General features: G+C 39.3%; 10 protein-coding genes, 1 long non-coding RNA gene and 1 pseudogene across 14 annotated transcripts; 8 read left to right on the top strand and 4 right to left on the bottom strand.

Annotated features, from left to right (window-relative positions):
- Positions 1–1,820: 1,820 nt before the first annotated feature.
- LOC104441041 (dof zinc finger protein DOF3.6) lies at positions 1,821–3,624 on the bottom strand. The gene is made up of 2 exons (XM_010054045.3): positions 3,430–3,624; positions 1,821–2,997 (listed from the first exon to the last, which is right to left on the bottom strand). Exons 1-2 carry the CDS (start codon positions 3,607–3,609, stop codon positions 2,152–2,154), a joined length of 1,026 nt encoding a protein of 341 aa, XP_010052347.2. The 5' UTR covers positions 3,610–3,624; the 3' UTR covers positions 1,821–2,151.
- Positions 3,625–13,136: 9,512 nt separating this feature from the next.
- Positions 13,137–21,470, bottom strand: LOC104441040 (splicing factor 3B subunit 2). The gene is made up of 18 exons (XM_010054043.3): positions 21,130–21,470; positions 19,769–19,888; positions 19,557–19,682; positions 19,383–19,445; positions 18,445–18,552; positions 17,851–17,928; positions 16,724–16,816; positions 16,523–16,609; positions 15,935–16,036; positions 15,718–15,837; positions 15,574–15,636; positions 15,266–15,402; positions 15,031–15,112; positions 14,880–14,938; positions 14,749–14,797; positions 14,506–14,597; positions 14,361–14,430; positions 13,137–13,579 (listed from the first exon to the last, which is right to left on the bottom strand). Exons 1-18 carry the CDS (start codon positions 21,379–21,381, stop codon positions 13,508–13,510), a joined length of 1,773 nt encoding a protein of 590 aa, XP_010052345.2. The 5' UTR covers positions 21,382–21,470; the 3' UTR covers positions 13,137–13,507.
- A 13,192-nt stretch (positions 21,471–34,662) lies between these two features.
- On the top strand, positions 34,663–37,864 carry LOC104441039 (probable polyol transporter 4). Of its 3 annotated transcripts, XM_010054042.3 has the most exons (3): positions 34,663–35,222; positions 35,841–37,025; positions 37,136–37,864. In XM_010054042.3, exons 1-3 carry the CDS (start codon positions 35,006–35,008, stop codon positions 37,138–37,140), a joined length of 1,407 nt encoding a protein of 468 aa, XP_010052344.1. In that variant the 5' UTR covers positions 34,663–35,005; the 3' UTR covers positions 37,141–37,864. The 3 variants fall into 3 exon arrangements, with proteins under 3 accessions (XP_010052344.1, XP_010052343.1, XP_018727406.1); XM_010054041.3 differs by having other exon boundaries at positions 34,664–35,222; positions 35,841–37,864; XM_018871861.2 differs by having other exon boundaries at positions 35,036–35,170; positions 35,841–37,864.
- Positions 37,865–43,115: 5,251 nt separating this feature from the next.
- LOC104441038 (epoxide hydrolase A) lies at positions 43,116–46,063 on the top strand. Its single transcript, XM_010054040.3, has 5 exons — positions 43,116–43,400; positions 43,822–44,036; positions 44,315–44,485; positions 44,573–44,808; positions 45,302–46,063. The coding sequence occupies exons 1-5, from the start codon at positions 43,331–43,333 to the stop codon at positions 45,546–45,548; spliced, it is 939 nt and encodes a 312-aa protein (XP_010052342.2). The 5' UTR covers positions 43,116–43,330; the 3' UTR covers positions 45,549–46,063.
- Positions 46,064–51,060: 4,997 nt separating this feature from the next.
- On the top strand, positions 51,061–61,633 carry LOC104442656. Its single transcript, XM_039310699.1, has 4 exons — positions 51,061–51,130; positions 51,444–51,681; positions 54,060–54,302; positions 61,387–61,633. Exons 1-4 carry the CDS (start codon positions 51,061–51,063, stop codon positions 61,631–61,633), a joined length of 798 nt encoding a protein of 265 aa, XP_039166633.1.
- A 6,909-nt stretch (positions 61,634–68,542) lies between these two features.
- On the top strand, positions 68,543–71,368 carry LOC104441037 (epoxide hydrolase A). The gene is made up of 5 exons (XM_010054038.3): positions 68,543–68,671; positions 68,984–69,198; positions 69,909–70,079; positions 70,174–70,409; positions 70,974–71,368. The coding sequence occupies exons 1-5, from the start codon at positions 68,602–68,604 to the stop codon at positions 71,218–71,220; spliced, it is 939 nt and encodes a 312-aa protein (XP_010052340.2). The 5' UTR covers positions 68,543–68,601; the 3' UTR covers positions 71,221–71,368.
- A 5,170-nt stretch (positions 71,369–76,538) lies between these two features.
- LOC104441031 (AB hydrolase superfamily protein YfhM) lies at positions 76,539–89,371 on the top strand. Of its 2 annotated transcripts, none has more exons than XM_039311565.1 (5): positions 76,539–77,463; positions 77,776–77,990; positions 87,891–88,061; positions 88,153–88,388; positions 88,975–89,371. In XM_039311565.1, the coding sequence occupies exons 1-5, from the start codon at positions 77,394–77,396 to the stop codon at positions 89,219–89,221; spliced, it is 939 nt and encodes a 312-aa protein (XP_039167499.1). In that variant the 5' UTR covers positions 76,539–77,393; the 3' UTR covers positions 89,222–89,371. The 2 variants fall into 2 exon arrangements, with proteins under 2 accessions (XP_039167499.1, XP_010052334.1); XM_010054032.3 differs by lacking the exons at positions 76,539–77,463; positions 77,776–77,990 and adding exons at positions 86,555–86,652; positions 86,956–87,170.
- A 4,668-nt stretch (positions 89,372–94,039) lies between these two features.
- On the top strand, positions 94,040–96,940 carry LOC104441032 (epoxide hydrolase A). Its single transcript, XM_010054033.3, has 5 exons — positions 94,040–94,208; positions 94,533–94,747; positions 95,445–95,618; positions 95,716–95,951; positions 96,558–96,940. Exons 1-5 carry the CDS (start codon positions 94,139–94,141, stop codon positions 96,802–96,804), a joined length of 942 nt encoding a protein of 313 aa, XP_010052335.1. The 5' UTR covers positions 94,040–94,138; the 3' UTR covers positions 96,805–96,940.
- Positions 96,941–98,584: 1,644 nt separating this feature from the next.
- LOC108959191 lies at positions 98,585–102,135 on the bottom strand (annotated as a pseudogene).
- Positions 102,136–103,298: 1,163 nt separating this feature from the next.
- Positions 103,299–106,238, top strand: LOC104441033 (bifunctional epoxide hydrolase 2). The gene is made up of 5 exons (XM_010054034.3): positions 103,299–103,517; positions 103,833–104,047; positions 104,733–104,903; positions 104,998–105,233; positions 105,839–106,238. Exons 1-5 carry the CDS (start codon positions 103,448–103,450, stop codon positions 106,083–106,085), a joined length of 939 nt encoding a protein of 312 aa, XP_010052336.2. The 5' UTR covers positions 103,299–103,447; the 3' UTR covers positions 106,086–106,238.
- A 1,285-nt stretch (positions 106,239–107,523) lies between these two features.
- Positions 107,524–115,200, bottom strand: LOC104441034 (cold-responsive protein kinase 1). The gene is made up of 8 exons (XM_010054035.3): positions 114,793–115,200; positions 114,236–114,326; positions 113,968–114,144; positions 111,274–111,386; positions 110,329–110,539; positions 110,007–110,250; positions 108,733–108,883; positions 107,524–108,165 (listed from the first exon to the last, which is right to left on the bottom strand). The coding sequence occupies exons 3-8, from the start codon at positions 114,038–114,040 to the stop codon at positions 107,839–107,841; spliced, it is 1,119 nt and encodes a 372-aa protein (XP_010052337.1). The 5' UTR covers positions 114,041–114,144; positions 114,236–114,326; positions 114,793–115,200; the 3' UTR covers positions 107,524–107,838.
- A 7,203-nt stretch (positions 115,201–122,403) lies between these two features.
- On the top strand, positions 122,404–123,175 carry LOC120292741. Its single transcript, XR_005550337.1, has 3 exons — positions 122,404–122,472; positions 122,856–123,009; positions 123,086–123,175. It is a non-coding gene; the product is annotated as an uncharacterized LOC120292741 (long non-coding RNA).
- Positions 123,176–124,898: the final 1,723 nt, after the last annotated feature.

Below are 124,898 nucleotides of genomic sequence, written 5' to 3'. Positions count from 1 at the left end.
AAATCGCTTAGCTAACCAACTGGCTAAACTTGAAATCGATACGCACTTGAATACTAGTTTCTTTTCATTACCTCCTACAAGGTTACTTCTTTTTTATTAGGTGATCAAATAAGGATAATAGATTTACAATGTCAATTTTTTATTCTGCTTGAGCCCTTTTTCATATCCAAAAGAAAGAAATTTATATTAAAGTACTTAACGAGAATTTATCACTTCCACGAGGTAGATTAGTTTTCTTACTCCTAGCACGATAGTTGAAACGATTATTGCTACTTTGAGATGGCAACACTCTGATTTGAACACAGGATATGTTGTATTCAAATTAAACGCTTAATCATTCAATTAATATTGAAAATTCTGTGGACCTTAAAATTTTTATATCCAATTGGATGTCTCTAACGATGCGCATGATAATCATTTTATTTTCTATTTTTCAGATTTTAGGAATATGTTTGGAATAAAAATCCATTTAGTAACGCAATTCTATTTTTCTATTTTTGGAATAAATTTTTACTCTAAAAATAGGTTAGAAATAGACATGAGAAGTAAAAGTTTTATACTTTTCTATTTCTAGAACAAAAGTGAGAAATAAAAACTCTTTCATCACTTGCTTTCATTACTAACTAGTTGCACACCTATCACTACCTGCCACCACTTGCTCGCCGCTGATGGTTGCCCTTTGTAGGCCACCGGACGCTGGACTCTAGTCGCTTGACGTCAGTCACCCATAGTCCATCCACAACCACCTCCCACCACCAGTCACCGGACGATGATTGCCTGCCGTCGAACACTAGTTGCTAGACGTTGGTCCCTAGGCTTCAGTCACCCGCCAGTTGTCTGCAATCATCTCCCATTGCCGCTTGGGAAGGAGAAATTTTATGTGGTTTTCAAATGCCTATTTTTGCTCGGAAACTCATCCCGGGAATAGAAATAGAAAAATCTATTTCTTGTAAGAAATTAATTTTTGAAACATAGTGGTTATTGTTGTGCCCAAATTTTTCTTATACTTGATCTTATATCCACAAAAGCACTCTTCGTTCGTCATACATTAAGTTATACCCAAGGTCTATATGCAAGAAAGTGGCAATACCTCACAATTCACTAAAGAGCCAACAATAATACATGCAATCCCAACACAAAATAAAAACATTCTTTTGAAATAAATTCAGTAATAAGCAGGTTTAACTATAGTTATATCGGTGTTTAAAGTTTACACGAGTTGATATAATTCAATAAGAAATGTTTTACAAAAACAAATTGCTAGTAGTACCCTTTGACTAAGAAGAGTCATGTACATCTTTAACGACTCTTCTGCCGGGGAAATCAAATAAATGACAAGAAACTAGATAGAGAAAACAAGAATGGCACGAGATATCATTTGAGTTTCAACCTATTTCCTGAAAAATCTTACACGATAATTTTAATATATCCAACTCTGATTCGAAATCGAGAATAGACAACCAAGGGGACACATTTGAGTTCTTATATTTTTGCAGCACAATAAGAACAATATAACTATAGTTTTGCAGTTGCTAATTACTTTACAACCAGCTAGAGAGCTGTCTGGACAGTAGCAGAGAGAATGATTCTCTCTTCAAGTGGCTACATAGATTATGAGTAATCAAACAAAACCCTTCTCGCGAGGTTCAATTATTCAAGTATACATGGAATACACATAGCCACAAAGAATCTTCCTATCTCATTTTGTCAGTCCACTCCAGCTGGAGGAAGACCCTACTCATCTAAATCACCACCCTATCACAATTCAAAAAATCAGAACATTCCCCCTAAAGAAATTGTCAGAAAAACCAAACCCCATCTCAACTCAAATCACATATTATTATTTCTTGCGCAGCACATGCATGCACTCACGTGCATACACAGCTTTGCTTACATGAATGGAGAGAGAGAGAGAGAGAGAGAGAGAGAGAGAGAGAGAGAGAGAGACCTGGAGATGCAGGTACCAAAACAGACGGCTTCAAACAGTCTAGTCCATTTCTCTGCCTAAATTTGTTACAAGTTATAAGAATCATGTCACAGACACACACTTTAATTTTAGGGATTCAAAAACATCCATCATCAGAGTTACGTCCCGAAGAGAAACAAAAAGAGAAAAACCAGGGTTATGTATAGTAAAAAACTAAGCAGCCCTCATTGTGGTTTGGTCTCAACATTGTCCCAATCAGGCAAACTCAGATTGGTAGAGACCAACTTATCCATATCATCCCAAACCCAGTTATGACTGGTGTTGTTCATCACCTCCATGCCAATATTGCCGAAATTCCATGGCTGAGTAAATGTTGAGGTGGGCATGACACTGGTGGTGATGATTGTTGAGCTCTCCTCAAGAACTGGCTTGTATTCTCTTGTCTGACCATCCACAGTCGATGAGAAGCCAAAGGACGAGATTGGTGTCGAAGAGCAAGTGTTTCTCACCAAAGGGCTCGAGCTTTGAAGCAAAGGGAAGTGCAGATTTGCACTTTCAGGTGTAGAGAGTGATGAGCCCAAAAAGATGTTACTGTTGCTGCATAAGTTCTCGCGTGGAGGTGGTTGAAAAAGGAATGCCTGATAGAACATTTCATTCAAGTCCTTCTGATCACAAACTTCACTTTGAAGACCTCGAATTATTTTTTCACGAGCTTGAACTGGGGCATCAGAGGCGGTGGTGGTGTTGGCGGTCAAGATTCTGCGCGAGGCGGCAGAACTGGAATTCGCTGCTGCCGAGGAGGGGTGAGAGGGTTTCGGGCGCTTGTTCTTTCGACCGCCACCCACCGGGACGTTGCGGAGGGTCCCGCCTTTCGTCCAGTGCCTCTTGCAGGCCTTGCAGAAGTGCCTGGGCTGTGACTTGTTGTAGTTGTTGTAGTAACAGAACTTGGTGTTTGTGGAGTCACACCTGGGACACTTCAATGGTTCTGATGGCTGATTAAGCTGGTTCTGTTGCTGCAGAGGCCTCTTCATTGGAAGAGATTTGGGAATCTCTAGGGTTTGGTGATGATCCTGCAATAAAGACTGGTTCCAATCAAACCCATCATTGGAAACTTGTTTTGTACTCAGACCCATCTCTAGTTTCCCTTATCAAATTCACCCTCCAAAGCTAGCTGGGCTTCAAAACTAGCAGTTGATTGAATACCAAACACGAAAGGAGAAAGGGAAAGTGAGGAAAGAGAGTCGACGAAATTCGTTTCAAGCTAGCCTTTGGATCTTAGCACAAGCAGAGAGATCTCTGAAGAAGAGGAGGAAGATCAGACTGTATTTTATGAGCCAAGGGGTGCTTTGTGCAGAAGAACTGATGGATGATGATGAAGATTTTGGCGCGTGAGATGATGCCAAGAAATGCCCAGGAAGGTGGTGAGAAGTTCGCATATCTTGAGGTGTCTCTCTCTCTCTCTCTCTCTCTCTCTCTCTCTCTCTCTCTCTATCTATACGTACCTGTGTGTGGATGGATCTATCTGTAAAAGGAGCATGAGAAAGAAGATTTGAGGAGGGTTTTTCGTATGGTCCAAGAGAGTTTTGGTCGATGTGTGGGACTCGTGGGTTTGTGCGTGCCTGGGGGTGAAAGAGCACTATATAAGAACTATACAGAACCAAAGGCAAATTTTGCATAATCATTTTCTCTTCCCTCTCTGTACATCATCATATTAGAGAGAGAGAGAGAGAGAGAGAGAGATTTTACTTAAGCCCGAAGGTGAAGGTGGGCTTCTGACACGTGGACGAATGGATGCCGTCGATAGTGCTTTTCCTCCTCATGGATATCTGGGGGAAGAGAATATAATTCCCTTAATGCCACCTAGCCAATTGCCATTGCATGGTGCATCGCTTTTTCCTAGTAAACATTAAGCTTTGAGTGGAAGTTGCACGAACCATCTCCCGTATCATTCTGTGTATCCTTTCCCTTCCGACGAAAGCAATCCAAATTTACTCAAGAAAAAACATACCATACATGCTAGGCTATTGAATGAGGATTAGAAATCTTGAGAAGAAGGTCATCTGTTGTATATATTACATATTGACATTTAAATAAAGAGAAATGTTAAAATAAATTTCACCGAATCATAAGTACCGCACAACATGTATAGTTTCAGCTAGTGAGTCGAGCGAAACAAATGACATCAACCTCGTCTGGGATCTTGGGAAATTCATAGTAAAATGTCAGCAGTTGAAATGATATTTTTAAGTAAGTGAGTCATATTTAGATAGTCATTGTGAATGCAACAAGCCCCTCCTCGATATTTTAGGTATAATTAGTAGTTGTTTTGCCCTTTTTCAAGCAAGAAATCACGAGATGTCTCTCACTCCTTGGGGTCGTGCATGAATGTTCCTTTTGCAATTTTAAAAGGTTTTTATAATAACACTTGTCATACATTGACATTGCGAGAGACTAGATTTATACTTAGTTGATAAGGCGGCTAAGATTCTTTATACCTTCCAACAAGAGATCCCACATGCATTTTCCTACATGCATCAATCTTATCGATGTCGACCCGTGAAAGAGACAACTCATGAATTCCTTAGTCACGGCATGAATAACCTGCTTGCTTGGCTCTAAAAATGATTGATTTTGTGGAAAAATTGTGCAACCAATCCTAAAACTTATTACACAGATATCAATTAATTTTTTTAATTTTATCAATTTAGTCTTATACTTTTGCCCAATATTCCAATGTCCTTCTGATAAATTTCACTGAAATTATTATGTTGGAAATTCACGCAAAAGTTTATGACTGAATTGGTAAAATTTAAAAAATTAATACTCAATTGACATCCAGACTATAAGTTTATGATTGATTAGACAATTTCCTCATATTTGTTGCCATGTATTGAGCTTTATGTACTCGCATTTCCTTCATTGTATCTTCCTAATTAATCATAAAAAAGAAAACCCTATCAACTTGAAATGGTGCATTCGACTCACCAAATCACTTGTTAAACTATCTTATCATTTTGTTTACAGGTTCATGTACTCTTTATATACATATAATCTCCATTTATTTATTATTTAAATTTTTTAATCAGACTTTTTAACATGACATGGAAATCAAGTTCTATTCTACATCACTCTTTTATAAAGTTTATTTATTCATTTTTATAAAATTTATTTACTCGTTATAGACATCGCTTCATTTTCTCCCCCACCCAATTATCACAATCTGTGCAGAGACTAGAGACCAGAAACAGATAATTCGATGGATGCATGAGATCTTTAGTGACAATTCTATGGGCCTAAAGGCATGTGATTCCACGTTACCAAGCCGAAGTACATGTTCCATCATCTCATGCACGTGTTGGGCGGTCGCTTGTTTCCCTATATTATTGGTCGAAATTATTAATTTTATAGTTTTTCCAATTCCTTTTCTGTATACTTTCATCAGGAAAAGGACATTCATGTACTGCCTAGGGTTCAGCTAAGGAGCTAGGGATCGCAGCAGACAATGTGGTAAATTTCAAGTACGCATATTATTGTGAGCTTGGAAGACAACTTGTGTTGGTAATGCCGAATCTAGGGTCTTGTCAAATTAGTTGTCACCGGCCACACAAATATGTGTGTGTATATATATGTATATAAGAATTATATCAATCTACTGCATAAAATGACGCGTGCGTGCATGCAAAGATGCTGGTTATGTCAAGTGAAAGGTGACAACATCTGGGGCTGTACGGTTTGTTTTTCTCCCCATTTTTTCTTCCGGCTTTTTTCGTGTTGAGTTCAGAATTAAAAGAATGACCGCTGGCTCTTTTATTTTCAGAAAAAAAAAAGAGAGCATATTTCCACATTTTGTAGAGGCTAAATGATTTTTTTTTTTTTTAAACATTGCTTCCCTTTCATACAGAACAACGAAGCCAAATATGTTTTTGAAATTGTTATCCACGTTGAAATTTCCCAAATTTTCTTCATGTTCACAATTTTTTTTAATCTTTACTCGCTAAATCCAATTCGAAAAAACAATAAAAAATTGAGGAGAAGAAGACATTTCCAATTTAATGATTTTTTTTTTTGGTGGATCAAGTAGGCCTTGTAAATACTGTAAACTCTTGCTTAAGAATTTGGTGATTAGATTAAGTTTATCACAATTAGAATCAATTAGACAATATTTTAAATTAATAAAAAGGGCTAACGCTGCCAAAAGAATAATGGACATCTAATCCCGATAATTTAGTATTCCCGGCTAAAGATACACTCTCTGTAAACTCCTGCTTTGTCTCATAACAAACCAAGAGAGAGAGCACTCTGACGGTGGTTTACAGGAAAATCACTAATTCAATATCATCAAATTAATCAGAACGAACCAAATAAATATATTCTTCCAATTAAAAAATTTCATTCCTCGCTTTAGATTTCCTAATCAATCAAGAGTTCCACTTCCCTTTAAATAAATAAAGAAGATTCCTTCATCATTGTCGGTCTCAATAGTAAAAACTATAGTCGTCGTGTGGATTATTAAAAGTTGTCTTGGTCATTTTTTAACTAAAAAACACACTTTCAACATACAATGTTATATCATATAAAAAAAAAATACAATGTTATAGTGTGCTCGGGCTATTTAGCATCTGGTCACAACGAGTTTGTGGGGTACCTCGGTGAAATTGTACTCGATTTCGTCTGGGTATTCCAATCGGTTTCAATTTGGGCTAGTAAAACGTGAGTTCTCCACAGGCAAAATTGTCCCGGATCAAGTCGAGTCGGGTCCGAGCAAGTTCGATTTCTTTCCTGGAGAAATAGCTATCGACCCTCCTCCATATGGATCGGTGTTTTAGGCAGGTTCGGCGGTCCGGGTACATGAAAATGGTCATCTCCGGGAAAAAAAAAAAGTTATAAAATCGGCTGGACAATCAGGACCATAAGACCCACGTGCTAGTAATTAATTAAGGAATAAACGACTGGAGAGAATATTGGGATCGAAATTAAAAAATCGTAGCTTATTCTAAAAAAGATATTATTCTCAGACAATGCGAACACAAATCAAACATGGTCGGTCGGTTAGGTAAAAGCTTTGAGTCTGTGTTGAGGTGGTGTTTTCCACATTCTCACAGAGAGAGAGAGAGAGAGAGAGAGAGAGAGAGAGAGAGAGAGAGAAATAAACGTAGCAATCAAAGGGGAATGTCTGTCGGACGACTTTGGAAACGACTCGGGAATTTAAAAAATATTTAGGTCTCCCACGAGAAATTCGTACTTAGATTCCGATTTTGATTAAGGGGTCTAATTATTCGATCTGAGAAGCAAGGACCATCATTCCCTCCCCTCGTATTTTTTTGGGTCAGTCTGTTTTATTGTTCTTTAATCAGTGGAGATTGTTGTTTTATAAGTGATTAGGCCAGTAGGTACTGCGCATGCTGAATAATTAAGTATCGTTTTCATCGGATGATGAGATGGTCGCACGTGTTGGGCAATCGAGGAGTCCAGGTAGGAGGCTTAGATCTAATCCTGGGATTGGTGGAATTGATTGCTTCGATCTGCCGAATCAACTCAGTTCAGAAAGGAAGTCAAGTTAGGATTGTTCTACCCGAAAGTTTAAGCAATAAGGTGGAATTATATGAATAAACATATACAGCTGTAGATTAGACCCATCAAACGGTTAATGTCGGGCCGAGTTAAGTTAAAAAATAATTTGACCCAAATAAACCCATTTCAATACAATGTAAATCTAGCAGTCCGTACCTAATCCGATCCACATTATTAAAATACTTACATATTTAATTAAATTTAGGTAAACTTATACTCAAACTGAGGTGAGAGTGCGGAGTGAGTGAACACAAGATCGACTAAAAGCAAGAGAGAATGAAAAAAGAGTTATAGAAGTGAGTTGGTTCTAAATAAATTGTAAACCAATTTATGACCTATTTGCTAACTATAACTAACCCATAAAATAACTCAGTCCATCATATATGAGTCAAGAAATTGGCCTATGACTCATTTTTCACAGATCTACTACTGTAGACAAGCGACGAGGAAATAACAGAATTTGACATATTGGGCCCACATGCGCGGATTATATTGAGGCAAAATTTGGGATGGATACTTTATGAAATCCGTAGACAAGCGTTTGGAGTATTTTTAAGTGTAGGGGATGACTAAATTGTGGTGGTGATTCATATATCCACCGCTATTCAAGTTTTCTTCCCATCATCATTTCGAAGAATGAACTGAATCGGTCAATGGTCGCGAATGGAGGGAATTGCGTCTCCATATGTGATGGATTTTTGTCAAGATTGAACGGGAATTGCATGATTGCAATTCATGGATAGACAAGGTGGGACATCTAGGGATAACCATGGTCATCATCATGGCAAGCAAAGAAAATAATGCATGGTCGAATAGGGCTGGGCATCACTTCCGAAAGGGAAGTGAATTCTCTTTCTGTTCCCCGCCTTTTATTGTATTTTTCTTTTCAGGACACCGGCCTCAAGATGGTGTTATAATTCGATTCTTTTTTTCTCATTTTTTTTTTTTTTTTTGCACATTAGTGTAGCATACATGCTGAACTGAATATAGAAATCGCATGTCGTTGAAGGCGACGGGCCCTATGTGGGTCCCACCCGTTCTGACGGAACTTATTCGATTTATTACTAAGGCTATGTTTATTTAACTTTCCTAAGCTTCTAGGGCAATAATGAGCATGTTTTAGGTGAAGGCAAAACTAGGTTTATTCCATATACTTGCTCAAGATGATAGCGATGGTCAACTCGAGTCTCGTTTAGGTAGATAACGTTTAGCTGTCAGAGTGTACCTGCTTTCGAGACCCGTAAGTTGTGAGCAAAAAATTGGTGCATTCTTATAATTGAGGTACTAAGGTAATAATCTCAGCAATATTCACCATTCTTTAGTGAGATGTGATAAGTTATAGATTGTTATAAAAGGTTAGACGTGCGGAGAGCGGCTCTAATTTTGTAACAAAACCCTAGACTCAGTGGAGATTCTCATAGGCTTGGGCCAAGAAGTTATTTATTTATTTATTTATTTAATAGCATATACCTAACCGCTTTTTAATTAAAAAAATGAAGAGAAAAAAGAAAGTAAAATAAGCTTATTGTCAATTTGACTTGTTTAAATACGGAAAATTAGTCAACATTTGCGCATGCACGACGTTAAAGTTTAGGACAATTTTGGAAATTGTCCCCTCATTTCTCGGATGGATTAATTTCTAATCACGTCTTTTCTTGCGTGCTCGTAAACCTAACAAAACATTCGCTCATTTTGTGCGCATGTTAATGTTTGACCGCCCGGCACACTCCGTGCCACGCATAAAGCATCGCCAGTCTCACTACCTGTAGAGCTAACCCTCATTCGCAGAGGCATCATCGTGAACATGTAATCTAGTCCTAAAACTGAGTGACCAACACCGTAGTTACTTAAGGATGAATTTTCGGCATGTGCACATCAATGACAGAGATACAAGATCCAATGATCCATTATTTTTGTTGGACAAATCTATTAATGTGGAACAAGCATGTACTTAACTTTGATGGTGTTCCGTTGATCCTCTTTATTTTCTAGATTTGAATTTGTATTTCATTATTCTATGTCTTGCTCTGTTTCGATTCGTTTTGCCATGAAATCTATGTGCTTTTGATGTATAGTTTTGAGCAATGAACACAATTTTCTTTCAAAAAAAAATTAAAATTAAAATGAAATAGATGATGAGGAGTAAATTGTTCAAAAAGTCTTAAATCTATAGTACAATGGCCAATTCAATATCAAACTTTTAAAGTTAGCCAACTTAGTCCTAAACCTTTTTAAAATTTGCTAATCTAGTCATTCTAGTCAATTTTGATAATAATAAAAAAAATTGATGACATGGACATCGGCAATGACATGAATTTTTTTTTTCTTTTCTTTTGTTTTTACTTGTTCTTCTTTCCCAAAGGGGCGATGGGGGTCGCCTACCACAAGCGAGGGCAGCAACGCCTTTCATGGTCATGGGCAAGGGCCATGAAGCCCTCCTTGCGCACAGATCTAGCAAGATGGCCCTTGCCCGGAGTTGGTGAGGGCTTTGCAACCCTCGTCAAGGCCTTGATGACCCCCACCGGCCCTTGGGAAGAAGAACAAAAAAAAAAAAAAGGAAAAGAAAAGGAAGGAAAAGAGATTATAAACTCAGAATTAAAAAAAAAAAAATTACAAGATTGTCTTCATTAGCCAGTCATGCCTCATAGAACAGTTGATGTCCACATGATTGATTTTCAGTTAAAATTGGTCGAAACGACCAAATTCAAAAAATAAAAAAATTTGGGAATGAATTGACCACTAATGAAACATGTTCTTTTCTCGTATGCTTGTACGCAACACATGCCCCTCCTGTCTGAGAATCCTCCAAAATTTTTCTTCTTATCGTTTTGCCCAACCATATTTTTCTCCAAACAGACGAAGTGCCTATTCAAATTCTTTGTTGGTTCGACGACATTTGATAGGAAAGATCAAATTATAGAAAAACGAGGGCCACGAAAGGTATCTCAATCCTATTTGGAAAACGTCCAAAGTGTCCAATCGGGACAACTTCTTTTGACCTCTTTCTCTCGCTTGTTACTTCTAAATCTTAAAATAATATATGTTCTAACTTATTGATTTTTTTTTAAAAATAATGTATATCACATACATGATTCGAGCACGCCGATATTTTATGTATTTCAAATCATTGAATATACTTTACATCAAATGAAACCCGAATCACGAGGCGCACGAACTCGACAAATTTTTTAAATAAAAGTATGGTAATACATGTCTGCGCCGTGACGAGGAAGTAAAGAATGTGCCATAAAAGTGGTGATGTTGATGAGCCTAGTGGTGCATGCACGTCTTGCCCTTGTCCCTTTTCACTAGTGGCTTTGCTTTGCTTTCTTAGAGACCCCATTGTTGAAGCTTCTTTCATTGAATATACTAAAAATTTCTGTCGCATTAGGGTTTCTACCATCAAAAGGGGGTTTGATCAACGACACCATGTCGTGTTTTGACTGGTGCGTCTTTCTTAGTCAACTTAATCTCTTTTCTTAATCTCAAACGTCAATCTTCTCGCACGGAATTCGAATGTATTGTTGCGGAAAAGGGGGGAGAAAACACACAAGAAAAAGAAAAATCTCATGAAAAATTCCGAAATTTTTCTCTTACACCAATATCCCAGATTGATTTTCATTTAACTAATACCGCCATGACCCAAATTTACCTTCCGGGATAGTTCCGTCCATGGTAGCTGTTAAAAGATCCTATGTGAAAGCATGCATGGACAGCGCCGAGTTAGATTTTTAATGGTCCTAGTACTTGGAAATCTAACTGAATGTATTTTTGGGTTTATTAAAAAAAAGCTTGAAGGTTGGTGAGATGGCGTAAGTTTGGCGTTGATGTCCTACAGAAAAATTTGTGATTATCCCGAAACGAAAAAAACTTAAAGGGACAAGGGGAATTTGGCTAAAATCCCGAAACCGATCGATAAAACTGAGAAATGGAAAATTATTCCACAGTTAGCTTCTTCTTTTTTCATTTTCCTCATGTCTCTATTTTTATTATTTGCTATTGCTCTTTCGGGAATGAACAAATTAAGAAAAATGTGAATATATATATTTCATTCGCGAGAATGAGCTAACTAATGTGCTCACCCTGTATTTTGACGATGATGATGGTTTAGTTCAGCCAAACACTGTTTCGCGTCAAAACCATGACTAGGATTATATTTGAAAAAGAAGCATCGTGTACTCGTTGCGTAATATAATAATAAATAGGATAAAAACAAAGAAAACGTGGTATCCAGCTTTTGTTGACGTTCCTTAATAGCTAAGAAGCCGCCAGGGAATGACGCAGATATCGAATGGAAATGATCCTACGGTGTTGACTAAGTGGTCAAGCCTTTGGATCGGGTGCCATCTTATAGTACGACAATTTCACCTAACTTTACTTCTTCACATAGTTACGCTTGCCCACCAATCTAGAGATCCTTTTCCTCGACACGACGGAAATCCTTGATTATTAGCTTAAGGGCCACGCTAGGCTCGCGGTACCATCTTCACTGCTTATAATTAGTCAAGATTACAATAAAAAATATCATGCTGATTTATAAGGTGCAATGATAACTAACGGAGGGGATGTTTTAAATGATTTTTCAATAGAATAATACTTCTTTCTAGCATTTGAGATTTCCAAACTGGCGATCTCAATTATCTCCTCGTACATTACGACGTCTTTTTCATCCAAAAGTGTAACTCCACTTACGACCTCGGAGGGGACAAGCTCTGTTAATAATGGGCGCACGTACCATGTATCAACTCATCTAGAATTGACTTTAAATTAATTGCTTGGTGATTTGCACCTGTTGCTAGTAACTATTGCAGGTACGAATCAAAACATACGGTTCCTTAGCTAAAATCATAACGATGGTGATCTTGAATCAACCTTAATTCGAAGAAATTTCTAATGAGAGATTTCGTGTATCATATATCATAACTCTATATGACCAAAAGCCGAAGGGCTTCTAGCCAATTAAATTTATTCTTTCTTTTCAATTCTTCATTCAAGTGCTTTCACGGTAACTTCGGTTCTGGAATTTTTAATTCTTGGGAACTGATTTAGAATTCAACATTAACTTTGCGGATCACGTTTTTGTAATACGTTATTGTTATACTTAAAGAGTCAAGAAGACTTACAATATTCGAATTTGGCCAAAAAGGAAAAAATAAATCCTTTTTTTTGTTAATCTTATCACAGAGAGAGAGAGAGAGAGAGATGAAGCCTGTTGGTTGGACATAAATGGGCCACGCCTGTCGAGAGTAGTAGCAAAGCGATTACGAAATTACACTATCAACCGCCGGAAACGACGCAGAAATTAGCAGCACCCTTCACGCCTGGGCCGACAGCAGCATCTTTCTCGTTAGAGGTGTCGGAGGACACGAAAAACACGGGACACTTCCCCATCACGTGTTTTGGCAATGAACAAATCGAGGAAATTTTGTGGCAATACTAAGGATACAAAGCACTTCATATCTTTACTTCAACATGTAATCTACGGTCTACCAAGTACCAGCACCTCAATTTTTACCGGAACACCATTTCTAACCCGATTAGATGGACCAAAACGGATCCCAACAAAACACGAAGCCGAGCGGAAGCTCATTACATATGCCACACACATGCAACGGAAGAGCACATCCCTTCTTCGAACTTGCGGGAACGAAACTGGTAACATTTCATAAGCCTATCCACGGACAAAGAGGACAAAACACTGAGGAAGGTTCTGACCATATACAACATTAGCGACATAAATGAGGTACCATGTTTTCTCAAGTAATAAGCTCGGACAAGGTGCAACTAAAAATTGTTAATTCGGGCATTTGACATCGTACAACAGATTCCTGCAGCTAGCAGACTAAGCCCAACTGCATTTTAAGTTATTATGCATAGTCGGATCCTGTGCTACAAACTACAAAAATTACTAAGAGACATGCTAAACCGCCAAACCCAGTGCTTGAGGAGAAGGCCTTCCGAAGCTCCAGACATGAAATGCCTCTAGAGACAGGATCGAAACGAGAGAACCTAAAACTTGAAATCCTTTTTCTTCGACTTCCCATCTTTTTCCTGCATTTTCCGTTTCCTCTTTTTCTCGTTCTGCATCAATCCATCACATCGTTAGATCCTTGACAAAACTCAAAATACAAGGGGAAACAGGAACGATGGACACTAGATAAGAGGGAACTTGGTCAACAAAAACATTAGGTAGGAATGACACAATTGGCATGCGTGAAAAATACGGTAAAAGAGGACAATTGTTCTGAACTCTCGTTACATCTACATCAAAACACTCATCAAGGTATGTTCAGGGATGGAGTGTGTTCTACTGTCAAACGAAAAACAACTGGATAATTAGCAATTGGCCCAAAAGAGTGAAGAACTCTAATGATTTTCCACACAATTTGACCACTTTATCCATGAGCAAGCAAAATGTCCATAGGAACAAAAGCGGAATTAAGAAATACCAATGTGTATAAAGCTTTCATCTACTTGAATAAAACTAAACGGATCGTATTAGCTATCAGAAGAGAAAGCCCTGTCAAAAAAAAAAAAAAAAATCTAACTTGACGTCATAGAGGCAAAGATCAACATAGCCAAATGTAATGATAGAAGATGATAATCATGAAAGCACTATAGTCATCAGACTGCTTTTGCAAGTCTGTCTGAAGACCTTCCCAGAGGACACAGAAGAGTCAAAACTTAGCTCAAATAATCTGGCGCATGTCGCCACTAGAGCTATAAGTAGGACGGGCTTCAACTTTCCTAACCATGGACCAATTACTTGATAGCATGAGGTATGTAATTCACAGCCAAAAAACATCGGTTCAAGACAATCAGCCATGCTGAACAAACTCAAAAACCTGGAAACAAAACTAACCTCTGCAACCATGTCGCTGAAATCCTCTCGCTGGCTCCGCAGCTTCTCCTCCTCCCTTGCCTCTTCGTACCTGATGAATACACTTGGTTAAAGCCCTCTGCATGGAACTTCTAATTTGTGCCACTTAAAAATATTATATTCTTACTTTGCAGCCAAAACATTATCCATGACTTCCAATTCTTCCGGCTGAAGGGTGACATCGACTTTATCCGTTTTTTGTCCTCTGAGTAAATCAACCTATCAAAAGATCAAAATTTTAAAAGTCAGATTGCAGAGGCAATGGCAAAGGACAAAAGGAACATTATAAAGCAGGCATCACTCTGAACAAAAAAAATCATGTGTGCATAGTAAATTGAGCAAGAATGTTGATGCAAAGGAGTTGCCTTACCCTTTTAGCTCCTGCCTTGTCCTGAGTGCCACCTGTGTTCACCACATAACTGCATGCAGAAAGCAGGAATTACCACAATAATCACCATCATGGGATAATAAAACAGATGAGCGCATCTGAGAAATGCATACGTATGCGCTGTTCCAAGCAAGGTCCCTGGAGCTATCTTCTCTTCCTTCTGCTCAAGTACCTGCAGCCAAAGAACATGGATGAGGACAAACAGCATGCGTGCTACTTGAATTTTGCTGCAAGAAACTGATAAAACCAAAAATAAGAACTCACTGTGTAAAGAGGCCTATCAGCCTCCTTCCTCTGCTGCTTGCGAAGGTCGATTACATCAGGTGTCTCCACACCAGTAGGAGTGCTGATGAACAATCATATTAATCATGAGAAAAAAAAAAAAAAACTCGAACCTAAGAAATAGCAACATGTTTTTGAGCAACCACTTGGAATTTCTAGACGTAAAGAGTTCTTAGTTCTGCACAATTGCCCACATATAAAGAACAGATCAGTGTACCTTGAAAGACTATCTACAGACTCAATGCCTGCTTCCAACTCCTCTTCCTCAATCTCCTCCTCCACTTCCTCCTCCTCTTCCTCTTCCTCCTCTTCCTCCAAATCACCCCAATGCTTAGTCTTATCTAGGGGCTCCTCCTACAGTAATTAAGCATACCACAAAATGGTTAAAAAATATTCTAGTTACATGATGCATGATAAAATCAGTGAACACAAACTTTGAAAAACCAAATGATAGGGGGGGCCAACACAAATTCCATCAATTCAATCACCAGCTTCAGATAGGTGAAATAAGTTCAAGGGACATACCTCATAATTAGGTTGCTCTTGCTGTTGAACACCAAAGACATCACCATACAGAGGCCGGCCAAACTGAGTAAAGAAATAATAGTGTCAGAGACTAGTGACTTGGGTTCGAGTTACTAGATCACTCAAGGAAAGTAGTAGATTTACTTCATCAACAGGGGGCTTGCCCCAGCCACCAGGGTGGTAACCAAAGCTAGCTCCAGGTGGAATGGGAGCGTTGAGTCCAGGAATTTTCAACTGTGGATATGATGGTGGAGGGCCATATCTCTACAAGAAAAGGAGTCAGTTTTATAGGGGAAAGACTAAATACAACGAACAACACAGATTTAACACTATTAATCAATAAACTTATCTGCCACCCAACCTGCATGTTGATAAGCCAAGGAGGAGGAGCACCCTCAGGCATGCCAAGGGCCTCTTTCAACTCATGTGATAACATCCCAGGTTTCATTTCCCGCAGTTTCACCTGTCAAAAAATTAATAGGGAAAACCTTCAGTCCAGGAATATTGCAGAGTGATCCTATATATTAGGAATCAATGAGGATCCTACATGATAACTACAAGAAGAGCAATGGCAGTACTGATCAAACACAGAAAACAACCAATTCCAGTAACATAGGTATGTCCTTTTAAAAAACCAATTATGTTTATGGATGTAAAGGAGTATGCTGCACGGACATTTTCAAGAAAGACACTGGCACAAACTCAATAAGCAGAACCAAAAACAATCTACAATTGGAAATCCGAACTCACATCTCTCTAAAAGGATATGTTGCTCCTAACCCCATTCACCCATAAAAAAGGACTTCAGTACTGGTTACTGCATTAGCTTATCACTCATGTTTCTCCATCCAAAGCTAGTTCTACAAATTTCACTTTGATTTGCCACATGACATGTCACCACATACAACTAGTAAACAAAGATGGAGGCATTTTAGATAGCACATCACACCTCAAATTCTTTTCCTTCGAAATATAGGTCACCGAGGGTGGTCAGCTTTGGCTTCGTCTGGTACTTGAAGAATGCATCATGCAGAACCTACATAAGAGGAAAATCAGTCCCACAACAAAAGTTAAATGCACATACCAGCCATAAAACTCAGGCTGCCAAGCAACATAACTAGGGATATGAGACCAAAAAGAAAAGGCAAACCTGATAGTCAATATCCATTTTCCCCATCTTCGGCTGCATGCGCTCACGTTGCTTTTGCTTCAATTTCTTACTATCTTCTTTCTCAATGTAAGCCTGCACCATAGCCACAATTAAAGAAAGACTTAACATCTCCATCTCATGGTCATCAAAAGATTGGAACAAAACAGAGTCAAGCTTAAAATTAATCAGACGGTCAAATAAAGGCTTCCCCTTCCCACCATCCTCTCCCAAGTCAGACCCATTACTTTTTTCTTTTTTCTTTTTTTTGTTTGGGGGGGCAGAGAGAGAGAGAGAGAGAGAGAGAGAGAGATTCAGGTGTCCAGAGCACCATATTGAACTGAGTTCAAGCTTCAAAATATGGTATTCTAGCAGCTCACAAACCTAACTATGTAATCGCATTGTTACATATTTAACTTATCCATTTACAAATTTTAATCATCCATGTATCAATTTCTAAATACAAAACCTTAAGTACAACATCATTATACGATTTCATTGTACTTATAATACTCAAGCTGAAGCTTACACTGAGCTTAGGATATTTCTTAAACAATATGTAGTGAATTGAATCAAGCTCAAGCTTATGAAGCAATTTACCAAGTCATGACCAAGAGTTTGAGTATCTAGCATCCCATATTTGAGTACATTAGACTTGAGTTATAAGTAGTATGAATATATTTGGTTCAGTCATGCCTGAACCTAAGACCAAAGTGTACTGGCAAAAAAATAAAAATTATGACGGAATACAGCAAATAATTTTCCCACTTGCTCGTTATTTGTGAAATGACCTGTCTTAAAAAGACTCATATATCCTCGAAACATCCATGTGCAATATAAGTAAATTGGAAATGATGCAACAAAATTACATTCAAATCAGTTACAATATTCTAAAATATGGCAAGCTCAATGCTCAAACAAGTATGGAGTCAAACAAGGTAATTGACTCGGTACAAATATGGGGAAAAAAAACTGTATGAAGAGGTCACTATTGCAAATCAGTATACAAACAGGGAAACTATATCTCTCTTTAATTACACCGTCCACTACCTACTAAAAAGAAACAAAATTTCCCTAAAAGTCAGAATGCCTTGACCACGCCAAAAATTGGGAGAATTTACAAAGAATACCTGTCTTATTTTTTCGATTCCAGTTGCAGCAATAAAATCAGGAAGCTGAAAAGGCTGTTTCTCGATACCACGCTTTCCCTGTAAATTGAACATTTGATTTGATTAGATACAATGATAATAATCTGTATAAAAGTTCATCTTTTATGCTCACTTGTTAACGTATACATAAAAGAATCTCAACTCAAGCTTAAACCACAATGTGAAGGCATCTGAAATTCAGACCGAAAAATGAATTAGCAATTTTACAAACAACTCCATCATGTCCACTATGCAAAATGTTATTGGCAGACAGATGTCTCCACCACTATAGTCAATGCCACACAACTGCCTAAAACAACAGATCACACCACAGGTGTCTACATCCCCACTCAGACTAGCAGATATATTCAAAAAGGAACCAAATCTAAGGCCCCATGGCGACTACCCACCAGTTCAGGCTCCATGATGATCACAGCCAGTCCCCTGCAAGAACCAGATGTATACACATAAGAGAGACCTTATCGACTATATCTTCCCTCACCCTCTACCCTTCACCCCTCATCATATGTACACTAAGCATGCATTCACGCTTATCAAGTTTTCAAAAGAACTAACCTGCAGAAATTTTCTTTTCTGACACCAATGACGAGGCACTGGAACGGTATTACGGTATGATTTTAGAAAAACCAGTAACTTTGGATCTGCTGCTGTAGCATCCCATATCTGAGTGCAAATGAGGATTTAGCAAAACAATAGTTAGGCTATGGATGAATTACAACCGCCATAAGAAGGCAAATGGTGACATACTGAGCAAACCCATGGAAATTGTAACATCTAATGAGAGAACGCAATTTGTTAAAAGTAGTTAGGAGTATCATTAATAACTACTACGAGATTGGATGCAATACAGATTTCAAATAATAAGCTTACTGTAAACAGAAGAATGTGAGAGGTGGGCAACACTCAGGTAGAACTTCGATTTTTCGGAAGATTCTATGTTCAAAATGAGAACTACTAGATAAGGGAAAAAAGTAACTGTTTGGTACTTTGGTAGGAAACATCAAGATATGATAGTGTAAACTTTAATCCATCCCCAGCGTAATTCGATTTTTTTGAAGATCTTATGCTCGAAATGAGAACTACTAGATAAGGGAAAAAATTAACTGTTTGGTACTTTGGTAGGAAACATCAAAAGATGATGATGTAAACTTTAATCCATCCCCGGCATATCCTTACGTAAGGACTAGCATTTAGCAAGCAAAAATGTCCCCAAGTTCCAAGATTTTATAATACAAACCCCAAATTTTAAAAGATTTCATGATCCGATAGAAGGCTACTAGATGGGGCAAAAAAGCAGTTTCCTGTACTTTGGCAAGAAACAGCTACGAATGACACAATGAAAAGTTTGATCTGTAAACTGCATATCTGTACATATGGATTTGCATTTAGCATGCAAAGATGTCCTTGAGTTCAAAAATTACCATTTAACAACTAATCCAAACACTGGAGATTCCTTCAAAAGTAATCTATACACAGAGATTATCAATTCTTACCTCAACAACATCAGGTCTTGAGCAAATCTGTTTCAGTTCAGCAATCTTCATTCGCCTTTGAAGCTGGAATATGGCATCAATACATTTGTCAACAAATGAAATCATAAAAGCCACGATATCTAGGTTAAAGATCAGCTCATGGTGTCAATATAATGATATTGACCAGAGATGTACCTTTTTTTTCTTATTGGACGTGCCTTTCTCCTTCTGTTGGTTATCTTGCTCTTCCTCTTCAGAGTCCGAATCATCCTTCTTTTTTATGGTAGCATTTTGAGCATCCTCATCCTTGGTACCGTTGTCCTAGATTACAAACCAACTTACCAAGCCAGTTAATGGCACAGGTAAAAACAAAACACATCCAGTCAACCAACAAATTGAGCATTTACCTCGGATCCAACAGCTTCATGGAAACTAAATTTCTCAAAGACCTTTCTGAACTCATCGTCCAACCCATCATCCAACTCTGCCTTCTCAGGAACATACTCCACCTCAACTTTCTCCACGATCTATGTTATAAAAAGAAGAATTATCACCAAAAATACACAAACAAAAACATAAAGCATCTACTTAAGCTAAATTTCCTCTGAAGCTACGGTTATAGCTGGTCTTATATGCAATCGACCGTAAAAAGAAATTTCCCTTGAAGCATACAGTTGGAATAGACTTATCCATGACCATCATCAACTCTGGTCATTATTGCCATCCAATGTTGTGAAAAAATGAACATGAAAAATTACCATGAACAAATAGGATGTAGTATACATAACCTAAAGTAGGTTCCATTTGTTTCGCGGAAAATGAATGATTTCGAAAACATTTTTCTAAAAATGATTGCTGCCATCTCTTACAAAAATGACTGAATGAAAAATATTTTCATTACCCTGGCCTGGGGCTAAGATAACTCAAATGGGAGAGCTGCATTATGGATGACCTTATTGCACAGTTCAGAGAGCACTTGTGTATGCGATGCAAGTGAACTGAATAAAAAAGCTATCGTAAAGTTTCATTGTTCGTTCCATCATCGACCCTATGTTTCTACAATGGCCCAAGAACACGCTCATTCTTCAGCCATAGAGAAACTTTTGAATTGCATAGCGTAAATTTTTTTGCATTAGTCAATTATGTCCAGCGATATAAGTGATCATTTTAGAAAAATAGTTTTCAAATCATTCATTTCCTCCAAAACAAACAGAGCCTAGATGCCAATTTATTTTCCTCTTCTTAAAGTGTAAGAGGATAACGCAGATTCAGATTAAAAAACCCAAACCCAACCAGAAACCTGTTTGTCCTGTTAAACCAACCTGAACAACCGCCATAGCACTGTCCTCCCCTAATAGTTGATAAAAGAGAGAGGCAAAGGAAAAAAAGCATCTAGCGGTGCATTCTTCTGTGCAAGCTATTCACTCATGGGGAATGCAAAATAAGCTAGAGAGCCTATTCAATCACTTTAACTACAAAGCAAGAGCACTATGCACTTTCTAGTTTTCGTTCGGAAGTTTCTAATGTGCATCCACCACTAAATATCACTGCCAACGCCCGGAAAGCAAAACACTTCTTCTGTACTATCTTCACAAACGTAAGCCATCCTAGATTGGCGTAAATCATTACAAGCCACCAGCCTAAGACAGATTCCTCAAACTAAACAAACACACGGCTCCTGCAACCTAAAAGCATGCGAAGACAGCAGCAATCGACAATCCAAAACCCTAGGGAGCCGGAAAACGAGAGCGGAGAGCCGGGGGGCAACCTGCTGGGGATCGGCGTTCTCGTTGCCGCCCTCGTCCGCCGCGTCGTCGCTCTCCCCCCCGGTGTCGGCGGCGGCGTCGGCGGCCCGGGCGGCCTTGTTGCTCTTCTTCTGCTTCCGCCTCCGGCGGCGGCGCTCGCTCTCGCGGGACTTCCTCGCCGCGGCGCCGGCGGCGGGGCGGCCGGCGGCGGCGGGGCCGGCCGGATCCCCGTTGGCGGCGAGGCCGTTCTGGTAGGGAACCGTCTCGGCGGTCATCGGCGACGGGGATTGGGGGATCGTTCGTTCCTCTCTCTCTCTCTCTCGTTCTTGCAGAGCGAGATGGGAAGAAGGGAGAGGAGAGGAGAAGAGAATCGCGAGAACTGATGAGGAGGAGGGAGAGAAGCGGTGATGATTAATAGGCCTACTGGGCCAGGATGAGGTCATGGGCCGAGGGGCAAAGATGGCCCAAAAGTCTACTTCCTTTTTTGGACCCAAAAAAAAAATATATATAAATGGATGGCGCTATTTCCATCCCTTGTGTGACTAAATTCGTCCAATTAGCAAAATCGTCCTCTATTATTAAATTGCAACTTGAATTTATGGTCCCGGATTTATTTACTTTCCTTTTTTGTAGTATGTTGATATCTATGCAGGATTTAGTTATCGTGATTAAGAGTTTTATATGTTTAGCTTTTGTTTATTGCGGATTTTTCATGTTTATTAAAGGCGATATTTTTATGTTGTTGTTTGATATGGAAAGAGAAATCTTCAAGAAATTTATTTCTTTTCTAAAGTAGATGAAATTTAAATAATTCAAAACATTGCGTAAAGTTAAAAAGAAAGAAATCAATATTCAGTTAATATGATTATTTTGGATTGATGAAAGTTAATACCATCTATGAACTATTTACCAAAAAATATGATGATGCCTCATTGTTTACAATGTTTTTAGTGTATTCCTAGTTATTTCTTTAACATCTCACATGCTTTGTATGAAAAGGTATCTAACCAAACTAATAGAAAAAAGGATAAAGTCTTTGATATATTAAATAAAAAGACAATATGTATTTTAAGCTAATGAAATTAATAAAAATTTCTCCAAGAAACTAAGCTTCTGTGATAAGAGGAACAAAACAATACATAAGTTATTATAAGATCAATAAGGAAAAAAGAAACTTTTCAATCTTATACTATATCAAAAAAAAAAAAAAAAATCTAACCAACTCCGCGGTGAATGAGTTGGTTCACGCATTGCCCCCTCATCCAGGAGGGGAGAGGTTTGAAACTTCTCGCCCCCGTTGCGCGACTTAAGTGAGGGTGCTGTGGAGGTGGGTCCTTGCGCTAGTACTCCCGGGTTTACGTTACCCGTTGCCGGTTGTACGGCGGTTCCTGGGTCATTAAAAAAAAAAAACTTTTTTTCTTACTACTAGTGTGATAATTTTACATGGAGCGTGTTTTTATGAGAATACACTTATTTTTAATATGCTAAGAAACCAAACATATGAGATGGTTAATTGTATTAACCATCATGAATTAAAAAAAGGAATAATAGAACCAAAAAAAAAAAAAGGAGTGGGACCATCATTTTAAACTAAAATTGAAATACTGATGGCAAATTTGTCTTTTTATAGTGTAAACATTATGGATATAGTTACTTGGGAAGTAGAAATAGCACCTTTCAAAAAAAAAAATCATGTACTTTTGTGTTTTTTTTTTCTAATCTAGTCCTGTGTTTTTGATTTGCTTGATCAAATAGTTCTAGTTTCATAGATTCTTTTATCAAATTTCTCGAATGCCAGATCTGGCCAAATCTTATTAATGTGGTTGATATTAGAGTGTGGTGTAAATAAAATTCTTCCCAATGTGGATGCCCAATTGGGCATCTGTATTGGCTAAATTTGTCCCCATCATGCTTCGGCACCCTTAGTAGTCACTTAAGCTAAATATGGGTTGGAATTGGTGTTAGAGGGACTTGATTAGAAAATTTGTGAAAGTAGACAGATTCGGTTAGATAAATTGAAAGTGCATGAACTTGATTAGAAAAGGCACGAAAATACATTGATGAAAAGTAAAAACCTTCTTAGAAATTATGTTTCAACATTGTATGAAGATTTAATATGATTTGTGTTTAGTATTTGATTGATACTATAACATCCTTGATCGTGACCATTATTTTGGTCATGACTAATAGGCCAATGACTAGTATCTCAATAGCGAGAATAAGCCATGAGCCGAGCCAAGGGTCTGTCATGAGCCAACTGGCTTAATTAGGACTCGGCAACCAAGGGTTTGGATATAGAGTGTTTGACCATGGGATGGTAATTTAACCATAAGGATTAGCTATGGGACGATTACGTACAATCATGGATTGGCAGGTGATCATGGCTCAATTTCGTTCGATCATCACATCGGTTGCAAGTGATTCCACCTGATCATTATGGTGATCATGGATTGATCTAATGTGACTGTGAGTTGGGACGAATCGATTGATCCCACACGATTACCTGACAATCGATAATCGACCATGAAACAAATAAACTCAACGTGGTTTAATTTCAAACTAATCAGGACTTAATCACATGACTTGCTTCAGGACTGGTCAACTAGCCCAAGAATTGACCACAAACTAACCCACGAAACAGTAAGAGAACCAACCAACTGAGCCAAGACCTAGCCAGCAAACCTAGTCGTGGCCCCTTTTCTCGATAAAAAGAAGCTCAAGCTAGGTTTGGTTGATCAAGCTCGATTGCGTCCAGCCCCCTTTAGGCATGGCTTAGGCACGAACCTCAGGCCAAACAAGGTGGTCAATCGCGGTCGAACTCGATTATTCTCTACCCAATGACAAGGCATTCACAAATTTAGATATTTTTTCAAGTTGCATTTAAAACTTTCATCACTTAATAAATTAGGAAGCATGGACACTCGGCGCGTTGGGACTTTACCTTAAAGGATAAGATTAGATTTGGACTTAGAGCCATTAATGAAAGAGACACTTAAGTCTTAGTTAGTTAAAATTTCTTGGAAAAATCAACGTGAACAAGTGTGAATGAGTGTGAACATCTTAAAGGAAAGTGTGAAAAAAGAAGTCCTTAAAGCCTAGGCCTATTACTATCCTAAAACCTAAGTGTGAAATGCATAAATGAGAGCCCACAAGAAAGGGGCCACACGCCTAAATAAAAAGAGAAAGAGAAAAGCCAAGTCAAGTTCAACTTTGAATCTAAATGATAAATCTACATTTGTCTCTTTTGGACCTTAACCAGGTGTCCAGGCTAGCTTAAGGCCTAATTGAAATATTGGAAGATAAGGTTGTCCCACCATTGATGACTCTTGACTCAAGACTAAGTGGAGACGCCTCATTTTTTCAACTAAGATTGTAACCTTTGATTTTTGAAATGTCTGGACCTTCGTTGTTTACTAATTTTACACAACTTTTTATAGTTCGCATTTGAAGAAACTTCCTTCATGAAAATTGTTTAAAACATTTTGATCTATAACATACTTAAATTTTATATTTTTATGAGGTAAAATGGTAGGGACAAAAGCCCAATCATTCACTGTCTAGAACTTGCCTTGTATAGGAAAAACAGTAACCAGGTTGCTTTCTCGAATTTTTATAAATTTTTTACTTTCAAATTTGGACATTCTTACTTATGAAAGTTTTAAAGGATATCCAAATCTACAACATATAAAAATTTCAAAGAGTTTTGAAAAGAATTGGATTTCGAAATAAGTCATTCTTTGCAGTTAGTTTGCAATGTTGGATATGCTAAATAGGCATATTTTTGGGTTATGTTTGACGATTTGCTGCTCTTTTCACAGTAGGATTTGGACTAAGTTTCCTTCATGAAAAATGTTATCTATGGTCTTCTTTGCAACATATTTAAATTTCATAACTTTTCGAGCCCGTTTGATAGGATAATAATATTAATTTTAGAAATTGCTAAAAACTGTTTTTCTCACCCATGAGGCGTGAGTCACGCCCAAGCTTGGATCTAGTCGTTAATTACCATCTTGAGATGCCCCACTCTATCTATTTATAGCCATACCCTACCTTAAGGCTTGATAACCAAGTTAGATCTCTCATAAATACTTTTTGACCAGTTTGTTTGAGGCTAATTATGTAGGCCTATTAGAAGACCTATAGTACCTATTAATGGGAGAAAAGACAAGTATAACAGTTCATTAATTAAGTGATTAAGTGGACTAATTGGAAGTGGGCCACATTGACCTCGCACTTTCCACCTAAGCCACCATCATTAATGGTCGTTCGGACCATTCTTGGGGGAGAATTTCTATAAATAGGGGCAGAATCCATTTACAATGACACACCTCACCAAAGCCATCCTCATCTCTTTCTCTTCCACTACTGACCACCCTCCTCTTTCCCTCTCAAATTTTGGCCTTCTCTCCCTTAGGAAATCTTGCCACCACCCTTACCGTCATGATTGTCACCACCACTGTTTTGAGACCATTGGCTTAGAAAGTAATAAGTAGACTTATTAACGTTTGGACATGACATTAGCTTGTAATAAGTCTATGTTGATTGTTGTTTTTGATTGAGGTTTTGTTTATGCTTGCTTGAGTTGGTTTTGGATTGGTGTTGGGCTTGGCTTAACCTTTGGCTTTTGAATTTAAAGTGGCTTAGTCTATATGCTTGATTGTTGTGCCTTGGCTTGACTCATTGAAGTGGCCCAAATCTTGTGCTTATTTCACTATACTTTCGCTTTACTTTAATTTCAATAGTTTTGAAAAGTATTTCAAAGAAAGCTTGATATTGTTTTATAAATCTTTTTTAAACCATTTTTATAAATGTATGTCTACGATCTGAGTTTCGTTGGCCTTGGACGAATGTGAGATCACAACGGATTGGTCATTTCTTAGTTATAGGGCGATACTATGGTATATTGATTTCTCGAGCCAAGGTTGATACTGAATCAGTGTATCATACGGGTCAATCCAAGCCACGAACCTCCATTCGAGATTGGCATGTTCAACGACTTAGGAATCAATAAGGCTTTTCACACACTTATGCATGACATGTGTGACATCCCGATTTTCCAATTCTATTTTCAATAAATTGAGAAGGGCATTTCGTTGGCACGCATGTGAAAACTAGTTTATCAGGTGAAGTCGTTAAGAGATTCTAATGCATCAAATTCGAGAATTTGGCTAGGAAGCGACCTTTCGACCGAGCTAATCTGCAAGGGTTATTACGGTATAAATAAAAATTGATTAGAGACCGGAGATAGGTCGACTCGACAAAGACATGTGATTGAGTGTGGGTGATTCCACCAGATCGCACAATTATTGTCAACCGGCATTGGACCGACTTTCCTATCGATTTGATACCTTGTGTCCGTATTTGAAATTTTGAGATTACCCCAACAGCCGGAAGTCGCCAATGTGATAAAGGTGTACATTGTGGCTTGAATTGATCAACCACAAGTCAAATGCATAAAAATTTCTAAAAGCTGCCCGGTAGATCAAGACGCGCTAATATCGTGCCAAAGTGAAATTAACCATGGAATTGAGATCGAATTCAGAAATTGGAAGTCTGGGTGTGTCACAAATCATTTTAGGAATTTTGACTCATCTTTGGAAGATTTTTCATGCAATCAGAGTTTTTCAGCAATTAAATTAGAAAATGGCTAATTTGCTGCGAGAAATTAGTAAGCCTGCCCTTGGTTGTGCTTTTGAGACTTAAGTTGGTTCTACGGATAAGTGAATGTGTGAATTGAAGTGTGGTGACATTGGATAAATTTTATAAACTTTAATTGGACTTAATTGGAAGAGAATTGAAGGGAATGGAAGAAATTAATGTACAAAGTTTTATGCCCCGGCGGAAAATGGAATTGCAACCATTGGAATGAGGTTGTGAGAGATAGTGGAGTGTGATGTCATCCATGAGGTCATGGTGGACCATTTTTGTTGGATTAAAGAAAAAGAAAAAGAAAAAGAAAAGGGAATATGGTCCCATCTCTCTCTCCCCCCTCCCATCCTTCTCTCTCCTCTCTCCCTCTCTCCCATTGCCTCTCTCCTCCATCTTCATTGTGTGAAGACCAGAAAAATTTGTAGAGAAGAAGCTGTAGCAGCCCCTTCGCCGCTCACTCAGTCGCTCGTCGCCGGCCGTCCGCACCCACCCGTCGCCAAAGCTCGCTGCTGCCGCCGTTGTCCGCGCGAAGCCCACTCGTCCGCGTGCCGCTCCGCCTTGCTCGCCCGACCTCGAGCTCCATCCCCTATGTTCAGCCACCCGTTGCTGTCGCTAGGGTCGCCAGGAGTCCCGCCGGAGCCACCGCCCTCCTCCGGCCATTCCGACCCAAACCAGCCGCCGTTTGGCCCTCCTTCGGCCCCAAGACAACAGTTGGGAAATGGGTATTTCAGCTTGGTTTTGGCCCATTTTGGCTGGCTTCCCGACCTCGGATGCTTGGCCTGCCTTGAGGAAAGTCGATCCTTGCATCGTCCCCGTCGTTTTAGTCCACTCAGCTCACTAATCCGGTGAGTTTAGCTCACTAAACCTTGATTAGAGTGTTAATGATGCCCTAAGTGTGCTTAGTCTAAGTTAAGCAAGTTTAGGTGGATAGTTTATTTTATTTTATTGTGATTTGGATTAAGAAGTTTATTTAATTTAAAGTGTGTTTAATTAAGGCTAATAGAGTTATTTAATAATAAGCCTTGATGGGACATAATAGGATTTTATTTTTGAATTATTTAATTGTTTCGAAATTCTGAAATTTATAATATTATATTATATTCCGAAATTATTAAAATATTATTATTATTAAAAAAACGGAAAATTATTTTTGACCCTGGTTGCTCAAAATTTTGTGCCGATCGCTGCTGTGTATTTAGAATTTGAAATTGATGATTGGTTGTGGCAAATTGAGTGTGATTGAGATAAATATGGATTCTTTATAAAAATCCTAAATGTGGAAATTGATGGGAGATTGGTTGTAATTAACCACCTATTAGATGTCGTGCCCAATAAGGCCATGATTGACCACCTATTAAAGGTTGTGCCTAGTGGGGTCGTGATTGATCACCTATTAAAGGTTGTGCCTAGTGGGGCAGTGATTAACCACTTATTAAAGGTTGTGCCTAGTGGGACCGTAATTACCCATCTATTAGAGGTTGTGCCCATCGGGCCGAGATCTACCACATAATTAAAAGTCGTGTCGAGTGGGGTCGTGATTACCATTAAATGTTAGACTTACCTATAGGGTCGTGATTGGAGGCAGTGATTGATTTGCTAGAATGACATGTAATCGGCCGAGTCGATTGATCACTGAGACGATCCAAGTGGTTGAATTGTTCTGATGATGTGATTGTGCCGCAGTTGTTTGGTTATCATAATTGCACGTAGTTGAATTATATAAACTGTGCTAACCTGTAGATGAAGACTAATGCGAGGTAAGTCTTTATGTGATGTGGCTAGGCCACCCGGGATGTATTTTCTTTCTAATAGGGGTTAAGGGGGTTGAACTTGCTGAGACATTGTCTCATCTCGATTTGGGGATTACAATTTCAGATCCCTGGTGGACGGAGCGGCTAGATAGCTTTGGTTGGCCTTGAGGAGTTGCAGAGGCGAAGTCATAAGGATTGGAGAACGTGTCCTGCTAGTTGGTTTTAAGATAGTTCCCTTTTTGTCGAGCTAGTCTATTTTGTAGACAGTCAAGTGTTGTATTTAAACCTTTCGTGTTTGTAGATGAGTGTTTGGTATTGTGATTGATTGCCTGCTTTTCTATCCCAAGTTAAATGTTGTCAGGGGATTTGTTTCGCTTTCGCATGCGTAAATAAATGAATGGGTCGGTGACATATCCTGGGATGTCGCATATTTGATCGACCGCAGTGGGATGTGCGCGTATCTCAGGGTTCAGGGCGCACTAAATGTTAGACTTACCTGTAGGATCATGATTGGAGATAGTGATTGATTTGCTAGAATGACATGTAATGGGCCGAGTCGATTGATCGCTGAGACGATCCAAGTGACTGAATTGTTCTAATGATGTGATTGTGCCGTGGTTGTTTGGTTATCATAATTGCACGTAGTTAAATTATATAAACTGTGCTAACCTACAGATAAAGACTAATGCGATGTAAGTCTTTGTGTGATGTGGCTAGGCCACCCGGGACGTATTTTCTTTCTAATAGGGATTTAGGGGGTTGAACTTGCTGAGACATTGTCTCATCCCGGTTTGAGAATTACAATTTCAGGTCCCTGGTGGACGGAACGGCTAGATAGCTTTAGTTGGCCTTGAGGAGTTGTAGAGGCGAAGTCATAAGGATTGGAGAACGTGTCCTGCTAGTTGGTTTTAGGATAGTTCCCTTTTTGTTGAGTTGGTCTATTTTGTAGACAATCCAGTGTTGCATTTAAATCCTCCGTATTTATAAATGAGTGTTTGGTATTGTGATTGATTACCTGCTTTTCTATCCCAAGTTAAATGTTGTCGGGATTTGTTTCGCTTCCGCATGCGTAAATAAATGAATGGGTTGGCGACATATCCTGAGATATCGCATATTTGATCGACCGCAGTGGGATGTGCACGTATCTCAGGGTTCGAGGCGTGACAACATGCCTTCGGGCATTGAATTAAAAGTGAAGATAAGAACCGGCTTGTGATACTTGATACATGGACATACGATGAACTAAATTATGCCATCGATCGATGGATTTCAACGACGATGCCCAATGGATTTCGAATGTCTAGTGGACTCTAGAAGGGTTGATGGATTTTAATCATATATAAATGAACCCCGTGTACATAAGTTCCTCATATATGTAATGGATCCTAGGTGTATGCTTATATTTAATTATTCGAGAATCTCTCATGTTTTTACTAAAGGCATGATTCTCATCTTACTATTGATTTGCCATCGACAATTGCATAAGATAAGTTATTTTGTTGCTGAAGTGTGATGCATCATCTTGTTTGGATTTTAGTAGATTTACTTATTGAGTTATACTCAATCCTTATTTTTCTTCCAGACTTTTAGGATGGGTACACCTCTTGTAAGGTTCGGTATTCCCGTGGATATGACTATCATAAACTATGATCTAATTTGCAAGTATTAATAAGAATTATCAGATGGTCACTACAGCCATATGGATGAATGAAGGATTAGGCAAACTTGTCCCTCACAAATATCACGCATGGTATGAGTGGGTCAATGGTGGTTTTGCTAGTCCCCTTCGTGGCTTTGATGGTCCATCTAGGCCTAATGGCAACACTCCACCTAATGGTATTGTAGAAGACTAAGTTAGTAGTCAGTTTTTAGGGGTACCAATTTTGGTAGAATTTCATTAGAGGAGATCAGGATACCCCGAATTTAATATGTTATGTGGAACCATACGTGTGGAACTTGGCCCAAGTAGATGGGCTCATAAGATAAATAAGACATGTACGTAAAAATATAAGTAGTTGCCATGTATATGTAATATATGGTTGTATGAGTGTTTCCTACCGATTTGTTGCTGTTACAATGTTGTGATTGGGTAGTGATCGCTTTCGCATGCAAATAACTTGAAGATTAACCAAAAGAAAGAAGAATGGGTCATGTGCGGTGAGAGAAATTTTTTTGCGACATCCCAGGTCACCAACCCATTCTTCTTTCTTGTTTGTTAATCTTCAAGTTATTCGTATGCGGAGGTGATCACTACTCGATCACAACATCACAATAGCAACAAATTGGTAGGAAAACACATACAATCATATATTACATATACATGGAAACTACTTGTAATCTTACATACATGTCTTATTTATCTTACGAAAATATCTACTTGGGCCAAGTACCACACATAAGGTTCCATGTAACATACTAACTTTGATCCATGATCGATTATTGATTATCATGTAATCGTGTGGGATCGATCGATCCATCCCAACTCACAATTGCATTGGATCAATTTATGGTTTTCCATGACTGGCATAACGACTGGGCTGAATTCCCTGTGACCGATGCAATCATGAGGTAGGATCGAATCATGACCGTCCGCCAATCCATTATGATACGTGATTGTCCCACACCCCAATCCTTAGAGTCAAATAACCATCCCACGGTCGAACACTCCATATCAAGACCCTTGGTTGCTGAGTCCCGATCGGACTAATTGGCTTATGACAGACCCTTAGGCCCGGCTCATGGCCTATTCTCGCCATTGGCCTACTAGTCAGGTCCAAAATAAGAGTCGAAATCAAGAATGTTATAGAAACAATAAGGGATAGTTACACAAATGGCCCCTGAACCTTAGTCTAATATATAATGCCATACCTAAAATTTTAATTTATTTAATGTGGTCTTTGAACGTTTTAGCAAATGTTCAATCTAGTCTTTAGATTATATGAAAATATCCAATGTTATTACTCCATTAATTCAAGTTTATGGAATAACATTTTCATGTAATCAAGGATTATATTGGAAATTTACTAAAAATTTGGGGATCATGTTGAATAAATTAAAAACTTAGAGATGATATTGCACATTGAGTTAAAGTTAATAAATTATATTGAATAAATTTAAAATCATATATTAGATTAAGGTTCATGATCATTTATGTCATTTTCTCAAATGGTAATGGAAATCATTTGAATCGGACCAATTTGGGTCATGGGGAAAACAACAAATGGAGCCATATGTATCGAACTTTGGTACTTCGTTCCAAATAAAGTTGTAATTTCCGATAAAAGTTAGTAGCCACAATAATGTATATTAGTAATATATCTAATTAGTTGGTAAACTTGGAAATAAAAGAAAGGTTAGTACTTTACTAAACTGGCTAAGATAAAAAAAAAAAGTTGGTAAATAGTGCAAATCATTTGAAATTCTAATGTGACTATGTTGCTATGTTAGTCAAATCACAGAGGGTAAATTCGACAATAAGTTAGAAACTTCAAAGGAATTGATAAGCTAGAAGAATAACTGTCATTAGATCATTCAAACAATTAGTAAATTTTAAAAAATGTTAGTAATTATCAAAACCCAACCAAGATAAAAAGTTGGTAGCTTAATTTGAAAAATGTGGTGCTTCATGAAATTAAGGTTAATAATTTCCATTAAAAGTTGGTAACATCTAAGGAATTATGATTCCACGCATCTACTCTAAAAAAGTCTGCTTTATTGTTAATGTTGGAAAAATTCATTACGATATTTTGAAGATGACAAAATAATCAAAAGCTACTAATATGTTTAATATTTGAGTAAATTAGGCGAAAGGCGCACAAACTATTATGTAAATGATATCTTTACAATACATCTAAAGGTTATAAGTATAAGGCATTCGGTGTAGCGGAATAGAAGCCTACAACGAGAGTTTGGTAAAGCTTGAAGAATCATCGATAGATTAATATTTCGGTAGACCCATGATGACCAATATGCTCGGTAATTTTGCATAAAATTAACAGTTACAAATCAGAAGCCGATTATTTAAGTTAATGAGCCCATTTAAACACCAGACAGAAATCCGTTGCATTATTTAGTACATTCGTTTGGTGCTTTTGAGTATTACTATTTCTAACGTTATTCTTTGGCGTCCGTTCTCACCGACACACTTTGAACGGAAGGGACGCTAGCGGGTCCACACATTGCGGAGCCGTCAACATTTATGATTGTTTCGCATTTGGACAGCTACGAGGTCAGGTCACGACAACGGTGACATTATTCTCCCTGGCAGCCGCGGTAGAGCAGTCCCCACCAACTCAGACTTTACAAGCACGTTTTGAATTCAAGTTAACGCCTTTTGCAATCAAGCCCTTGCGATCAAGTCTTCATCCTCCAATAAGGGTAATATTGAAAAAAGTATAAAACAAAGAGTCTTAAATCCATTATTCTGATACAAATTTAGTTCTAAATTTTTTAATTGGGTCAGTTTAATCTTAAACAATTTTATATTGAAATCAATTCAGCCTATTCGATCAATTTAGACAAAAATTACGACGTGGACCGGGATGTCTTTGACGCAACCTGCTAATGTTGATATTTTTAATAATATTTCAATAATTTTGTTGAGTTTATTAATTTTTAAGTAATTTTTTGAATTTTTATTCTTTTCTTTTTCTTTTTCCGGTGGCCATTGTTGGCCATCGACCATAGCCATGGTCGGTGAGGATTGGCCTCGCCTGGACAACTAGCGCTCACTTTCAACCCAACGAGGCCGACCCTCCCATGTGGCTAGTGTCCTCACCAGGCATCGGCAAAAGGAAATCATAGAGAAAAGGGAGAAGAAAAATAAAAATAAAAATATTTAAAAATATAATAATTCCAAAAATATTAAAAATATGATACATTAACAATGACCGGTCAGCCCGTGTTCACGTTAGCAATTTCCAACCTAATTTGGCAAGATAGATTGAATTGTTACAAAGTGAAAAAGTTTAGAATTAAATTGATTATAGGACTAAATTGGTACAAATATAATAGATTTATGACTTTTCTAGTATTTTTTCCGAGTAATATTTGTTTGATGAGATGGCACGAGCCATCTTCCTACTTTCACTCAACTGGACGTCACAAGCCCATTTCGAAGTCAAGTTAATGCACTTTTCAATTTAGTCCTTATGATCAAATTTTTTAGTCCTTATGATCAGATTTTCGTCCTCTGATAAAGTAATATTTACTTGGTGAAATATCACGAGCAATCTTCCTACCTTTACTCAAAATTCAAAACCACCCGTTTTTTTGTCAAAATGAATAAAAAAGCATCGTCATAAGTTCTTTGATTAAATTTGATTGCCAAATTGCTAAGTTAGATGGTCGAAAAGTTATTGCTACCACGGTTGTCTTGCCCACTCAACAGTTATCATAACCATCATGTCCACTATGATCGCCATGATGGTGGTCGTCATGCCTATCTTATGAGGTCATTGCGTAGATCAAGAACAGACCTCAATCTTGATTCTCATCTCCGAGATGGCCACCGCGACCGGCGGTCTCAATTCTGCACTAAGGCGTAGAAAATAGTGGAGGGGAAAAGTGTCTCAAAACCAACACGACGGTAATCTGGCATGCTTTCAACAGGCAGCTTTAGTTAGAGAAAGATATCAAATTTGGAAAAAAAAAAAATAGAAGTGGAGAAAGTGCAATACAAGTTCGGCAAAAATTAGGTCATCATATAAATAAATAAAAAAACACGTAAGATTATCAAATGGTGTCAAATCTATGTCAATAAAGTCCATCATTGGAACATGTGAACAGTGGCACTTTCTAAAAAGCACTAGACCATCCATAAATCAGGAATAAATAATTAGATGGACAATTTTGAATTTCGAGCGAAAATATAGAGATCATTATTGTCATTCCACTTATTTATTTTTTCCCATGAAAGGAGGATTTCTTTTGATCAGAAAAAGGGAAATCAAAATCTTCACTAAGCAATGTTATTACGAACCGCCCTCGTCGTGATTTCATCATTCTCAAATATATTGATCGCAATTTGTACAAAGCATCATACCGCAATAAAAAAATATAATCATTAATTTGAGAATTTTTGCACGTACGCAATACGACATCTCGTACGAAATAGACATCCGGATATGACGCGGAATGCATGAACGGAGCGGCGTCAAATCTTTTGAACGAGGCTGTCCTGACGACGCTCTTCTCTCTCTCTCTCTCCTCGGTCTGAATCTGAATCTGAACTTTGCGTGCCAAATATCTGTCTCCCTTCCTCTTCCGGACAATGGGGAGGAGAGAAAGGCACGACCCAGAAGAGCAAAATCAATAGAGGAACGATCTTTGAAGGAGACTCTCTCTCTCTCTCCTCGGTCTGAATCTGAATCTGAGCTTTGCGTGCCAAATATCTGTCTCCCTCCCTCTTCCGGACATTGGGGAGGAGAGAGAGGCACGACCCAGAAGAATAAAATCAATAAAGGAACGATCTTTGAAGGGGAGAGAGAGGGAGGAGGAGATGGGGGTCGAGGTTGGTGAGGAGGAAGATGGGGGCCTCATTTTGAAGGGTAAGAGAAACAGGTACGAGAGAATGGACTCCGGTTTCGCGGCAGAGGAGGAAGACGACGCCGACGTCGGGTCCCGTCGCCAAGGAGAGATCAAGAATTCCAATACCCAGAAATTCGTAATCGCCTGTGCACTCTTCGCCTCTCTCAATTCTGTGCTTCTGGGTTATGGTGCGTGCGTTATTTGCGTCTCCTCTCTCTCTCTCTCTCTCTCTCTATTTAAATTGTTCTGTTCTTTCTCGCTCTAAGTTATTTGTTTGAATATAATATAGGAAGATGATTGGATAAAATATCTTTTCTTTTTGTCCTTTCGTGTAGTTATAAGTGGGTTCTCCTTGGTTTCTCTCTTTGTTTGGCAGGTTTCTGTATGAATGGCCTTATTAGTTTTCCATATAGCGAAGCAGGACAGTTAAATTCGAGATTAGTAAGGTTTAGAAATTCTTTAGATTCTTGGCATTCTGGGGAACAATCGTATCTTTGGTGGTTGATAGGCAGAGTCAAGGGAATGAACTGTTTAAGATGGGGTCTGACTGGTTTAACGAGCAATGAAAGTTAGAGACATAAAAGAGGCTTTTGCTCCATTACATGTTTTCTTAGTTTAGTGGGTTTTGGGCTTAATGGGTGGGTGTTTTAGTCTGTGGGTTCCTTGTCGAAGATCGGAAAATGACTGCTTTCTTTGTTCTTGTTTTATTTCGTTTAAGTTGATTCTAGATTGGAAAAGATTTATTATCTTGCGATGCATTGCTTTTCTTAATTCCTGCTTTTATGTTTTTCACTCATCATCTGCAGATGTGGGTGTGATGAGTGGTGCAATTCTATTCATGAAGGAAGATCTGAATCTAACAGAAGTGCAGCTAGAAGTCCTTGTCGGGATTCTAAGCATTATTTCTCTCCTGGGTAGTTTAGCTGGCGGGAAAACATCGGATGCCATTGGCAGAAAATGGACCATCGCCTTAGCCGCCGTCATCTTCCAATCGGGCGCCGCGATAATGTCGCTCGCTTCCTCTTTCACTGTTTTAATGATAGGAAGACTGTTGGCCGGAATTGGGATCGGCTTCGGGGTCATGATTGCTCCCGTTTATATTGCGGAGATATCGCCCACCATCACCAGGGGACGCTTGACCTCTTTCCCTGAGATATGCGTTAATCTTGGGATTCTTCTGGGTTACATATCGAACTACGCCTTTTCAGGGTTGCCTGTGCATATAAGCTGGAGGGTCATGCTTGGAGTCGGAATCCTTCCCTCAGTATTCATTGGTTTTGCCCTCTTTGTGATCCCTGAGTCTCCAAGGTGGTTGGTGATGCGGAACAGGATCGATGAAGCGAGGCTCGTGCTAGCTAAAACGAATGAGAGTGAAAGGGAAGTGGAAATGAGGTTATCGGAAATCCAACAAGCTGCCAGGTTTGCTAATGTTGAGACGTATGATTCCAAAGCCATTTGGCGCGAATTGTTAAACCCTACACCTGGAGTTAGACGGATGCTCATCACTGGGTGTGGCATACAATGCTTCCAACAGATCACGGGAATTGATGCAACTGTCTATTACAGCCCCACGATTTTCAAAGAAGCCGGGATAAAGGAAAAGACTCAGCTTTTGGCTGCCACTGTTGCTGTTGGCTTCACGAAAACAATGTTAATCTTGATAGCTATATTCCTTATTGATAAAGTGGGGAGGAAGCCTTTGCTATATGTGAGCACGATTGGAATGACCGTGTGCCTGCTCGGATTGAGTGTCACTCTAGCTTTCATGGGTAATGGAAAAGTCGGAATTTTGTTAGCAATCTTATGGGTTTGTGGCAACGTGGCTTTCTTTTCAGTTGGAATTGGGCCTGTTTGTTGGGTTGTGTCCTCTGAAATTTTCCCCCTAAGACTTCGAGCTCAAGCATCGGCTCTTGGAGCAGTGGGAAGTAGGGTCAGTAGTGGCGTTGTTACTATGTCTTTCCTCTCAGTTACTCGGATGATTACGGTTGGAGGTACCTTTTTTCTCTTTGCAATTATTTCTGCACTGTCTGTCATTTTTGTGCATAAATGTGTCCCGGAAACGAAAGGAAAATCTTTGGAGCAAATTGAGATGCTCTTTCAGGATGAAAAGGAATGGCAAGGAGGAGAGGTGGAACTAGGAGATGCTGAGCGTTTGGTTCCGAAATAATGATTTGTTTTACAGTCGATTGGCTGTCTAATAATATACATAGGTCATGGCAAAGGCAATGCGCATTTTAGCTTGTCCAGGACTTCAGAAATTTATGGGAGCTCATTTCTGTCGCCGACCTGCCTCCAATTATAGCCTATTCTCTGGGGAATCTCTTTGCGTCGAGGAGAAAAATATTCTGAAGTGAGTGAACGGGACAAGAAGGTTCCATCATTGCAGTTATCGACTTAGGCAGGTCATAGCTAGTTTGTACACCGTCTTATTCTTATTTTTGTGCGTCATCGAGATATTTGAAGATATAGTTCATTCATGAGGACCGATTCCAAAGAACATCTTACAGGTAATTTTTTTTTACCTTCTGATCCATCTCTACGTCCCGAGATATTATCAGCGGCATGGTGAGATCTCGGGCTCATTCCATGAGAGACTTGGAAGCCAAGAGTAGACGTGTTCTTTGATGTTCACCCGTCACAAGTTCAAAGTGTTTTATACTGCTCAAATTGCCGGAAGATAACCTGCTCTAATGTTGTGTATTGAAAGGATAACTGTTTTAGATTATGGTAGAGGTTGATCGACTGTGGCCTGTCAATTATTCATTGTAATTGAGTTTATGTGCTCTTTAATCTGGTATTACATGAGATCGTCTTAGGTTTATTCTGATTTCGCAGCCAAAAGATGTCGTAGCATCCCATTTTTTTGATTTCTTGTCTGGAAAAAAACCCTTCTCACCAGAAATTGTCCAGTGTCTGTGACAATGCACCAGAAAAAGAAGAAGAAGATTTAACTGGCAAAATGGAGCAATCTTTTATGTAAATCAAGGTCATATAAAGTGGAATAGTATATCCTCCAGAAAATGGTTGACACTTTCACATTCGAATGATAGATTCTAATTTCCATTGGATTCCTGGTCCACTTGAGCTGTGAAGATGACCTATCGATCTTGCACCGAAGAAACATGCCTCTATGCTTGCTTTGTGTTGCATGCTTGTGGTTCATCCTGAGCCCTCGGGCTTTGGTGGCGTGTCGCTTGCATGAAAATATGCCGCACATGTTTACGATGATTTACAAGAGATGGTCATCACATTAGTCACAACATATGCACGACTGCATCGTCAGCGGTGCTTAAAATGCTGAAAACTAGCGGAGATGGTGAGCTATCACCAGAATTCATCTGCAAGAAAAGGATTAGGTAGGCTTCTTGCTGTCTTCGGAAGATTGGTTCTCTCTTGGTGTGGTTGATGAACCTGAGGATCCGTCAAAGAAAAGCATCACTTGAAGGGACGAATGATCGAACTATACGGGAACTCAGCTCGGTATGAAATTGATCTGCAGTTCGTGCGTGAAACTGGTGACTTAAATAAGCAGCTTCCTTTCAGCCCAAAGGAAAAAAAAAAACTAAGCAGTTTCCGGCCTTACGTAGGGTTAAAAATGGAACCCAATTATGGTCCATAACTTTCAAATTGTTAACAAAAACATATTACTAGCAACTAGCTGCCACGGGTGAGGTGTGGACCAATGTATTTTGGGTGATAATGGAATGTAGAAGGATGGATGAAGGATAGATTATGATCACCACCAAGCTTTAAAAGGTGCGCCACCAACCTAGGATAAAGATTATGATTGACAAAGTTCATCATCAAAGACTCAGAGGATGAACTATCTACCAAGGGTAAAGGACTTTAGGATATGAGAAGTTTACCATCAAGACGTAAAGGAAGACCAAGAGCCTAAGTAAAGGCTTCTCAGTTTACAACCAAAGAGTATTTACTGTGAGATAGATATTCACTCACAGAGAGGAAAATCTCATACATTCTTAATATACAAGCCTTGTCTACAGATGAAATTACACTTCTACTTATAGAGAAACTAAAGCATAACAAATAGTCAAACATTTAAAGACACGGAACTGCCTAAATATTAAAGACATAGGAACTAAAAACTCAGTAAAGGCCGAGGAACTAAAAAATGCATTAAAACACATAAGAACTTGAACTTTGACTTTTCCAAATTCGTGCACTGGTCTTGAAAGTCGAATCGTCATTGTAGAAGATAATCAAACAACAATAGAAAGAAATCAGTTAGAATAGCCTCCGGTTGCTAGGTCATCAATTAAGAGCCTTGTAATAGACATCAAACTTGTAAATGAACATCTAGATAACCAATCAATAACAATGAAATCGATAACTTATCCACTAAATCGATAGCTAGTCCATAGAATAGGCATCTTCACCTTGAATCCATCGAGTTAAAGTATAGCCAAAATCGGTCTTAAATTATAGTAATAAGGATTGGGTTGGTCTGATCAATGAAACATGGGTGGAGCTTGAGAGTTGAGCCCATGCTCCCGCATCACTTGCTAAAATATTTGAGCCTTACTAGTTTTTCAACGAGTTTTAACAAGTATCAATATTTACTTAAAAAATTAGCAACTGTTTAATGATTGCCCAACTTGTGTTATTATGACTTACCAACAATTGTTCATGTCACCTACATGTAGGCAGCCACGTTGGTATTTATTCTTTCCTGCTTCGATGCGGTCAAGAGTTCGAATCCCTACGTTGCTATAATGATTTAAGTGGGGGGCCCTAACGGTGGGTTGCTGACTCAACTTCGCCCAAGATATAGTTGTCCAAATAGCTTTGGCGAGATCCGCCGGTGCCACCGGGCATCGAAGAGTCGTGTGACCCTGACTAGTGCAAGCGAAAGGAGACTCAAGCGGATCCTCGGTTACCAAAAAAAAAAAAAAAAAAAACAATTGTTCTTGTCTTTTACCAATTCATTTGATGTTTATTTTTTGGAAATCACCAACCTCAATATACTGAAGTATCAACAATTGCTACATTAAGATACGAATAAGTTTTGGTTACCTTAACATATGTTTGCTTTACATGATTTTACCATGCTCAACCCATTATCTTTCTCAATGGCTAAACAAGAAAAACTCACCTTCCTCTCTCTCTCTCTCTTTATGTATTCCGTTAAAAAAATACATGAAACACCCTCACATTAATAATCTACCAAGATTTATTATTGTGGCTTACCAATGCCGTTGAAGTAACTACTTTATATTTTAAATTACCAGCTTTAATTTGATTGATGTAATAACGTTCGTTCCATAATCACTTATAATTTTTCATTTGTTGGGTTTAGAAAGTATGAGCATTTCTTGGAAGCCGCGAATTTGCCTTGTTGCCAGGGAGCGAGAACTAGGGTTTTCTAAATCTTGACTGAGCGAAAATGACGAGAGGTTCGTTCTCGAGCTTTAGTTTATAAGAAAATTCAAGTTTGCCCCAAGTGGCCACTCCTTTTATATTATAATATCTTTGCCATGTTGTATTTTTGGCTTTGCGGGGATTTGCCATGCTTAAATCACCTTTTTTTCTTGATGTTAGAAATAAATTAAAAAACAAATTTAGCATTTGAAGTCTTAAAACTTGTTATAAAAGTGTAATTGAATCATAAAACTTGCAAAAAGTGGAATCAAGTACTAAAATTTGTCAAATTAGTACAATTGAGTTTTTTGGGTAATCTATCTAACTTGGCTAATGAGAAATATTGACATAGCTTTTTTTTTTTTATAAATATTTTCTCTCTCTTACATGACAATGACATGGCTAAAACACAAAATGTAAAGATAAAATGATATCGTTTTGATTTAAATATGATTTTTAATAAAAATTTGTTTATCAAATTTAAAAAATAAGCTAATTCTTTTGCTTTAAAAAAGTAGAGTTAGAACCAGCCAGCAAGCCCTCGCATACGGTTGGTGTGGGTGGGTCACCGGGACTTGGAGATTTCCCACCATCACTTGGTGAGGCGGCAACGATGAGGGCAACCTTGGCCACCTAGTTTTAACTAGGGTGAGTAATTCTAGGTTTCATACAAGTTTCGTCTGAAATTTGGAACCTACTTATTGGAACACGTTCATCATTTTTTGAAACCTAACACCTGCCTTACATACCCTAGAACTTGGAACCTACACTGTCATAGGTTCTAGAGTTTGTTCTAGGGTCTATTTAGGTTTCACATATATTATTAATTAAACGATTACGATAAATTAAATCTTTAATTACTATCACTTGTTACTACAATTCACTAACTACAAAAACACACGGAAAATATGAACATTAAATAAGTAAATTCTCAATTATAAAATGGAAACTCAAACTAATGCTTCCAGATTATATGATCGTTATCGAATGGTGTGAAATATCATAAGATTGCAAGAAAACATGAATCAAGAAAGATATTAGAACTTGTTCCAAGTTTCAAGTTATATGTTCTAGGTTTCAAGTTCCAAGTCCTTCAACTAAGAACTTGGAACTTACCCATCAAAGTAGGTTTGTTATTTCTTGGAACTCATTACTCACTCTACATAACTTAGAACCTGAAACCTATAGGTTCTCACCAATTTGGTTCTTAGATTTTAGATTTTACCCTAGAACTATCCTCACCCTAGTTCAACCTGCCCTCATTGCCTAGTTCTAACCTTTTCTTTTTTTTTTAATTTTTTTTGTTTAACTTAAATAAAATTTTATTAAAAATCATGTTTGGACCAAAAAAGACATCATTTAATCCATGTCAGCACCACATATTATAGAGAAAATAATAATAAAAAAGTAATGTTGGCATTTTCCATCTAGGATTGATTTAATTGTACAAATTTGACAAATTTTAGTATTTGATTACACTTTTTACTAGTTTTTATGACTCCATTATACATTTGCGACAATTGTTAGAACTTTTGGTACATGTATCCCATAAAAAACTTGTTAATCCTAGGAATCAGTGCATTGCCCCAACCATTCAAATTGCTGGATGTACCTGATTTTCAATCAGCCTTCTATTTTCCGTTCATTTTGTTAGTATATGGAGAAACAATTGTTCTTTGAGTGAATAGATTTATGTGCATACAAATGTAATGCAAATTGTTGAATACTCCATTTGTATTCAATGGTATTTTCATTCCAATTTGCTTATGTTTGTAGTAATGATTGAGAGAGATAGAGAAAGAGAGATTGTGAGGGAGCAAACAGAGTAATAAAAAAAGGGTTAATATCCTAAAAAATCATAAACTGACACACCTGTGATGAATTTAATCTAAATTAATTTTTGATCACCAAAAACTCCTAACTAGTACATATTTGACAGATGTATTTGAAGTTGATATATTTGAGATAAATTTATCTTTTGTTAATTTTCGTTAAATTTTATTGTCAAATTGCTAAGTTTGATGACATATGATAGTTAATTGGTGTATTGGTTTAGAATTTTACTCTCTATTTATCATATTTGTATAATTTTTGTAGGTTTTTTTATGGTATTAATCTAGTTTAATGGATAATATATTTGTCATAAATTTACCAATTTAAGATTTTTGACAGTCAACAAATTAGTTTAAGCAAAATTAATACAAGTATATCAGTTTTGGATTTTTTATGGTTACTTGAGATAAATTTGTCACATATATACTAGTATGAAATTTCTCATGATTAAAATTTGGGGTAAATTTATCATGTACCTATTTGAAGTTTTTCAGGGATAATAACCCATAAAAAAAATGGAATATTATCAATAAAGATCAAATAAAATAAATTTGGAACTCTCGTATTAATCTCGCTTGACTTCTAAACTTTTCAATAGTTTAATATAACAACAAACTTTGTGTGAAGATGAAATCAAGTCCTCCCAATGTGGTGTTGTCTAAAATTATTAACTAATGGTCCAATTATTATTAGGTACTGTACGGGTCATAACTAGTGATCTTGCTGAACAACTTCATATAAAAAGACTTCCCTTTTTTTAATTCTTATTTTATATTTTTCTTCACTTTTCTTATCTTCTTTTTTGCTTGGCCTTCTTTCCATCCCGATCAACTTCAACCCACCGTTCACCATCTTCAATTACGCCGGGATGTCGCGTTGCTGGATGCAAAAGGAGGACAACGCCTCAAACACGGCTTTCCAGTTCGCATTTTAGCATAAAAAAAAATAAAATTTGACTTTCTAACATGGAAGAACCAAAAAGAGCAACTTCGAATATGCTGATCTGCCTGAAGCCGAAACTGTAGAACTCCAACTTTCCCTCTCTCTCTCTCTCTCTCTGTGCCCAAAAGGATCGAAATTTTAGATGGATCAAATTCAACACAAATTCATTGAAGTCAAAGGCCTCAAGCTCCACGTTGCTGAGATCGGCTCTGGTAAGTTCACTCTGCTGAAACTTCCATCGTCTCACTCATACACCGCACGCCCGTTGAAGTTGATTTTTTAAGCATAATCAACCATACGTGTTGAAGAGTTTTGAAATGTTTTAGTGTATCAAAAATTAAGCCATCCTATGTTAATCTTGGCCGTTCTTTTATGGGCTGACCATAAATTTTAGTTGTTCCAACTACAGTGCTTGATTACTGGATTTATGAGTGACTTCTTGAAATCTCCAAGACTATCAACCATAAGTGTTGGAGAGTTTTGCAACGTTTTAATGTCTCAAAAAACCAAGCCATCCTATGTTAATCTTAACCATTCTTTTATGGGTTGACCATAAATTTTAGTAGTTCCAACTACAGTGCCTGATTACTGGGTTTATGGGAGAGTTCTTGGCTTCGTGAATTGCGTTTTCAGGTCCCAATGTAGTCCTGTTCTTGCATGGATTTCCGGAGATATGGTACTCGTGGCGGCACCAGATGGTGGCCGTGGCGGAAGCTGCGTTTCGTGCGCTAGCACCTGATTTCAGAGGCTACGGGTTGTCTGATCAGCCACTTGAACCTGAAAAGGCCTCCTTTAGTGACCTTATTAAGGATCTTGGTGCATTGCTTGATGCACTAGGCGTTGATAAGGTGATGATTCTATGATTTTCCCAATTTTCTATGCTATGTGTAGTTGCTGAGGAAATGGAGATGAATCAGAAGGGATGGAGAGATTAGATTGCAGTTCATATGCGAAAATTTCTTTCATCTGTTTGTTTGGTGATGTTGATGCGGTGGACAGAATAACACGCTGAATACTGGTCATATTAAGTTTTGCGGCTATAATTGTACCTGTGAACAAGGAGTTCTGTAATAACGTACCAAGAGTGAAGCCTTCTTTTGAGAAAGTTTGGGCATTGTCAATGCAGGTGTTTCTTGTAGGTAAAGACTTTGGAGCTGTTCCTGCTTACTTGTTTTCCCTCCTCCACCAAGAGAGGGTTCGAGGAGTCGTGAGCCTAGGAATTCCGCACACCGCTCTCCCAGTTATCCCCTCATATCATGAGCATCTCCCTGAAGGCTTTTACGTGTCAAGATGGCAGGTATGCCACCTCTGTAACTCAAGACTGTTAATGGGAAAGTGATAATCGTTTGCTTTCGATTTGATGTCTTTGAACTTTCTACTTTAGGAACCTGGACGTGCAGAAGCTGATTTTGGGCGCCTCGATGCTAAGACAGTTGTGCGTAATATCTACATACTCTTTTCGAGAAGTGAGATACCAATTGCCGCAGAGAACCAAGAGATTATGGATATAGTCGATCCATCTACCCCTCTTCCCCCTTGGTTTACAGAAGAAGATCTTGAAGAGTACAGTTCTCTATACCAGAAGTCAGGTTTTCGCACTGCATTGAAAATTCCTTATAGGTAATGGTCTCATGCTCAATGCTTAGTATTGTAGACTGCCTGCCAATGAACCTCATGCTGCTGCAATTACAGGATTACAGCTCCATTTTTTTATCATGATCCCTTTGATCCCTAGAAACTTATCCTAATAAAGATCAGATAGCTGATCTCAAATACTGCCCATAGCTCATGTGATAAGTTCAGCCTCACTTGTTTTCTGTTCTGTGATTGTCTACGTTTGAACCTCTTTTTCTGCTGAGATGGAAAAGATGATGCTATTGTGATAGGGTAGGAGTAAAAGTGCACTGTTAACATACTGAGACTCTCCAACTTTTCACATTGAGTTGAATCCGGATCTCTGTTCATTGCTCCTTTAGAATAAAGGAGGCAACAGTAATTGATCTCTGGACGGAGATTGCCTGGGTGAATAAGCTATTGTTGCTGTTTATATGGACTTCAGATAGCCCTGCATTCTACAAGTGAATTATGTTTAACAATCTGGCTGGTATTGCAGGTCGTTTAAGGAGGACCATGGAATAACGGATTATATCATTAAAGTCCCAACACTCTTGGTCATGGGAGAGAAGGATTATGTGTTCAAATTTGCAGGCATGGAAGAGTACATCAGGAGCGGAAAGGTCAGAGAATTTGTTCCCCAGCTGGAGATTGTATTTTCGCCAGAGGGAACGCATTTTATCCAGGAGCAATCACCGGGTGAGGTGAATCGGCTCCTTCTTGATTTCCTTAAGAGGCATATTTGATAAACACTAACAGAAGGCAATAGGTTGTCAACATTCACCATTAAAAAGAGATGTTTGTGAACCAAATTCTCTGCATATTGCATATTTCTAAGCAAGAGATCTTTTTGTTTGCACAAAATACTTCTCAATAATCATGGATTCCATCAATATTCACTTTTTTGCGTCACTCAAGTGAATCATTTGCCACTACAAAGAAGCTGCGTGTGTTGATGTGAAGAAAACTCTGGGAAAACAGATCTGCAGGATGTGTATTTGGGGCAGAGGAATAAATGAGTGCTGGTGCAGAAATCTCACTTACAGAGCTTTTCTGCTTAAGATGGCAAGTAAAAGATGGACGTCATGTGGTAACGATCTTATGAACTGCTGGGATAGTTTCTGCAACCACTTTTCTGTTTGCCAACAAAGAGAAACTATCCAGGGGGTTTGAGATTCACTGTTGCAGTCTGCATCTTCAAATTTGCAGTTGTTAACTTGCTGAACAAGTTACTAAGGTGACTGTATCCTGTTGGACTCAACCTGCCTCAACAATCTTGCCAGCAAAATACGCCATTTCTTACCTTTGATCCTTTCTGCAGCATTTCAGATATAAATGAACTCCTGAGATGTGGACGAGTTGAAGAGTGAAACAAAATCATCCCAAAACAAGTATTTCCAAAACAATTCCTAGAAAGATCTGCGAGAACTGATGCTGTAATAAACCACTGCAATCAATCTCTTCTCTAGTTATAAACGTCTGAACCTCTGCTTCATTGGAACATCAATGCTATTTGCTCAGGTACACCAAATCAATGCCTCTACCAAATAATATAGACACTGGCCTTCAAAATGAATGATCATCTCACTCACCATCCATGAAGACCAATAGGGAAAAAATTATGCTCCTCTTCATCTAGGGGTTACGGAAATGATCATGACAGGAACTCAACTCATCTGACAGCTCGAGGCCGTGGACCATTTTTTTTAGGGGATTTGGGCATCACATGTTTTTTTTCCTCCCCTTTTTGGTCTGGAATATACTACTTTCGCTCCTTCATATAAAACCAGATCACAAGATAAACGGATCTCAGTACATCAAGGGTCTCACAAGGCAAAATCGAGGTAGCTCTTACCAATTTCACATATCCGTCTACGATCTTCCCATAGTAATCCCGGCATACACACGCTATAGCCCCAGCGGTGGAAGGCATCCCTCTTAACTCTCCTGAAATTTGGTAGAAACCAGGCACTGCTGTTTGCTTCCCGTTTAACCATATGTTTACTTTTTTCCGGGGAATTTTAAAAAAGCCCCATGAACTAGGGCCGTTCTTTCAAAAGAGTCTCTAAAGTGGTGTTTTGTTTCAAATAAGCTATGATGTGGCTGATTTAGGGTGAGTTTGGTAACCATTCTATTTCCAAGAACAATTTCTACTTAGAAATGATTCTTTTTTTTATTTTGTTCCCTGAACGAGTTGTTAAGCATTTGAAAACGTTTGGTAATTGTCCAAAAATTTATATTATGGGAATAGAAATGTGTTTGGTAAAATCTCAAATTCTTTTGTGAATTAGAATTTCTTCTAATTTTTAATACTTTTATTATAATTTTTTTTTTTTCCTTTTTCTTTTTCCATCTCTCTTCTTCTTCCTCATTGTTGGTCACCAACGACCTCGTTAGAGCCTCCCTAGGCTAAGGCAAGGATGACCTCACTTGGCCACCAACAAGACTGAACCTTGCCTAGCCGTTGCAAGGCCGACTTCGCCTCGGTCTAGTGAGGCCGAGTCTCGTGGCGGCTGGCGGTGAGGCCTAGCAAAGAGAAAGAAGAAGATAAAAGAAAAGAAAAGAGAAAAAAATTGGCTTTATTTTGAGATTGTTTTTGAGAATAAAGAAGTAACTTTTTTCTACTTTTTAATTATGTTCCAAATCTATTCTCAAGAATAAAAAAGTTATCAAATGGATTTATGTTCCTCTTTTATTCAAAAGAATAAAATAATAGAATCAGTTACTATTTAATTAGTTAACAAACAAGCCTTTAGTCTCAATTCACCCCTAGCTCACCGGCGGCCCATATCTTCCCCGGCTTGTGAGATGTTCATTTTAGGAGTCACTTTTCGCGCCAAAGCCAAGGGCATTTTCATCTTAAATTTTCTGAGCAAAAACTAAATCTCCCAATTTGGTTATGAAATCTCTCAAATTTGTGTAATTGAAACCCTAATTCCCAAATCCTTAAATTCCCAAATCCTTAAATTCCCAATTAAGAGTGCAGTTTCCTTCCTTTGTCTAGAGAGAAGGCGATTGTTGCTTATTAAAGCAACATGTTGACAGGGCACGGACAATGTCAAATACCATACCGATGGCAATGATGGTACGAGAATTTTTTTGAGGGTCGGGCTTTAGCTTATTTAGTAGGATTTGTTTTGTATTATGTCTCTTCTTGCGCGAATCAATACATGTGAGTTGTATTTTCTAATTGCATCCATGAGTACATTTTCTAATTGAATTTGCTGCCATTTTGGTTCCTGGGTGCCAACGGTAGTCCCTCTTTTGCAATTTTGTACTGTTTTTGTTTTTTTTTTCCAGTGTATATTTTGTCATGTATTGTATAGAAATATATTAACGTCATATTTGCTTCCGCTTTGCACCAGGTGAGGGATTTGAATATGCAAACTATTTCATGTTTGATAAGAGGGATGCTTAGGGTTGTAAAAAAATGTTGGTTTGCCCCTATTGATCTTCATGACTTACGCTGAAGAAATGTCAAAAATGAGAATGTCAATGATGATGGTTCAATGGAGAGAGATAGGGAGGTCGAAAACAACATTAAATGTGTAGAAATCTTATCTAATAATGGAGATTTCTTGAATATTAGAAGCCAAAATGAATATATACATCCTGAGTTCTATGTTGAAGTTGATAAGGAAAATCTTGGATGTGCTTTAGTAATGTTAAGGAGTTTAAAGAGGCCATTAGGAAATATGCCATTAAAAATGAGGACATGCAAGGGTCATTAAGAATGAACCAAATAAGTTGAGGGCAGTTTATTCTGAAGATTGTGAGTGACTCGTTTATGCTCCCAAAGTACAAAAAGAGCATACTTTACAAGTTAAAACTTTCAACCCTATACATTCATGTAATAGAGCTCTTTTTATATGTTCCTCAAGTAAACACTAAATGGTTAGCAAGCAAATATTGTGATAGATTAGGGAATAATCGTACACAGCCAAGTGCTTCAATGAAAAAAATATTGGAGTCTAAGATTGTTTTGAAACTACCGAGGACAATGGTCTACAAAGCTAGCGCTAGAGCAATGAGTATGATCACATGAGAGGAGGACCAATTTTGGATGCTTAGAAGTCATTCCCAAACACCTCTTGATACTTAGGAGCCGGTGTGTAATTAAGACAAAACAATGTCAAGTTTCAATTCAAATTTAAAGGAGTCCACATATGTCGGGATGCATTGAAGAGGCGTTTTCTAAAAGGATATAGGCATTTTATGGCGTTTGACAATTGCCATTTGTCATCAAGATACAAGAGTATATTGCAGCTACAAGCATAGATGACAAAATTCAAATGTTTCACTTTGTATGGGTAGTTGTGGGACAAAAAACATTTAGGACATGACACTGGTTTATTAATATGATTGTAGATGGCCTGGAGATTACAATACTAAAAATGCAAAGTAGTGGAATTTCTTGTATGACAAGCATAAGGGATTGGTGAAAACTTTAGCAAATCTAATACTTGTATCAAAACGTAGATTTTACTTGAGCCATACTCTAGGTTGCATTCCAAAGGAGTGGAACTTAAAAAGTTGGTTTAGAAGGTTGCCATGGCAGCTAGATATTAATCTTGAGTTGGTAGTGGAAGAGTTGAAGATAGTGATGAGAAAACTTTATGATCGGTTGTTTCACAAGCCTCCAGTGGAGTGCAATGGAGCAATCGCACTTATGAACGAGCTCAAAATGTGGGTTTTGCTTAAATAATTGATGTGAAAGCTTCAACAAAAGTATCATTATGACAAGGGTTAGGGGACAAGCCTATCATCACCACGCTTGAAGCTATACGAGCGCAGCTCATGGAGAGGATTCATAAGCCAAGGGATTGGAAGGCTAACTGAACAGGGATGATTTTGTCCTGGAATTCAAGAGATATTGGAGCTTAAAAAAAATCAGCACCATATATTCATAGCTGGAATTGGTGAGCAAGTTTCTAATCACTTTTTCCTTATTAGCGGCATTTGACTGTTACCACTTATGTCCATAATATATCAGCACAGAACTCTGTTCTGTGTCTAGGCTCGAGCAAGAATTCTTGCCCCCTGGAGAACATGTTGGTCCTAGACACCAGTGCATTGCTCCAACCAATCAAAGTTGCTGGATTTACATGAATTTTAATCAATCTTTCTTTTTTGGCATACATTTTTTCAATCTATGGATGTGAATAAGTACTAAAGTCCAAATATATGTTAATATGTATAACTTCTAAAGTCCAAATTTAGCATAAAATTTTTCTGACTTTAACCAACTCAATTTAAAGAAGAAAAATCCAATTCGGTTCATTTATTTCATGAAAAATAAATGATTTATAAAAGATTTTTTTAAAAATGGTCGCTTATGTGGCTTACATAATTGAATGAATGAAAAATGTTTTCATCTTCTACAAAAATGTTTAGACATGTATTTTTGTTAGTAATGAAAATATCTTTCATTAATTAATTAAGTTAAGTAACACAGACAATTACTTTAGAAAAATATTTTTTAAATCATTTATATTTCACAAAACAAATGGGATCGTAATTTCATTAGTTTTAGCCAAACATATGGCATGCAAAGTGTAAGGCTGTATTTTGTTGACCTTTTCAAACAGTGAAAGAAGAGTTGATCAAGTGGATTTATTAAGGTTTTGTCTGTTTAATGGAAAACAAATAATTTGGAAAATCTTGTTCAAAAGATTATTGCTTGTTTCGCTTGAAATAATTAGCTAACGAAAAGTATTTTCATTATTGACAACAATTCATGTCTAAACAATTCTATGGATGATGAAATTATTCTTTGTTCATTCATTTTATCAATGAAGCAAGTGATTATTTTTTGAAAAATTATATTCCCAATCATTTGTTTTCTGCGAAATGAAGACACCCTAATGCAAATTTTTCTTTCTCGGCAAGCAAAATGAAGTCAGTTGAAAGGGAAGGTCGAGTGTGGACTTGTTACCGGCTGGCTTAGAATAAGAGAAATCAAATTCTACTTTGTGTTGGACAAGCTTGCATTAGCTGAATATTTTGCTGACTTCACTCGGCGGTGGCTCTTCTATTTACATGTACACTTGGTACAACCTTAGAAGTAGAGAGTGAGAGAGTTGAGCTTGGAGAAAAGCTTGCAGAGTTAAGCTTGCTACAGTGTGGAGTGTTCTCCGTGTAAAGCCCATGCTTTGAATAGTACTCTCTCTCTGTATTTGGGTGCTCTTGCTCCAAAGTTATCAAAAGTTTATATCACTTTTGGTTCCAACTCTCTCTCTCTCTCTCTCTCTCTGTGAAATGGGTCAGATTCAACACAAATTCATTGAAGTCCAAGGCCTCAAGCTCCACGTTGCCGAGATCGGCTCCGGTAAGTTCACTCTGCTCAAAATTCTATCGTCTCACTCATACCTGACACACCTGTTAAAGCTTCTTTTATTTATTAAGCATAATCAAGCTACCCCTTTTTTTTTCGGGGCACTTTGAGTTATAGGGTTTTTTGCTCCAAGACTATCAACCATACATGTTGGAGAGCTCTGAAATGTTTAAACGTATCAAAAGCCCTGCCATCCAATGGTAATCTTGACAAATTCTATGGGTTGACCAGAAATTTCAGAAGTTCCAACTACAGTGAGTGATTACTGGATTTATGAGCTAGTTCTCGGCTTTGTGAATCGTGTTAGGTCCCAATGTAGTCGTGTTCTTGCATGGATTTTCGGAGATGTGGTACTCATGGTGGCACCAAATGGTGGCCGTGGTGGAAGCCGGTTATTGCGCACCAGCGCCTGATTACAGAGGCTATAGGTTGTTTGATCCACCGCTTAAACCTGAAAAGGCCTCCTTCGGTGGCCTTTGTGACGGCCCAAGCGACGGCGCGCGCGGAGCAGGGATGGCGATGCATTCGCGCCTCGGTCCCCGGATGTGCGTAGGAAGGGGGTGCGTCTCTTGTCCCATATCTAGGCTAGCTTATAAGGCTTGGGTCCCTCTAACTATACATATGCGTTTTTTTGAAGTAGTATAGGCTGCCCCGAGAGGAACAAAACCGTGAGGACTTAGTGTCCAAAGCGGACATGTGGTGCCACACCACTGACAGACAGGCTATCAGCCTCACTTCCCCTCCCTTAAAACTCGAAAGTACATGTGGTGCCACACCACTGATAGACAGGCTGTCAGCCTCACTTCCCCTCCCTTAAAACTCAAAAGTCACGCCTATTATTTTTTAGTTCCCTTATCAAAAACCCTAGCAACCCTCTTTTTCCTCCTCCTTCTACTGCTCGCACAAAAAACACCAAACCAAGACAAACACGCAGATAGTGGACCTCGCTCCCCTCTTTTGCACCTCGTATTGTTTTGCAACTTTCGACGATGGAGCGGATGCGACGCCGAGGAGGAGGAGATGCCGCCGCCACCGCCGCTCGGCGCCCCCTCGGGCCCTGATCCCTTCCTCTTCTCTTCCTCTCGATTTTTCTCCTCCTCCTCCTCGCCGCACGACCACCTTCCTCTCCGCACGACCCCCTTCCTCTCCTCTTCCTCTTGATCCTTCTCCTCCTCCTCCTCACCGCCGATCCATCGCAACAGTGGCAGCCCTCGCCATCGCTCACGGCCTCTGCTCCCTCACCCTCCCTCGCCTCCACCCGGAGTCTTCCGGACACGCATCAACACACAGTCAACGCGTGTCTGATCGTGTCTAAGCGTGTTGACGTGTCCGACACGCTCCGACACGTGTCGGACACGACATAGAAGCACGGGCCCGTGCTTCATAGGTTACAGCCTTCTTAAGCATGTGGGGCCACAGCGAGGACATTGTTTTGCCACATCGAGGACGCTTGTCCCGATCTCGTGTACATTGAAGACCCAAGATGTTACAGCCTTCTTAAAGATCTCGGTGCATTGCTTGATGCCCAGGCATTGATAAGGTGGTGATTCGGGATAAGTGTAATACAAATATAATAACTTTCATATGGTCCTCACTTAAAGGCTATTACTTTTTATTTTTTTGAATACCATAATTTCTAGAAAGACGTTTACTTAAGCGTTGTAACTTTCAATTGACTACTTGAGTATCATAATTTTTTAAAAACATTCACCTAAATACCGGAAATATAACTTGACATGGCTCTTGTAGTGAATGTTTTCGAAAAATTACAGTTCTCAAGTGATCGATTGAAAAGTTCAATGGCACTTTAGTTATTAGAAAAAAAGTTATGACATTCTAGTGAGTACCGTAGGTAATTTATGACACTCAAATGATAAAAAAAGAATTACAATACTTAAGAGAGTACTATACAAAAGTTATGACGTTTGTGTCGTCTTTTTCCTATAATGATTCTATGATTTTCCCTATTTTCTTTGCTATGCATGGTTGCTGAGAAAATGGACATGATTTAGAAGAAAAAGGGAGAACCGATCCCCAGTTCATAAGTAGAAAAATTCTTGTGCACCTCTTGTTTGATGATGCCAACGCGGGAGACTGAATAAAACGCAAATTTTGAAGTAGCATGGGCTACTTCTTGTGGCTCTTGGTGTAAGTCTCACCTGATCTCTCGGAGGTTTGTTGGTACTCATGGATCTATGGCTTATCCACCTAAGGTGGGTCTTGTTCTCATAAAAGGGAAAGAAGAATCTTTTCAAGTGTTAGTTGCTTTCTATACTTATTCAGCTCGCGTATTTCTTCAAGATAAGTTTTAGAGAACAAAGCCTTCGTAGAGACCGTCTATCAAATGCAGGAATATGTCCAATAGCAGGGGTCCCCTGGGAACTCACACGGAATCTGTCATTTTGGTTATGAAAAGAGAAAACCTCTAACAGTTCGTCGAGCACAGTTAATGTGGGACACATTTGAAGCCTCATCTTCTTTGCACATATACGCATAATTTGACCTTCAGAGTAATCTGGTGAATTTGCTCCTTCTAGTTTCCTGACATTCACTATGGAAGTTCTGCTGCTGTGATAGCATCTGTGCACAAGTAGTCCTGTGGTCTTGTGCTAAGAGTGAAGCCTTCTTTTGACAAGGTTTGGGCACTGTTAATGCAGGTGTTTCTTACAGCTAAAGGCTTCGGATTTTTCCTGCTTACTTGTTTTCCCTCCTCCACCGAGAGAGTGTCGGAGGAATTGTGACCCTGGGAATTCCACACCGCCCTCCTTTTCATCCCATCAAATATCATGAGCATCTCCCTGAAGGCCTTTACATTTCAAGATGGCAGGGATGCCGCCTATGTAACACTCGTTTTCAAGACCGTTGCATGGTAAAGTGATAATCATCTGCTTTCGATTTGACATCTTTGAACTTTCTATTTTAGGAACTTGGATGGGCAGAAGCTGATTTTGGGCGCCTTAATGCTAAAACAGTCGTGCGCAATATACATACTCTTTTCGAGAAGTGAACTACCAATAGCTGCAGAGAACCAGGAGATAATGGATATAGTCGATCCATCTACCCCTCTTTCCTCTTGGTTTACAGAAGGAGATCTTGAAGAATACAGTTCTCTGTACCAGAAATCAGGGTTCCACAATACTAGTAATGATATTGTGTTATATGCTTGGTACCATAGACTGCCTGCTGATGATATCCATACTACTTCACTAACAAATTTATAGCTCTATTGTGATGTGGACATCGAGCCATATCGAGGAGGTGGTGCTAGGGACCCATTGTCTATTCTTACTGGTTCGATTACTCGAGCGCGGGCCAAGCAATTCAGGCAAGCTATTGGCATCATGGTTTGTGATCTTCAACGTGGAGATGACCCTGGATCAAATCTTGAAGAATCTTGGAAATCTTGGTGCAATTTGATTATCTAGTCACCAAATATTTGACCAAGTCAAATATATATATATATATATATATATATATATATATATATATATCTTCTTGTTTAGGTATATTCTAGAATATGACGCATTAGATTTCTAGGGTTGGTTTTAGGGTTTGTGTAGCGGCTAGAAAGCCTATATTAAAGACCGACTGAATTTCTTTGGAAGATATATTTTTTTTTTTAGAAAAAAAAAAGTTGAGAGATTCTCTTCTACTGTTCTTTTGAGGACTTGACCTTATCAAGATTCCCTTGTGACGGTCGATTCAACTTATCGAGCGAGATAGCGAATTCTTTCGCTTTAGCGTCTATAACGTTGGTTGGTTGACACACGTTTGTCAATATGTCACGTTCATACCGAGGTTGCCAATCACAGGTTTGATTGAAGTTTGAGGTTCACAATTCGCACCATCTGGGTCTTCGTAGAACGATCTTTCCGCAACGATTCACTTAATTTGGTATCAGAGCTTGCTTCTACAATGTCTATTTATCTTTAATTTTCTGTTTATATTCAGCAATTTGAGATTTATTGAGCTAGGGTTTCGATTCTAGCCAATTTAGGGATCCGATTACTTTTGTGCTTCCATACGTAGTTGTTTGCTGTTAGTTTTAATTTTTTTTTCCTAACATCTTAAATTGTATCTGAGTTCATAAAAAAAAAAAAAAAAAGAGAAAGTTTGTCAAAAAAAAAAAGAGAAAGAAAACACACAAAAAAAGTGCCTAAGAGAAAAAAACAGATTCGGCAAAAAATAATAAAAATAGCCCAACAAAAAAAAAAAAATCAAGAAAGCGACTCGTTTGTTAGTAGACCGAATTGAAACAAAATCAGTAGTGATTTGTATTTCAATTGAAATTTCGAAAGTTATACTTGTTGGTTTGAAATTGTTACTTGCTGAAACAAAATCAATAGTGATATAATCTTGTTTGATTAGTTTGATTGATTGTCGTGAGGAGGTTGAGAGTTGGGTTTTGAGTCCAATAAAGAGCTTGTGAAAAGAGAATACTAGAGGGAAAATGCAAGAGTGTGTAAGCTTAATTGATGATGGAAAAAGCCTAAACTTGAGTTAAATACGAGGGGAGTGACAAACACCTTGAGAGAAACACGTGAGAGAGCGATTGGTGAGGATTTTTGTGACTAAGGTTTACTTGCGGGTTTAAAATATGTCGCGCGAAGAAAGCTCAAAGGGAGGTTGACTCTATACGAAGGGATGAAGCGCTTGTAGAAAGCATCCATCAATTAAGGGCCGTAGTGGAGGAGTTTAATGGCCGAATGATGGGGAATGGCATGAGGGTTGATGGTGACCGAGAGCTACCCCAAGGAAGGCCGCAACATCAGCAAGATACCTCTAGAACACGACATAGAAAACAACGGCATTATGATGATGATGAGGCTGACATGGAGGATAATCGAGATGCTCGATTTGAAAGGTGGAATGGAGCCCGAGGGTTTAGACATCGAGAAGATAATGAACTTGGTAATATCAAGATGAAGATTCATTCTTTCCAAGGGAAGAATGATCCCGATACATATCTAGAATGGGAGAAACGCATTAAGATGGTATTTGATTGCCAACGATACTCCGAGCTCAGAAAGGTAAAAATTGCAGCTGTTAAATTTACTAATTATGCTATAATTTGGTGGGATCAACTTGTGACTAGTAAGAGGTGCAATGGTGAAAGACCGATAGAGACGTGGAATGAGATGAAAGCGGTGATGAGGAGGCGTTTTGTACTAAGTCATTACCATCGAGATTTGTTTCAAAAGTTACAAAATCTCACACAAGGCAATAAGAGCGTGGCAGAGTATCATAAAGAGATGGAGATTGCCATGATCCGTGCTAATGTGGTGGAGGATCGTGAGGCCACAATGTCAAGATTTTTGAGTAATTTGAGCCGAGACATAGTAAGGGTGGTGGAGCTGCAACACTATGTTGAATTTGAGGAATTGGTGGACAAAGCCATCAAAGTTGAGCTGCAATTGAAGTTAGACCGAAATCACAAGAGTGGAAGAGGTTCAAATCAGAATTGGAGATTCAATTGGAAGAGAGATGAGAAGCCAAATTGGTAAGGAAATAACACCAAAACCGAAACCTCAAAGGAGAAGGAGAGGGATGGTAAAGTTGGAATGAATCCGGCTTCAGGTAAAATCGAAAACCCTAACACTAGAACTTGTGAGATTAAATATTTTAAGTATTTGGGCAAGGGTCATATGGCGAATCAATGCCATAATAGGAGGGTGATGATCATGACTGGACATGGTGTTATTGAGTCCGAAAGTAAAAGGGAAGAAGATGATGATGAGATGCCACCGTTAAAAAATTGTAGTGATTGAGAAATAGCTATAAAAGGAGACTTATTGGTGGTTAGGCGTTCTCTTAGTGTACAAGTAAAGGAGGAGGAGCATCATCAACAAAGAGATAACTTATTTCATACAAGATGTGTGGTGAATGGTAAGATCTGTAATTTGATAATTGATGGAGGTAGTTGTGCAAATGTGGCAAGTTGTATTATGGTGGATAAGTTGGGTTTGAAGACGACAAAGCACCCTAGGCCTTATAGATTTCAATGATTAAATAATAGTGGAGAGGTGAAAATGTTGAAACAAGTTTGAATCCCATTTGAGATAGGGAGATACAAGAACGAGCTAGAGTGTGATGTTGTACTTATGCAAGCGGGTCATATTTTACTTGGAAGACTATGGCAATATGATCGAGAGGTACATCATGATGGGTATACTAATCGTTATTCATTGGTGATAAGTCAAAAGACTTATCAATGACATCTAGTGAGGTGTATCAAGATCAGTTAAAGTTACAACGAGAAGCCAAGAGAGAGAGAGAAAATGTGAGAAATCCAAGGGCTTGCGTGGTATGTCTGAGATGCAAGGAAAATGAGAGGCCGAGAGAAGGATTGTGGTAAAAACCAAGGGAAAAGAAGAGAGGAAAGAAAATAGGTAAAATAATTTTTATGCAAAATCGAGTGAGGTGAGGAGAGCTTTAGTTCTAGACCGACCGATGCTTGTACTTTTGTACAATGAGGTTTTGTTTTTCTACTAACAATCTTGACACAAGTTTGTCTAGTCCTGTTGTGTCTTTATTGCAGGAATTTGAAAATGTCTTTCCTAATAAACTTCTTGGAGGGAAACCACCGATTCGAGGCATAGAACATCAAATTGACTTGATTCTTGATGTGCCATTACCTAATTGTCTCGCATATCAAAGCAATCCTGAGGAGACAAAGGAACTTTAGTGGCAAGTTAGCGAACTATTGGAACGGGGGTATGTGAGAGAGAGTCTTAGCCCGTGCGTTGTCCCTGTTTTGTTGGTGCCAAAGAATGATGGAACTTGACGAATGTGTGTCGATTGCCGAGCAATCAATAACATTACGGTAAAGTATCAACATCCTATTCCTATATTAGATGACATGTCGGATGAGTTGCATGGTTCTTGCATTTTCACTAAGATCGATTTGAACAGTGGCTATCATCAAATTAGAATGAAAGAAAGTGATGAATGGAAAACTGCATTTAAGACCAAGTATAGATTATATGAGTGGTTAGTGATGCCATTTGGATTAACTAATGCACCGAGCATGTTTATGTGACTTATGAATCATGTTTTGCGTGCTTTTATTGGTCAATTTGTGGTTGTCTATTTCAATAACATCTTGATATATAGCTGAAACCCTGATGACCATATTGAGCATGTGCGAGTTGTTTTGTAGGTTTTACGGGCCAAGTAATTATACGCTAATCTAAAGAAGTGCTCTTTTGTTACCAACAAATTAGTATTTCTAGGATTTGTTGTTAGTGCTAATGGTATACAAGTTGATGAAGAAAATGTCAAAGCAATCCGTGAATGGTCAACGCCTAAGACTATAGGAGACGTGTGTAGCTTTCATGGATTGGCGAGTTTTTATCGGCAATTTGTGAGAAATTTCAACACCATTGCTGCACCTTTAATTGAGGTTATCAAGAAGCATGTGGGTTTCACATGGGGAGAAGAGCAAGAGAAAGCATTTAATATGCTAAAAGATAAGTTGACTAATGGTCCTTTATTATTTTGCCGAATTTTAGTGCTACTTTTGAGATAGAGTGCGATGCTTCTAGTATAGGAATTGGAGCCGTGTTGATGCAAGGAAGGTGTCCCATAGCTTATTTCAACGATAAATTGAGTGGAGCAACATTGAATTATCCTACCTATGATAAAGAGATGTATGCTTTAGTGCGAACTTTGGAAACTTGACAACATTATTTATGGCCAAAGGAGTTTGTGATCCACACTGACTATGAGACCTTGAAGTACTTGAAAGGGCAGTAGAAGTTGAATAAAAGACATGCTAAATGGATGGAGTTCATCGAGACTTTTCCATATGTGATCAAGTACAAGAAAAGTAAGGAGAATGTGGTAGCCAATGCACTTTCTCGAAGGTATGCGATTCTAACTACTTTAGAAGCAAAGTGTCTAGGTTTTAAGCATATCAAGGGCTTATATACTGATGATGATGACTTTATGAGGATGTTTGAAGCATGTGAGCATGCTGCATTTGATAAATTCTATAGGCGTGAAGGTTATCTTTTCCGTGAAAACAAACTATGTTTGCCTAAGTGTTCTTTGCGTGAATTGTTGGTGCGAGAAGCACATAGTGGTGGTTTAATAGGGCATTTTGGCATTACTAAGACTCATGAAATGCTGTATGAACATCTTTATTGGCCACATATGAAGAGAGATGTCACACGTGTTTGTGAGAGATGCATTGCTTGTAAGTAATCGAAGTCTACAACTAAACCGCATGACTTGTATACACCATTACCTATTCCAACGCATTCTTGGACTAATATTTCTATGGATTTTGTGTTAGGATTGCATAGGTCTAAGTATGGTAGAGATTCTATTTATGTGGTTGTTGATCGGTTTTCAAAGATGGCTCATTTTATACCCTGTCATAAAACTAATGTTGCATCTCATGTTGCTGATTTGTTCTTTAGGGAGGTTATACGTTTGCATGGCATGTCTAGATCGATTGTTTCAAATTGAGATTCTAAATTTCTTAGCTACTTTTGGAAAATATTGTCAAAAAAACTAGGAACACAGTTGTTATTTTCTACTACTTGTCATCCACAGACCGATGGTCAAACCGAGGTAGTTAATAGAACTTTAGGGGTATTGTTGCGTGTTATTATTAAAAAGAATATAAAATCTTGGGAAGATTCTCTACCACATGTTGAATTTGCATATAATAGGAGCATGCATTCTGCTACTAAATTTACACCTTTTGAGGTTGTTTATGGTTTTAATCCGTTAACTCCATTAGATTTAACCCCTTTACCTGTTGATGAACGTGTGGATTTAGATGGAGCAATGAAAACCAAATTTGTCAAGGCATTACATGAGAAGACGCGCGCAAATATTGAGCGCAAAACTGAGCAATATGCAAGGCAAGCCAACAAAGGGCGCAAGGAAGTGGTGTTTGAACCAGTCAATTGGGTTTGGGTTCATATGCGTAAGGAGCAATTTCCTGAGCAGCGACATTCTAAGTTATTACTGTGAGGGGATGGACCATTCATGGTGTTGGAAAAAGTTAACAATAATACCTATAAGCTTGATCTTCCAGATAAGTATGACATTAGTGCTACATTTAATGTTTCTGACTTGACTCTTTTCGATGTAAGTGATGATTTGAGGGCAAATCCTTTGCACGGGGGAGGGAATGATGTGGATATCGAGCCATATCGAGGAGGTGGTACTAGGGACCCATTGTCTATTCCTACTGGTTCGATTACTCGAGTGCGGGTCAAGCAATTCAGGCAAACTATTGGCGTCATGGTTTGTGATCTTCGGTGAGGAGATGACCCTGGATCAAATCTTGAAGAATCTTGGAAATCTTGGCACAATTTGATTATCTGGTAATCAAATATTTGACCAAGTCAATATATATTCTTATTTAGGTATATTCTAGAATATGACGTATTAAATTTCTAGGGTTGATTTTAGGGTTTGTGTGGCAACTAGAAGGCCTATATTAAAGACTGACTGAATTTCTTTGGAGGATATTTTTTTTTTGAGAAAAAAAAAAGTTTAGAGATCATCTTCTACTATTCTTTTGAGGACTTGACCTTATCAAGGTTCCCTTGTGACGGTCGATTCGACTTATCGAGCGAGATAGCGAATCCTTTCGCTCGTGTGTCTATAATGTTGGTTGGTTGACATGCGTTCATCAATAGGTCATGTTCATACCGAGGTTGCCAATCACAGGTTTGATTAGAGGTTGAGGTTCGTAATTCGCACCATCCAGGCTTTCGTAGAACAATCTTTCCACAACGATTCACTTCATATTAGGCATCATGATCCGTAGAAACTAGGCTAATGAGATCTAAGATGGAATATGCAAGCATTGCCTATGGCTTTAAGGCATCATATTATGGCTGTCACGTGATAAGTTCAGCCCCACATGGTTATGTATTGTAATAGTTTATGTTTACCGAGTAAATGGAAAAGGTGAACCTTTTGATAGTGTTTGTGATGTGTACTCACCGGAGCTTTAGTCCTTTGTCATTGCCTTTGCAAAAGATGAAAGTAGACTATTCTGATACGATACTAGTCAGTGTCCAATGTTAACATGATGAGACTCTCCACCTCTTCATATTGAGTGCGGGGTCTCTATACATGGCTCTTCTAGGATAAGGAGGCAAAACTAATTGATCCCCCGATAGAGATTGCAAGGGTGAATAAGCTATGATTGCTATTTATACAGACTTCAGACAGTCTTGCATTCTGCAAGGAAATTTTTTCTAAAAATTTGGCTAATATTGCAGGTCATTTAAGGAGGATATGGGAATAACTGATTTTATCATTGAAGTTCCAGCACTGCTGGTTGTGGGAGGGAAGAATTATGTGGTCAAATTTCCAGGCATTAAAGAGTACATCAGGAGCGGAAAAGTCAAAGACTTTGTTCCGCGGCTGGAGATTGTATTTTCGCCAGAGGGAATGCATTTTATGCAGGAGCAATCCCTTGGCGAGGTGACTCAGCTGATTATCAAACTTCTGAAGAAGCACATTTGATAAACAAGTGGAAGGCTAGCAGTGGTCAACAATTGCTATTAAAAAGAGATGTTTAGGAATCAAATTCTCTCTAACGTGTGTGCCCCTCAGGAGTTCCTTTATGAGAACAAAATACTTCTCAATAGTCACGGACCACATTGCCATTCCCTTCTTAGTGTCATTTCAAGAGAATCATTTACCACTATGAAGAAGCTGCATGTGTCAAAGTGAAGAGACCTCTAGGAAAACAGACCTGCAGGTTGTTTTTGGGACATAGAGGGATAGTATGAGTGCCTGTGTGAACTAAAATCTCGCTGACAAATATTTTCTTCTTAAGATGGCAAGTGACAAGGATGGATGTGAGGCTATAACAATCTTATGTATCTCTAGAATAGTTTCCGTAACCACTTTTCTGTTTGCCAAGGGAAATAAAAATTATCCACGGTGTAGAATGCTTCGCTTTGTGGGGTTTCTAGATTCACTGTTGCTGTCTGCAATCTTCAATTTTACAGTTGTTAACTTACTGAACAAGTTACTAAGGTGACCAGATACCCTTGGACTCAACCAACATCAACAATGTTGCCAGCAAATTACAACATTTTTCACCTTCGATCCTTTCTGCAGCAACTCATTTTCCATTCCAGTTTCCATATATTTGGAGTGATGAGTGAGAGAGACAACGTGAGATGGCAAGAAACCGACGAGAGTGATTTAATTACTCATTATCATAATCATTTTTTCAAGTTTTTGATAAGCAGTACAAAAAATTAGAATTTCATCCGTAAAAATAAGATAAAATAAAATTCGAAACCTTTTTTTTTTTTTTGGGTAAAATGTAAGTTTTATAGATAGACTTGTGAACTAGGAAGCTATATATAGTACAACAGAAAAAGGCCGGCACCAAAAAACTTGCACTCAGAGGATTCGAGAAAAACCAAACGAGTGGAAGGTTGCCAACCCAAGCTACAGAGAAAGATACATGGAACGGGAAAATAATCAGCTAGAAGAAGGCTAACGAACAGCGTAGCCAGGGCAGAAAGCAAGACAAGAAAAGATGAAAAAGGAGGGCAGAAATACAACCCAACAAAACCAGGTTACATCCAAACCGAAGCAAAGAATGAGTGAACTGGAACCAGCAACATCAACAATCAAAGATAGAAGGGTGGATACCCCAGCTAAGTTGAAGACGTCTGTTGCGGGGGTTATCCGAGACCTTTGAGAATGTAAGGTTTTGTCTTTAACAGCTTTGATTAGATGGGCTTTCAAAGCTGGGAGGAAAAGATGTTGGTTGCGGAAGATGATATTGTTTCTCATCTTCCAGACAAGATAACATAATGCACCAAAGGCAAACCGAGCCATCGATCGGTGGAACCCTGGATCAGATAAGTGTTTAATAGCCCACAAAAGGTTCTCTTTCCAAGGCTGGTTTCTCTAAGGAAGATTAAACTTCGCAGCCCAAAAGGCCGCAAGGCCGCGAGTAATGGAGCAGCCAAAAAAAAGGTGATCGATTGAATTCGGTCTACTCGAACAAAATGCACAAGACACATCCGGGATTCTTCCATGGGAGAGTAACCTCACCTGAGTTGGCAGACGATTGCGAGTAATCAGCCACAAGTGAGTTTGATATCGAGGAGGGAGAGAGGGGCTCCAAATAAACCTGAACCAGTGAGTCAAGGGCTTCCTCGACCTCAAGAGATTCCAAGCAGAAGCTTAAGAGTAGATACCAGAGGGGTGACCCCGCCAAACCAATCGGTCATTTTCCCCATTAAGGATCGGGAGGGGCTCCTCCCAAGTCACAAAAACATTCGCAAACGTGGACGAGGTGGTCAGGGCTGCCAAACCAGTTCTAATTGATGCAAGTCGTGGAATACCGAAGCGATAGATATCACGATTAGAGAATATCTTATAGAGAGGGCCACGAGGATGCCAAGAGTCGAACCAAAAGGAGGCTAAAGAGCCATCGCCAATATTCCACCTTTCCACCTAAACTAATGCTGGATCAATTCACGGAGACCAAGTAATTTCTTCCAAGCCCACGAACAAAACGTTGGCTTAGACACAATTCAAAAATTCTTATGCTTTAAGAAATTTGAATGCATCCATTTACATCATAGGGACTCTTTATCAGTAAAGAGAATCCATATGTGCTTGATCATGGCCGCCAAGTTACTTACTCGAATGGATCGAATCCCCAACCCACCTTCCTCCTTAGGTAGGCAAGCATCATCCCAAGCCACCTTAGCCCCACCTGAGCCCAGGGTAGGTCCTTTCCAACTGTCGAAAGATTTGTTCAATCCGCTTAATGACAGAAGAAGGCAATATAAAGACACTCGACCAATACACTTGGATAGAGTGAAGGACCGATTTTATCAATTGCAACCTGCCTGCCTTGGACAAGAATCGATTGGTCCAAGATTGGACTCTCAAGGTGATAGCGTTTACCAATGCAGCACAATCTACTTTCCCAAGTCTAGTAGATATAATAGGCACACCAAGGTACTTAAAAGGAAGAAATCCTAACTGGAAGTCTAAGACACTTACCACGGCATCCATAAAAGAAGCAGGTCCTCCCAAGACAAATATATCACTCTTGCTAAGATTGGGTAAAAGGCCTGACCAGTCGACAAAGAGATGGATCCCATCAATTAAGAGTCGCACCGAGGTCAAGCTGGCCTTCGAGAATAATAGGACATCATCCACAAAGAAGAGATGGGAGAGCTTAGTAGCTTTGCATCTCCAAAAGTACTCAAAGCCTGGCTTACTGGATTGGCGATTAAGGATACCGGTGAATACTTCCATAACCAAAGTGAAGATGTAAGAAGACATCGGGTCACCCTGACAAATTCCCCTTCCACTCGAGAAAAAACCATGAAGCTCGCCATTTAAGGAGATGGAGAACATGGGTAACCAGATACAAGCCATGATACGGTTAATAAACACACCGGGGAAGCCGAAAGCTTTAAGGGTTAGTTCAATGAAAGTCCAATCCACCGAGTCATAGGCTTTACAAAAATCAACCTTAACGATGCATTTAGGCCGGTACAGTTCATGATGGAAATCACAGAATAATTCTTGAGCTAGGAGGATATTATCGCTAATCCTTCTGCCTTTAACAAAAGCGTTTTGGGGAGGGCTAATGATGGAAGGAAGAACCGAAGCTAACTTGTTAGCAAGAATCTTGGTAATGCATTTATATATAGTGTTGCAACAGGCTATGGGGCGAAAGTCATTCACTGTCGAGGCATTCTGGATCTTAGGAACCAAGGTGATGATAGTGGCATTAATCTCTCGAAGGAGGTGGCCCGAATTGAAGAAATCCCGAACTGCCAAAATCACCGAAGGACCAACTATGTCTCACGACCGCTTAAAGAAATCTGCGTTGAATCCATCCGGGCCAAGGGCTTTACCATTTGCAAGGGAGAACATGGTTTCCCGAATCTCCTCATCCGTAATAGGCCGAGAGAGGCTAAGGAATTGAATATCATTGATAGTATGATTCAAATGAGCACGGATATCCTCAGTTGAAGGCTTCACAGCATGGGGGGGGGAAGCCGCCAGAAGGTTACGAAAATGGGCGATAAAGAGCTGCTGAACTTGGGAAGGGTCGGTAATATGGAGATCTCCATCAACAATTGATAATATTCTATTCCGAAGGTGGCTCCGCTTAACCGAGTGATGGAAATACTTCGTGTTTCGGTCGCCTTCTTTAAGCTAGCGCACTCTAGACTTTTGTCTGAAGAATGACTCTTCTTGGATGCAAAGATCCGAGAAAGCAAGCAGGCGTTCCTTCTCTGTATCAGCTAAAGACTGGTTGAGCAAGTATAATTGGATTGCATTTTGGGCAATCAACAGCAAACTTCTAGCTGCCTTTGTACGAGTTGAGATATCCGAGTAGGTTGTCCTGTTTAGGACTTTAAGTCTGTACTTAAGAGCACGCAATTTGCAGCAGAGCATATGCATGGGCGAGCCAACGAAGGAAGAATCCCATACCTGTGTTACCAGCTCAAAGAAGGTCGGATGGGCCATCCAAAAGTTGAAAAACTTAAAAGACTTATGATTGTTTGGAGTAGGAAGGATCCTAACAACCATCGGGGAATGGTCCGACACACCCGACGCCAAGAAGGAGGCCTCAGAATAAGAGAAAGTGGAATTCCAAGCTAAGTTAACAACAACCCTATCGATCTTCCTTTGTTTACGATTAGGTCCAAAGGAGGCTGCCTAAGTAAAGCGATTACCAATAAACCTGAGATCATCCAAGCGAGCTTGAATGAGACAATTGCCAAAATCTTCAAAGGCTGGAATCCAATAGTTTGATCTATCTGCCCTTCAAAGGCATTCCAGATAGCATTGAAGTCTCCCGCAACGATCCAAGGCTCATTTGGGTATATAAGGCTGTAGTGATTCAACTCAACCCACAACGGTCTTCTCAAAACAAGGGAGTGTTCCGCATAAACCACCGATAAATAGAAGGAAGTGACATTAGTAATATAACTCAAGCGGCCATGAATGGCCTGAGAGGAGCAGTCAGACATAACAAAAATGGCATAGGCAGGGTTCCAACCCACCCAAACTCTACCTCTAGCTGAATGCACATAATTGGAGCACCAATTCCAACTAGGAAGCAAGGCAGCAGAGACAGCATGAAAAATACTAGGCAAGATCTTTGTCTCCAAGATACCAATACAGCAAATGTTATTGGTTCTCACAAAATTCATAATTTCGGCCTGTTTAAGGGGGGTGCCGAGACCCCTAATATTCCAAACACCAAAAAACATAGGACCCAAAAAGGTGAGGAAGTTACCTTTTCTTGCCACCTCGTTTTTTGCCGAGGGTGGCACCAGTTTAGGATTCAAAGGGAAACTCGCTTCAGCTGACGCAAATTGAAGATTTCCTTTCTGTCTCACAAGGGCTGCAAGGGTCGGTTCAGGGGAAAGTTGGGGAGAGTCAGGCTCTGCAGGGATGGACGGAGCAACCGCATCGGGAGAATCCGATTCACTTCCACTAGAACTGATCTCATCTGGGACTTCATCACTCAAGGAGGAGGCGGGATCCACCACAAAATCGCTTGGTGCTCTAATAATACCGACTTGGGATGGCTCACGGGATGAACCAAGGATGGTTTCAAAGGAGGGGGGTATCATCATTCCTTATCTTTAGAGGAGCAATTACCTTAGGAACAGGCTCGACCAGAATCGCATCTTGAGATTGCTTGCCATGAGAGGGAGGGACAATATTACAAACCAGCGGATCCTCACGAATGGCAGGATTTTTAAAGCTTCTTTTACCCCGGACTTCATTAGCAGGCTGTGGACCAGGCCTTCTAGCGGCTGTATTACCAGCTTTAGGAGAGACCGAAATAGCAGGATCAGCACATCGATGACCAAAACAAACACAAGTGGGGCAAAGAGAAGGAACCCATTCATAATAAACAACCACAGAGCGGGGCTCATCGTTTAAAGTGAATTCAATCACTTCAGGAAGAGTGCTCGAAGCATCAATCTCCACACATATACAGGCAAAAGCCACGACAGTCTTCTTCAGTTAGACTATCCACATAGAGAGGCTTACCTAGAGCACTAGCAAGAGCACTAATACCTGAGGCTGACCAGAGAGAGACCGGAACATTCCTGAGTCGGATCCAAATAGGGATTGAACTATGGCTGGCCTTCTTGAGTTCCATCGTTGAATACCATTGCTGGAAGACCAAGGAATCTTGGAAACCATAATCGGTCCTCCTTCAAGAACCTTATGCCTATAGGCACGATCCGGTATATGGAAGAACTAATAACCAAGATCAGCGGGTATTACTTCAGCTAGATGGTGACCCCAAGCAAAGTTGAGAGCATTCTTTGTCATATCAAGGGGGAGTTTCTTCCCAATATAATGGCTAACAAGGCATTCCTCCCATTTTGGGTGAGCAACTTGCATAATCTCCTTAGAGATTTGCACAACAATTTTATTATCAATAACAGCCATTGGAATATAGGATAAGCTGTATCCTTTAGTAGTCAACCGAGTAACCGCCGCCCAAGAGCGCGCACGTGGGGGGGCACTGAGGAGCTTCTATAGAAGGGGCCTTGTTGAGTGATAACAACCTTACTAGAAGTAGAAGTCAATCCTTGGTGAACAACAGGGCGCTGAGCTTGAGGATGACGATAAGAAGGCACCGGAGTACCATTGGTGGCTACACCTTTATTCTTTCCACTTGGAGCCATGGAGGTGGAGGGGATCGAACCACCAGGTTGAGAGAAAGGAAGCCCACCAAGCTGAAATCGAGCTTTCCTTGCTCTGCTTCGACCTTTGCTTCGCGATTGGCCTCTCTGGCCCCGAGCATCCCTCAATGCAGAAGATTGATGGCCAGGAGGGATGCGAGAAGAAAGGGGAGGAACGGAGGCTTCCTTCGTAGCCTCAAGAAGAGACTTACCCAGGATTCCATCCGGGATCGAGGAGGAGGACGCCATTACAGCAGGCGCAAACCAGAACCCAAAAACCTAATCACACAGCTCACGAAATCCGAAAGAGGAGGCCATACCAGGCGAAATCCTTCGGTGGAGATGTAGATCGGGTCTGGGCGGGGTTCGTCTCCAAAAACGAGCACCAACGGTTGGCTAAGTTGGTTGGAGCCAACAACAACCGCTTCCGGCGTACTGTAGCGTGCGAAACTAGCTAGAGAGCAAAGAGATGAACAGTACCCGAGAGGTTCCTTCTAATTTTCTTTAACTAAATAAAATTCGAAACCTTGGTATGGTCAAAACTCAATAAAACAATATAAGTGATAAAACAGATTATATTAATATCTATAAGCAATAAATTCCAAATATATTTTAATATGTATAAGCACTAAAGTCCAAACCTAACGTGAAATGTTTATGACTTTCGGACATTGAAGAACCAAAAGAGCATCTTCGACTGTACTTCTCCTCCACCTGTAGCTGAAACTGTAAAACTCCAACTGTCTCTCTGTCTCTGTCTCTGTCTCTCTCTGTGAAATGGAACAGTTTCAACACAAATTCATTGAAGTCCAAGGCCTCAAGCTCCACGTTGCCGAGATCGGGTCTGGTAAGTTCACTCTGCTCAAACTTCCCCCATCTCATTTATACACGGCGCACCTGTTAAAACCCTTTTCCCAGGCATAATCAAGCTACCCCTTTTATCTTAAAAGTCTTTAAGTAATTTGGTTCTTGAAATCTCCAAGACTATCAACCACGCATGAAGATTTTTAAATGTTCACATGTATAAAAAACCACGCCATCCTATGGTAATCTTGACAATTTTTCTATGGGTTGACCATATATTTTTAGGAGTTCCAACTACAGTGCCTGATTACTGGATTTATGAGTGAGTTCTTGGCTTTGTGAATTGCGTTTTTAGGTCCCAATGTAGTCATGTTCTTGCACGGATTTCCGGAGATATGGTACTCATGGCGGCACCAGATGGTGGCCATGGCGAGAGCGGGGTTTCGCGTGCTAGCGCCTGATTTCAGAGGCTACGGGTTGTCTGATCCACCGCCTGAACTTGAAAAGGCCTCCTTCGGTGACCTTATTAAGGATCTTGGTGCATTGCTTGATGCCCTAGGCATTGATAAGGTGATTATTCTATATTTTCCCAATTTTCTTTGCTATGCGTGGTTGCTGAGAAAATGGACATAATTTAGAAGGGATAGAAAGAACCAATCCCAGTTCACAAGGAGAAAATTCTTGTGCTCTTTTTGTTTGATAATGCTGATGTGGTAGAAAGAATAACACACAAAGTTTGAAATACCTTGGGCCACGTCTTGTGGCTCTCGGTGTAAGTCTCACCTGATCTCTCAAGAGGTTGGTACTTCATGGATTATGGTTTACCCACCTAAGGTGGGTCTTGTTCTCACAAAAATGAAAGAAGATTCTTTTCGAGTGTGGTTGTTTTCAATACTTATTCACCTTGCGTATTCCTTCAAGATAAGTTTTAGTGAACAAAGCCTTCATAGAGACTGTCTATCAGATGCGGTAATAAGTTCTATAGCAGGGGTTCACTGGGAACTCACACAGAATCTGTCGTTTTGGTTATGAAAAGAGAAAACCTCCAATAGCTCGTTGAGCACAAATAGAATATGGGACAAATTTGAAGCCTCATCTACTCTGCACATAGACGCATAATTTGACCTTCAGAGTAACCTGATGAAGTTGCTCCTTCTAGTTTAATCAGTCCTGACATTCACTGTAGAAGTTTTGCTGCTGTTACTTTGCACAAGGGGTTCTGTGGTTATGTAATTAGAGTAAAGCCTTCTTTTAACAAGGTTTGGGCATTGTCAATGCAGGTGTTTCTTGTAGCTAAAGACTTCGGAGTTTTTCCTGCTTACATGTTTTCCCTCCTCCACCAAGAGAGGGTCCAAGGAGTAGTGACCCTAGGATTTCCACACCGCTCTCCTAGTCATCCCATCAAATATCATGAGCATCTCCCTGAAGGCTTTTACATTTCAAGATGGCGGGTATGCTGCCTCTGTAACTCGTTCTCAAGACTGTTACATGGGAAAGTGACAATCACCTGCTTTCAATTTGATATCTTAGAACTCTCTATGTTAGGAACCTGGACGGGCAGAGGCTGATTTTGGGTGCCTTGATGCTAAAACAGTTGTACGCAATATTTACATACTCTTTTCAAGAAGTGAAATACCAATAGCTGCAGAGAACCAGGAGATTATGGATATAGTCGATCCATCTACCCCTCTTCCCTCTTGGTTTACAGAATTAGATCTTGAAGAATACAGTTCTCTGTACCAGAAATCAGGGGTTCGCACTGCATTGCAAATTCCGTACAGGTAAATGGTCTCATGCTCTATGCTTGGTAGCATAGAGTGCCTGCCAATGATACCCATACTGCTTCACTAACAAATTTATAGCTCTATTGGTGATCAGAAACTACGCTAATGACAATTGATCTGAGATGGAATATGCAAGCACTGCCTATGGCTCTAGGGCATCATATTATGTCTGTCACGTGATAAGATCAGCCCCACATGGTTATGTACTGTAATTATTGATGTTAACCGAGTAAATGGAAAGGGGGAACCTTCTGATAGTTTTTGTGCTGTGTACTCACCATGGAGCTTCAGTCCTTTGTCATTGCCTTTGCAAAAGATGAAAGTAGACTATTCTGATATGATACTAGTCAGCGTCCAATGTTAACATACTGAGATTCTCCACCTCTTCATATTGAGTGAGGGGTTTCTATTCATTGCTCTTCTAGAATAAGGAGGCAAAACTAATTGATCTCCCAACGGAGATTGCGAGAGTGAACAAGCTAAGATTGCTGTTTATATGGACCTCAGACAGTCCTGCATCCTGCAAGTAAATTATGTTTAACAATTTGGCTGATATTGTAGGTCGTCTAAGGAGGACCTGGGAATAACTGATTTTATCATTAAAGTTCCATCACTGTTGGTCATGGGAGGGAAGGATTATGTGCTCAAATTTCCAGGCATTGAAGAGTACATCAGGAGCGAAAAGGTCAAAGAATTTGTTCCCCAGCTAGAGATTGTATTTTCACCAGAGGGAACACATTTTATCCAGGAGCAATCCCCCAATGAGGTGAATCAGCTGATTCTTGATTTTCTTAAGAAGCACATTTGATAAACACTAGCTGAAGGCTAGCAGTGGTCAACATTTGCCATTAAAGAGATGTTTAAGAATCGAATTGTGTATAATGTGTATGTCCCTCAAGAGGTCCTTTGTAAGAAAAAAATACTTCTCAATAATCATGTACCACATTGCCATTCGCTTCTTGGTGTCATTCAAGTGAATCATTCGCCACTATGAAGAAGCTGCATATGTCAAAGTGAAGAAAACTCTGGGAGAACAGATCTGCAGGATTGTGTTTGGGACATAGAGGGATTACATGAGTGCTTATGCGAACAAAAATCTCACTGTTTACTGCTTAAGATGGTAAGTAAAAGAAGGATGTGAGGCGACAACAATTTTATGAACAGCTATAATAGTTTCTGTGACGACTTTTTTGTTCCCCAACAAAGAGAAAAACTATCCAGGGTGTTTGAGATTCACTGTTGCGGTCTGCATCTTAAATTTTGCAGTTGTTAAGTTACTGAACAAGTTACTAGGGTAACTGGATACTCTTGGACGCAACCTGCATCAACAATCTTGCCAGCAAAGTATGCCATTTCTGACCTTCGATCCTTTCTGCAACGGCTCAGATGTAACAGCCAACAGGACTCCCTAAGAGATGGGGGAGTTGAAGAGTGAAACAAAATCATCCCAAAACAAGTATTTAAAAAACAATTCCTACAAAAATCTGCGAGAATTGATGCTATATTAAGCCACCGCAATCGATATCTTATCTGTTTATAAACGTCTCAACCTCTGCTTCATCGGAACATTATCGCTATTTGCCCAGATATACAAAATCAACGCCCCTACCTAATAATATAGACACTGGCCACTGAAGGAGGCAGGGGACAAATGGGGAGAGAGAGTAGGAGAGACCCACGAAAGAAATTGACATGATTCCAAAGTCCCTTCTAAGTGAATGATCATCTCATCCACCATCCTTGCAGGCCAATAGGGAAAAGATTATACTCCATCTTCAGCTAGGGGTCACGTAAGTGATCTTGACAGGAACTCAACTCATCTGACAGCTCGGGGCCGTGGACAATATTTTGGAGGATGAAGGCATCGCGTGTTTTTTTTTTTTTTTTTGGTTTGGAAAAGGCTCCTTTCATTCCTTCAAATAAAACCCGATCGCAGGGCAAACGGATCTATGTACATCGGGTCCACAAAAGATGAGGAGGATTAGAGAGCTGATTACATGGAACAACTTCGGTTTAATGGGCTTTTACGATCCAATCTAGTACTCAGTTGGCCTCTCTTAGACAATTGATTACTTGAATATCTTGATATTGGCCCGACAGAGCTTTGCAACAAGTGATGAGAGGATGAACATCCTACAATGGCTTATCGCAATCTGTGAGGCAGCTTATCGAAGACAAGCTATCAAATTCCAAAGTTAAGCATAGTTCAATTCGTGTACGAAAGTACTTCAGAGTTTCCAAAGGGTTTCGATCTGCACAATCGAGGTAGCTCTTACGATTTTGCAATCTTCCCATAGCAGTCTCGGCATACACACGGTAGAGAGCTGGCGGTGGAAGGCGTCCCACTTAACTCTCCTGAAATTTGGTACAAACCAGGCACTGTGTTTGCTCCTCGTTTAATCATGGAAAAGTGTCAAAAAGTTCAAAACCTTTTACATTAATGCCAATTTAGTCCTAAACCTTCTCACTTAATGTCAATTAAATCATTTTTGACTAATTTTGGTCGAATTTTGCAGATTCAGCACCGATCGGTTGATGTGGATAATTTTCAATAATATTTTGATATTTTTGAATTTTTTATTTTCTTTTCCTTTTTCTTTTATTTATTTATTTATTTTTCTTTATCCTCCTCTTTCCTCTAGCCAATTGCTGGACCTTAGCAACTAGCTAGAGGTGATGGCCAGCGAGGCTTGACCCTCGCTAGATCTAGCAAGGGTGAGCCTCACCAACTTAGCGTGAGGTTGCCCTTGCAACCTAGGTAGCCTCGAGCTAGCCTCGCCAGAGGCTAGGCAAGGCCTATCAGGCGACGAGGGCTCGAGCCTCGCCAGTGGCTAGTGGTCGACAAGGCTCACCAAAGGCTAACAAGGTTGGCCAAGGTCGACCTCTTGGTTGTTGCCTCTAGCTAGTCGCTAAGGTCCAGCGAATTGGCTAGAGGAAGGCTAGAAGAAGGAAAAAAAGGAAAATAAAAAAAAAAAATAAAAAGGAAAATAAAAAAAAATTCAAAATTTTATTAAAATATTATTAAAAGTTGTCAATGTAGCACCAATTGTGCATGTCGGCCGATCGGTGCCTAGTTAGCAAAATCCGGCCAAAATTAGCTTGGAGGATTGAATTAGCACCAAATCAAAAGGTTTATGATTAAATTGACATTAATAAAAGGTTTAAAACTAAATTAGCACAATTATAAAAGATTTAAGACTTTTTTAACAATTTTCCTTTAACCATGTGTTTTTTTCTTGCCAGGGAAATTTTCAATAAGCCCCATGAAATGGGGTCGTTCTTTCAAAAGAGTCTATGAAGTATTGTTTGTTTCACCCTGGAATGACAGGGGTGAAACAAAATTGTCTTTTTCACCCCTGGCTTTCCGACAGCGCATCTTTACTGGCTTGCGAGCATGCGTGTTTTAGGAGTCACTTTTCGCGCCAATGCCAGGGGCATTTTTGTCCTAAATTTTCTGAGCAAAAACCAAATTTCACAATTTTGGTTCTGAAATCTCTCAAAATCGAGTAATTGAAACCTCAATTCCCAAATCCTCAAATTTCCCAATTAAGAGTGCAGCTGATCCTTCCTTCGTCTAGTGATAAGGCGATTGTTGCTTATTAAAGCAACATGTAAACAAGGTGTGGAAAACGTCGAATATCATATCGATGGCAATGATGGTACAAAAGTTCTTGCCTTGTTTAATAAGATTTGCTTTGTATTCTTTCTCCTTTTGTGCAAATCGATACATTTGAGTTGTATTTTCTAATTGAATTTGTTGCCATTGTGGTTCCTAGGTGCTGGTCATAGTCCCTCTTTTGCAATTTGTTATTGGTTTTGTTTTGTTTGTTCTAGTGTATATTTGTCGTATATTGCATAGAAATATATTGATGTTATTTTTGCTTCCATTTTGCACCAAGGTGAGGGATGTGAAGAAGCAAACTAGTCCATATCTAATAACAGGGATGCTTAGGGTTTTGAAGAATGATGGTTTGCCACTTCATGACTCTTACAAAGAAATGTCAAAAGATAAAACTGTCAATGATGATGGTCAATGTAGAGAGACAGGGAGGTCGGAAGCAGCAACAAGTATATAGATATCTTATATGATAATGTGGATTTCTTGAATACAAAATGAGTATATACATCCTAAGTCCTATGGCAAAGTTGATAAAGAGAATCTCCTCTTCAAGTTAGGGATGTGCTTAAGTAATGTTAAAGAGTTTAGAGAGGTCATTGGGAACTATGCCATAAAAAATGAGGATATGTGAGGTTCATTAAGATAGAACCGGGTGATGGTAGTGTATTATGAGAACTATGATTGACTCATTTATGCTTTCAAAGTACAGAGCATACTTAATGAGTTAAAACCTTCAACTCTGTACATACATGTAATAGAGCTCTATATGTATGTTCCTCAAGTAAACACTAATGGTTAGCAAGCAAATACTGTGATAGGTTGAGGAATATTCCTACATGACCAAGTGCTTCAATGAAGGAAATAATGGAGTCTGAGAATGTTTGGAAACTGTCAAGGATAATGGTCTATAGAGTTAGGGCTAGAGTGATGAGTATGATCATAAGGGAGGAGGAGCAATTTCGGATGCTTATGAGTTATTACAAAACACTTCTTGATACTAACTCAAGAGCTGCATGGGTAATCAACACTAAACAATATCAAGTTCAATTCAAGTTTAGAGGAGTCTACATATATTTTAACTCATTAAGGAAGGGTTTTCTAAAAGGATGTAGGCACCTTATGGGGTTCAACGGTTGCCATTTGTCATCAAGATATGAGGGTATACTTCTAGTAGCTACAAGCGTAGATGACAAAAATCATATGTATTTCTTTCTATGAGCAGTTGTAGGACAATAAATTTTTAAGACATGACATTGGTTTATTAATATAATTGTAGAAGATTCGAAGATAACAAATCCTGAAAGTGTAGAGTTGTGGATTTTCTTGTATGACAAGCATAAGGGATTGGTGCAAGTATTAGCAAATCTAATGCTTGAAGCGAAACATAGATTTTTCTTGAGGCATACTTCAGGTTGCATCCTAGAGGAGTGGAATTTAAGAAGTTGCTTTTGAAGGCTGCCATGGTAGCTAGGATGCTTAATCTTGAGTTGGTGATGGAAGAGCTAAAGATAGTTGATGAGAAAGATTTATGATCAGTTGTTCTGCAAGACTTTAGTTTAGTGCAATGGTGCAAGTCTCACTTCTAAGCAAGCTCAAAATGTGGCACTTTCTTGGACAATTTGTGTGAAAGCTTCTGCAAAAACATCATTGATGCCAAGGTTAAGGACAAGCCTATCATCACAATGCTTGGAGTTATACAAATGTAGCTTATAAAGAGAATTTGTAAGCAAAGGGGTAGAAGGCTAAGAGTGCATTTGGCAACTTGCTGAACAGTAAAAATTTCTATTTTTTTTATTCCAGAGAGTAAATTTAAAACATAAATCCGTTTGACAAACTTTTTGTTCCTAACAACAAATTTGTTCCCAGAAATAGATTTGGAGTAAAATCAAAAAGTAAAAAAGAAAACTAATTTTTTGTTCTCAGGAACAATTATAAAATCAAGCCAATCATTTTTTTTCTCTCTCTTCTCTTCTTTTTTTCTCGTTCTTCTTCCTTCTCTCGTTCTTCTTCCATTGCTACCATGGCCGCCGTCGTCATCCACCGTTGTTGATCACTAATGACTGATTGGGCAAGATCCAACGACCTCGCTGAGACTTGCCCAAGCCTCCCCCAACCACTTGCGAAACTCGCTTGGTCGAGTGAGGCTCGGTTGACGAGGCGCAGCCTTGCCAAGGGTCAACGACGCTTCGACAAGGTCGCCGGTCCACGCTTGGCTGGTCGCCAATCATCCTAGGGCCAGCGATCGGCCAAAGCTTGAAAAAGAAGAAGGAAAGAAGGGGGAAAAAAAAAAAAAAAAAAAGAGAGGAAAAAGTGATAAAATTATAAAAAGAAAATTAAAAGAAAATGATTTGGAGTAGAAATTTTGAGGATGGTGCTAAATGCAATTCTATTCCGGGAATAGAAATTTTAGAAAGTTATCGAACGCATTAAAATATTTAGAAATTATTTTCGAGAGTAGAATAAACAAGAATAATTTCTTATAAAAAATTATTTCCAAAAATAAAATGGTTACCAAACGTGCCTTAACTAAACAACAATGATTTGTCCTAGAATCAAAGAGATATTGGGGCTTCAAAAATAAAGAATTCAGCACCATATATTCCCAGCTGGAATGGGTGAGCAAGTATCTAATCACTTTTTTCTTACTAGCGGCATTTGACAATTGCCGACTATGTCCAAAGTACACCAGCACAGAAACTCAGTTCTGTGTCTTGGCTCACGCAATGCGGGCGATATACAAATCGAAGTGTCTAAAATGCTACTTCAAGTAAGAATTCTTGCCCCCGGACAATATGTTAGTCCTAGGAATCAGTGCATTGCTCCAACCATTCAAAGTTGCTGGATTACATGATTATTAATCGTTCTTTTTTGGCATCCTTAACAATAGGTCTTTGAAGAAATCGATTTAAACATACAAACAATATTGTGAATTGTAAAACACTCAGTTTGTATTCAATATTGTAGTAATTTCATTGCAATTTTCATATATTTCTTATAATGATTGAGAGAGACTAATCGAGATTGTAAAGGAGCGAAGTAAGTGACTCAAAGACTTATAATCGTAGTCATGTTTTCGAATTTTTGACAAGCAATTAAAAAAGGGGAAATTCGTCAATAAAGATAAGATATAATACATTTGATACCTAGTTATAGTCAAGACTTCATAGAACATTACACATGACAAAATAGTATATATTAATATGTATAAGTACTAAAATCCAAATTTAGTGCCAAATGTTTCTGACTTTATGACATAGAAGAACCAGAAGAGCATCTTCGACTGTACGCCTCCTCCCTCCTGGAGCTGAAACCATAAAACTCGAACTCTTTCTCTCTCTCCCCAAAAGATAAAAAATTTAGAAATGGAACAAATTCAACACAAGTTCATTGAAGTCCAAGGCCTCAAGCTACACGTCGCTGAGATCGGCTCTGGTAAGTTCACTCTGCTAAAACTTCCATCGCCTCACTCGTACATGACGCACCTGTTAAAGCCTTTGTTTTAAGCATAGTCAAGCTACCCTTTTATCTGGGCACTTTGAGTTATTGTGTTATCTAAAATGTCCAAGACTACCAAACACACATATTGGAGAGTTTTCAAATGTTTTAATGTATCAAAACGATTCCATCCTCCTGTAATGTTGACAATTCTTTTCTGGTTTGATCATAAATTTTGGTAGTTCCAATTACAGTGCCTGATTACTGGATTTATGAGTGAGTTCTTGGCTTGGTGAATTGTGTTTTTAGGTCCAAATGTAGTCGTGTTCTTGCATGGATTTCCGGAGATATGGTACTCGTGGCGGCACCAGATGGTGGCTGTGGCGGAAGCTGGGTTTCGTGTGCTGGCACCTGATTCCAGAGGCTACGGATTGTCTGATCCGCCGCTTGAACCCGAAAAGGCCTCCTTTGGGGACCTTATCGAGGATCTTGGTGCCTTGCTTGATGCCCTAGGCATTGATAAGGTGATGATTCTAGGATTTTCCCGATTTTCTTTTCTATGCAAGGTTGCCGAGGAAATGCAGATGAATCAGGAGAGATAGAGAGAATTGATATAGTTCGCGACTGGAAAATTCTTGGGCTCTTTTTGTTTGAAAATGCTGATGCGATAGACAGAATAACGCGCAGTCCCTGAATGGCTTGGGCTACTTCTTGTGGATCTTGGTTTAAGACCCACCTGATCACTCAAAGATAGCTGGCACTTCATGGATCTGTGGTTTACCTATCTTTGGTGGGTCTTCTTGTCATAAAAGGAAAACAAGAGTCTTTTTAAGCGTTAGTTGCTTTCAATACTTTTCACCCTGCATATTCCTTCAAGATGAGATCTAGTGAACAAAGCCTTAAAAGAGACTGTCTATCAAATGCAGAATCTGTGGTTGTTTTGGTTATGAAAAGAGAAGCCTCTTATAGTTCCTCAAGCATAGTAATATGTTGGACACATTTGAATCCTCATCTGCTTCACACATATATGCATAATTTGACCTTCAGACTAATTGGACGGAGTTGCTCTTTTTAGTCTAGTCAGTCCTGACATTCCCTATGGAAATTTTGCTGCTATTATTGCATCCGTGAAGAAGTAGTTCTGTGGTTATGTACTAAGTAGTTCAGCCTTCTTCTGACAAGGTTGTTACATTGTCAATACAGGTATTTCTTGTAGCTAAAGACTTCGGAGCTTTTCCCGCTTACTTGTTTTCCCTCCTCCACCAAAAGAGGGTCCAGGGAATCGTGACCTTTAATCTTCCACACCGCTCTCCCACTCATCCCATCAAATATCATGAGCATCTCCCTGAAGGCTTTTACATTTCAAGATGGAAGGTATGCTGCTTTCTGTGAGTCTCATTCCCAAGACCGTTGCATGGAAAAATTATAATCACCTTCTTTCAATTTGATATCTTAGAACTTTCTATTTTAGGAGCCGGGACGGGCAGAAGCTGATTTTGGGCGCCTCGATGCAAAAACAGTTGTGCGCAATATTTACATACTTTTTTCAAGAAATGGACATCCTCGAATTCGTTTCGATAAAGCCGCTTTCCTTTTTCTCTCGAGCCGATCACTCACGAGTCTCTATTCCCAAAAAAATCCCTAAAAGCTACCTAATTGGTTGGATTTGACAAAATCGGAATTTTAATCATGAAATTTAATTCGGTTTTGGGAATCGAATATTCCTTCACAATTTTTTGGACAATCAATTTATCGATAAATTTCAAGAAAAGAAATTATCGGAGAAAAATCGAAGCTTTCTCTTTTCTTTCTTTTTCTCTCTCCCTTTTCTTTCTTTTTCTCTCTATCTTCTCTCTCCTCCCCCTTTTCCCTTCCCCTTCGTGCGACTCCCCACCGCCCACCTTTTCTCTCTCTTCCCTTTGACTAGTCCAAGCTTATCTTCTCTCTTCTCTCTCTCTCTCTCTTTTCTTCCCCTCACGATAGAACCAGCTTTTCTTCTCCTTCTTTCTTCGCGTGCGAACCAGGAGCTTGGAGATCGCAGCTCGCCGAGAACCGCTCGCCGCTCGTCCCGCCGCCGCACCGCTGCCCACGCCCGTGCGCCCGTCGCCGTCCTGCCGTCCGTCGCTCGCTGCCGCTCCTTCCTCCGCACGTCCAGCAAGCGAAAACCAGAAGCCAAACCAGAACCAGCTCGCCCCTCAGCCGTCGCCGCTTGTCCTGCCGCCACCCGCACCCAAGCGCCCGCCGCTCGCCGCCGTCCCGCCGTCTGCGCGCGCCCAGGCCACGCGATCCAGCTCGGCCCAACCCTGTTTCGCCTCTGTTCCGCATCGACCAGCCATCGTCCGGCCACCTCCGGCCACCGCCCAACCTCGCCGGACCACCCCCGCGACCCCCTCGCCCTCCGCCGGCTTCCCCTCGCCGCCCTAGCCGCCGGAGCGGCTCCGTTCAGCCCCGACCACCAAGACCCACGGAGTGGGTTTCAGCAGCTTCGGGCCCGCTTTTGGGCCGTTTCGGGCCCCGGATCCGCGAGTCGCTTTGGGAACAATCGTTCCTCGCGTCGCCGCCGTCGGATTGATCCGATTTGCGCGCGATTTGGTGAGTAATCTCACTAATCTTGGATTAGTTGGCTATTATGCTTTAAGGTTGGTTTAGTTTTAATTAATTGTATTTAGGTTGTTAGATTAGAATAAATTAGCAATTATTAGTTAATTGTGATGTGATTTAAATAAATTGATTGTGCAATTAGCAAGTAGACGTGGTCTACTAATTGTTGGAAGCATCTCGGAAATTTTCCGACCCCTAATCGGGCTTCAATTTGATAAGTCGGGCCTAAATGGAATTTTTGGCATTTAAATATTAATTTTCGAAATTAATTAATTATTTATTTATTTTCCGAAAATTCAACAGTGATGGCCAGTGACCGGAATATTATGCTGATGACCGTGGCAAAGTCCGTTTGTTTAATCGGGCTTTATTTTAAGCTAAATTGAATTTCTTGTATTTAAATATTATTTTTTCGAAATTAATTACTTAATTATTTATTTTCCGGAAATTCAACTTGGATGGCTAGTGGCCGAATTTTTATGCTGATGATCGTGGTGCAGCCCGTTTATTCAATTGGGCTTTAATTTGAGCTAAATTGGATTTATTGCAATTAATTATTAATTTTCGAAATTAATTAATTATTTAGTTATTTTTCGGAAATTAAAGTTGGGTTAGTCGACGACTGAAATTTCGTGGCGATCGTCGTGGTGAAGTCCGTTTATTTAATGGAGCTTTATTTTGTGTTGAATTGAATTATTTGCGAAGGTTGGGAATTATTCTTTAATTGGAAGATCGTTGGTTATTAATTGAAAATAAACCAGCATCGGTTGATAATGCCAAATCTATTTGAGCGGACTACGAAAATGTGGGAGTTATGGAAAGGAAAATATTATATTTTGGCTAAGGCCGCCGTGTGGTCACGCACGATATTTTATCGAGTATTTTTAATACAAAAACTTAGGCCACGACATTATTTGAATTGAGGATTTTAAATGCGCGGTACAATGTCATTGGGCCGTGAGGGATTAATCGTGTGTTGGCTTATAATTGAAGCAAGATGATTATTGGAAGTTGATGTGATGTGTGTTGTGTTGAGGGAAACCAATGGATCATGAGCAGGTAAAGGACTAAGTACTACACAAGTAGAAGACTTCGTGTGAGTTACCTCTAGCGCCTTATACCATTGCTTATTGTAGTTAAGGACTAAGTATTACATGGCGACTTGAGTCGCATGGGAATTACCTCTAGCGCCTTGCTGCATTGTTATGCATAGTGGAGGGCTAAGTGCTACACGATGGAAGATCTCGTGTGAGTCACCTCTAGCGCCTTACCCTATTGCATTTTATAGTGAAGGACTAAGTACTACACGATAGCGAGATTTCGTGTGAGCTACCTCTAGCGCCTTATACTATTGCTTTTGTAGTGAAGGACTAAGGACTACACGATCTTCGTGTGAGTTACCTCTAGCGCCTTATACTACTATTATTTGTGGTCAAGGACTAAGTGCCGCGCGATGACGAGATTTCGTGGCCTTACCTGAGCCTATTTTGAGTGGGAATGTTGAATGGGAATGTTGAGATTAATTATCAAGTGTAGATGAAATCATCGTTATGATTTGATTTGTTTGTCCTGGGTTGAATTAAATTGGCCGGAAGGGTCATTGTTGACATGTAATCGATCGATTGATTATTGTTTTGATTTGATGTTGTGAATTGATTGATCGATTGGAAATGACCGTGAGTGGTCTTGTTGGGGTGTAATCGACTTCGATTTGATCGATGCTTCGATCACGATATGATTGCTTGGGTGCCTATTATGAATTGTACCGAGGGGATCTCCACATGTCTATGCTTGTATAATGGTTTACTAATCGGGCAGAGAACTGCCTGACGTGTCTCATCCCGCTTGGGGAAAAACATTTCCCCGATGAGGAGAAGTCTGGGAAGGAGATCTTGGAGGTGAAACTTGAAGGGAAGGATTTTGAAAGAAGAAGATAATACTTAGATGGGCCTTGAGTTTATGGAGCCTATCTATCATTTTGTGAATAGTTATGAAGTGATTTGTGTTTTGTATAAAAGTTTGGTTATAAATTTCTATGAAAAATATGGCCCGTTTTCTATCCCAACTAGGCTTATATCGCATTATAAAATCGATCTGAGATGGATGTGTGCATGCAGGAGTGACACCAATAGCCACAGAGAACTTATGGATATAGGCCATCTACCCCTCTTCCCTCTTGGTTTAGGGCATCATATGACGTCTGTCATATCATAAGTTCAGCCCCACATGTTTTCTGTACTGTAATTGTTTATGTTTACCGAGTAACTGGAAAAGGTAAACCTTTTCATAGTTTTTGTGCTGTGTACTGACCTCCTCAGAGCTTCGGTCCTTTGTCATCAACTTTGCAAAAGATGAAAGTAGACTACTGTGATATAATACTAGTCAGTGTCTGATTAACATACTGGGACTCTCCATCTTATCATTTTGAGTGTTGTCTCTATTCATCTCTCTTTTTGAATGGAGGCAAAACTAATTGATCTACCGACAGAGATTGTGTGGGTGAATAAGCTATCATTGCTGTTTATACGGACTTCAGACAGTCCTGCACTCTGCAAGTAAATCATGTTTAACAATCTGACTGATAATGCAGGGCACTTAAGGAGGACCTGGGGGTAACGGATTTTATTGTAAAAGTCCCAGCACTCTTGGTCATGGGAGAGAAGGATTATGTGCTCAAGTTTCCTGGCATGGATGAGTACATCAGGAGCGGAAAGGTCAAAGAATTTGTTCCCCAACTAGAGATTGTATATTCACCAGAGGGAACACATTTTATCCAGGAACAATCCCCCGATGAGGTGAATCAACTAATTCTTAATTTTCTTAAGAAGCACATTTAATAAACACTGGCAGAAGGCTGGCAGCAGTCAATTTTTGCAGTTAAAAAGAGATGTTTCACAATCAAATTCTCTGTATGATGTGTATTTACCTAAGAGGTCCTTTGTAAGAACAAAATAATTTCAATAATCATGGACAACATTGCTTTTTGCCCCTTTTTGCTTCTTGATGTCATTCAAGTGAATCATTTGCCACTACTAAGGAGCTGCATGTGTTGAAGTGAAGAAAACACTGGGAAAACAGATCAGCAGGAGGTGTGTCTGGGACATAGAGGGATGGCACGAGTGCCAGTGCGAACTAAAATCTCAATGGCAGAGATTTTCTTCTTATGATGGCAAGTGACAAAGACAAATATGAGGCAATAAAAATCTCATGAGTCACTAGAATAGTTTCCATAACCACTTCTTTTGTTTGCCATCGAAGAGAAAACTAGCCATAGAGTGCTTCACTTTTGGGGAGTTGAGATTCACTGTTGCAGTCCGCACCTTCAGTTTTGCAGTTAATTTACTGAACAAGTTACTAAGGAGACTGGATGCTCTTTGACTCAACCTGCATCAACAATCTTGCCAACAAAATACATCATTTTTGTTCCGAAGACCTCAAGTGCAATGAAGGGCTGGTATGGCAACTAGGGTATGCAATGTTGAGTTGGTAACGGAAGAGCTGAAGGCAGTTGGTGAGAAAGCTTATGACTGGTTGTTCCAAAGGCCTCTAATGCAATGGAGCAAGTCTCATTTCTGAACAAGTTCAAAATGTAACATTTCCGAACAAGTTCAAATTGTAACATTTCCTTGAACATCTAGCATGAAAGTTTCAACAAGAGCATAACTGATGTCAGGATACGGATAAACCTATCATCACAGTACCTAAAGCTATACAAAGGCAACTCATGGAAAGTATTCATAAGCAAATGGATGGGATGACTCATTACATTGTCGTGATCTATCCTAGAATTCAAGAGATTTGGAGCTTCAAGAAAAAGAAAAATTCAGCATATGGATTTCTAGCTGAATTGAGGGAGCAAGTTTCTATTCTCTTTTTTTCTTACTAGCTGCATTGACAGTCAGCAACTACGGTCATAATATACTAGCACAGAACTCTGTTCTGTGTTTTAGGCCCATGCAACACTAGCAATACGCAAACAGAAATGCAACTTCAAGCAAAATTCATGCCCCAGGACAACATGCTAGTGCTAGGATTTAGTGCATTGCTCCAACCATTCAGAATTGCTCAATGTACATGATTTTTAGTTAGTCTTTAGGGGAGAGCCGCTTTCTGTTCCAGCCATGAAGAAGCATCTTCTCAATGTCGTCAAAGACAAGGTTGTCACCTTCAGAGATGTGGAGGACTCCTTTAGAAATAGAAAGCTGCAACGTTCTTGGGATATTGACCCCATTATCTTCTCTTCTAGAGATCTCCGACCGTCTGTTTAGGCTACTTTGGTTGCTTTTGACTAGCGGTTGTTCTTGCCCGTCTGGTGCTCTCTTCTTTTTTGTGTTCTTATTGTAGCCGTTTGGCTTTTTCTCTCAGCTTCCTTCCACTCATAATGAGTTTGTTCATCTTGAGTATAAGTTTTTTTAAGCTATTTTCTGTACAGTTTGGCCTTTCCCCAATATATTGCTTACTTTTACCAAAAAAAAAAAAAAAAAAAAAAAAACAAGTGTTCTTTTGAAATAAATGATTTACATAGTGCGAATTGTTAAACACTCTGATTGAATTTGATATTATAATTCTAAATCTCTATATATTTGGGGTAATGATTGAGAGAGATTGATTCTAAGATATCAACGAGTCAATGACTCATTATCATAATCACTTTTTCAAGTCTGCGATAAGCAATAGAAAAAAAAATTAGAACTTCATCTGTAAAAATAAGATAAAATAAAATTGGAAATCTTCGTATAGTCAAAATTCCGTAGGACATTACAAATGACAAAACAGATTATATTAATATACGTAGAAGAACTAAAGTCAAAATGCGTATTAATATGCATAAGCACCAAAATCCAAATTTGACATGAAATGTTTATGACTTTCGGACATTGAGAACCCAAAAAGCATCTTCAATTGTATATATATATCTCTCCCTCTCTCCCCTCAAAAAATCAATGGAACAGATTCAACACAAGTTGAAGTCGGCTCTAGTAAGTTCACGCTGCTCAAACTTCTATCGCCTCGCCCGTATAGTTAAAGCCTTTTTTAAACTTTATAAAATAATGAAATATCATCAATAAAAAGAAGATAGAATATATTCAAAACCCATGTATAGTCAAAACTCTATAAAACAATTTCAATTTAATTCTAAACATTTCAATTAAATTAATGTAATTAGGAAAATTATCCAAAAAGTTCTAAATATATTGTACTTTTGTAATTTAATTTTTTACTTTTTAATTTTCTCAATTAAGTCATTGATCTTTTCACGTTTTGCCAATTGAGTTGCCCAATCAATTTTGGATGAAAAATTTAATGTGAATAATAACCATTCTACGTGACCTAGCCATTACTGACGTGGACAAATTCTAATAATATATTTTGATTTATATCTTTTTCTTGTCTTTATTTTTTTCTTCTCTTCTTTCTTTGGCCGATCATTGGGCCTTGATGTTTGCCAACAATTGGCTAGAGGAGACGGCTGGCAACGCTAGACCTCATCGTCGCTAGGCGAGGTCGACCTCACTAAGGGAGGGCGAGGCTTAACCTCACTAGTGGTTGACAAGGGTGCTTCACCACCTCGTCCGCCCTGCCCTTTGGTTTGTCATTGAGGCCTGGCGACCGATTAGAGAAAAAAGAAAAAGGAAAAATAAAGAGTTAAATTTTTTTAAAGATATTATAAAATTTTGTCTATGTCAACATCAGTCACGCTAGTTAGGATGGCCAACGTTCATATCATAATTTCTCGTCGAAATTGACCGGATTGATTTAATTGGTAATATTTGAAAAGTTTTAAAACTTAGTTGGCAAAATTGAAAATTTTAGAACTAAATTAACAAAACTACAATAAATGTAAGACTTTTTCAATAATTTCCTCCAATGGAATAAAAAAATTTGTGTAAAAATGAAATCGAATCCTCCCAACCAAGAGTTGTCTAAATTACGAATACGGCGGTTTAGTTATTATAGGTCGCTCCATATGTCGTGACAAGCCAATTTATGAGAAAAATTTTATTTGAAAAAGACCCAGTTATTTTTCTTTTTCTTGTTTTATCTGTTTTCCTTTTTTTCTTTTTTTCTAGCTTTCTCTTTTCTCTTTCTTTTTCCCTCTTTCCTTCCGGATAATAGTCAATTACCCAGGATGTGGAGTTGCTAGATGCAAAAGGAGGACAACGGGTCAAACATGTCTTCCGGTTGGCATTTTAACATAAAATGTTTGACTTTCTAACATGGAAGAACCAAAAGCGCAACCACCGCCTTGGTAGCCGCAATATTTTAGACTCTCTCTCCCTCACAAAAGGAGGAGTTCGAATCCTCTTACGGTCGCTCGAGGTCTTAAGTGGGATGCCGGGATGGCGAGTCATCCTCCTTACGTGTCCCTCAGGTTTACTCGCCGGCTGCCGACTGTACGGGATTTTGGGTCACTAAAAATCAAAAAAGCATCTTCGAGTGTATTCCTCCTCTACCTGAAGCCAAAATTGTAAAACTCCTACTCTCTCTCTCAGCCCGCAAGATCGAAATTTTAGATGGATCAAATTCAACACAAATTCATTGAAGTCAAAGGCCTCAAGCTCCACGTTGCTGAGATCGGCTCTGGTAAGTTCACTCTGCCCAAACTTCCATCGTCTCACTCATACATGGCACACCTGTTAAAGCCTTTTTCCTAAGCATAATCAAGCTACCCTTTTGATCTGAACAGTTTTGAGTTATTGGGTTCTTGAAATGTCCAAGACATTTAACCATGCATGAAGAGTTTTGCATGTTCAAATGTATAAAAAACCACTCTATCCTATGGTAATCTTGACAATTCTTTTATGGGTTGACCATTAATTTTTAGTAGTTCCAAGCCTGATTACTGGATCTGTGAGTGGGTTCTTGGCTTGTGAAATGTGTTTTTAGGTCCAAATGTAGTCGTGTTCTTGCACGGATTTCCGGAGATATGGTACTCATGGCGGCACCAGATGGTGGCCGTGGCGGAAGCTGGGTTTCAAGTGCTAGCGCCGGATTTCAGAGGCTACGGGTTGTCTGATCCGCCGCCTGAACCCGAAAAGGCCTCCTTTGGTGACCTCATTGAGGATCTTGGTGCATTGCTTGATGCCCTAGCCATTGATAAGGTGATGATTTTATGATTTTCCCGATTTTCTTTTCTGTGCGTGGTTGCTGAGGAAATGGAGATGAATCAGGAGGAATAGAGAGAATTGATCACAGTTCATAAGTGGAAACCTGGGCTCTTTTTGTTTGATAATGCTGATGCGGTAGCCAGAATAACACGCAATTCTTGAATAGCTTGGGCTACTTCTTGTGGATCTTGGTGTAAGACCCACCTGATCTCTAAGGGATTAGTTGGTACTTCATGGATCTGTGGTTTACCCTCCTAAGGTGGGTCTTGTTGTCATACAAGGAAAAGAAGTCCTTTTTTGTGTTAGTTCTTTTCAATACGTTTCACCTCACATATTCCCTCAAGATGAGATCTAGGGAACAAAGCCTTAGTGGAGACAGTCTATCAAATGCAGTGGTCAGTTCTGTAGAAGGGTCACTGGCAACTCACGCAGAATCTGTGGTTGTGGTTTGAAAAGAGAAAACTTCTCATAGTTCCTCAAGCAAAGAAATAATGTGGGACACATTTGGAGCCTCATCTGCTTCACAAATGTATGCATAATTTGACCATCAGACTAATCTGATGTAGTTGCTCCTTCTAGTTCAAATAGTCCTGACATTCCCCATAGAAGTTTTGCTACTATTACTGCATCTGTGAACAAGTAGTTCAGTAGTTCTGCGGTTATGTATTAAGAATGAAACTTTCTTTTAACAAGGTTTGGGCTTTGTTGATACAGGTGTTTCTTGTAGCTAAAGACTTCGGAGCTTTTGTTGCTTACTTGTTTTCCCTCCTCCACCAAGAGAGGGTCCAAGGAGTCATGACCCTAGGATTTCCACACCGCTCTCCCAGTCATCTCCTTAAATATCACGAGCATCTCCCTGAAGGCTTTTACATTTCAAGATGGCAGGTATGCTGCCCTGTAACTCGTTCTCAAGACTGCTATGGGAAAGTAACAATCACCTGCTTTCAATTTGATAACTTAGAACTTACTATTTTAGGAACCTGGACGGGCAGAAGCTGATTTTGGACGCCTTGATGCTAAAACAGTTGTGCGCAATATCTACATACTCTTTTCAAGAAGTGAAATACCGATAGCCGCAGAGAACCAGGAGATTATGGATATAGTTGATCCATCTACCCCTCTTCCCTCTTGGTTTACAGAAGGAGATCTTGAAGAATATGGTTCTCTGTACCGGAAATCAGGGTTTCGCACTGCATTGCAAGTTCCGTACAGGTATAGGTCTCCTGCCTATGCTCAATATCGTAGACTGCCTGCTGATGAATCCCATGCTGCTACACTAGCAAGCTTATAGCTCTATTGGTGACCATGATCCCTAGAAACTCAATAAAGCAACTGATCTGAGATAGGGTTATGACAATTGATCTGAGATGCAATATGGAAGTAATGCCCATGTCTCTAGGGCATCATATTATGTGTCTCACGTGATGAGTTCAGCCCCACGTGTTTTCTGTACTGTGATTGTTTATATTTACCAAGTAAATGGAAAAGGTGACTCTTTTGATAAGTTTTGTGCCGTTTACTCACCTCGGAGCTCCGGTCCTTTGTTATCATTTGCAAAAAAACGAAAGTTTACTGTTGTGATATTACATAAGTCTTTCTAATATTAACATACTAAGACACTCCAACTATTCATATTAAGTGGAATTGGGGTCTCTGTTCATCACTCAGGAGGCAACACTAATTGATCTCCCGACAGGAATCACCTGGGCGATTAAGCTATTATTGCTGTTTATACAGACTTCAGATGGCCCTGCATTCTGCAAGTAAATATTGTTTAACAGTCTGGCTGATATTGCAGGTCGATTAAGGAGGACCTGGGAATAACGGATTATATCGTTAAAGTCCCAGCACTCTTGGTCATGGGAGAGAAGGATTATGGGTTCAAATTTGCAGGCGCGGAAGAGTACGTCAGGAGTGGAAAGGTCAAAGAATTTGTTCCCCAGCTAGAGATTGTATTTGCTCCAGAGGGAACACATTTTATCCAGGAGCAATCCCCTGACGTGGTGAATCAGCTAATTCTAGATTTTCTTAAGAAGCACATTTGATAAACACTAGCGGAAGGCTAGCAGTGGTCAATTTTTGCAGTTAAAAAGAGATGTTTAAAAATCAAATTCTCTGTTTAATGTTTATTTCCCTCAAGATATACTTTGCAAGAACAAAATGCTTCTCAATAATCATGTACCAGGTTGCTATTCGCTTCTTGGTGTCATTCAAGTGAATCATTCACCACTCTGAGGAAGCCACACGTGTCGAAGCGATGAAATCTCTGGGAAAACAGATCTGCGGGATGTATGTTTGGGACATAGAGGGATAGCCTGAGTGCCTGTGCAAACTAAAATCTCACTGATAGAGATTTTCTTCTTAATATGGCAAGTGACAAAGATGGATTTAAGGCAATAACAATCTTACGAATTGCTAGAATAGTTTCCCCAACCACATTTCCGTTCGCCAACGAAGAGAAAAACTATCCAAGGAGTAGAATGCGGTGCCGTTCAGGGCTTTTGAGATTCACTGTTGCAGTCTGCATCTTCAATTTTGCAGTTGTTACTGAACGAGTTACTAAGGTGATTAGATACTCTTGGACTCAACCAGCATCGACAATCTTGCTAGCAAGATACGTCATTTTCAACCTTAAATCTTTTCCTGCGGCAACTCAGATGTAAAAGGATTTCCGAGACAAAGGCGAGTTAAAGAGGGAAATAATATCATCCCCAACAAGTATTTCCTAAATAAATTCCTTAAATCTGCGAGAATTGATGTCTTATTAAATCACTGCTGTCAATATCTTCTACGTATATAAACATGTCATCCTTTGCTTCATTGGAACATCGCAATTCGCTTGAATACACGAAACAAATTTCTATCTCATATCATACTCTCCTCCATCTAGTGTCCCCTTAGTGATAGGACAAGAAACACGCAAAGATATGACTCTGGCTTAGGTATGTTTACAGAATATCCGGGATCGTGGATCCCAAAAATTCTAAATAGTAACTTTCTTGTTTGACAAGCAGAAGCAATTGGTGCAAATGCTGGCAAATCCAATACCTGAAGCAAATATTGCTTGAGGTATTTTGATGAAAACTTTCGGGCTGCATATAAAGCACCAAAATTAAAAGGTTGGTTTAAAAAGCTCCATGGCAAGAAGTCGATAAGAAAACTTATTGGCTTTTCCTAAGGCCTCAAGTGCAATGGAGCAAGTACCTTTCCTGTCAAACTCAAAATGTGGCATTTCCTTAAACAGTGGGCGCGAAAACTTCAAGCATTGTTGATGTTAGGTACAGGGTTAGTCCTCACAATGCTTCAAGCTATACGAGTGTGGCTCGAGGCAAATGTGCAAGCAAGTGGATGGGATGGCGAAACCTGTTCTAGAATCCAAGGAAATCTTGGAGCTTCAGAAAAGGAAAACTCAGCATCGTTGATTCCTGGTTTGAATGAGTGGACAAGTTTGCAATCACTTTTTCCTTACTTGCGGCATTTGACAGTCACCGACTCTGTTCATAATCTACCAGCACATTTCTATTGTGTGTTAAATCCCGCGCAGCGCTGGCAGTATGCAAACTGAAGTGTCTGAAATGCAACTTCAAGCAACATTTCTTGCCCCTGAACAACATGTTAGTCCTAGTAAAGACCTAAGCAATTCTTTAAAAAGGCTTCAAGTCGGTCCTCATCTAGACCTTGGGATTATCTGGATGTAAAACTAAAATAGTGTATTGGTATATGGGGTAAAAAAAAAAAAACATATTGGTGGATATGGTGAAACCGACAATATATATATATAAATGGACAGGCCGCAGAAACCTAGCTATATTGTAATCTGAAGCAAAATGATTTATAAATCTTTCAATGCCATACGATTCTAAGATATTTTTTATAAGCATACGAGGATCGTTAAATACACGATTTGTATCTGGTAGTGCAATATTTTCATTGCAATTCCCATGTATTTGTAGTAATAACCGAGAGAGACGGGGTGATATTGTAAGGGAGTGGAGAGAGTGACTCATCAACTCATTATACTAATCGCTTTTTTGAATTTTTCATAACCATTGATTAAAAAAAAAAAGATTTCATCTATAAAGATAAGATTAAATAAATTTGAAACCTTGGTATGGTCAAAACTCCATACAACAATACAAGCGACCAAAAAAAAATTATATTAAAAATACGCTTTATTTTTCTAGCTTTTTAATATTTTCTCTACTCCTTTATAAAAGCAATTTTCTTTTTTTTTTTTTTTTTTCATCTTTTGACTTAAATTGCATGGCGATAGGCATTTCTCGTTGTCAATAGAAGTTGGCAGTCGAATAGTAGTATATTTGAAATTGTATAGGAAAGAATATGAAGGTGAAAAGTATAATTTGTGAAATCCAATGATTCAATATAAGATTTAGAAAATATATGGTAATAAGAAAAGCCCAAAAATAAGTTAATAATAGTAAGTACTAAGGTTCAAATTGGCATAAAATGGGTGTGTGTGGTTGGACTTTAGGGAAAATCTTTGGGAAAATGCAAAGAAATTTAAGTAGCACATTTGATAAACACCAACAGAACCGACCAAAAATAAATAAATAAATAAACACCAACGAAGGCTAGTAGTGATCAACATCCGTCGTTAAAAAGAGATGTTTAAGAATCAAATTCTCCATGTAACATGTATTTCCCTTGAGAGGTATAAAATACTTCTCAATAATCACGGACCACATTGCTATTCACTTATTGGTGTCATTCAAGTGAATCATTCACTGCTATGACAAAGCTGCATGTGTCGAAGTGAAGAAAACTCTGGAAAAACAGATCAGCAGGAGGTGTGTTTGGGACATAGAGGGATAGCATGAGTGCCTGTGCGAACTAAAATCTCACTCATAGAGATTTTCTTCTTAAGATGGCAAGTGACAAAGATGGATTTGGGGCAATAACAATCTTATGAATCGCTAGAATAGTTTCCACAACAACATTTCCCATTCACCAACGAAGAGAAAAACTATCCACGGAGTTTTGGGGGTTTTGACGTTCGCCAATGCAGTCTGCATCTTCAATTTTGCAGTTGTTAACTTACTGAACAAGTGACTAAGGTGAGTGGACATTCCTGGACTCAACTTGCATAAACAATCTTGCCAGCAAAATATGTCATTTTTCACCTTGGATCCTTTCTGCAGCAACTCAGATGTAAAAAGGACTTGAGACGAGGGCAAGCTGAATTGTGAAATACTATCATCCCAGAACAAGTATTCCCCAAACAAATTCCTTAAAATCTGCGAGAACTGATGTTGTATTAAATCCTACTATCAATATCTTCTACGTATATAAACATGTCAACCTCTGCTTCATCGGAACATCACGATTCGCTTGAATATACAAAACAAATGTCCATCTCATATCATGGTCCTCTTCATCTAGGGGCCCCGTAAGTGATAGGACAAGAAATATACAAAGATATGACACTGGCTTACTAGATATGTTTACAAAAGATTCGAGATCAGGGATCCTGAAAATTCCAAGCAATGATCTTTTTTGTTTGCCAAGTAGAAGCAATTGGTGCAAATGCTAGCAAACAATTTCCATATACTTGTAGTAATAATCAAGAGAGACGGGATGAGATCGTAACGAAGCGGAGAGAGTGACACGTCCACTCATTATCCTAATTGCTTTTTTGGATTTTTGATAAGCAGTGATAGAAAAAAGATTTCATCTTTAAAGATGAGATTAAAAAAATTTGAAACCTTTATGTAGTCAAAACTCCGTGAAACAATACAAGTGACCATATATATATATCAATATTGTATTTTATACAATATTGTATTTTCTCCTTTTTAGAGCGATTTTCTTTTTTCCTTTCCTAATTGACTTAAATTGCATGAAATGTGCACTTCTCGTTGTCGATAGAAGTTGGCAGTCAAATAGTACTGTATTTGAAAAGGTATGGGAAAGAATATGGAGTTGAAAAGTATAATTTGTAAAATCCAATGACTGCATGTAAGATTTAGAAAATATATGGTAATACGAAAAGCCCATATATAAGTTAATAATTGTAAATACTAAGGTCCAAATTGGCATAATGTAGGGGTGATCATGGTCTAAACTGAGCCAGTTCAATACCTAATTCAGGATCAATCCGTACAGTGTTAGTTCTCAATTTTTGAGATCGAGAACTAACTCGGTTGAGCCTAGGATCGAGGACTAAATCAACCCTATGGGTTTGTCCCAATTCTCATATCAACCCACGACTAACCAATAACTTTTTTGTTTCAATTTTTTGTAATCTTTGAAAATACAAACCTATTATTTAAAATTACATATTTATCAACTGAAGCGAGCCGCGAGACAAGGGCGAGCTGTGAGGCGAGCCAACAGAGGTAAGTCGCAAGGTGAGCGGCAAGTGGTGAGCGTTGCTCACGAGCAAAGAGAGTTTCTAATTAGGGCTTTGTTTCCTTCTGATTTACTCGACAACGAGCAAGGCCAGCAAAGAGAGGCGAGCAACACTAGTATTACTCACGAGCAAAAAGTTGTTTTTTTTAAGTAAAAGTTGAAGAGGATAAAAAAAAAAAAAAAAGGAGAACAAGAGTACTAGAGGGGGAGATCATTTGATAATGTTTGCTCTTTAGAATAGATATAACAACATTATATATAATATCTTAGATGTATGATATATAATATATTTTAGATTTAATTAAAGTTAGTTTGGTTGGACCCAGATTTAGGGATCTCGGAATCAAGAACCGACTCAATTCACCTGAGAATCGTATCAAAACTGGTAGGGTTGGGCAGTTCAGTAGGTCTAATATTGACTCTGGACCCACAATTACCACGGGTAAAATGTCTCTGGCTTTCTGACGTAGAAAATCCAAAAGATCATCTTTCGACCGTACTCACCTGCTCCTCCCCAGAAACTGATTCTGAAACTCCACCTCTCTCTCTCTCTCTCTCTCTCTCTCTCTCTGCCCAAAAAGTCAACTCTTGAAATGGATCAAATTCAACACAAATTCATTGAAGTCCAAGGCCTCAAGCACCACGTCGCCGAAATCGGCTCTGGTAAGTTCACTCTGCTCAGACTTCTATCGTTTCACTCATACATCACACGCCTGTTATAGCCTTTTTTGTAAGCATGATCAAGCTACCCTTTTTATCTGGGCACTTTGAGTTGTTGGGTTTTTCTGTGAAAACTCAAAGACGACCAGCCATACATGTTGGAGAGTCTTGAAATGTTTTAATGTACCAAAAACCACGCTACCTGTGGTGATCTTGACAATTCTTTCAATTCTTTCATAGGTTGACCATAAATTTTAGTAGTTCCAACTACAGTGCCTAATACAGGATTTGTGAGTGAGTTCTTGGCTTTGTGAATTGTGTTTTTAGGTCCAAACGTGGTCGTGTTCTTGCACGGATTTCCGGAGATATGGTACTCGTGGCGGCACCAGATGTTGGCCGTGGCAGAAGCTGGGTTCCGTGCGCTCGCACCAGATTTCAGAGGCTACGGGTTGTCTGATCCGCCGCTTGAACCTGAAAAGGCCTCCTTTAGTGACCTTATTGAGGACCTTGCTGCCCTGCTTGATGCTGTAGGCATTGATAAGGTGATGAATCTACCATTTCCTGATTTTCTTTGCTATGTGTGGTTGCTGAGAAAATGGAGATGTATCAAAAAGGATAGAGAGAATCGATAACAGTTCATATGTGGAAAGTCTAGTGCTCTTTTTGTTTGATAATGCTGACGCTGTAGACAGAATAACACGCAAGTCGAATAGCTTGGCTTTTGTTGTAGATCTTGGTGTAAGTGTCACCTGATTACTCAGAGATTAGTTGGTACTTCATGGATCTATGATTTACTCACCTAATCATAAAGGGATTCAAGAATTCTTTTTAATTTCTTAGTTTCATTCAATACTTTTCACTTAGCATATTCCTTCGAGATGAGATCTAGTGAACAAAGCCTTGAAGGGACGGTCTATCCAATTCCATGAAAAGTTCTAAAGCAGGGGTTCACGGGGAACTCACACGGAATCTGTGGTTGTTTTGGTCATTGAAAGACAAAATATCTCATAGTTCCTCAAACACAAATATTATGTGGACACGTTTGAAGCCTTATCTACTTCACACGTATATGCATAACTTTACCTTCCAGTAATCTGATGAAGTTGCTCCTAGTTTAATCAGTCCTAAAATTCACTATAGTAGTTTTGCTGCTATTATTGCATGTATTACTAGCAGTTCTGTGGTTATGTACTGAGAGTGAAGCCTTCTTGTAACAAGGTTTGGGCACTGTCATTGCAGGTGTTTCTTGTAGCTAAAGACTTCGGAGCTTTTCCTGCTTACTCGTTTTCCCTCCTCCACCAAGAGAGGGTCCAAGGAATCGTGACCCTAGGAATTCCATACCGCCCTCTCAGTGGTCCTCCTGCTGGATATCATGATCCTCTCCCTGAAGGCTTTTACATTTCAAGATGGCAGGCATGCCGCCTCTGTGACTCTCGTTACTCAAGACCACTACATGATAAAGTGATAATCATCTGCTTTTGATTTGATATCTTTGAACTTTCTATTTTAGGAACCTGGACGGGCAGAAGCTGATTTTGGGCGCCTTGATGCCAAAACAGTCGTGCGCAATACTTACATACTCTTTTCGAGAAGTGAAATACCAATAGCTGCAGAGAACCAGGAGATTATGGATATAGTCGATCCATCTACCCCTCTCCCTCCTTGGTTTACAGAAGGAGATCTTGAAGAATATGGTTCTTTGTACCGGAAATCAGGGTTTCGCACTGCGTTGCAAGTTCCATATAGGTAATGGTCTCACGCTCTATGCTTGGTATTGTAGACTCCCTGCTGACAAATCCCATTCCGCTATACCAACAAGATTAAAGCTCAATCAGTGATCATGATCCCTGGCAAGTCATCCTGATAAAGCAACTGATCCGAGATAGGCTTATGACGATGGATCTGAGATGCAATATGCAAGTTTTGCCCATATCTATAGGGCATCATATTATGTGTGTCACGTGATGAGTTCAGCCCCACATGTTTTCTGTACTGTGATTGCTTATATTTACCAAGTAAATAGACAAGGTAAACCTTCTGATATTTTTTGTGCTGTATACTCACCTCGGAGCTTTGGTCCTTTGTTCTCATCTTTGCAAAAGATGAAAGTAGACTATTGTGATATTATACGAGTCAGTGTCAAAGGTTAACATACTGAGACTCTCCAACTATTCATACTGCATGGAATCGGGGTCTCTGTTCATGGCTCTTTGAGAATAAAAGAGGCAGCACTAACTGATCTCCTGTCGGAGATCACCCGGGTGAATAAGCTATCATTGCTGTTTATACAGACTTCAGATAGCCCTGCATCCTGCAGATAGATTATGTTTAACAATCTGGCTGATGTTGCAGGTCATTTAAGGAGGATCTGGGAATAACAGATGTTATCATTAAAGTTCCCGCACTATTGGTAATGGGGGAGAAGGATTATGTGCTAAAATTTCCAGGCACGGAGGAGTACATCAGGAGCGGAAAGGTCAAAGAATTGATTCCCCAGCTAGAGATTGTATTTTCACCAGAGGGAACGCATTTTATCCAGGAACAATCGCCTGACGAGGTGAATCAGCTAATTCTCGGTTTCCTTAAGAAGCATATTTGATGAACACTAATGGGAGGCAGTAGCAGCCGTCAAAATTCGCCGTTAAAGTTCTCTATATATTGTGTGTTCCCCTCAAGAGGTCCTTTGTATGAACAAAATACTTCTCAATAATCATAGACCTCATTACTATTTACTTTTTTGTCATTCAAGTGAATCATTTGCCACTAAGAAGAAGCTGCGTGTGTTGAAGTGAAGAAACTCTGGGAAAACAAATCTGCAGGGTGTATTTGGGACATAGGATATAGCATGAGTGGCAGTGCGAACTAAAATCTCACTTACCAAGATTTTCTTCTTAAGATGGTAAGTGACAAAGATGGATGTGAGGCAATGACAATATTATGAATTGCTAGAATAGTTTCCTTAAGCACTTTTCTGTTTGCCAACGAAGAGAAAAACTTTCCACGATGTAGAATGCTTCACTTTACAGGACGGTGTGAGATGCACTGTCGCAATGTGCATCTTCAATTTTGCAGTTGTTAACTTACTGAACAAATGACTAAGGTGACTGGATATGCTTTGGACTTCACCTGCATCAACAGATTAATTAAACCTATCATCCCTCTTTCTCTCGGTTTCTTCGAATACCTGCTATTCCTTTATTGATTTGATGAGCGGGCAGGGAGGGAAAAGAAAAGGAAAGAGTAGAATTATGCAACAGAACTGCGGTTCCATCGGAGGCTGCGTGCATCATCACATGGTGCGTCCTGATAGCCTTCTACAGAGACACATATATCCAGGGCATCTTTAGTGGACAAGATGGGCGGTAAGAATGAATTCTGCCATTCCAGGTCCCAACTGGAAGCTTGGTTTTCCCAGTGAGGACCGGGGGATGGGAATGCTTCGTTTCCTTCCCGACACGACACGACAAAACATATGACACAAGGAAGACTTGCTTAAATGTTCAAGAGAGAATGAATACTGTTCAAGAAAATGCGTTTGTAATACCTTAAAAATTGTTCTTGAACGAAAACAAACATAAGCATTTTGATAATTAAAGGGAAAAGGTGAAATTACTTTTTGGTTTTTCTTGTCCAAATGAAAAACGATGGACTATTAGAAAAGAAAAGGCCTCTTTTACAAATTTATTGAGATATAAACGGACTCTAGTTTATTCACAAGAGAATTTCTGCCACGTACAAAGCATGCTAAAAACATATTCTGAAATATAAAAAGACCCAGAAATTCTCATTCCCTTCAATTGGTATTTCGATCCCTCGCTTCCTCCATTCCATTTGGCACTTCTTCTTACCAAATATTTTGACAAGATACTATCCCACACTAGAAGGCCTAACTATTTCCAGAACGGTAAATGATTTTAGTTCATGAATGTGTGACTATCCACATTGACAAGACACTGGTTTGCCAGCAAAATACGTTACTTATCACCTTCCATCCTTTCTGCAGCAACTCGGATGTAAAAGGACTATTCAGACGAGGGTGAGTTGAAGAGGGAGACAAATTCATCCCAAAACAAGATCTACAAAACAAATCCTGGAGAACTCTGTGAGAACTGATGTATTGAATCACCACAACCAATGTCTTCTATGTATATAAACATCTCAACCTCTGCTTCAGCAGAACATATTCACTCAGATATACAAAATTAATGCCTCTACCTAAGAATATAAGCACTGGCCACAGAAGGAGGCAGGAGATAAAGGGGGAAGAGAGCCAAAGAGACCCATGAAGGAAATTGACATAATTCAAAAGTTCCTTCAAATTGAATGATTATCTCGCCCACCACCCCTCAAGACCAATGAGTAAAAAATCGTGATCCTCTTCATCTAGGGGTCACGTGAGTGATTGTGACAGTAACTAAACTCATCAGATAGCTCGATTCTGTGGATGACTTTTTACTGGATGAAGGCATCCCACTTAAGCCTCCCGAATCTTGGTAGAAACCAGGCGCCGTTAGCTCCTTCTCGTTTAGCCGTATGTTTTTGACAGCATGTCGACCTCCTGGCTCACCACCGGATGTCGACTTGCCACTGCTTGCGTGCAGAAAAAGGCTACTTTTATGAACCTGAGGACTTCTTCTTCAGGGAACTCTTCCAAATCTGGGTCCACCAGTTCCAAGAGTGCTCCCTTTTCATAAAGTTCCCATGCCTATGAAGCAAAAAAATCCGTTCAGAATTAGATGGATCACCAAATACTCCACAAGTTTGTTTACTACGAAACTAGACCAGTGGGCTTTAAAGAATATTCCCAGCTTTCAAATTCAATGGAATTTTTTCTAGACGGTATGTTCTCCACTTGACACCCTCCTTGAAATAATTTTAGTATGATTTTTCCTTATTTTTCTTGATGTAAATACTCTGCATATTTTCGTGGCAACTATCGATTCACAATCAAACTACTCATGAAATTTCCAATTATCTTTAGTTATTTCCAGCTTTCTGGAACAGTACTTTGAGTAGTTAGAAGAACTGCAAGACAAGGGTGTCGAATGCATTTTCTAATTGGTTCTCTGTTTCTACTTAAAACCGAACGCCCTGCTCGTTTCTCTTGCTTCAGCTTTCGCAGGTATATTATAGCTTCCGCCTGCCCAAGAGGTAGAAAAGCACGCTATGATGAAGAAGGGAAAAGCAAAAGCTGAACCTACTATTCCATTGTTCTAATATAGATAATACGTTAAATGCAAAGCTATACAGAAAAAGGACCACCGACGCGCCTGTTCCAGGAGGAACTTCTCTGAGCCTCTTCAATCTGCCTTCGCACTGTTTCTCCCACTTATTATTTCTAGTACAACGATCCCGAAATCATTAGTGTAATTACCTACAAATAGGGCACATGTTGTACTTTACCCCCATAAACTTTAATTTGTCTTAAAATATTTAAATAATAAATCACGTTTATACTTAATAACTTAAGTTTTTAAAACAGTTGGTCCCACCAAATCTTACATAATATCAAAGTAAGAAGTTCTGTGTTCAAATCTTTCCGGGCTTCATTTGCCTCCCCATTTAAATATGTTCACACTTAGTATATGCTTAAAAGACCAAATTAAACGTGAATGGGAGTATTAAAATATTTAAATAATAAACTATGTATTCATTTAATATCTTTTCGGGTCTCATTTGCCTCCCCATTCAAATATGTCACACGTGTCACACTTAGTACTAGACTAAAAGACCAGACTAAACGTGAAGGGGGTGTTAAAATATTTAAATAATAAATTATGCATTCATCTAACAGCTTTTTTTTTATCAAAACAGAAGCATGACATTTAAGAGCAAACTAGGTTACAACCCTTAAAGAGGGCATCAGTACAGAGCAAATTGAAGAGAGAAATGGGCGGATCAAGAGCCCAATTCAGAAGCAGAGACCCTCGGCCTTGGGCCTTGGTGATCCAGTTGGCAACCAAATTAGCTTCACGGCACAGTGCTGAAGAAGAAAATTAGGGCACTCACGAAGAAGGGTTGAGGCGTGCTCGAGCGAAGATTGACAAACCTCTGACGGCTGCCTGCGGTGATTCACGGTTTCCACCAACTCCTGCATAAATCTGATTCAAGGATCAGGTGAGTATCTCCAAAACCCTGTCGCAACAGAAATTGGAGGGTGGATAATAAGGCTAGGGTTTCTGTTTGAAGGGGTAAGGAGGCCTGAACGTTCTGGGCATAGCCATCGAGCAAGGTGCCGTTATGATCACAACACAAGCACGCAATCGACCCTACTTCAGAGGCATCAGGGAGGGCTCCATCTAACAATTTAAGCTACTAATAATCCCACAAAATCTTACAATTTGCATGATTTTGTCATTAACCATTCTCCTATTATACAAAAATAATTCCAAAAAAAGTTCAATAAAAAGGAAGAAGAAGAAGAAAGAACTTTTAAGCTCTTTTCTATTCGACCAATACAGGAAATGCCTGAACTTTAAAAACATCCAATGAAAAGTCTCCACCACGGATAATTAGCTTGTCATAATAAAAATACTGTAAACCATGTCACTGAAACATCACTTTTATCAACAAATTATGGGAAAATAATGGTTGGGAGCGCTCTCAGTATTTCTTCAGCGTCTAAAAAGACCCTCCACTGGCATGTGAAATGCCTTGACTATCACAAGATACGGTCGTCTCCTCAAAAACGGTTGTTTGTCCTGATTGTTTATTTCAGAAATGATGAAGTGTCTGACTGCACTTAGAATAATACTGACTGCTTCACAAAATATATTTTCAAGTAGCTCCGTGGATGCTTGACGCTTTCAGAATAGAAAATGCTTCTGTTCCGTTGCTTTTAGCTTTCCTCAAGTAGTCAAAAAGGGTAATTGTTCTGAAATTCCTGCTTGGTGAACCTAGAGCAGAAGCAATGAATTAAACTGTGATTTGCAGAAGAAATGGTATCTCCTTTCGGACCAATCAAATTTGTAATGTGTATCAGAGGAATAAGGGTGATCAATTTTCAGAAAGATGTGAGAACATGAGTATTGCTTGAGTGGAATCGATGGTAAGAAGATGAAAGAGCTTACGTAGTTCCTGCTATTCTTGTGCTAATGTGAGTGATGTCATCTGGGAAAAGTTTGGCCAACCCAAAGTCTCCAATTTTTGGGTTATAATCCTTATCAAGAAGTATATTACTAGCTTTGATATCCCCAAGAAGTATATTTTTTATTTTATTTTTTGGTGACCGCACAATCCAGGCTGCTGTAAATATTCTTAGACCAAAATCCTGTCTGTGCCTTCAACACAGCAACCAATTAATTGAACAAGGTTCTGATGTCTGACAGTTGCTATAGCATCGATCTCGGCCACGAATTCTCTCAGTCCCTCCAACTATATATATTAAGAGGAATTGTAGTCTCTGCTCGTCACTCTTAGAATAAAGGAGGCATCACCAATTGATCTCCCGAGAGGAATCACCTGGGCGAGTAAGCTATCATTGCTGTTTATACGGACTTCAGATAGCCCTGCATTCTGCAAGTGAATAATGTTTATTAGTCTGGCTGATATTGCAGGTCGTTTGAGGACCTGGGAATGACAGATTATATCGTTAAAGTCTCAACACTCCTGGTCGTGGGAGAAGGATTATGTGTTCAAATTTGCAGGCATGCAAGAGTACGTCAGGAGCGGAAAGGTCAAAGAATTTATTCCCCAGCTAGAGATTGTATTTTCGCCAGAGGGAACACATTTTATCCAGAAGCAATCCCCCAACGAGGTGAATTTGCTAATTCTCGGTGTTCTTAAGAAGCACATTTGATAAACACTAGCGGAAGGCTAGCAGTGGTCAACATTCGTCGATAAAAAGAGATGTTTTGAGTGTCAAATTCTCTGTGTAATGTGAATTTCCCTCGAGAGGTACAAAATACTTCTGCATAATCATGGACCGCATTGCTATTCACTTCTTGGTGTCATTCAAGTGAATCATTTGCCGCTATGAGGAAGCTGCATGTCTCGAAGTGAAGAAAACTCTGGGAAAACAGGTCAGCAGGAGGTGTGCTTGGGACAGAGGGAGCATCAGTGCTTGTGCGAACTAAAATCTCACTGATAGAGATTTTCTTCTTAAGATGGCAAGTGACACAGATGGATTTGAGGCAATAACAATCTTACGAATCGCCAAAATAGTTTCCGCAACCACATTTCCCGTTCACAACGAACAGAAAAACTATCCATGGATTTTTGGGGTTTTGACATTTACTGTTGCAGTCTGCATTTTCAATTTTGCAGTTAACTTACTGAACCGGTTACTAAGGTGACTGGATATTCCTGGACTCAACCTGCATAAACAATCTTGCCAGTAAAATACGTCATTTTTTCAACTTGGATCCTTTCTGCAGCAACTCAGATGTAAAAGGACTTCAGAGCCGAGGACGAGTTGATGTACGAAATATTATCATCCCAGAACAAGTATTTCCCAAACATATTCCTTGAAATCTGCAAGAACTGATGTATTAAATCACTTCTATCAATGTCTTCTACGTACATTAACATGCCATCCTCTGCTTCATCGGAAAATTGCTATTCGCTTGAATTTACAAAACAAATGTGCATCGCATATCATACTCCTCGACATCTAGGGGTCTTGTAAGTGATAGGACAAGAAACATACAAAGATATGACACTATCTTAGTTGGTATGTTTACAGAAGATTCAGGATCAAGGATCCTAAAAATTCTAAGGAGTGAACTTTTTGTTTGATAAGTAGAAGCAATTGGTGCAAACACTAGCAAACAATTTCCATGAATTTCTAGTAATAATGGAGAGAGATGGGGTGATTGAAAGTATAATTTGTAAAATCCAATGATTGCATGTAAAATTTAGAAAATATACATATATTTTTTATTTTATTTTTTTGGTGACCGACGATCCGCCGGAAACAAATTCGAAAATGAATATCAATGCCCCGACTTACGGGCCTACCCAACAACGACTATACTTCTGGGGAAATGGGTGATTTAGAAAATATATGGTAACATGAAAAGCCCAAATGTAAGTTAATGATTGTAAGTACTAAGGTCCAAATTGGCATAAAATGTTTCTGGCTTTCTGACGTAGAAGAACCAAAACATCTTCTTCAACTGAACTCACTTGCTCCTCCACCTGAAACTGAATCCGAAACTCCAACTCTCTCTCTCTCTCTCTCTCTCTCTCTCTGCCCAAAAGGTCAACTTTAAATCCTCTCTGCCCAAAAATCAAGACTTGAAATGGATCAAATTCAACACAAATTCATTGAAGTCCAAGGTCTCAAGCACCACGTCGCTGAAATCGGCTCTGGTAAGTTCACTCTGCTCAAACTTCTATTGTTTCACTCATACATCACACGCCTGTTATAGCCTTTTTTGTAAGCATGATCAAGCTACCCTTTCTATTTGGGCACTTTGACTTATTGGGTTTTTCTGTGAAATCTCAAAGACGATCAGCCATACATGTTGGAGAGTCTTGAAATGTTTTAATGTATCAAAAACCACGCTACGCTGTGGTGATCTGACAATTCCTTCATGGGTTGACCATAAATTTTAGTAGTTCCAACTACAGTGCCTAATACAGGAATTGTGAGTGAGTTCTTGGTTTTGTGAATTGTGTTTTTAGGTCCAAATGTAGTCGTGTTCTTGCACGGATTTCCGGAGATATGGTACTCGTGGCGGCACCAGATGGTGGCCGTTGCAGAAGCCGGGTTCCGTGCGCTGGCACCAGATTTCAGAGGCTACGGGTTGTCTGATCCGCCGCTTGAACCTGAAAAGGCCTCCTTCAGTGACCTTATTGAGGATCTTGCTGCCCTGCTTGATGCCCTAGGCATTGATAAGGTGATGAATCTACCATTTCCCGATTTTCTTTGCTATGTGTGGTTGCTGAGAAAATGGAGGTGAATCAAAAGGGATAGAGAGAATCAATAACAGTTCATATGTGGAAATATCTTGTGCTCTTTTTGTTTGATAATGCTGACGCTGTAGACAGAACAACATGCAATCCTTGAATAGCTTGGCTTTTGTTGTGGATCTTGGTGTAAATGTCACCTGATTACTCTGAGATTATTTGGTACTTCATGGGTCTATGATTTACCCACCTAATCATAAAGGGATTCAAGAATCTTTTTAAGTGTTAGTTTTGTTCAATACTTTTCACCTAGCATATTCCTTCGAGATGAGATGTAGTGAGAAAAGCCCTGAAGAGACAGTCTATCCAATGCAGTGGTAAGTTCTGTAGCAGGGGTTCACTGGGAACTCACCCAGAATCTGTGGTTGTTTTGGTTATGGAAAGACAAAACCCCTCATAGTTCCTCGAACAATTATGTGGACACATTTGAAGCCTTGTCCACTTCACACTTATACACATAACTTTACCTTCCCAGTAATCTGATGAAGTTGCTCCTAGTTTAATCAGTCCTAAAATTCACTATGGTACTTTTGCTGTTATCATTGCATCTATAAACTAGTAGTTCTGTGGTGATGTACGCCTTTCTTTAACAAGGTTTGGGAATTGTCAGTGCAGGTGTTTCTTGTAGCTAAAGACTTCGGAGCTTTTCCTGCTTACTTGTTTTCCCTCCTCCACCAAGAGAGGGTCCAAGGAATCATGACCCTGGGAATTCCATACCACCCTCCCAATCGTCCCGTTAAATATAATGAGCATCTCCCTGAAGGCTTTTACATTTCAAGATGGCAGGTATGCCGCCTCTGTAACTCATTCTCAAGACCACTACATGGTAAAGTGATAATCATATGCTTTCAATTTGATATCTTTGAACTTCCTATTTTAGGAGCCTGGACGGGCAGAAGCTGATTTTGGGCGCCTCGATGCCAAAACAGTTGTGCGCAATATTTACATACTCTTTTCGAGAAGTGAAATACCCATAGCTGCAGAGAACCAGGAGATTATGGATATAGTCGATCCATCTACCCCTCTTCCCCCTTGGTTTACAGAAGGAGATCTTGAAGAATACGGTTCTCTGTACCGGAAATCAGGGTTTCGCACTGCATTGCAAGTTCCATATAGGTAATGGTCTCACGCTCTATGCCTGGTATTGTAGACTCCCTGCCAATGAACCCATTCCCCTAAATCAACAATATTATAGCTCCATCAGTGATCATGATCCCTAGAAAGTCATCCTGATGAAGCAACTGATCTGAGATAGGCTTTATGAGAATGGATCGGAGATGCAATATGCAAGTAATGGCCATGTCTCTAGGGCATCATATTGTGTGTGTCACGTGATGAGTTCAGCCCCACATGTTTTCTGTACTGTGATTGCTTATTTTTACCAATTAAATGGACAAGATAAACCTTCTGACATTTTTTGTGCTGTATACTCACCTCAGAGCTTTAGTCCTTTGTTCTTGCCTTTGCAAAAGATGAAAGTAGACTATTCTGATGTGATACGAGTCAGTGTCCGAGATTAACATACTGACACTCTCCAACTATTTATATTGCGTGGAATCGGGTTTCTGTTCATTGCTATTTGAGAATAAATGAGGCAGCACTAATTGATCTTTCATCTGAGATCACATGGGTGAATAAGCTATCATTGCTGTTTAAATGGACTTCAGATAGCCTCGCATTCTGCAGATAGATTATGTTTAACAATCTGGCTGATATTGCAGGTCATTTAAGGAGGACCTGGGAATAACAGATGTTATTGTTAAAGTTCCAGCACTATTGGTGATGGGAGAGAAGGATTATGTGCTAAAATTTCCAGGCATCGAGGAGTACATCAGAAGCGGAAAGGTCAAAGAATTTGTCCCCCAGCTAGAGATTGTATTTCTGCCAGAAGGAACGCATTTTATCCAGGAACAATTGCCTGACGAGGTGAATCAGCTGATTCTCAGTTTCCTTAAGAAGCATATTTGATGAACACTAACGGGAGGCAGTAGCAGTTGTCAAAATTGGCCGTTAAAAAGAGATGTTTAAAAGTCAAGTTCTATGTATATTTTGTATTCCCCTCAGGAGGTCCTTTGTATGAACAAAATACTTCTCAATAATCATGGACCGCATTACTATATACTCCTTTGTGTCAATCAAGCAAATCACTTGCCACTAAGAAGAAGCAGCATGTGTCGAAGTGAAGATACTATGGGAAAACAGATCTGCAGGGTGTATTTGGGACAAAGAGGAATCGCAGGAGTGCCGGTGCAAACTAAAATCTCACTGACCGAGATTTTCTTCTTAAGATGGCAAGTGACAAAGATGGAAGTGAGGCAATAACAATCTTGTGAATTGGTAGAATAGTTTCCCCAACCACTTTTCCGCTCGCCAACGAGGAGAAAAACTTTCCTCGGTGTGGAATGCTTGCAGTCGGTACCTTACTGAACAAATGACTATGATGACTGCATATTCTTTGGACTTAACCTGCATCAACAGATTAATTAAACCTATGATTCCTCCTCCTTTCGGTTTCTAGGAAAACCCGCTATTCCTTTATTGATTTGGAGAGCAGGCAGAGAGGGAAAAGAAAAGGAAAGAGTAGAATCACCGGACGGAACTGTGGTTCCACGGAAGGCAGCATGCATCGTCTGGTGGCGCCTCCTGCTAGCCTATACAGAAACGTAAATATCCAGGGGCTGTTTGGTGGACAAGATGGGGGGTAGGAATGAACTCTTGCCATTCCAGGTCCCATTTTGTTACTCTGTCGGGTTGGACGCTTGGTTTTCCTAGTGCGGACCGGGGATGGGAATGCTTTGTTTCCTTCCCAACACGACACGATGGAATATAGGACACAAAATGGTCAACAGAGAATGAATACTGTCCAAGAAAAAGCGTTTGTAATGCTAGAAAACAGTTTTCGGAATGGAAAAAAGACGTTTTGACAATTAGAAGGAAAAGGTAAAATTACTTTTCGTTTTTGGTCCAAATGAAAAACGATGGAGTAGAAGAGAAGAAAAGGCCTCTTTTACAATTTTGTTGAGATATAATCAGGCTTTGGTGTATTCCAGAGAATTTTCAGTCACATACAAAGCATGCTAAAAACATATTCTGAAAAATAAAAAGACCCAGAATTCTCGTTCCCTACAATTGCTATTTCGATCTCTCTGTTCCTCCATTCCATTTGTCATTCCTTCCCAAATATTTTAACAAGATACCATCCTACACCAGTAGGCCTAACTATTTCCAGGATGGTAAATGATTTTAGTTCATGACTGTGTGACTATCCAAATTGACAAGACACTGGTTTGCCAGCAAAATATGTTACTTATCACCGTACATCCTTTCTGCAGCAACTCGGATGTGAAAGGACTTCCAAGATGAGGGCGAGTTGAAGAGGGAAACAAAATCATCCCAAAACAAGATCTACAAAACAAATCCCAGAGAACTCTGAGAGAACTGATGTATTGAATCACCGCAACCAACGTCTTCTATGTATATAAACATCTCAACCTCTGCTTCAGCAGAACCTTGTGATTCTCGCTCAGATATACAAAATCAATGCCTCTACAAAAGAATATGAGCACTGGCCACAGAAGGAGACAGGAGAGAAGGAGATGGGGGGAGAGAGAACCAGAGAGACTCGTGAAGGAAACTGACATAATTCAAAAGTTCCTTCAAATTGAATGATTATCTCACCCACCACCCTTGAAGACCAATGAGTAAAAAATCATAATCCGCTTCATCTAGGGGTGACGTGAGTGATTGTGACAGGAACTGAACTCATCTGATAGCTCGATTCTGTGGATGACTTTTTACTGGATGAAGGCATCCCACTTAAGCCTCCCGAATCTTGGTAGAAACCAGGCGCCGTTAGTTCCTTCTCGTTTAGCCGTATGTTTTTTGACAGCATATCGACCACCTGGCTCATTAATGGACGTCGACTTGCCGCTGCTTGGGCGCAGAACAAGGCTACCTTTATGTACCTGAGGACTTCTTCTTCAGGAAACTCATCCAAATCTGGGTCCACCAGTTCCAAGAGTGCTCCCTTTTCATAGAGTTCCCATGCCTATGAAGCAAAAATTTCCGTTTAGAATTAGATAGATCACCAAATACTCCACAAGATTGTTTACTAGGAAACTAGACCAGTGGGCACTAAAGAAATTTCCCAGCTTTCAAATTAAGTGGAATTTTTCCTGAACAGTATGTTCTCCACTTGGCACCCCGCTTGAAATATTTTTAGCATGATTTTTTCCTTGTTTTTTTTTATGTAAATACTCAGCATTTTTTCATGGACAACTATTGATTCACAATCAAACTACTCATGAAATTTCCAATTAACTTTAGTTATTTCCAGCTTTCTGGAATGGTACTTTGAATTGTTAGAAGAACTGCAGAACAAGGGTGTTGAACTCATTTTCTAGTTGGTTCTCTGTTTTTACTGAAAACCGAACGCCCTGCTGGTTTCTCTTGCTTCAGATTTTGCAGGTATATAAGCTTCCAGGCTGCCCAAGAGGTAGAAAAGCACACCATGATGAAGAATGGGAAAAGCAAAAGCTGAACCTACTATTCCATTTTTCTAATATAGAAAAGATGTCAGATGCAAAGCTATACAAAAAAAGGACCACTGATGCACCTGTTCCAGGAGAAACTTCTCTGAGCCTCTCCAATCTGCCTTTGCACTGGTTCTCCCACTTATTATTTCTAGTACAACGATCCCGAAACTATATACATCAGCTTTCAGAGTCAGCTGGCCACCAAATGCATATTCCGGAGCTAAGTAACCACTGGATGGAGCAGAGGCAACAAATCATTAGTATAACAACCTACAAATAGGGCACGTCATACTTCACTCCATAACTTTAAATTGTGCTAAAATACTTAAATAATAAACCGCGCATTCATCTAACACTTCAAGCTTTTAGAACAGTCAGTGATGGTCCTACAAATTCTTACATGATATTAGAGCAAGAGGTCCTGTGTGCGCATCTTTTCAGACCTTACTTGCCTCCCTATTCAAATATGTCCACGCTTTGTACTAGGTAAAAAATCAGACTAAGCGTGATGGGGAATATTAAAATATTAAAATAATAAACCATGCCTTCATCTAACAATTTAAGCTTTTAGAACAGTTAACAATGGTCTCATAAAATCTTACAATTTTCATGACTATGGCATTAACAATTCTTCTTTTATTAAAAAAAAAAAAAAAAAAAAAAAAAAAAAAAAAAATCCACCAAAAAAAAGTTAAATAAAAAGAAGAGGAAAGAACTTTTAAGCTCATTTCTATACAACCAATCTAGGAATGCCTAAACTTCAAAAAGATGCAATGAAAAGTCTCCACTGCATATAATAAGCTTGTCATAATAAAAAAACTGTAAACATGAAACATCACTTTTATCAACAAATTATGGGAAAATAATGGTTGGAAGTGCTCTATTTCAGCAAGGAAGTAATTCCCCAGTGTCTAAAAAGACCCTCCCCTGGCATGTGAAATTCCTTGACTATCACAAGATACAGTTGTCTCCTCAACAACGGTTGTTTGTCCCGACTGTCTATTTCAGAAATGATTAGGTGTCTGGCTGCACTTAGAATAATACTGACTGCTTCATAAAATATATTTTCAAATAGCTCCGTGGATGCTTGACACATTCAGAATAGAAAATGCTTCTGTTCCATTGCTTTTAGGTTTCCTCAAATAGTCAAAAAAAGGTAATTGTTCTAAAATTCCTGCTTGATGAAACTAGAGCGGAAGCAATGAATCAAACTGTGACTTGCAGAGGAAATAGTATCTCCATTCAAACCAATCAAATTTGTAAATTGGTATTAAAGGTATAAGGGTGATCAAGTGTCAAAAAGATGTGAGAACACGAGTATTGCTTTCGAAGATAAGAAGATGGAAGAGCTTACGTAGTTCCTGCTATTCTTGTGCTAATGTGAGTGATGTCATCTGGGAAAAGTTTGGCCAACCCAAAGTCTCCAATTTTTGGGTTATAATCCTTATCAAGAAGTATGTTACTAGCTTTGATGTCCCTATGAACAATACGCTGCTCGGATTCTTCATGCAGAAAAGCTAGGCCCCTTGCAGTACCTAGGCAAATAGCAGATCTTTTCTGCCAATCGAGTTTTACTTTTGCATCTTTGGTGCCAAAGCCTGACAAAGAAGGAAAAGTTAGAATATGTGTAAAGTGAAAAATTTTCTCTGCCAGACTTCTTACTTTCTTTGAATTACCTAATAATGCACGATCCAGGCTGCTGTTTTCTAAATATTCGTAGACCAAAATCCTGTCTGTGCCTTCAACACAGCAGCCAATTAATTGAACAAGGTTCTGATGCCTGACAGTTGCTATAGTATTGATCTCAGATACGAATTCTCTCAGTCCCTGCTTTGAGGTTGCAGAAAGTGTCTTTACAGCCACTTGCACTCCATTTCTTAGAGTTCCCTATCAGGTCCACAATATTATTACTAAAAGACAGTGCGATTGAATAATGCAGTTATAATAATTAGACATGGAAAAATACCCAAAAAAAGTGACTTCTTAAGTGTGTACTAGTCACTTATTGAGGAAAGCAATCTTCTTTAAATTCATTACTCCACAGTACAAAATAGTTTAATGTAAGTCAGAAGCTCTTGGCTGAAGCCAACACAATTCAAGTAACAAGCTCAGATTGCTAAACAAAAGAATGGCAACTTGTTATATAATTAACTTATGCTCTATAATGTAAGTCAGGACATAATTGCTATAACAATACCAGATTGTATAAATTATATCAATTGAATCATATTTGAGTACCACCTAATTACGAGGTCCGAAAACAAAAGAAGAGACCTTAATGAATCAAACCAAGTGGATATAATCAGTTGAAGTCGACCTGCAGATTTTGCCAGCATATAGATGTAGTTAAGGATGAGAACATGGATTGTGTGTATTTTCTCTTGAAACACTCAGGACTTTTAGCAGAATATGATCATAATTATTTATTTTTATTTTTTTGGTCATAGAATATGATCATACTTGACATATGAAGAAAAAAAATCAATATACATGCATACCCACAGAAGCGACTATGAAAGAATATAGCTCATTAGCAGTTTCTTTAGGAAAATGACTATTCAGATTGAACTTTAAAAGTCCTATTAAGCACCATAACAAGAGTAGATACAGAACCTGATTACCTTATATACTGTTCCAAAACCTCCTCTTCCAATCTTATTGCTTGAATGGAAATTATCTGTAGCTAATCTCAACTCCTTACTGGTGAAATGAGTTATATTTCTCAGCAAGTCAACTAAGTAAAAGAGAAAAGAGAATTAAAACTTGAAAACCAAATGAGATGTATTAAGGGCAAATAGACATAGGATACAGAAACATAAGATGCGATATTTCTATAATTTCTGAAAGCGAATCAGATAAAACTACACCAAGAAAGTTGAAGGCAAGATTTTGACTCCACTCAAGAAATCCCAGCCACTTCAAATTAACTCTGCCACTTCCACACTTCGCACACTGAACTTCATCGTGTGTATCCTGAACTAGATGCTTTAAAAGCATCAGCTGTCGGGCTGGTGATATTAGGACTGTTCCTCCAGGGTGAGTGATTTGATATGAACATGAGGCAGACTCAAAATGCAACTAATCAATGATTGAACTGGATAAATCTACTGTCTTTAAAAATTTTCCTCTGACACTGGAGTTTACCCTTATTTTCCCAGGTACAAGTGAATACGCCAGTCGTGTAGACTCAACTCCCTATCTTCTTTGTGATTTGGGTTGATCGTAAACAAGAAAAGCTAAGTGGAAGACAAAGGCCATATGCTTTTGCCACTGTTATGGTCTGGTCTTAGGAACAGTTCTAATGCTTCATCACCTGTGTACCGTGATATGTCCAAGTAGTGAGATTAAACTGTCCCCCTTGCCATGCGCACGGGAAAATTTATGCTCGAATTTTTTATATCTCAAGAGCATGGTACACATGTATGAAGGTCAACTGGCCATTGCTCCTCCACTGGCTAAGAAGCAAGAGCTTCTCCTTTTTGTGATTTTAAATTCCACCAATATAGAGTTTCCAGCAGAAAAGGCTAGAAGACGAGAAGATGGGGAGAATCTCAGCATCAAGGTTTTCTGCTCATAGATTTGTTTGCTCCAACTATTCAATTACTTCCGATAGTTCATCAAAATTGCTAAAAATCCAATATATCTCTAGCTCGAAAAATTTGACATGGTCGACATTAAGTTCTTCAGAACCAAAAAAAAAAAAAAAAAAAAGAAAGAAAGAAAGAAAAGAGCCTTTAGAGAATTAAAAATTACCGAGTACCAACAATTAACTCTAATAGAAAATCATCCCCAAAGCTCAAGTTACCACAGCTACAATGACTGAAGCCCTATGTCTATATGGTCGGTTTGATTGACAAGCACACTTGTGGTATTTGGAGAAAAGATGAACTTTTTATCAGAAAGTCCAAAAAGAGAGAATGATAAGCATGGCAACAACCCTAGATGGAGAAGGAGATGACATATGATATGGGAGTTGAATTAAAGACTATAAAAGGGAGGTGATTTTCTTTAAGTTGCATCTTACACTAATCTAGCTAATACCGATCTGGCAGAATCATTGTTTGTTGCAACAAAGGGCTTGAATGTTTATCTCTTGCTCCATCCAGGGGTGCTTAAGAAGACCAAAAAAGTACAATCAAAACTGAACCAAACTGAAATTTTTGGTTTATGAGTTCATGAATTTGGTTCAAATCTAGAGAAAAGGTGATTTTCAATGGTTTTGGTTGGGTATTCACATAAAATTTTCCCAAATCAAACCATAATAATAAACTAAAACAGTTTTTCTCAAACTTATATGCCTATATTACAAATACATTAAGTATGTTGCTTACAATATCACTTGCCACCAAGAGCATTGCTTTCAGTGTGAAGACATTCTCTCTTATTTCAATTCTCACCTATAATGTGTAAAGCACCAATAAATTGTTGAAGTTTTAAATATATAAGTATGGCTCATCAGCCAGGCAGCTATAAAGCCAACCCCGTAGTAAATGTATTAGTATATATAACTGCAATAAAACTCCTTCAACAAGCCCATTATATGTGAATATCTCAATGTTCTTGCAAACATGCAATTATCCGCCATACTAATTCTCAAGATAAATGTTCTGCCTGATTCCCCAGAAAACCTATTTTCATATCTAATGAAAGACAGAAGAAAAACAACATTGTTATGATTTATCTGACAAGTCATTCTGTAATAATATGAGCTCATAATAATATGAGCTCATACAGATAAAACAATTGGTTCCACCAAATTTTATTTCCGAGGAAAAGCAAAGAAAAAAAGCTTAATGCCAATAAATTAAGCATTAAGACACTTATGCTAATAATTTTGGCTCCTATCGCGAGGACAGATTTAAATTGTAGTGGTGGCTTGGCAAAAGGCAGCAGCAAGCATGAGTTTACATATGTCAGGAATTGCTGGTCTTTTAACGTGCATCATTTACTGTCCTAGCCTTCAGAAAGTGGCAATACCCAACTATGAAAGCTTTTGGTCAAGGTTGAGATAATCTTTGATCTCTGTAATGCTTCTCCGGTAATGGAATTTGTTTATATCTCTTTATCACTTGATGTAATCAAAGATGTCAAAGACATTACATCAGGCACAAAAGGGGAATCTCTTGAATTTAAGCCTGCAAAAATAGTAGTAAGATTCCCCTTTTGAACATGTGGAACATTCTCTATACAAAGGGTTGGGAAAAACATAACTACATTTAGAATATAACAGAAAAAAAGATGTCAAAGAAGTTAAAATTTGCAATCAGAAGTAACTAGCTTCTGTGAATTGGGACAGTTATAAATTAACAGCTTACCTTCAATGCCTTGTATGGAAGAAGAAGGAGGACTTTTCCTCTTTGAACTAAAGCCAAGGCAATTACAACTCATTTCTTAACTTGGACCAAAAGATGCTGATATCCAGACTCTACGATTGCACCTTCAGAAACAAGGTTCTGCAACACTTCCTCAACAGTGGTCCCTACAGCATATCCCTGAAAAAGAAAAGAATAAACAAGAAATCAACTTTTTTTCATGAATCTATAAGGTTTGAGCAGCAAATGATGTTTGAAATTCAAATATTACCAATAGCTTTAGAATCTCATTCGCACCGAGCGACTCCACGTAGAACTCAAAAGCAACAAACTGCCGCTGCTCCTTGCGCTCACTTCCGTCTCTAGCATCAAAATCAAACTTGTAAGGATACCTCAAGTGCATTGCGCAACATCGAAAACCACAATCTCCTGACACGGATGCTCCCACAAAACTCCGCTCAATATTTCTTCCACCAATAAATACAATCTGAGCGCAGCCCGATTAACTAAATCCTCTCCAAGACACAGTTTATATTTTGTTTCCGGCCAATTTTGAACGATGATGTCAACCAAAAGTCAAATGCAACTAAAAAAACAATTCCTTCGACACAAATCATAAACAAGAGCAAGAAAAGATAATAACTCTCTGACAGTTTGACCAATTCGAAGCAAAACCCACCAAGACAAGCATCACTAAACCCATCCGCTCCTACAAAATCTTCGCAAACAACACGCAGCAATCCAACAGTACAAGCTACGATCCTCAACGCATCAACGAACTCAGCGCATCGACCGCGACGGCGACGGCTCCGGATGTAAAAAATTCACCTTGCCAGCTGCCGCAAACCGAACGCCCCCGCGGAGCCCGACCCAGTTGAGCAAATCGCCTCCCCGAAGCGCCGGCGCCCCTCTCTCCCTCTCTGAATTCACAGCCGCAGCTGGGTCCTTCCTCGGTTCTTGGTGGGTGTGGTGGGATCAAGAACGGAAACGCCGAGCAGCGGCAAGAAAATAAAATATGAATAAAGCGAAGCCAAGAAGTGAAAGACCTTTTCATCAATTTTCGCAAGAAAAGGTTGCGGGTCATAGGACACCAGCCCACGCATTTTTCTTTGTTGCCCGGGGCGTCCTCTGTTTCCACTCGTTCCCATTGAATCTGAAAGCGACCCTTTTCGTAACCGGAAACGAGGGAGGACGGGGGGAAAAATGGGGACGCTCCTCCGAGTTGACTCGGTAGAATCACCCTGCTGCCGCCGCCTCGATCCCCATTTTCTCCTCGGATCAATTCTGAAAAATGAAAATTACCGACCTGATCCTGAATCTACTGTCCAAATACCGGGGGTACAATGACAAGAATACAGGGGGTACAATGACGAGTTGGTTGTAACGAGTGCCGTTAGGCACATTGTCTTGAAGTGGAATTTTCATCCGCTCCTTCTCTTCTCACCCGAGACACGAGAAACTACTATATTTACCTATTTGCGAAAGTCAGGATCGAAACCCTGACTTGATGTTTACCTTCATCGATGAAAGGCATAGGGGTGGCATTGCAGGATCTCTCGCCCTAGGGCGAATCTCCCATTTGTTTCTTCTCTTTAGCTTTTTAAATATTTGCTCAGGTCCAATTCTCATGGAACCTGAAAGCGCCTTTTTTCATAACTGGAAACATGGGGAAATAGAAAGAAAAATGGGGATGTTCCTCCGAGTTTACTTGTTTGAGTCACCCTAATTCGTTGCCTCGATCCCCATTTTCTCCTCGAATCAATTTCGAAAAAGAAAATTACAAATCTGGTCCTAAATCTATTGTGTAGATGCCAAGCCGATGTAATACTCAAAGCTTGCACAAGATTCTCCTTCCATCTAGTTCCCACTAGAACCACCAGCACGATAGTCCATAAATGCCGTTATGAGTAAAAGTTGTGAGCGACTAGTGATGAGGATGAGGTCATCTTATTTTTTAGGGTTAATAGTCGAAAAAAAACCGATTTCAAATGACAAATTTACACAAAACTTATTTTTGAGTTACCAAAAATCTCAAATCGATACAATCGTGAAATATTTAATGGGGTCAAATTTTATTGTAAAATTATTGAGTTTGATGACACATGATAATAACTCAATTAACATGGTAGGTCCACGTGAAAATTCATATTAGTTTAAAGTAGATTTATTATAAATATATCGATTTGGATTTTTCATAGTAATAACTTTATTTGGTTATGGAGATGAAGCCCCCATTGAGTTCATGAATCATGGCCCATGCGAAGTTCCATTAACATCATCATGTAACGAAATCGAACGACCAGAACAAAAAACCCGAATGAATTGTCACAAAAAAGATTAAAGACAGATACATTGAAAGTCCTAAAATTTATTATGAAAATACAGCTGAAGTTCTAAAACTTCAAAAAACTACCATTAAATTCTAAAACGTATTAGTAACAGTATAATTGAATTATGAAAATTTCAAAAAGTATAATCAAATCATAAAACTTTTTAAATCGAACAAATCAAATCATTCTATTGATTGTACTTTTTGTAAATTTCAAAACTCGTTTATACTTTCATGATAAATTTTAAAATTTGATTGCACCATTATAAAAAATTTAGTACTCAATTGTACTTTCATAAAAGTTTTAGAATTTTGAAACACTTTTCTTTTAAGATTTAAGGCTCCGTTACATTTTATTGATAGATTTTAGGACTTTTTAATATGCTTTCCCAAAAAATAATTATGGACAGCATTGATCTTTAATTAATTAAATATTATCTCTAAATTCAGAACAACATGACCATGATTGTTCGTGACATCGTGTTGTGGTGACTAAACCTGGTAAGATGTGGTCGCCTTGGCATCCACGTGGGCAGGTGAATTTTTACCCGCTACCGCGTCCGTATTCCATCTTTTGCCCACCATGTCCTATCCCCCTTGTCTTCTCTAATTTTTTTTTTTTTTTTTGCAGATATTTCCCGTCTTTGTCATGAATTATTAATTCCACAAGCGTATGGTCTAGTCAAATCTGGCAAATTCCCAATTTTCCCCGTATACCGCACTTCGCAAGATGCATTGCCCCGACACATTCGCGAGTATGTACAAAACACGAAGAGAGCGACCGAGAGGTGCCAAGATGTCGAGATCGATGAATGGAGACTAATTCAATTCACGGGCAAAGATTCAATTAGGCGTACCGAGTACGAGGATGGCGATTGGCAAGGCATGGCATCGCCTTGTGTTTTGCTGACCGTCCCTTCCGACCCCGGTCAAATTCCCGGTTTCCGACGGTGATGCTTCTTTGTGGACGAGTCTCTCACCATCCCCATTTTGCCTACCAAACGACGAACAGCTGGATCTGTTTTTTTTCTGCGAATGTGCCTGGAAAAGCAGATGTCAGACACCTACTCGGGACGACCCGATTGCGGTAGCGGAGCTCTCCCCCAAGCCACGTGAAGCATGCATGAAGGCCCTTCTTCTATTCTTTTCTTTGCTTTAGCATAACCGGGCCAACGTACGTCCGGTATTGAATTCACCCAATGCGATGACTTAAACGTCATTCTCCTCTTCCTCTAGCTTGTCACCAGAGTCTGAATTTAAGTTCAGATATCATCATCTCCGGTATTTGATAACGTTCTCTGAACTAGATATAACCTCGATCAAAAATGTTGAATAAAAAGTCCGGGAGAATGAATGGGATAAACCGGATTGGATAAAAAAAATTAAAAATAACTTAAAAAACCATCTCTTCCCATAGTCACTAGGCGAGCACCACCGATGCGTGGACACTGTCACTTCCAACCGCTCGGTCATCATCGCCTCCGACAACCATTGATTGCCGTCACCTCCAACAACCGCCCATTGTCATCTGGTCAGTCAATCGTGTTATGACGATTGAGGTGAAAAGGACCATCTACCACCAGCTCCAACGAGAGCATCTTGGCCTCCGTTTAAGGACCACCACCATAATAGCCTATCACTGTTGCCTCCGCCCCTCAGCCACGACTGTCGCCTCCATGACAACTAGGGCTGAGCGCGGTTCCCGGGTTACCCGGGAACCGGAACCGAACCGGAGGAGGGTCCGGTTCGGTTCCCGGTTCCAAGGGGGACCGGTTCCGGTTCCGGTTCCTTTTTTCTAGGAACTGGAACCGGAACCTGTTTCGGAACCGGAACCGGAACCGGTTACTTAGGGCAGAAAAAGCTCGACCTTGGATGTTCTAGTGACTTGTATGTGATGTTCTAGTTGAAGTTTGGCTTCGGCCTCTAAATGAAAGTTGTAAAGGACTTCTTGGAGTATAACATACTCAAATTTGGGACAAAACAAACAAGTATAAGTGGGTGAAATCGTTATTCTTTGGAAAGACTGGATCTGGAGATTTTGGGACCGACCCTTGATGAATGCATGGACTGTAAGGCAACCTTTTTGTCGAAATTTCACTTCGGTTTCTTAACAAAAGTTGTAAAGGACATCCTGAGGTACAACATATCAAAAATTTAGAGAAAAAAAACAAGAATAGGTAGGTGAAATCGTGGTCCTTTGGAGATGGTTAGATCTGGAATTACGGTACTACGAACAGGGATTTTAACCGTCCATATTTAATTATCTAGGACGAATTTGACTTCGATGTTTTCATGAAGTATATACCTTATGGTCTTGGCTATCACATAGTCGAATTTCATAATTTTTGAAGGTCATTTGGGTATTTAATCGGAAATGTTTCTAAAACTGTGCAATCTGATGTGTTCGGATCTTGTAAGTTGCAATGCGTGGACTATATCATTTTTTATGAGGTTCTTTTGGAAATGTGTTCTGCATGAAATATCTCTCTTCATGTCTTCCCTACAACATATTTAAATTTCGTAATTTTTTTAGTTCATTTTCCTATTTAACCAAAAATGTTTCAAAAACTGTGCAAGTAGAGAATAGGAAAAGTAAATCGATTTTATCTTTTAATCCAGAACGAATTGGACTATGATTTCTTCATGAAACTTGTACCTCTAGGTCTTAAATACAACGTGTCCAAATTTCAGAATTTTCTGAGTTCATTTAAGGGTTTAATCGAAATTTTTTTCAAAACTTGTACCTCTAGACATTCTTGTTCTAGTGGTGTTTTATTTCTACTTTCTAGTTTGCTATTTGTTTTGAAATTTCTAATTATATTCTATTATTGTTGTGCAGTGCAAAGTTAATGTATCAAGATAACATGTCAATGGGAAGTTACCGTGTAGTATACACGTACATTATAGTTTTTTTTTGGTAACGTGCGTATACGTTATATTTTTTTTTTTTTTGGTAACGTGCGCATATGTTATAGTTTTTTTTTCTTTTGGTAACGTGCGCGTAGGTTATAGTTTTTTGGGTAACGTGCGCATATGTTATAGTTCAAATCTGAAAATAACAAAAAAAAAAAAAAAAAGGAACTGTTGGAACACCTGGAACCGACCACGGAATGCGCGACGGGGTAGGTTTGGGTTCTCGGTTCCAGCGGGTAGGTTCCAGTTTCCTCATTTTGAGGAACCTGTACCCAGGGGTAGGTTTCGGTTCCGGACGGAACCGAACCGGAACTGGAACCGCTCACCCCTAATGACAACCCGTCACCATTGATTCTCACTAGGTAGCCTGCGGTGAACCTCGTTGTCATTAAGCTTGAGCTTGACAGGCAAGGTCGATCCTCAAATCTCAAATTTGAGGTCGACCAAGCCCTAGATCTCGTTTATCTAGTGTTGCACTAACGTGGTCCACTTCGATGGCAGATCCTTAAGTGTGTTTCAATTTCGACGATGCAGTTCCTTGATGGTTTCTTTTTTAGTTTGATTCTCAAGGAAATAATCAAGGTATAATCAAATTGCAGGTTTTCCTCTGACAGTTGGTGTTTCAGGCACTTGAATTGACCAATTGATTTCTTGGTGCTACGGTTAAGCATTGATCGAGAAGAAATTTGTGAGTTTTTTTTTTGCCCTATAATGTCCTTGTTATTTTTCCAATCCTTAGTTCTCCTTAAGCATAATCCATCAATAGGTTTCTTGGTGCCGTCTTATCCTATTTCAATCCTTGTCCGGGCAACCAAACGCGACTTTAGGGATTCATTGAAATCTCAAACGCATTGAGGCAGCAGCCGATGACTGGACATCTGTGGGTAAAGAACTGTTTTAGTGCAGTCCGATCAAGGAAACTCGACATTATAGAATAGTAAGAATCTATGCAATCACCTTTGCTTTAAAGAACTATTTAGGTATGTGACAGTCGAATTCTCACCAATTTCGCTTAGCAAACAACAGCTGCATCTTACGTCCAATAAATACTTTATTTTATCTATTAACAACTGTCATGAGAAGATAGTGGAGGTAGCTTTTAGCAAATTCAGCGAAACGTGTTGCCCTTTTACACAGGCATTCGTTCCCCAGCGCATAAATCTTGAAATAATATTCATATGTCGACGGGAGACAGCTTGCTCCCTCGGACAGTCTCCAGCTTCTCTGTTGCGAGTCAATTAAAATTTGAATGTCGAGTCCGAGGTAAAAATGAAGATGCCGGCCGCCCTCTTGCCAAAGATGATAGTGGTGATAATGATAATGATAATAATAGTAAATTACTTTACTATATTTGGTTTATCATGAAATAGAATATTTTCCCGACTAACAACTTAATTGGATTACAAGTGCCGAAGAAGAACTTTCGATTTGATTAAGCAAATCACCCAGTTTATGTGCATCGAAAAAGATTATATCCACAGAGTGGCGGATGCAAGTTCCAAGCTTTTACTCAAAAATGTTTTGTCAGACCAGTAATGGTTGTACAATATCCTCTCTCTTTTTCTGTGGACGAGTGACCTAAACTAGCAATCTTTCATACATAAAACTCCCTTTTCACTTAATTACTGAGGGGGTGATGATACGACAGTCGCTAAACACACTCTTATACTCAACATCGCCTCCAAAATGCTTCTTTATTTGCTCAATTTAATCATTGAACTTTGAAAATCAGTTTAATGGGATCCTTCCATTCAACGTAATGTCCGTTTACGTGTTTTTTTTCTTGACACGGGTTATTAATTTAATGATGATTAGGTTGAAAATTTGGTCCGCTACTTTTCTTGTTGTAAGTCAAGTCTATTCTTTGTTTTTCCTTTCTATTCTCTCTTCTCCTTTCTTCCTCGACTGTCGTTTATGACCATCAAGATCATCGTAGGTGCCTGACCGTTGTGCCTTACCACAAGGTAGTCTTGGGGTATCTGTGTATGTATGTGTGTATGAGTGAGAGAGAGAGAGAGAGAGAGAAAGACACGGATGCCAATTTGTATAAATATCATGGCAAGTTAAAAACATTAGGGTTCTCGTTAGCTAACACCATCGGTTTACTTATTAAAAGGATCGCATTGATTGGATTTTTTAAAAGTTCAACGATCAAATTTGAAAAAGGAAATTGAGACACGATATTGAACACAGATAAAAAGACAATTGTCCTTTTTTTTTTTTTTGGACAACATAGAATTGACTATTACTGGATTAAATAGGAGTCTTACAAACCACCGATGGTGAGATCTGCGCATAAAATATTCCATAAGGAACCGGGGGAGAAGAGACCCAATTACGAGGAAGATCATTTAGTCGGTGATGTCGTGCTACCCAATCCGCCGCTGCGTTTGTGTGGCGAGGGCTATAAATTACCATAATATTGGTGTCCCGCTGAAGCCCATGTTTGCATCTTTGGACGAGTGCTTTTAAATCCCATGGAGGGTCGGCCCGGCCCATCACCATGTCTACAATCATGCGGAACAATCACTTTCAATTAAACACTTTCCTGTCGTTGCTTCCGAAGTCTCGCACGTGTTTGGAGTTGAGCTCGTTCAGATAAGAGATCCCGTGTAAGATGGCTTGAGTTTCCCCTTCACTTGCGGAGGAAACCCTAGCGGTGGCCCCAAAACCTTCGATCATCCTTCCCTCCGCATCGCGAACCACTCCGGCGACAGAGCGAGAAAATCACCGGGTTGCCACGATGCATCGACGTTCATCTTCAGATTTTGCCCTTCCCGGAGGCCTCCACGGACCAGTTTGCTTCGATTGGGAGAGCTCTCTTTCCGTTTGATGTGCGCTTGCTGAACGAATATTACCAAATTGCGAAAGCAGTAAGAGTATGGTGGTCGGGGTCCCGCGCACGAAAGATCCGGTTGTTTCGCGCCTTCCGGATGTTCCACGTAACTGCACTCGACCAGCTCTCGCTCGGGTAAGTTCATTTCTCTTCGGAAGGCGCTTGTAAGCCACCGATCCGTGCGGTGGAGGCTATTATTTGGCCTCGATCGTTGCAAAAATTGGGTCTTGCCAGATTTTTTTGTCCACTTGCAAAAGAACAAATAAGTGTTGCTCGTTGTTTCGGACTCGACCAAAGATAGGGCATCGGGGTCACTAACAATTTTCCTTCGAATAGGTTTTCCTTCGTCGGGAGGGCGTTCGGCAAATACTCCCGGAGGAAGGAGCGAATTTTTGGGGGCACATCGAGACTCCACAGTTGTGTCCATAAGGTGCGTGGCGGTTGGTAAGAGCAGGAGGGTCTATTCTGATCTGTATTGCTGGTAGCTTTTCTTGCTTCGTTGTAGCCGCTCTTGACTGAATATTGTCCTGATCTGTTCCCTGTCCATATTATCGTATCTTTCTGTGGTGGTTGGGTGAGGGGGATGGCGATGATCTCGTTTGCAATTTTTTCTTCATAAAGTTGGTGTATGAGTGGCTGGTTCCAGTCATTGGAGTCTGGATTGATCAGTTCAGACACAATTTTAGGCTCAGTTTGGTTTACTGCCCCACCAATTACTCCTTGTGGCAGCCATCTATCTTCTTTTATGCGAATAGATGTCCCGTCTCCTACTGACCATTTCGTTTTGTTCTTAATTGTGTCGCGGCCGAGCAGGATACTTTGCCATCCCCATGATGGGCGACTACCCTTGGAGGCATGCCAGATATCTCCGTCGGGAAAATAAAGCCCTTTCAACACTCTGCTCCATAGGGCTTGAGGGGAGGTAGCTAAACGCCAGGCCTGTTTGCCTAGCATGGCTCGATTAAAGGTAACTCGATCCTTAAACCCCATGCCCCCGCATCTTTTCGAGTCTTTAACATTTCCCAAATTTTTCCAAAGTGCAGCCTCTTTTAGCTTCACCATTCTGCCACCAGAAAGACGCAATACGTTGTTCTATGGCTCGACAGATCGATAGTGGCAGCTTGAAGGTGGACATGGCATAGGTAGGAAGGGATTGCACGACACTTTGATAAGCACCTCCTTACCTCGCCTTTGTAAGCATTTTTTCTTTCCATCCCGCTAACTTAGAGTTCACTCGGCCAGATCCACGAAAACATCTCTTTCTTGGAATGACCCCACTCAATGGTCGGTATGCCCAGTATTTTCCTGTTTTCGTAGGATAGGAACTCTCAATTCCATCGCCAAATTGTGTTTCAAGACTTCGGACAATGCCTACCAAATAAACCCCGATTTATTCAAATTAATAGCTTGTCCCGTAGCATAGCAAAAGTATTGGTTTAGGATGAGGTGAAGGTTCTGCACTCAGTAATGGTTCCATCTAGGAAACATATAACGTCATCGGCGAACAGCAAATGTGATAGTTTAGGACAAAGTGTTTGTTTACCCGTATGCCTTTGAGTGTGCCTTCTCACGCAATGCTTTCTTCATCATCCAGTTAAGACATTGGAGATGAGGATGAAGATATAGGGTGATAGTGGATCCCCTTGTCTGAGTCCCCTCGAAGGATGGAAGGGAGAGGTTGGTTCGCCATTTATCTTTAAGTTAAAAGAGACTGTTGTTATGCATTGCATAATAAGGGAGACCCATTTAGCATCAAATCCCATATGCAACATTAGGTCTCGCACAAAATCCCATTCGATTCGATCGTATGCTTTCTACATATCAAGCTTCACAATCGCCTGATGTTTTGTCTTCTTTTTGGTTATGCGCCAATGATGCGTAACTTCCCGGACTATGAAGATATTGTCCTGGATTTGCCTCCCGAGACGAAAGCTCCCCGCTTCCGGTTCAATGATAAGTGGCAGCCATTTCTTTAGTCTCTTTTTGCTAATAGTTTTGAGATGACTTTGTAGCTGAAATTACACAAAGCAATGGGTCCGTATTGGCCGATGGTTTCGGGTTTTTGACTTTTGGGATCAACACGATGTGTGTTTGGTTAAGTCTGTGGTCAAGAACACAAGTCTCGAAAAACTCTTGCACAAGCTTAATCAGGTCAGTCTTAATAGTTTCCCATGACTGTTGATAGAAAACACCATGAAAGCCGTCTGGGCCTGGAGCCTTGAGAGCTCCCAGCTGGAAAACTGCTTCCTTTATTTCTTCCCAGAGAGGTACAGCCACTAATTCTTCATTGATTCTCTCTGTTATTGGTGAGGGACATTGGTCTAGGATCGGTTGATAGTGTCGGGGACCATCAGAGTTGTAAAGATTCTCATAGAACGCTTTGATGTGTTGCTGTATCCTTGTTGATTCTCTCGCACCAGCTTTGATCTTCTAGTTGTAGCATTGTAATTCGATTGTTTTGTCTCCTTTGGATTGTCGTGGCATGAAAAAATCTGGTGTTTTGGTCTCCCAATGTAGCCATTTGATTCGTGACCTCATTCCCTGCACTGTTCTTCCTGTTTCTCAAGGTGGCTATCTGGGCCGATAACCGCTGCACTTTCGTCCGCTTGTGTGCTGAGTTTGTTGATTCGTGATTGTTTGTAAAGCTTGATTAAGCTCTTTGATCCGTATATAGGCATTTGCAAACTTTTCTTTGCTCCACTTCATTAACTCTTTCGATGCCCTTTCTAACTTCTCTGGAAATAGAGGTTGCTGAGTTGATTTATCTTCCCAGCTTGCTTGATGACTTCGATATTCTCGCATGTTCGGTCCAGAAAGTTTCCAATTTAAACTGTTTTTTCCTTTTCTGTATTTTAG

The sequence above is a fragment of the Eucalyptus grandis genome, chromosome 4 (assembly GCF_016545825.1).
Source record: "Eucalyptus grandis isolate ANBG69807.140 chromosome 4, ASM1654582v1, whole genome shotgun sequence".
Taxonomy (NCBI): Eukaryota; Viridiplantae; Streptophyta; class Magnoliopsida; order Myrtales; family Myrtaceae; genus Eucalyptus; species Eucalyptus grandis.
This window is presented reverse-complemented; position numbering and strand designations above follow the sequence as displayed.

What these genes read in the sequence shown, in the direction of transcription:
- LOC104441033 (XM_010054034.3), top strand. Translation starts at nt 103,448, where the DNA reads ATGGATCAAATTCAACACAAATTCATTGAAGTCCAAGGTCTCAAGCAC. An exon ending in ATGCCCTAGGCATTGATAAG is followed by an intron (nt 104,048 to 104,732) that starts GTGATGAATCTA and finishes TTGTCAGTGCAG; the next exon opens with GTGTTTCTTGTAGCTAAAGA. An exon ending in TTTACATTTCAAGATGGCAG is followed by an intron (nt 104,904 to 104,997) that starts GTATGCCGCCTC and finishes TTCCTATTTTAG; the next exon opens with GAGCCTGGACGGGCAGAAGC.
- LOC104441040 (XM_010054043.3), bottom strand. Translation starts at nt 21,381, where the DNA reads ATGACCGCCGAGACGGTTCCCTACCAGAACGGCCTCGCCGCCAACGGG. An exon ending in AAATGGATATTGACTATCAG is followed by an intron (nt 16,610 to 16,723) that starts GTTTGCCTTTTC and finishes CCTCTTATGTAG; the next exon opens with GTTCTGCATGATGCATTCTT. An exon ending in ACAAGGCAGGAGCTAAAAGG is followed by an intron (nt 14,598 to 14,748) that starts GTAAGGCAACTC and finishes ATCTTTTGATAG; the next exon opens with GTTGATTTACTCAGAGGACA.
- LOC104441032 (XM_010054033.3), top strand. Translation starts at nt 94,139, where the DNA reads ATGGATCAAATTCAACACAAATTCATTGAAGTCCAAGGCCTCAAGCAC. An exon ending in CGTCGCCGAAATCGGCTCTG is followed by an intron (nt 94,209 to 94,532) that starts GTAAGTTCACTC and finishes TTGTGTTTTTAG; the next exon opens with GTCCAAACGTGGTCGTGTTC. An exon ending in TTTACATTTCAAGATGGCAG is followed by an intron (nt 95,619 to 95,715) that starts GCATGCCGCCTC and finishes TTTCTATTTTAG; the next exon opens with GAACCTGGACGGGCAGAAGC.
- LOC104441037 (XM_010054038.3), top strand. Translation starts at nt 68,602, where the DNA reads ATGGAACAGTTTCAACACAAATTCATTGAAGTCCAAGGCCTCAAGCTC. An exon ending in CGTTGCCGAGATCGGGTCTG is followed by an intron (nt 68,672 to 68,983) that starts GTAAGTTCACTC and finishes TTGCGTTTTTAG; the next exon opens with GTCCCAATGTAGTCATGTTC. An exon ending in GCATTGCAAATTCCGTACAG is followed by an intron (nt 70,410 to 70,973) that starts GTAAATGGTCTC and finishes CTGATATTGTAG; the next exon opens with GTCGTCTAAGGAGGACCTGG.
- LOC104441041 (XM_010054045.3), bottom strand. Translation starts at nt 3,609, where the DNA reads ATGATTATGCAAAATTTGCCTTTGGTTCTGTATAGTTCTTATATAGTG. An exon ending in ATAGATCCATCCACACACAG is followed by an intron (nt 2,998 to 3,429) that starts GTACGTATAGAT and finishes TCTTTATTGCAG; the next exon opens with GATCATCACCAAACCCTAGA.
- LOC104441038 (XM_010054040.3), top strand. Translation starts at nt 43,331, where the DNA reads ATGGATCAAATTCAACACAAATTCATTGAAGTCAAAGGCCTCAAGCTC. An exon ending in CGTTGCTGAGATCGGCTCTG is followed by an intron (nt 43,401 to 43,821) that starts GTAAGTTCACTC and finishes TTGCGTTTTCAG; the next exon opens with GTCCCAATGTAGTCCTGTTC. An exon ending in TTTACGTGTCAAGATGGCAG is followed by an intron (nt 44,486 to 44,572) that starts GTATGCCACCTC and finishes TTTCTACTTTAG; the next exon opens with GAACCTGGACGTGCAGAAGC.
- LOC104441034 (XM_010054035.3), bottom strand. Translation starts at nt 114,040, where the DNA reads ATGAGTTGTAATTGCCTTGGCTTTAGTTCAAAGAGGAAAAGTCCTCCT. An exon ending in GTTTTGGAACAGTATATAAG is followed by an intron (nt 110,540 to 111,273) that starts GTAATCAGGTTC and finishes TGGACCTGATAG; the next exon opens with GGAACTCTAAGAAATGGAGT. An exon ending in AGAAGTTTCTCCTGGAACAG is followed by an intron (nt 108,166 to 108,732) that starts GTGCATCAGTGG and finishes TTTGCTTCATAG; the next exon opens with GCATGGGAACTCTATGAAAA.
- LOC104441031 (XM_039311565.1), top strand. Translation starts at nt 77,394, where the DNA reads ATGGAACAAATTCAACACAAGTTCATTGAAGTCCAAGGCCTCAAGCTA. An exon ending in TTTACATTTCAAGATGGCAG is followed by an intron (nt 88,062 to 88,152) that starts GTATGCTGCCCT and finishes TTACTATTTTAG; the next exon opens with GAACCTGGACGGGCAGAAGC. An exon ending in GCATTGCAAGTTCCGTACAG is followed by an intron (nt 88,389 to 88,974) that starts GTATAGGTCTCC and finishes CTGATATTGCAG; the next exon opens with GTCGATTAAGGAGGACCTGG.
- LOC104442656 (XM_039310699.1), top strand. Translation starts at nt 51,061, where the DNA reads ATGGGTCAGATTCAACACAAATTCATTGAAGTCCAAGGCCTCAAGCTC. An exon ending in TCGCGCCTCGGTCCCCGGAT is followed by an intron (nt 51,682 to 54,059) that starts GTGCGTAGGAAG and finishes TTTCTATTTTAG; the next exon opens with GAACTTGGATGGGCAGAAGC. An exon ending in GATATTGTGTTATATGCTTG is followed by an intron (nt 54,303 to 61,386) that starts GTACCATAGACT and finishes CTAATATTGCAG; the next exon opens with GTCATTTAAGGAGGATATGG.
- LOC104441039 (XM_010054041.3), top strand. Translation starts at nt 35,006, where the DNA reads ATGGGGGTCGAGGTTGGTGAGGAGGAAGATGGGGGCCTCATTTTGAAG. An exon ending in TTCTGTGCTTCTGGGTTATG is followed by an intron (nt 35,223 to 35,840) that starts GTGCGTGCGTTA and finishes CATCATCTGCAG; the next exon opens with ATGTGGGTGTGATGAGTGGT.